The sequence below is a fragment of the Phaethon aethereus genome (genome assembly GCF_964289735.1).
Source record: "Phaethon aethereus genome assembly, chromosome: 3".
Classification (NCBI taxonomy): Eukaryota; Metazoa; Chordata; class Aves; order Phaethontiformes; family Phaethontidae; genus Phaethon; species Phaethon aethereus.
Window position 1 is genome coordinate 7,001,983 of NC_138576.1, and position 144,179 is coordinate 7,146,161.

Sequence of the window (144,179 nt, forward strand, 5' to 3'; positions counted from 1 at the left end):
CTCTGTTCTGAACATGAGAGAGCTGAGGAACATGTAAGCTGGACAAGGTAGATTATTTCCAGGTTCTTCCAGAATGCAGATTTTTTTTTTTCCCTTTCCTGGCAGAAAACATGGTGTCAAATTCCTTCTCTAGCAATTACGAAATGTAGGCAGTGTGTCACCCACCTTGTGTTCATGGCTATCTCTACAAGAAGTAATACCACGCCTTTGAGAAGCGGCAGGATGCTGCCTTACATCCACAACGGGTGATACCGTTTGAATTTTGTGAAGTGATATCTCCTTCCTCCTCAAAAATATTGTGCTATCACCGTAGGCTGTGACACTGTTAAACCTGTGCATTGGTCTGACCTGGGCCTGTGTGGGGTTTCTCTCTCTCTTTCATTAACCCTCTGCAGATGACCTGGTCTCCTGAAGGGGATACAGACAGAGGAGGCTGCAGGCTAGCAGCGTGTGTTAGAGCCACCTCCTCTCTCCCAACACCCTTATACATCCCAGGTCAGGTTGGACTAGATCAACCTGATCTAGTTGCAGATGTCCCAGCTCACTGCAGGGGGGTTGGACTAGATGACCTTTAAAAGTCCCTTCCAACCCAAACCATTCTATGATTCTCTATCAACCCAGTACAGCCCTCTCCCTCCACCCTTTCTTTGCTCCTTCCCCTGCTTGGACCCCCCCGATCCCTTTTTACACCATTGCTCTTGTCTGTTTTGGCATTTTGGTGAAGAGAGGGAAAAGGAGAGCAGATGGAAAATGGGAGTGCAGCCTCCCTCCTGCCCCTGGGCCTGCCTGGAGCAGAAAGGCAGCGCAAGTCACACAGCCCTGCGTCTGTTTTCTTCTCATGCCACTCTTGGGATCCTACCACACAGCAAAAGTATAGAACTTCTTCGTTGCTCCAAAAAGCCATGTAGGAACGTAAAGCCATTTTTTGGCACAACGGAAGTCAAAGAGAGGTCTTCCCGCTAAATTCAAAGGCAGCAGGATCAAGTCTGTACAAATAAAATGGGAGCTCCAACATCAAAGGCGGGCAAAGAAAGGGCACAGCATGAGCTCATGGGACTGTTTACTACGTAACACGCTCTCCACATTTTTTATACCTTTTGCTTGGATCTCATTTTCCTTTGAACTCCAGACAACATGCACAGTTAGGCTCAAAACCATTCCTTACTAAAATGAGTGGATGTTTTCTTATTAACTACAATGCAGATTAGATCAATTCTTTAATCTCATGTTTTCTTCTTGAACACTGTAATCAACCATTTTATGCTTGGTTGGATATAAAATTAACCCAGGCAAATTAGCTTTATTTCAGAATGTTGTGTATTCTAAACTATCTAATTTTTCTGGGAGTACGCCAGGGTCTTCTCATCCATAAAGGTGAAATTAGCCCAGATGTACATGGGAAAAATGCACAGCTGCTTTACTATGAAAATACTGGCTGAGGTGGGAACATATACTGTTTTGACAGATACTGAAGAGAGGCTACAGTCACAGGTGCTCCTGCCTTGGGACAAATCAACAGCACAACATGGGCTATGCTGGTGAATCTGATTAAGCATCTTCAGAAGAAAAATTTGCTCAAGAAAACATTTTAAAGACCTGAAAAAAACCAACAACAAAAGCACCTTTGACAACATGAACCTCTCAGTCACTATTCCAGTTACTCTCTGCCTGTCACTGTCTGCCTCAGTCCTCTCCTATGGGCAGTGCTTTCTCTGAGCACATGTATAATGTATGGTAACAGTCAGAGCTCTTCTATCTTGTAAAATAAAGGTCTCAAAAGTAATGGGAAGCTTGTGCCTACGTCCTCGTGACACTGGAAGGGAGACAGACGCATTATGTAATTTACAGGAAGTGCTTTTGGCAGCTTTGCAACTACAATTTCTATAAATATCTGTTGTAGAAAAAATACAGGGACATAAAAGAAGCACTGTCAGAAAAAACGAGACACTCTGTCGCAGGGCAATACTGCTACTAGACTTTGCAAGAAAAACCACACTCTGAGGTTGTTGGTTCATACTTTGAAGGAAGAACCTACAGCCTCCCGATCCTACTGGGCTAAACTCCTCTGCTTTTCGAAAATCCGCCTGTGGCTGGATCTGTCTTGTTTCATTAGGTCCTTTTGGCTCTCTACCTGGACTGAATTAGCACTGTTTTCTTGTACTTCTTGGAATAAAGTTTGGTCCTGGGCAGAACTGTGGCCCCATGTTGTTTCCCACAATTTGGACTCAAAATTTTTTGGGGACAGGTTGCTTTCACAGCACTTAGCAGAGCTGCAGCTTTTTGCCAACAGACAAGTAAATCATAAAAGTATTATCGGCTTTTCTGCAATACTTCTGGGAGGCCCTGCTTAGCAGCCATAAGGGCTGGCTTTGATTATCTCTGAAGGTCCGTTGTGAAGATCAGTTTCAGCCCGAGCCCAGACACCTGGGAAAATTTCCTTTCCCATCACAATAATGAATCACAGTGTTTAAAATTATAGTAGCTTATTAAAGGTGGAGAAGAAAAGATAAACAGAATAGCGCATAACGACCAGGTACACTTTGCCCAAAGTCAAACAATAAAGTAAAACAATCTGAAGTCTTTCTCTATAATTTCATGGCAAGCAAACTGCAGGCTGGTTTGTGTCTCCGGTACTAACACCTCACTGGCAGTCTGTGAGCTCCCTCGCTCCTCCCAGGATAAAAAAGCTGATGCCTGAAGTCTGAACTTCCCTCTAGCAAACCCGAACTGCTTCTCACTTCTGGCTCCTCTAGCACGTTGTCCTTTTTTTGACCATCATTCCTCTTCTTCAGTGATTTCTACCCAAAGACTCAATTTCCCCATCCTCTTAACTATGTTTCCTTCTCTGTCTTTTTTTATTTAGCTACTTTCATGCCCTAAAGCTACAAGCTATGTGAAAGATCAGACAGACCAGTCACTCCAGGCCTGTTTTGGCTTGGTTGATTGGCTCAGGTTTCTCTCATGTTATAGTAACTGTGTAATTTCGTCCACTTTCATATTCTTGTTTGCTTTTTAACAGAAATGCTCTAAATATGAAAAACTTAAATTAAAATCCAACATATTTCAGATGCCTGCCTCAAACATGCCCATTAATCCATTTCCCTAGGTCCCTTCCCTGCTACCAGACTCCAACTGTTTGCTTCCTCCTTCTGGGCTGCCGTCCTTTCAGAGCCTTCTGGATGGGGTTCCCCTTCTCCTTTAGACCTCAACCATCAGGCTTATGGCTCAGAGGCTTAGGTCAGATCTATCTGATACAAAGACTATGTATGAGCTAAGTTTCCTCTTGAACACTTGTGCTCCTTTCCTGGAAAAGGCATTTGTTTGCCTGGCCTGTGTTTGCTGTATTGGCTACAGCTTCTTATCGGCCTTCTCCTCCCTCTGACCTCAGGCTTCTGTTTTTTCATCTTCTCTCAGGATTAACTCTGTGCCTGGAGCTCCTTTCCCTTCCCACGCCATGGACTTTATATTCTTCTATTTTGGTATTGCTCCTCTGCTGCTTCCATCAGGCTGAGCTCGGATGTCCGGACTATCTGAAATCAGCAATGGAAGTTATTATATGAAAACCAGGTGATTTATAAAATAACCAGTTAGGCAGTCAAAACCAGAGGCAACTAAAATATATTTGCGACAGTTATAACCTCCTTGGGGAAATGACTTGAGCAGATTTTTAAGGCAACAGGTGTATAGCTAGTGCTCCAAAAACAAGCACCATCTAAAGCCTAACACAAAGAAGGTTATCAGCATCCCCTACAAATAGGCAAGATACACAGAACAAACCTGTGGATTAAATACTGTCTCTTTTGCAAGGGTTTTACAGAATTAAATAAAACGGATAGATAATTTAAATAAAAATAGTGCATGTGGAGGTGAGGAGGAGGAGAAAAAGTCTTATGGGCCAAGGGAGAATAAGCTCCATCTTCAAAAAACAACCAAATACACATGGAAGGAGACAAAGCAGAGGAGCAGGAGATGGAGGACTGCATAGGGCAGTGCTGTTGTACTTACTGAAATAAGTAAATGGAAGGAGCAAGGATCTTCTGTTCTAAGACAAGAAATCACCATATAGAAAATTACACCATGGCTCTTGTTTTTTTTCTGTCTCCCTCCCTGCAAACACAGCCTGGGAGCACAGAAGAATGGGATTACATCTCATGCATCATCATTTCTAACAGAAGTTACAATGCTGTTATCAAATACAACCATGACACTTACCCTACTACAGCTTTTTTCATGGACCTTGTAGAGCAAAACTCCTTAGCTTCCTTCAATTAGACAGATTCGGTGTCTGTTTGTTGTCTTTGGTAGAGGTGAAATTCAACCCTGTGCACATTTTATGTGCCTTGTAATAATACCCACTCCTTCACTGCAGAAGAGGCTTTCTATTCCCTCTTGTGACACTTCTTTGGGATTGCAGCTGGAAGATGTGCCCCTAGGACTTCCCTTTGTTTCCTCATGATGAACTAGATGCTAGTGACAGATGCCGGATTGGCGGCCCCACAGAAACAGGTACTCCAGGCCATCAGCTTGCACAAGTGGTGATAGTTCAAGCGTCTGGCTTCTGTACGGCACCTATCACTTTGCTGCTAGACCACACGGGTTAATCAGCAGCTGTCAAACAGCACTGTTCAAGCACTTCTCCCGGGCCGGGGTGGTAACTCACTTGCTTAATGTCACGGGGGCACAGCCAAAGCTGATACAAGATTTCAGTTCTTTATTTCAGCCTTTTGGGTTTGTTTTTTTGTTTTTCCTTTAGGGAATGAGAGATAGTTGCACTCCTACTGCAGGTCTGCACCTCTACCTGCCCCTCTAGGGATGCCCTTCTGACAGTCTGAAGACGGTCCTTCCTGAAAAGGAGAAACGGTGAAAGTGGGACCATGATAACCCATTGGAGACTGCAGAGCTACTCAGGTCCTTGTGATCTTTATACTGACTGTTGTCACGAATACTCAGATTTGGTAATGCTAAGCTTGCTCTGGCATCTGTGTGCTGTATTGCAATCACGCCTGAATATTTGGATGTCAAAGGCAAAACAGTAATAGTGAAGTCCATGCCATACAAAGTATTGTATCAGCCTAGAAATGTACATAGGTGCCTGTGCCCTCTGCTTCTCATGGAATGGTAAGAACATGACCCTCGTGCATACAACTTCTAAAAAATAAACATGTATGTATATACATACAGCACACACATGCATACGCACAAACTTCCATTATCTATATGTGTGTATATGCATGAACTTAGGAAATAATGTAATCAAGTCCTTTTTACTTCTAGTAAAGCAAATCACATAATAATAATCCATTACATAAAATGAGCAAGCTGAAGACTGTTACGTCGCTTCTCTCCAACCTCCTGTGTGACTGTTGTTCCAGAATATCACTACGGCTGTGCTCTGCAGTAATATTTCCGTTCTGATTTCCAGTCTAAGCACATCCACCACCATATTGTGTCCACTGGTTCTGAGCAGTGCTGCTTGTAAGCTTTAGTCATTTCCTCTCCCTCACATCTGCCCACGGATGTATTTACAGAGAGAGAATCCCTCCCATCTCAGCCTTTGTTTTGTGAGACTAAACAACCTCTTTTAGACTGCTCACACTCCAATATGGTTCAAATGGCCTTTTTCTGTGCCTATTACAAGCTGAATTTACTCTTCTTGAATGTGGTCTTTGCATTCATTTTTCATAAGTAGGTCTTACTAGTTAAATGATGGCAACAGCATTTCCCTATATAATGGAAACACCTCTTCTGATAAATGGAGAACCGTATTTGTAATTTTTGTGGCTGCATCATGTTAATGGGTACAGCAAATACTACTCTGTTTTTTCTTCTCAACTTCTATCCTTTCCAACAAGTAACTTCTCACCATTAGCTTAAACGCAAGGCTGGTGCAGGACCTTGCATTTTGAACTACTGTCTTTCACTCCAAGAGGCTTAAAAATAGAGGGAGTCTAGTTGGATCAGGCCAGTATTTTAAGACTTCCTCTTTGAGCAGCTGTGTCTAGGTCTATGAAGCAATCTCCAGAAGCATGAACTAAATCTAACACTAGATTGTCCAAAATGCACTGTTGATTTTCTTTGCAAGGAAAACATTTTAATAGCAGAACATAAAGGCAAAAATAACACAGAGGTGCTGCAAGAGGAATATGTATCTGTCTAAGGATGGCATCCAGATTATCAAACTTTAGTCATCAAAGTCTAAGCTAGTTGTGTGGTTTCCCTCTACAACCACCAGAAAGTTGCTGGCACCTCTCCATGATTTTTATCACTCATATCTTAGGCACTTATTTTAGCATCTGATGAACTGTTTCCTATGAGTGCCTGATTTTTCCTTTCCACAGACTGTCAAATGAATCCGCATCAACAGAGTAGCTGAAGCATGCAGTAAAATCAGGTGAAATGAGTCTCCCTTCACTGTGTATCTTAAAAATCAAAATAATATTCCAGTCAGTGACTGAAATAGCTGGATACATGAGGTACACCATGCTGCACTTTTCTAAAAATTACAGGTGGACATCAGCAAGTTTCTGAACTTTACAACAAGAGTGGATTTCATGCATGGGTGTTCCTGTGTCCCTTTTGGCCACTAGCTCTAGAATAACTAAATGTTCCAGTATTACACAGGAGTAGGGCTAGTCAGCAAGCATGGAAGATGCTGAGGCTTTGCTGCTTGGATTTTTCACATAGTGAAAAGAAAACAGATGACAGAACAGTCACTTGGGATGTCAGAGAACAGTTTAAAAGAACTGCACTCCCTAAATCAAGCCATTACTGACATGTCATGAGACAAATATAAAACAAAAATATAGAATGTTTGAAACATTTTTTTTCCCAGAAACTAGTGTTTTCCAGAATGTTTCTTGCAAGAATTGCTTTAATTTTAAATTGGAACAAGAATAAGTTTTGGAATTCTGATTTCTCATGAGAGAGCTCTGATTAATTGGTCTAGAAAATGGCTGAGACAGGAAATTGCTTCTGACCAATCCTAAGTTACCATCTGTCCTTCTATCAGACCAATCCTGTTTTCTAAGAGCTCACTGAAAAAAATACAGTCTTTTAGCAGACCAGTGGGTCTAAACAAAACTATTGTTTTTGCTCTTGTTTGTGACAAAAGGTCGTGAAGAGAGATTGGGAGTTCCTGAGTGCAGCAGGAGCTCTGGAACAATTATAAACTGGAATTTCTGAAAAGGAAGGAATTTGATAGGAAGGGCCAAGTCATAAGGATTAATTAGATTCAAGAAGGGATGCTGACTTTCAAGTAGTCTGGGCTGGAAATAACACAGATGGAGAAGTGAAAAAGAATAGAACACATCGTGTCTGCAAACTCTTCTCTGAGTGGGTGTTTTTGAGAGGGTGCCAGCTAAAGGATTCAACTTTTGGTAGGAAAAGTATGAATTATCCACACCCATATCTATGGTTAATCAACTCACAAATGAGCTGATTAGTTAGTTAAACACTTGGAAAAAAGTATAGAAACACTTAGAAAAACACTCAGGTTTGTGAGTATATATGCTCTTGGCAACTGATACTGTTGCTGGAGCACATTCCCCTGTTCTGTCACACATGCCCCTCTGCACTTTCCAGTGGGCAAATGCAAGTCCAAACAATGCGATGTATAATTAATTTCTTTGTGGTGTTTTCCTCTAACCGCACACAAAAAGCCTACTACTCTTTGCACCTTAATTGGGGAAAAGTAGAAATAATCTCAGTTCACTGTTCCACCTAAAATGAGAACTGAAAGACATTTTACTTGTCAAGACATAAATCTAACCTTCTGGTTGTCTCTCTAACTTCATTGCCTCTGGAGCTGCTTTTCCTCCTTCAGGTTGAAATGTTGATAACTGTTAAAGTGGAAATAGAGAGTCACAATTTCTACTTGTAGCCAGTGACTGAAACAGAAAACTCATCTTCTGCCGTTTTTGTGGGAATATGGTCTGGTAAAATGAATAATGCCCAATACTTTATCATCTTAGGAGGGAAAATATAAAGCAATCAGATGCTTCTGAAGTGCCCAGTCTGCTGTTAGGCTGAGCTTGCTGTCTCTCTAGAAAACCTGATGTGCATTGCTGGCAGCAGGCTTCAATGCCCCGAGGGAGAGGATATACAAGCCTGCAGGAATGTAGATAAATGTCTAAGTTCTTACTCTGCATGACAACAACAAAAAAATCCAGTGAAAGCCTCCAAAGCTCTGCCAAGGGGCCCTTCTTCACAGTCACAAGTACCTTTCTAAGAGGAGAGCTGACCCTTCTAATTGAAAATACTTCATATTTATTACACCCAACCACAGTTCTGACATTTTTAACAAACAAAATTGATAGGGTTTTGTTTGTCTGGGGATGGGGAGGGAGAAATGTGTGTCCTTTCTTGACCTGGGCAATGTTTTCTCTGCCGTAATGCCTAATCGTTTTGTCAGCTGTAATTTACTTGATACTTTTCAGAACCAAAAATGTAGGAAACCAACTTTTCTGTAAAATTTAGCAGCTTGCTGGAAATAGTTATACACCTTACAGAAGCATCTACCGATTATAGCAACACATCCTAGAGTTCAGTTAGTATAGCTGAAGGTGAGGATGGGTAATTGTCAGGGGAAGTAATATTTTATTATAGAATTTTCTAAACGGTGGGTATTTGGTCAACTCTGGCGACTCCACAGATGTACAGACTGCCCCTTGGGAATGCTATTTCTAAACTCAGAAGCGGCTGAACGGCACTCACAGAAAGGCTGCCACTTTCAGGAAAATGAATGAAAGCCTTACATTGCTTGAGAATGCAGAGGGAAGCAGCACTGTGTTAAGCTTAAAGTGTGAAACGATAGACAAGTATGTTTGCGCTCCTTTGTCTTGACCTCTCTGTGATATTGATGAAAATGCACTACTCATTGCATTGTCAGTCTAGAAAAATCAATACAGGAAAATGTAAACAAACAGGTAACTCCATGTCCCTTTCTCCAAAAGGTTCCCCAGAGTCCCCTATAGCAGATCATTGTAGAGAATATTGTGTCTTCATGTCCTGGAGCTTGCAGGGTGTGGCTTTGCTGTACTTCCATTAAAAAAAAAAAAACAAACCACACAACAAAACCACAAATAAACCCAAGGCAATCATACCCAAAATAGTTCCTTGAGTGCAAGTAATATGCGCAGAGCTTCTGCATCTTATCAGTCTTTTTGGTAGCAGATTGGTTTTATTTGGAATTTTTAAAATCACAGTTGAACATAGCTTAAATGCAAGTCCAAACTGGTCTGAAGACTTAACAATTCCCTGCTTTAAAAGTTTCCTGCTGGATTTAGAAGCTAAACTGACTGAGCAAAACCATCAGATGAGCAAGAGAGACAGAAACAGAAGTTCAGTGTCAAAGAGTGACACTTGCCGACTGCAGTGGCAGTGACTCAGCTGCCTTGGCACCTCACTTAGAGCACAAAAGGGCTGTACAGGTATCAGTGACCGTCATTTGAGTATGAGAACACTTTCAGCAAACGCCATCGTCTTACTTGTGGCACAGAAATGCACCCTGATATACAACGCACGTGCATTACAGTGGTGCAAGTAGTCGTTATGATGTAACAAATGCTTTAATAAAACTTACTACCTTTTGAGCAAACTTTCTGTCTTTAAGTCACTGCAGTTAGGGCTACATTGCTGTTGCTGATGGAGCGAGGGAAAAATCACATTGCTAACACTGTATGTTTTGTGTGAAGTTGTCTCTACAGAGAAACGGCTTCTTATCCTCCTCTCGGAGCACGTGTGAGAACTGTTACAACAACAAGTAGTTTTTCTGCTACTTTTATTTTGGGCAGACAAAATGGCTGAAGGCCACAGCTGTTGATTTATTCAGATGCCGAAGGAAACCATTAGCCCACTGGACCCTGAAGATGAGATTTCTTTGTGCTAGATGTTAATATGAGGAAATCCCAAACAGTGGCTGCCAAAAGGTCTTAATACAAATGCAAAAGGCCAAACGGACCTAAATGGGAAGGAGGAAGGTGGCTACTTATTAAAGGAAAATATATATATGCCAGTGAAAAGCACAGTTTACTTTTTTCCTACCACTTCTTGTTTTAAGTAGTGTGATGTACTGCAACCAAACTCATGGAGATGAAAACTCTCCTGTATTTAAAGCTACACGTATGGTTAGACATATGGTTACACTGTTAATGACTACATGTCCACGTGAAATGGTTTTTATCAGCATGACAAGAATGGAGCTTCTCCATAAACTCCCTGCTGTTTGCAGCTTTGTATTAATTAGTTACGATAGCCCGGTATAAATGAACTGAATCCTCAGAAGAGATGTCAAAGTAAAAATGTAATAGCTGCCATCAGGGTAGGTAACTACTCTTTCAGATTACTGTTATAATGGCCTCATGGCAGAAACATGATTAATTGTTGCCTATACTTAGCCTGAATTTCAGATATATCTCCCTCTCCCCCAATTCTTTTCTTTCAGGATTCAACAGTTACAAGTACTTTATTTCATACCCGTGCAACATAAGTGACATTTCTAATAATTCATTCGGAACTTTAAAAGCACTTAGTACTCGACAAACTGTCACCTATAAGAACATTTTAATCAACATGGGGTCCTATGTGAAGGACATATCTTTATACAACAAAATGAGGCCACAGAACTGGCCACAGGACAAGGAAACTTGTCCTGGCTTCCTATCTTGTGCTCAGCCCAGCAAAATGGAGTGAGGCATAAGAATTTTTGTCATGAGGCAAAGGAATAAGACAAGGGAAAACCCAGTACTTGTTAGTCAAGGCTAGAACCGATTATGGAGACGAGAATGGGATTGACTGAAGAGGTTGATAATAATGGATGAAATAGATCAAGAGTAGTTAAACTTGAAACAAAGGACAGAGGAATTTGGTTCCGCTGGCTGATTTTCCTCAATCTTTTCAACCAAGAACTTAACCAATAAACAGCAAATGTTTTTGTGGTGTTGCCACAACAATTTTCAGTTAAAGACAAATAAAATGAGGATAAACTTCCAGTGTCCATATTATTTCCCTCATTCTAGTTGTTTGCTTGGTCGATGTGTGAAAATGCAAGTGCAGTTCATTTACAAAGCCATTTTTAATTATTTTGCAGACCAGCTCCTGAGCTCTCATAGATCATCATTGATACACACTCCGTGGTTTGAAAGATATGGCACTAGAGCATGATTCTTTTGATAGCCTGAAAACTGGCACTCTAAATTCCTTAGTATCACCAGCTGTCTCTAGTGACACTGTATTTCATCCTCCTTTAGCAATAATCCACAAGACTACGACTACGACTAGTTGCTCTTCACCTGGATGGAGGAAGCTGTGCTGTAGTTGCAAAGGGTCCAGCCTTTCTAAAAGCCCTGAGTAGCTGTTAAGGTGCCACATAATGGAGTGTCTATAGGGGGGCAGGAAGAAAAGAAGGACAAAGTTGATTTTGCTTCTTAAAATAATGCACCCCCCCAACAGTTAAATAATAGGATTAGTTAGTGTGCAAGATTAAGTCGCCCCTGTCCTGGTTTCAGCTGGGACAGAGTTAATTTTCTTCCTAGTAGCTGCTACAGTGCTGTGGTTTGGCTTTTGTAGGAGAATAATGCTGATGCCACACTGATGGTTTTGGTTGTGGCTCAGTAGCTCCGGTGCTTATACTCAGCCAAGGACTGTTCAGCTCCCCACACTCTGCAGCGGGGAGGTGCGCGGGAAGCTGGGGGGGGCTGACCCAAACTGGCGAAAGGGATGTTCCTTACCAGATAACGTCATGCCCAGTACATAAACTGGAGTTGGCCGGGGGGCAGGAATGGCTGCTCGGGGACGGGCTATTGGTCACCGGGCGGTGAGCACGTGTTGCATTGTGCATCACTTGTTTCTGTATATTCCTTTATCATCATTATCATTATTATTATTATTATTTTCTCTTTCTTTGCTGTCCTATTAAACTGTTTCAATCTCAGCCCATGAGTATTTTTCCCGATTCTCTCCACCATCCCACCTGGTGGGGAGGAGGCGTGCAAGCGGCTGTGTGGTGCTTAGTTGCCAGCTGGGGCTAAACCACAACAGTCCCCTCCTTGAAAATCTACATTTTGATAACAGTTTTTATTTACAAAACAACTGCTCTGTGTTTTTATATGTGTTCTCTCTTTTTTTTAACTCTATGGAATTCTGTAGAATAAGCAGATTCACTGAGTATGCAGGGAAGGGAAAAAATACCGTGTGTACTGAATGAATATTTTCCCACGGTTTGTATTTCTTTTAATTAAACATATCTGCTGCTCCTTCAAACCAGCAGAGGGGGTTTTCTCATCCAAATATTTTTTTTAACTTCTGAAACACAAACCTGTCTTTTTTTTAGTAATGTTATGTTACCTAGTAGGAACTGCTACTGGAAGCAAAAGGTGAAATTTTACAATCATCAAGACTGTTTAACTCCTTAGTGCTAGAGGCTGCATGCTTCCAGTAAATTCTTACTGTGCACGAAGTTGCTGTCATACTTGTCAAAATACAATAGAGTATTAAAAGCATGAAAAATTGACTTGGCTGGAATGTTTGGGAGCAAACGTCTTGGTTAAAGGGGAATGTACAATTATTGCAGTACATATGCCACCCAAATGTGCATGAAACCATAACTTGGTAACAGCCGACACGATTTTGGCTTGAAAAAAAAGTCAGTTCGTTTATTTTTTTTCACTCTAGGGAGAAGTTTTGAAACTTCTGGGTTTTGGTTTCTTTATTTGGAAGTAATGGAGTAATTTTAAGATTACCACAGTGGGGAAAAAGTTCAAGTGAAATGTTCACTGTAGCACTACTAGGAAAAGAGTCTATCAGTATTCCGAGGTTTTTTGGTGAGAGAAAAAAAAAGTATCTCCAGTGGCGTCAAACTGTATCATTCTGATTTTATGTTATAAACCTACATACCAGGCTTTATACAACGATCTCTCTTGTAAATAAAATGATAGCAGTTACTGATATTAACAGTCAATATTTTCTTGATCTGTGAACATCACAACACTTCCTCTCTCAAAAGCAAGCAATAAATTCAGATACTCCATTAAGCTCAATCATAAAGCATTTAAAATTATAACCTTTAATTTTTAAAAGTTTTGGTGAACAAATTCTACCTCAGGAGAAAATATTGACAGTTATTTCGGGGAACATAATTGCATTTGAAAATACTCTGAAAAAAATATACACTTTTATAGTTCCATCAAGTCAGAATATCGATGCTCTATATTATGCTTAAACTGAAAGAAATGATTGAATAAAAAGCAAGATCCAGTGTTCTCTGTGTATCTATCAGTATATCAGCAACACTGTATTTTCAAAGGACTGCATAAATACGAAGCACTGCATAATATCCAAGTGAAAATGGCTAATTATATGTTTTCAGCTTTTATTGAAGTCGAAAGTGAGGAAGGAACTCATTGTAGGTGATTTAGAAGGTAATTATTGGTAAACAAGCATTTAGCACATAACATCAGACATAGAGCATATAGAAAAGAAACGAAGTAGTCACATGGTTTAATGGTTGACCCATAATACTAAATAGTTAATAGCCTATCACAGCTGTATCTTCCTTGTATGTATTATAATTGCCAACTCATACAAGAATGCTAAATACGGGTCTCTACACTGCTTTGAGTTACACGAGTGGACTCTTGCCCTTTTTTGCAAAACTCACTGCAGCAAAGTCTTGTCAAGCTCAATGAAGCATGAAGCAGACGCAACTGTTCAGCGCCACATAACTCACAGACCAAAGCCCTAAAGAAGGACCAGCTTCAGACATGTACAAAACAGAAAATTGTACAGGGCTGCAGATGACGGATTCAGCAGCATCACAGCCAGTCGTCCAGAGAGAAAAAGACTTCTGGGCTCAGCAGCCACAGGGGCTCCCTCAGGAACCATCCCATCCCATCTCATTTCTGCCTCACTGGTACTGAAAAGGAGATGGAGGCTAAAGCACAGGACTGGCTGGATTCTGGTGCACTATCGTCAGAGCAGATGGGCTCTGAATAAAATTCGGTTTTTGTACACAGGCTGTGAAGAAGCTTTGAGCCAGCCCTGGCCACAGTTATCAAGGACATGTAGAAATAAAACAGAGAGAATTTCAGAAAGCCAGAGTCTTCCTAGTCCACAGCATAAGAACCGAGAACCAGTGCTTTGCTCTCCAGCACGTTGCAGACTGAAGAGGAGGGCAAAGGTAGCTTTATGTCAGCATGAGTATTCATTCAGGGCTGATCCAAAGGTAGTAATAACACTTAAATAAACTGGAATGAGCTTTTGTCCCAGTTCAGACCTGCTTCCTGAAAGGCAGCTACATGGAGTTCCTTCAACAATCTATAAAGGTGTACACTATGAATATTTTATTCCCCACCTCTTGTTCATGCATACTTAGGCTTGTGGCAGGGTTTAAAAAGGCAAAAATTGTTACATCAGATCAAGTTTATAATTCCTCTCATCCTTTATCCTTCTTTTAGCATGTAACTTCAGAGGAAGTGGAAAAAAACTATAGAGAATACAGATGAGGATAATTCATCCTCATAGAAGTTATTTTCTGAATTTTTGTTGGGAGTGATTTCCAACTAGAGTTTGATGTTGACCCAACTAGAGGCTGATGTGTCTTTTCTGTCCCAAATCTCTTCTTGCTATTAACTATTATAAATCTGGGGGTGCGGGGAGGTTGTATTTTTATAAAAAATAGATTCCCTTTTTAAGAGGAGTATCACAGGGCCATTTACCATCATTAAGTGTTATACCTGCTTCAAGGAAATTCTGACTATCACTTGTACGTTTCCAGTTGTGCTGTTGGAAAATATGGAAGCACCGTCTGCCTCAAAGTACAGTGAAAGAGATAAAGTATCATAGAACCATTAAGGTTGGAAAGGACCTCTAAGATCCTCAAGTCCAACCATCAACCCAACACCACCAAGCCCACTAAACCATGTCCTGAAGTGCCATATCCACAAGTTTTTTGAACACTTCCAGAGATGGTGACTCCAGCACCTTCCTGGGCAGCCTGTTCCAATGTTTGACCACTCTTTCAGTGAAGAAATTTTTCCTAATATCCAACCTAAACCTCCCTTGGGGCAATTTGAGGCCATTTCCTCTTGTCCTATCACTAGTTACTTGGGAGAAGAGACCGACACCCACCTCGCCACAACCCCCTTTCAGGTAGTTGTTTCATACTACAATTATGGTATATGCTTGTTTACACCCTCGGAGTTCACATTTTGTCTTCAGTACTCATTATCTGACTCATTTTCTGTTTATATGCCATGAGAAAGATGCTAAGCAAAAGCTGACTCCTGGAAATACTTGACATTCTTTTTAGGCTAATTTTGTCCTGAGCTTGGCTAAAAAGGCTCATTTTGAACCACTCATAAAAGGATGTCTGCAGCAGGGAAGACAGAATATTTTCATTTCAGAGAGCCCTGCTGCGTTATATTCCCTGATTTTCATCAAAACCAGACCGTGTTTACTTGTCCTTTTGGCCTCAGGGTCACTGTTTTTTCTTTAAATCGGTTTAGTTCTAAGTAGTCGTTTTCACTCATTGCCGAGTTTCCCACAAAAACCCAAGCAGTGGCAGCCTGATGCAGCTTTGAACACTTTCCTCCTTTCTCGAGTCCATCTTAGGCAAAAAAACCACCCAAAATCAAAACCCAAAAAGCCAAAAAATACCCTCCAGCTCTCCAAGAGCAATGCACGAGCCCACAAACACGTGCGCGAGGTTAGCAGCCCCGAAGGCCAAGGGGACCCGCTTTCCCGCCCAGGCCCCACTGCACGCACCCACGCCATCTTCCGTGAGCCAGCAGGGATGGCCTGGCCCCCGCCGCCACAACCCACCCCAAGCCCCGAGGCCGCTCTGCCCGGAAGGGGCTTCCCCAGCCGATGCCAGGGTGGGTTTTTTGGGTAAGAGCTGGAGCCAGGGGGCTGCTGGGGGGAGGAGGTGGGGCAGCCCCTGGGTGCACGGGGCAGCCCGAGGGCCGCGGCTTTGCCGAGGGGCTGCAGAGCCGCGAGGCAGCTCCTTCCCGCGGGGGAGCTGTGCGCGCGCGTGGGCTGAGGGCTGGGCCCCACGCCGTGTGGGGAGGGGACGGGGTGTCTCCTCAGCAGGAGACAGGAGGAGGGGGCCCCACAAGGCAGTGACACCTTCACGCGTGGGGCGGGGAAGCGGCGGTGACGTCATCCCGCCTGGCAACGGCGTGGGGGCGGTGGCGCCCCGCTCTCGCGGGATTTGGCGGCGGCCGCCGCGGGCGGGGCGGGGGCGGTGCCGCCGGTGCCGGAGCTCGCCTGAGGCGAGGCGCGGCGGTGGCAGGGAGCGACGGGACGGGTCTGTGGCCGCCTCTGCCCCGGGCCCCCGGCGGCTCGGAGCAGCTCCTTTGGCGTCCGTAGCGGCACGGATGGAGCCGCCGTGCCCGGCTTGAGCGCGTCGGCGGGACCCGGAGCTGTTCCGCCGAGCCCGGGAAGGCGGGCGGGCGCAGCATGGGTGAGCGCGGCGGGGAAGGGCTGCCGCGGCGGGAGGCGGCGGGTCTGGCCCCCTCTTCCCGCTCACCCGGGGCCACCTCCGCCGCCCTTTGTCTGACCTGGGGTGCCCGGGAAGCGCCGCCGCTTGAGGGCAGCCCCCGAGGTCCCCCCGGGAAGCAGCGCTGCTGGCTGCTGGTGCCTCCGCAGCAGGTGGGGGGGTTGCTCCGGGTGCCCGCGTCGGCGGGCGGGGGCTGGCGGCGGCAGGTGCCCGCAGGTGCTTGGGTAAGCGCTGCTTCCTCGGCGGGACGGGGCGTGGCGGCGGGGCTGGGGAAGGCCTGTGCCGGGGGGCGGTGGCGGGGGCCCGGGGCGGGAGAGGGCCGGTGGCAGCGCCGGGGGTTACGTGGTTTTCGGTGGGGAGAGCGAGGTTTACAGCGCTATAGCCAGCACTGATCCAGTAGTGGTTGGCGTGGCTTGGTGAAGAGTAAAAGTTTTTCTGGTTAAATCCAGCCCCTTTGGCTTTTTTAAATCCAGCTTCAGTTTGAGCTGCGCCTTCACCCACTTCTCCACAAGGTGTTGGCTTAAAGGAAAGCAAGCGTGCGGCAGCTCAAAGCGCTGCGGCGGTTCTCTAGCGTGCCGGTTCAGGTTTACGCTTGAAACAATCAGTTGTACTGGGTCTGATTTTTGACGTAAGAGCGTCTGCATAGGGAAGTGTGAGTGTGACTTAAACACCCCGCTCTTCAGAGCCCGCTTTCCTTGTACAGAGTTCCCCCCACTAGGGTCCAAAAAAGTCCATTGGCCATTTTGTCTGTGTCTGCTGTCTCCACTCGTGGGAGTGCTTCCCTACCTCTGCCGTCCTGCGTTAACATATTAATTATATTGATGTATAATATCAGCTGCTTCATGTGCTTCTGGAGGGGTGTGCGCAAGAGCATGTTGTGTGAAGAGGCGTGTGTGTGCTTACGCTGCTGTGGGCAAACGGGCCACGTTTGATGAGCCTGCTGGAAGCTTTTTAAGTGGAAGCATACCTGGGTTTTGTGTAGCTTTGCTTCCTCCCCCTCGTGCGGAAAAAAGCAGGGAAGAAGTGCATGGTGTGCAGATCAAACGTGCGGTTAGTGAAGCAATATGCGCTCCTCCCGACTTGTGATCCTCCCAACTATAAAGATGTGATTTTGATGTTTTCATCCCAAGGAAAGTTGTCTTACGTGGTCAAAGCACACTTAAAATGACGTCTGAAAATACAAAGTGAAATTGGTGGTTTATGTTCTGATACAAACCAAACTTTAAAGAACTTTTTGATGTTTGTTCTGATTGTTCAGAATAGGTAAGAATTACTGTGGTGGTGTTTTTTTTTTTTTTTTTTGAGCTGCTTTGCCTTATTTGCAAGTGAGATGTCTCTACCCAGGACATTGTGGTGGCCTGTGGTAGTAGTTCCTAAAGCATAAAGGTTTAGTATGCTAATTAAACAATTTGAACTCAGACTGTGTAATCCTGAAATGTGAAATAACACAGACCTACCGTATGTAAGTTCTCAGGTATTAGAATTATCAGTATGCAGTTAGAAATACTGTGTGAGGCTGTTAATAAAGGACTGAGTCGGGTTTATGACTAATGATTACTATATGGCACTGGTTTATTGGTTTTCCTTACCTTTCCTTTTCCTGAGTGTGGCTTCTTTCTCTGCCTCTTCTGATTACAAGGGCGAGCATGTTGTTATTGCTCCAGAGGTGACTGAATTGAGTGGGTGCATGCACTCCATATCACATTTTGTTTTTTCATGGGTTGTTACAACCATAACAATTTGTGTGCATGGGCAATTATAGAGCTGTTTCTGCCAGAATGCTGGCAAACCTCTATAAATGACTGCAGAATGATCTCGGAGCCTTTTAAATAGATTTTCTATGAAGGTGTTGTCCTTTATTCACCTTTTCAAGTGTTACTCTCTCGTGACTGAAAGTGGGGAGGAATGTATAGTAAAACATCTCTAAAAATAAGAGTGGAAAAATAACTAACTGTAGTTCGCGCTGCACTTGCTGTATTTAGTGATGGCCTCACGTTTACCTTGAAGTCATTATTTGATTATTTTGTTAATGATGTCATGGTAGAGCTGGCTTTTGATAAGAGATTGTTTGTGTTTTATGTCAGCTTATGAAAGAGATTTTACCTGTAGAAGGTTGCTTGGAGGGGAGCGTTCAGGTAATCTGTTTAGCAAACTCAAGCATTTCCGAGATTTATGGAGAAGAAGAGGGTTGTGTGACTCTGGAGGAACCAAATGGAGAAAGGCAGAAATTCAAAAAGCCTAGAAACAGGTTCTTGTGTGGTTTGGTAGTAGATGGAAATAAATGTTTCAAGAGCACGTGTCACTCAGGCGCTTGAAAGATGGGGAGGAGGATGTCACCATTATTACATGGTGACAAACACTAGACCATATAAAGTCCTAGAGCTGCACGCTTAAGCTCTGTCTTTATAATTCTTCGCCTTCTGTACTCATTAATCATGGGGATTTAGTATACGGTTCTACAAAGAGACGGAGAAATAGATTAATTAAAGGAAAAAAAGTATTCAGATGTTCTGGGGAAAAAAACACCACAACTTTTTATTTGATTCAGTTATCTTTTTGCCACTTTGGGTTGATGCCCACTTAGAGGGAGGTAGAGTTCCATGTAGTGATGTATTGTAACATCTGTCCTATTTACTTCTATGGCTCAGTAACGGATAATTTTCCTAATTATAGTTGAGAAATGGTTTGATTGTACAACTTGCATATTGACAGGAAGGTTGAGCTAAATTTGCAGTGTCCAATTAATTTTTGTATGGCTTCACAACTAAGAATGAAATATTCCAACAACAGTTGATAAATTGCCACAGTGGTACACTGAAATCTACTGGACTTCTGCCAGTATTTTCTTAGCTGTCTGGGTTTTTCCGTTCTTTTTTCTCCTTAATTTAAAAAAAACTTTGCAAGCTTTGATTTGTGGTTCCCATGAGTTAGTGCATTTGAATTTCCTGCATTTAAAATTTTTTATAATTGTGGAATACCCTAAGAAGCTGCACATGCATCTTCATCGCTAACAAAATGAGTACAAATATACATAAATATATTTGATCTACAGAAGCTATTTAGTTAATTCATCAAATGTTAAACTTGTGTGAAGCCTTTTGCTTTCTTCACGTTCATAGTTACAACAGAAAAAAATCTAGAAGGTTTTTGTAAGCAGACTGGAAGCTTTCAACATAATGTCACAGGGACAGTGACAGATTGTTGCAGTATTCGCTAGAAGTATTAGAAGAACCAATTGAAACATTACTTCAGTGTTTGTTCTCTAACTAACTTTAGAAACAAACAACTCAAAACCAGATCAAGAGTCCTTCAGCTAGTATTTTTACCAAGAAATATGTGAGATGCAATGTACAGTTGAACTTTATTCACAGTAAACTACTGAAGAATAAGATGACTTAATCAGAAGTACAAGTTACTGCAACCCTTCTGAAGTCGGGTACTCAACGAGCCTAATGTTGACCAGACTGACTGCCAATATTGGGCGAAGTGCTTTCTTATTATCATTTTCTTTTCGAGACAAAACTGTAAGGGAAGATGATGGAAAGTTGACCTCTGGAAGAGAGGTGCCTAAGCTACTGGGAAACCAAATTACAGTAACTGGGAAGTGTTGATGGATACTAGGTTTGGGTTAAGGTAGAGGAGAAGTCCCATCAAAAGATGCTAGAGATTCTGTCAGCTCAGCTCTTGCCTTTTTGTTTTTTCTGAGAATGTAAGAGCTGCTGTGCTGAGAGTCCAGTCTGTGGGGCAGGTAGGGAGGAAAAGGATATGGAAAGCAAGTCCGTCATGGAAACTTCTTTTTTTTTTTTATAGTAACTCATGGTCTGGCAATTAGTAATTTATCGACTTGCTCAAAGATGTTTGCAGTTTCACTGGACCTTTTTTATAGATAGTGATGGACCATCAGGGACCTGTACAAAGGGGGACAAAGAGGAACATGGTTCTTGCCCTCCACAATTACCTGTGGCAGTGAGAGTCCCTGTTTAGCACGAACAGGGGTGTGTGTGTGTGGGAAATACGTCCTTTCAGCGTGAGGTTTTTTCCCTAAAGCTGCTGCTTGCTCCGCCTGACTCCTTTGTATTTTTGAGAAATGGTGGATGATTGTTTGGTGGCTTCACAGTGAGAAGTCTCCGTACATCTACTTCCTCATGTGCCAGCCCTTCCAGACGCTGGTCGTCTTTACTGGCTAGTTATTTTGATACCGCTTTCATCTTGTTGGGGAGACTTCTTCAGGACTGTGTATGTGTTATTCAAGACTTAACTCCATGCAGGGGTGGAATTATATTTGCTGTCTTGGTTTCTTTTGTTTTCCTAACAGTTCTTAGAGTTTTGTTTCAGGTAGGTAGGATCTTCCCTTTGAAGTCTCTTCACCTTCACTGGCCTTCTTCACTCTGTTGTCTGCCTGTGTTAGGTTTTTTTGTCCCTTTAGTGGGTTTTTGTTGCATAAACACAGGAGATGTGTGGTCAGGAATGCTGTACTATCTGGGGCTAAGCAAGGTGGCTGCCCTGTCTGTCCTGCTCTGGCTGTTGTAGCTCTGCTCTTCCCATCCATTTTGCTTCCTTGGAGATGCTGTCATGGATGACTGCTGGTCCAGTATTTCCCTAACCCGGTTTCATAGAAATGGTTTGTTAGGAAAGAGCAGCAGTGAAACTGCTTGAAGTTAGGCCATCTTGACAGAAGTGGTAAGTCGATTAGGTGAAACTCATTGCTAGTGGGTCTGGGGGTGTACTAATTTCTAGCAGCTAGTCCAACCTGTCATTACAACCTGGGAACTTAAAACGTGTCTCTGGTCCACTACAGGGGTTTAACACTTTTCTTCCATTCCTTTTAATTTTTTTTTTTTTTTAACTGGCTTCCTGTATTTTGTAATGTAGTTAAATTATGTTCAACTTTTTTTTTTCAGTGACACTGTTCTGTTCCATGAATGTTGCTTTTCACTTCACCTCTGAATTGTGAATTTGCTAACAATCTAAAATGTGCTCTGCTCTTTGTGAAGGTGATGCCTGTGCCTCTGCTGTCCCTTATCTTCTTGGTTGTGCAGTGGTGAGAAATAGTTTTACTGTGACAGTGCAAGCATAACCCTGCTTGTGTATCGCCCTCGGCTGTCCTGTCATGTTGGTGGTTAGCAGGGCTGAAGTACTAAAACTGCCTGTTCATTCGCCTCTTTTCCAGAGTGATCCCTTGCTATGTTAAGTAAAAGCATACTAAAGATGTAAGTTTGATGCTAGCCTTGCTTTGAGCAGGACGTTTGCCTAGATGGTCTCTGTAGGTTCTTCTCCCCCTAGATTACTCTGTGTTTCTTAGCATGAACTTCAATTCATTTGAATAATGTTGTGACGCCAGCACAGGTATTTACTTTCTCTGACTAATGCGAACAAGTATTTTTGGGTGGGGTTATGTTTTATTGCTCTAGCCATATGCAGTATTTACTTTCTTTATATAAAATCAGTATGAAATGTTGCTTTTTTCAGAAATACCGAATGAAGAAAATGAGGCATCGAAGATATTTTTGAACAGCATATCTGCATTTCCTTAAAGACTTAAGACCTGCCAGTGCCAGAGTCCTAAATCAGACTGAAAGAAAGAAGTCACAGCATGTGTCTGTCTGCCAAATGAGTTAAATCTTTCCACTTTTGGGGTGATGTACACTGGAGAGAATATAATATGAGGTCATTTAGCATATTAAGTTAACTTTCCTTAAATTAATATATATTGCCTCTAACATGCTCAAGGTATTAGGCAGGATTGCTTTTGGTGGAATAAATTAGAATCTAATATTTTGAATTATTAAAAAATGAACCATTTTCCTTCAATTTCATCAATTTGGACAGTGCTGATTTGTAGCGGTACAGGAGGGGGTTGCAGTTGGAGCTCTCTGAACTCTGGAGAAGGAAGCGGAGGTCTGTCTGCTTATGTGCCTTACTGCTGAAGAGCTTTGCCACTGTAAATTTTGAGTTTTTAAATTTGACGTTATTGTTAAAGAAACTCAAAATGAATTTTATCACCTTTATTGCTTCAACCAGATAAAATATTATTCTAAATTATTTAAATGGATTAAGTTCATGCTGTTTTCTTAACAGTACCTAAATTGCCATGAACAGGATACTTTTTGACACTAGAGGAGTACGTAAATGGTTTTGGAATTGAGCAGTATTAGGTAATATTTTTTTTTCTTCCACAGCAGCTGCTTGAATAGATTTTTGTGGATTGTAGTTATTAGTGATTTTTATTTTAGTTTTAAAGAAGGCAGTTTTACCCAAGTTCCTGGAAACTTGCCTGACTTACCATTTAATGAAGACTCTTAAGTCATCAGTTTCTACCTCTTGGATAAAATTACTAAGTGGTCAGTCTCAGTCAAATGTTTTTTACTCTATATGTGGCTTAATCTTTTTAAATGGGTGCTAAAATAAAGTCTTACCCTTCACTTACCTCTGGCTAGTGAGTATTGTCCTTTTCCCTTGCTTGTATGAGCTGAATCTTCTGAAAATTCCCTGTCTTCCTGGATTAGCTTTCAGCCAGGCTGGCTCTCCAGATACTGAGACTAAGCTCATAGTTGCAAGAGTGAGTGGAAGCAGGAGGAGGATGAGGATGCTACTTAACAGCGGTGTCAGCTGCAGCACATTTACAGCAGTTGTCACCTGGTAGAAATTATTGTCTCCCAATTTTAGGTCTTTAGTTCAATTGTGGATCTACTGGAAACTACCACTAATTCCACTTATTTATCTTTTTTCCGAGCTGCATTGTTTCTTCATTTTTCAGGAAAAATACAGAAGCAGAACAATAAGCAAACTTCTCAGAATGGTTCAAGTCATTTCCACTCAATGCATCTTTGGGACTGGGGTGAGAAAAGTCGCTGTCTTTGCTGCTTGAAGAAATGCAACCGCTAGTCTCATGAAGTTTTCACTCTAGTAAAGGAGAATCACATCACTAAACTCTGAACTTCTGTCTTTAGTTATGAAAGGATTTGTTTTAAGGCTGCTTTGCATGTAATCTCTCCTCTGAAGTCATCCTGTGGGTGCAGTTTCCCACTGTGCTTCAGCAGAGATAACTTTAGGCTGCTGCCAAAAAGGGGCAGAGGTTTGCGATGCCTCTCCCTGGCTTGCCATAGCTCTAGTGGCTGGGAGTCCGCAGTGTGAGCTGGAGAGTTGGCTGGTGTGGAAGAAACTCTTGTGCCAGGTTTGCCATCGTATCAGCAAGCTGAATGGCCATACTCTAGCTGCAGTGCAAGAGAGTGGATGGAAGTGTATTTCATAAGCCAGGGAATGGAGAGTGTTTCTCCTTTTCCATTTTAGCCTGGAGTTACTTTGCACTAGATCCAAACTGAAATTTCATAAGCTTCTTCTGAGTGTCTATACTAATTGCTCTCCCTAAGTGTTCATGATCCAGCTGTCATGATTATTTCACAGCTTTCTTGTTCCTGATCTTTGAAATGCTTTTTTAAACTCCTTGTCATCCTCCGTCTGTTTTAAGCCAGGCAAGTGTCCTTTTTAAACTGTGTCTTGAACTTGCTTTTTTTTTTTTTTTAATTGGTTTAATAATGCCTTTAAAGAGAAAATAGTTCCTAACAGCTAGAATTTGTTCTTGAGGTGCTTTTTGTATTTCTGTGGATTTTGGTTTTGGTTGTCCTCAGTAATGTGTATGTTTTGAGAAGACGACCAAGCACTATGTAAAAAGATACGCCTCTGTCCCTCTATATCTTGATTTTCTGCAGTTGAGCTGGACTTTAATGTTCTCATCACCTAAATGCTTTTATGGAGTTTGGCTTATTTAGTACTGTCATAAGTCAATAAATGCAAGATTAACTAGAAAAAGCCTGCCTAAAACTTAAGGTAGATTATACTGCTGTTTGCACTCATTTTAACATCTGGATGTTTCTGTCAGGGAAGATATTAACTACAAATTGCCAAGGGAAGTGCTAGATCCATGACTTCTTGATACGGTCAATCCCCTGGATGATGCCGGTATCGGTGCGTTCTTTAATCTTCCCTTTTGGCAGATGTAGTGATCATGTGTCCATGGGATGATCTAGTTCAAGACACAGTCCAGGGTTGAATCCTGCTGGAAGAGAACCAGCTGGCTTATTTGGCAGCAAACTAAGCCGGCACACCCTGGAGCAGCGCAACTGAGACCAGCACAAGGGAAGAGGCGGCGGTGTGGGAATGAGTAGGGAAAGAGCAGGCAGGGTCATTCCTTCGTCATCAGATTGTTTGTTTAGGTGTAAGAAACTGTATTCTCCGTAAATGACTAGAGCAACTGTTCCTGAAAAGCAGAACCCATCTGTTTGGTTTCCTAAGTGGTTAAGAATATTCTTTTGTGCAGAGTTTTTAGTACAAAATTTTACAAATCTAGCTAGATTTGCAAGTTTTCTGGGAGTGACAGCAGTTTTGTATGACTACCTGAAGAGTGGGCCATGGGCTGTTTGTTTGAAACCTTACTGTCCCAAACAGTGCTGCTTTTTGTGTTCATCTGAGTTAGTGCTGTTCTGAAGCCAGGTAAAATGAGATGCCGTTCTGAAATGGGGGCAGTGGAAGCACTGAGGGGAGTAAGTCTTTTGTAGACATAAGGACAAAAGCAAATATGTTAATCCCTTACTATCATGGGTATGGTAGATAAGGAGACATCAGATTTTTCAAATTGCAAACAGCAGAATATAGTCCTTTTCTGAAGCATAAACTATATGCTTATGTTTATGCATAAACATAAATAAGGTCTCTGGGGAGACCTTATTGCAGCATCTTAGTGCTTTAAGGGGGCTTAGAAGAAAGATGGGGACAGACTTTTTAGCAGGGCCTCTTGTGATAGGACAAGGGGTAATGGTTTTAAACTAAAAGAAGGCAGATTTAGACTAGCTCTAAGGCAGAAATTTTTTACAGTGAGGATGGTGAAACCCTGGCCCAGGTTGCCCAGAGAGGTGGTAGATGCCCCATCCCTGGCAACATTCCAGGTCAGGTTGGACCGGCTTCTGAGCAACCTGATGTAGTTGAAGACGTCCCTGCTCGTTGCAGGGGGGTTGGACTAGATGACCTTTGGAGGTCCCTTCCAACCCAAAATATTCGATGATTATAAACTGCTCTTTTGCTCTTGAAAATCAAATACAGTGCTTCGTTTGCCTGATTCAAACTATGTGTGGTACTGAAAATATATGTTGTTCTTCAGCACAGGGAAGGAGTTTGTCTGTGAAGTTAAGACCATAGTTAAAAACATTGCTTTACGTTTTCACATTACGAGAAGCCTAAGTGTAACAGGATTTGCTTTTACTGCATACCAATATCTGTGTAAGGATGTGATGCAGGGAAGCAGGGAAATGAAAGCTGTCTAAGATAAAACCCTTTGCAGCTTGAGGAGACCTTGAAGGCATGTCTGGTAGCTCTATGTGCTGTAGGGCAGTATGTGCATTAACAGTGTGGTTGTTCTCAAGTAAAAGCACAACTGAGAGTGCATAAAATTGCTTTCTCTAATTTTCATGTGTTCATCTTCTTACTAGATGCTTATTTTGTGGGAAGACTGTTCTTTCAATCCTAATGCTGCATCCTTACTGAGAGAGAATCATAAAATATATAGATGGATTGTAATGTAAATGACTTCTAACATGTAGGTAGTAGAAGAAAACCTGCCCTGGTAGATAACTAGTAACAGGAAGCCTCAGGCTTGATGAATAGCAGATGAAATAAAGCTGTTTATGAAACATGAGATCTGCTGTCAGTAGAATAAGACACAGCCTGCCACCTCCATGCAGCAAGAAGAGCACGCCGATTCCCTATCAAGACGGAGTTGCTGGATCTTGCCGTGCGCTGCTGTATCATGCTTTTGCAGTTCTGAGCAACGATTGAAGTAGTAAAACCTGACCTATGTTTTTTAAAAAGCTGGGGTTGCTGCTGATTTTTCTCTCCCCTTGATTTTACTTTATTTTGTGTGTAGTTGGGTCACCAAGGTTGTGCCTGGTAGTTGTGAAATATGTGCGGACAGTCAAAAGGATTTCCTTTTGTGTTTCTGAAATCCAAACTACTACTTCAAGCATATGTGTTGAGAACGGTGGAGGTGAGGGTTAGCTTTCCGTGAATTTGTGTTTGGGTGTGCTGTCTTCTGACCATAGCGACTGGTATCCCGTGCCCCAGACAGCTTTTCATAACAGAATCATTAAAGTTGGAAAAGACCTTTAAGATCATAACCTCCCGTAATGCCTCTGCTCCCTCCCCAGATTCCTCAAATACCAATCATTCTGCGTTACTATCAATTAGCTGTGCAAGACACTGCATATGCTGTAGCTGCTTCCAAGCTGCATATTTGGTGATTAGCCGACCATCAGGTTAAAAGAGGAGTGTTGCTGCAGTCCTGAAGTCTTTTCTTCAGGGAGGACTGTGATTTGGGTGCTTCAGTGCTGACTCGAGGGGGGGAAGCTTTTATTTTTAAGATACTACTCTTCTGGCATGTTTCAACCAAATGGGTGTACAAGGGAAGAATTATCAAGAGTAAAGTGGGAGGATAGGCTGATAGGGATGCTCATGTGAGCCTGGTTTCTTTAAAGTGCTCAAGATTATGTTCAGGTACCAAAAAAAACCCCAACAAACCCCATGGTGAATGAGACAGGAATGGTTGATGTGCTGCAGTACTGGGGGAATGGGCCAGCAGGAGCCTCCTGCGGTTCCAGAAAGACAAATGCATAATGCAGTACCTAGCAGGGAACAGCCTTGCTGTCTACTGGGTAGCACGAGCAGGATAGTAGCTAGCAGGTCATGGGGAGTGGTTGTTCCCCATTACCTGGTACTCGTGAGGCTGTCTCTAAAATATTGTGTCCAGTTTTGCTCCTCTTTCCCCTCAAATGCAAGGGAGATGCCAACAAACAGGAGAGTTGAGTGTGGCTAGGAGGCTAGTGCATATAGTGTGCAAGAAGCTGGTCTAGCCTGGAGAAGAGAAAGCTATACTTGTCTCGGAGGCACAGTGAAAAAACAAAAATCAAGGGCTGCAAGTTAGGACAACTAAGTTATATATTCAATCATTTCTATCAAATATAATGGAGAAAAGTTACTATGAGAATTGAGCACCAGAAAAGGCATCTGGGGTGGCAGTTTTATCTCCGTTCTTTGAAGGATTTCAAAATTTAGCTGGACAATGCCGTGAGTGACCTGATTTGACTTTGAGGTTAGCCTTGCTCTGACCATTTGGAGTTAGTGACCTCCAAAGGTCCTTTCAGACCTTGTTTTTCTGTGATTGGAAGTATGGCGAGCCATGCAGGTTTAAGTCATAGTCTTAATAAGATATGCATAAATCCTTCTAAATTCAAGTTACAAATGGATATTTAAAGGACTTGATCTCCTAACTTTTAGAACATAATTGAGCTAGTAAAGCAATTTTATCTCCTTTAAAACTATCTGATTGAGACTGTAGGGTGCCCTTGAGCGTTTGCGGTTTTGACTGGCTTTTGTAAAAACCCATTGCATAAGGATTTTTCTCTGTGCTTTTCAATCAACGGTTCAATTTTAGTATTGACTAAAATGTCCACACTAAAAAATAAATTAACTTTATTAATGACATAATTAGTAGGGACTGTCCTGACAGCATGAAGTCAGATAGGAACATATGTCCCTGTTTTAATGCTGAGCATATTTTGTGGTTTTGCAAGATCCCAATCTGGGACCATTCAGACTGTTGCATCATGCCTGTTTTTAAAGATGAAGGGAACACTCTGTACAGGCTCCGAATGATGCTTTTAAGTTTCCATAAATTTATTTCAAAGCCAGACTCTTGCCATGTTTGCAGATATACAAATTGTCATTCTGAAGGAGATATGTACCAAACTGTAGGCCATCTATCAAAGCATTTTTGCATTTTTTTTAGAGCGTGAAAGGAGTTTTCTTTTGGCTTAAATCCAAAAGGCTTTCAGAGACTTTCTTGTTTTTGTAACTCATGAATTCATAACCTGGAGTTATGATCATGCTGTCCTTTTGGGCTAGAAGAATTCTAAAAAAAAATCTGCAGGAGGAGCTGAAGCTTTTGTAGTAACATGCAGTCCTGATATTGAAGGAAGGAAACTTTTATAAAATTCAAATACAGATTTTTTTTTTTTTTTTTTTGGGGGAAGGGGAGAGGGATGACTTTTTACAAAGAATTCTAACTAAGATAAGCAACAGAGTCTTCAGCTTCAAATGTGTTTTTGTGAGCTAATTATCTAGTGGAGGTTTTAAGGGAAGAATCTGTAATTATGGTGTCGATCCTGTGGTGCTTTTACTGCTTATTTGGTGCTTTGGATTTGAACTAAATCTAGATGAGGTATGATCTTTTGTTCTTCAGAGCTTTTTGGCATGGCTTTGTTATAGCAGCTTTTGTAATTTGGTATTTTGCAACTCACCTTAAATGTTTTGCCAAATAGATGCTATAAAATTAACTTAAGGGAAGGAACAGAGGAAGAGGCGTAAATCTATATAAGGAACAGTGTCTGAATCATGACTTATGAAAATGTGGTGTGCTTTTTAAAAGTACATTACCCTGTGCCCTCTAAGATCCCTTGTTTTCTCTGCATATTAAATTAATAGCACTTTTTCACCTTTGCTTGTGAAGACATTTGCTACCTTTCCTGCAGGTGTCACCTCTCATTTCCAGTCTGGTTTCTTGCAGTGAGCTCTACTCAAACTGAAGAAAATGGCAAGTAGCACAAAACATCACTCTCTGCTTCATATAACTTCCCAGGTGAAACATTTTGACCTCTTCTGTCCTCACACGGTAGTATTAAATACCTGTAGGTGACAGAGATTTTACTCTAATACTTCCTATTTCATGTCTTCTCTTGCTATGAAGGGAGGAATCTGTCAGTTCCTGCTCACAGAAGCAAGGGAGTAAAAACAAATCTAGAATTTTAGCATTTAGTAAGTTTGTGACTGAGTTTAGGACAAGCATTTCTGATAATATTGGAGAAGACATGATTGGATGCTTCTTCTAGAGTTGGTTTAATGTACTGGCAGTGAGGAATGTATAATTAAAATGCTTTTTTTTTTTTGCAGCTGGCTGGTAATGATGACTTATCTACAGGATACAGTTGTACAATTAGGAGGGTATGTGTGGGAATGATTTGCTTCAGGAAAGTGGAAATTGGCAAACTTTTATTTTTTTTTAAGTGTGTTCTATCATACACAGTGGTAAGCACTAGAATGCACTCCAGAAAATTATGGGAGCCTTGAGTAGGAAAATGAGGCATATGTGGTTTGCATGTTTAATGCTTTAGGGCAGGCTGCTGGGCAGGATTTCTGCTATACTGTTTAATTTTCTTCACAAAGTATCTTGCTAATTGTACTGGAGCCAGCTCAAGAAGCTGGTGTTTGAGATGGTTGCTGTTAGGATGCAATGAGTTTCTCATTACTTGAAATAGTTTGAGAGGAAAAGAGTACATTTTTTACAATTTTCAATTGTTCATTTTCCCAGTTACTTCAGCCATTCTTACTGGGCTGTAAAATTAGACATAATCTTTTATTAAAAATGTCTGGTGAGTCATTTCTTGCAGAATGCACCACTGACTTGCCCGATCTAAAAATGCCAGGCGGATTCAAGGCAGCTTCCAGATGGACCAGTTCTGTGCTGACAGAACCAAGGCTCCTGGCTTTTGACTGTCTCATGGGTAGACTGCTATTTTTTTTTTTTTTCCTTTTTTTAGGAAAGCCATTGCTGTAGAAGGATTATTTCTCTAGGCAGAAAATGGTTGTGCTAGAATGGGATCATGCAGCATAGGGCAAAGTATAAATGGAGTAAGGAAAAATAGCAGACACTGCAGAATGGAAGGTAAAAAGAAGAAAAAAGCAAAAATTTACTCAAATAACCTTATTGATGGCTTTGGCAGCGACAGCGGCTGGTTGGGCATCTTGCTGTCTGAGAGTTCATGATTGGGATGTCAGTGGAATAGCAGAAGGAAAGTATTTTTTGGGAGAAGTGTTCAGTGGCTGAAATTAATTTCAGTTTGGCCAACTTGTGCAAGGTTACCTGTCAGCTGTAGGTGTAAAATCAGAAGTGTGAGAAACTTTAATGAGGGATCTGACAGATCTTGTGGATCATAAGTTTGTGAAAGCCACAGGATGCCTCTGGAAGTACATGCTAAAGTCAGTTACTGGTGTGTTCTTTGATTTGTATGGTTTATTTAACACCTAAGTAAAATCTCATTAAAGGTCCCTTCCAACCCAAACCATTCTATTATTCAGACATAAAAATCTTTTAAAGATCATGCAGCCCAACCCTCCTGCCGTGAGCTGGGGCATCTTTCACTAGATCAGGTTACTCAGAGCCCTGTGCAGCCTGACCTGGAATGTTTCCAGGGATGGTGCATCCACCACTTCTCTGGGCAACCTGTGCCAGTGTCTCAGCACCCTCATGGTAAAGAATTACTTTCTTATATCTAGTCTAAATCTACCCTTTTTCAGTTTAAAACCTTTGCCCCTTGTCCTGCCACTACAGACTTTGGTAAAAAGTCTCTCTCCATCTTTCTTATAAGCCCCCTTTATACACTGAAAGGCTGCAATAAGGTCCCCATTATCATTAGAAAGTGTAAAATGCAGTTGAACATGATACTTCATGAAAATAACAGAACTACCTTTTATTCCAGTTTATTCCTTCCCTTCTTCCAATGATGATTTTTTTCCCCTTAAAGCTCATAATATTTAATCAAAATGGGAAGCTGGCAGTAGCTGGGCTGCTGATGCTAAAGTTTGTGCAAGCAAAGGCCCAAATGTGATATTGGATATTGAGAGACTTAAACAATATGTTTGACAGTTGTTTTGTTGCTGTGTGTGGGGTTTTTTTGTGTGTTGGGTTTTTCCCCCCGCCCCGATGTGTGTTTATTCTGGCTTTTTTTTTCTAAAAGCTGTCTTCATAACAGTATAAAATACCCTTACTGTAAGCACTCTAGAGGACTCATTAAGTTTCTAACTGATCTTGTAAACCATGACGTATATCCAGCACCTTTTTGGTGGTGACTTGTGGTAGAAAAGATACACTGTATTCCAGAAGCATGATATATTTTCTTGATAACCAGTGCTATGGTCTTTGATTAGAAAGACTTTGATTTTTAAACTCCCTTCTAAAAAGAATTTTTTTTTTAATGTGATAGAGGAAGAGGACCTGGGACTGGAAGACTGAGCTGCCCCGGCACAGTGCTGCGTGAATGGCAGCTCAGGCAGGGATGGTGCTCTGTCTGATCAGCTCTGATGCTGGGGAAGTGGAAAGAGGGCTTGTTGGGAATTTGGCCTGACTCTGCAGCGTGGTGGCCACTTGCCATAGGTCATGCAATGCTGCATTGAACCTAATGAGCCTTCTGAGACGTGGGATGTGTTGGAGTGAGTGTGAAGGCTGTTGCTTCAAATGGGGCAAATCCTGGATCCAAACTGAGTCACTGCTGGGTGGCAGCAGAGTGTTCGTCGTGCTCTCAGATTTTGGGTGGACACAGCTGAGCTGGTTTTATATAGAATCAGCTTGAGTCCACCAGTGCATATTTGTATTTAAGGTGTCTTTATTGCTTGAAAGCAATCTTTGCCCAGTACCTGAACTAATAAATTCTACAGATTTAGGTTCTCTGTCTTTGAAATGATCCACTACTGGAATAATCAGCTTGCAGCAAATTGGGGGTTAATTGTATATGCTTAAAAGAAAATGTAGATAGAATGGCATGAAAATCTTTCCGTTCCACTGGCATTATGTTGTTTTATTATAAACTAATGAAAGAATCCTGATGGCTCAGGGTACTTTGCTTAAACTAAGACCTTAAGTCAATATTTGAATATATGAGATTGGCATTAATTTAAACTGCAGAGTGCCTCCTCTGCCCCATCCCTTCCTTGTGGAAGCAGAAGTTTGCTTGGCTGGCATGTGGGGGATCAAAGCTTTAGGAGCAGGAAGCAACAGGACTGCTTCAATAGAGAACTGTTTATCAGGACTGGAGCTGGCACGACTGGTATGGCTCACTTGGGAGTAGGCACAGGTAGAAATGTCTCTGGGATCCGTCATTGCTATTTCTGAGGCCATACAGGAGGTGCCCGACCTCCTTTTGAGCTGTTACGAAGGTAGAACATCTTACTAGTGACGCTTTAACGCTTTCGGTCATCCTCATGATGCAACTGTTCTCCATGTGGACCATGAATGTGATGGCTCCGCATGGCGCAGCTCAGTTAAGTTTCTGCTCTTCTGTATAGCTTCACTTAAACCTATTGATTTATTGAAGGCTGTGGTGAGCTATACTGTAAAATATGTGAAGACTGCATGGTTTCCGTTAGTTAAATATACTATTTCTGTGTTCAACTTCTTAATAGCTTGGAACTACATCCCTACCATCAGAGTTGACTGGAAGCCAGTGGTCTCATATTGTTTAGGCATTACGTTAGGATATGGCTTCAATGCAGATTTCAGCTATGTGCAAAGCAGCAAGTGGTGAGGGGTGGCAAGACGAGTGGATCTATAGGGGGGAAGCTGCTGGTGTTAGGGACCTGACATTCATATTGCATGTTTTGGACACTTTCATATCATTCTAGTTCTAGTCTCATCCCATGGACTTAATGCTTATTGAAGATTAGCATGCATTTATAGTGTTCCTGGGCTGCATATTTGTTGATTTAGTTTCAGTGAAACTGCTCCACATGGCGAACTGAAGCATGATAAATGAGGATGGTGTGGAGCTTCACTGAGAAGCAGTACTCCTGATCTGGACAGTAACAAAGATGTAGATATTGATCTGAGTTGGTTTTGGTGCAGTCCTGCACCTCTGACCCTGCAGTGAGCCATCTCAGGGAGATTAACTTGCAGAAAGTTGGCACTAAATAGTTTTCTCTCAGGCTGTTTTCTCTTTATCTGATTCAGCAATAGTATAAATAAGAACCAATTTACATGCAGAGCAGGGGGAAGGGACCGTGTGAACGCATGGAGAAGAGAGGATGGGATCACAGCATCCCTGGGTTAAGATGTCTTGGAAGTACATCTTTGCAGGTTTCCTACTTTCCATTAGTGGCGTAGCTGTCTTGGGCACTGTGAGAAGAAAAGAAGGAAACACAGTGGTTCCGTCTGTTCAAAGCTCCGTCCATAGGCTGCTTCTCATGCTGATGGCTACTGGGGTGTGAAAGCAAAGGAGGTACCTTTTGGCACAAGACCAGTGGTCAGAGTGGTTTCCCCAGCAGTGGGAAATGTGAGGCACTTCCCTACTTAGTGTGAGGAAGACCAAATCCACATCTATACCCCAAAAGACTCCTTTGATCTTCGAGGAACTTGTTATTATTGTCATTGTGGGTCATTGTGTAAACAGGAGAGTGAATCACTGGAGCAGATGCAGAGTGCAGAAGGAGGAGCCTGGCTGAGAGCAGCGGAGGCTCTTGGCCAGGAGGGATTTGTCTTTGGTTGCCAAACCCTGGTGCTCACCTTGTGTGTGTGTCTTACCATCCTGGTAAGACAGGATTTGAGCTTTGTAGGACAAAACTCATGCAGTTTTGGAAGTAGGGGCTAGAAATGGGGAGTCCACCAGGTCTCTTTATTTGAGCATATGGTTGTTATCAGTGACTCGGGTCAGTCAGGGTAACAGGGAATTATGTGGTGTTGAAGTGGAAAAAAAATCCCCATTCTTATAACTACTACTTATGTTTAACACTTATGGAGGTGTTTTCATTGTCCAGTATTTAAACATCTCAACTATATTTTCTGTGTTAAGAGCTGTCTTCAGTGGCCAAATGTATACTATGGTATTACTGTTAAAACAGCTGGAACTCTTGTATCTCTCAAACTGTAGGAAAGTTTCTCGGGAAAGCGATTGGAAGGAGCTTTCTCCTTCAGTCCAACACCTGATTTAGAGATAAATGTGAGGAAAATTATGACAGTTAAAAGGATAAGAGTGTTTCTTCTGTCCTTTCTACCTTTTCTTCTACCTTTGTAGTTCTGTTTATGTATTCATACATAATAACAAAAATGTTATCTTAGTTTTATAGGAGACTAAACTTTGTTTTTTTGTGATAGATGAAGAAGTGGAAATAACAATACTAATGAAGTTTGCTTTGGGCATCTAGCAACTATCTGTTATGATAAATTGGAAAAGCAAAATCTGTTTCTAGCGTAACTGCAGTCCTGCTGGCAAGATACTTCTGGAGGCCACACAACTTTCCAGGGTTCATGTTCCAATAAATGACTTTTAATCTGAACTGACCTAAAACCTGCCTAAGGAGACCTTTATGAAGCATGGCACACAACTCAAGCTCCTCTTGCTGCTTGATGTTGGACTCTGCCCCTCCAGGTCTGCTGCAAGTTTCAGCAAGGCTTCCTGAATAGCTTGAGAGTTATATGCAAGGATATCAGTTATCCCATGAAGAATTTTTTTTTTAATTTTGTAAGCTATTAAGTGTGTTTTTAATGGGATTTATTTTATATCTGGTTTGTATCTTTTTCTGGCTACTACAGAAAGGTCAATGGATTCTGACAGTATTGTAATATCCTAAACAAAGTACCAAGAATGTGAAATTGTACTCTTTGCTGAATGAGGTCTGACACTTGGTTATTTCTGCTGAAGACACAGGCATGCTAGAATTTCAGTATATTTTCCACTCTTTTCCTTGATTTACTTATGTTTGGTTTTTTTTGTAGGGCTCCCTGATGGCCTTAGTTACCCATAATAGGCAACTTCAGAAAGACTGTGTAGCTGAAGACTTCCTTTGTCTAAAATCAGTGAAGATGGGTGTCATGCTTATCAGGAGGATTGCCTTCTGCTTTGACACTGGGATGTGATTGGCAGAAGAGCCAGTTGTATAAGTTTTGGAGAAGTGCAGAACCTACCTGTGCCAGCAGCGACTGAATGCCTCGCGCAGGCAGCGTTGCTATGTTGGCTGACAGCGGGAGCTGTTTTGTCAAAGAGGCAGTGTTGTTAAGACATTTTTCTTCTGTGCCGGGGGGAATAACGTAGTCTGTAGCTGTTGATGGGGCTGACTGGCTTTCACAGGTTTGGTCTGTTTTATTGTTTCTGTAGTAAAATTTTCATCTTGCTCAAAAGCCAAAGACCACTCCCATAAAGCCTGCTACAACCACCTTTTCCCCAAACATGTCCAGTCAATATTTTTTTACTTAGCACTGTTGATTTAATCAATCCCCTGCCCCTGAAAATGTGTCAAAACTTTCAAAAAGCATCATCTGGGAAGTTCTCTAATTAGAATCAAAGACTCATTAAGGTTGGAAAAGACCTTCAAGATCATCAAGTCCAACTGTCAACCCAACACTGCCATGCCCACTAAACCATGTCCCGAAGTGCCGCGTCTGCACTTCCAGTGGTGACTCTGCCATTTCCCTGAGCACCCTGTTCCACTGTTTGACCACTCTCTCAGTAAAGAAATTTTTCCTAATATCCATTCTAAACCTCCCCTGACGCAACCTGAGGTCGTTTCCTCTCATTCTATTGCTAGTTACTTGGGAGAAGAGACCAATACCCACTTCACCACAACCCCCTTTCAGGTAGTTGTAGAGCGCGATGAGGTCTCCCCTCAGCCTCCTCTTCTCCAGACTGAACAACCCCAGTTCCCTTAGCCGTTCCTCACAAGACTTGTTCTCCAGCCCCCTCACCAGCTTCTTTGCCCTTCTCTGGACACAATCAAGCACCTCAACATCCTTCTTGTAGTGAGGGGTCCAACACTGAACACAGGATCCAAGGTGCAGCTTCACTAGTGCCGAGTCCAGGGGCACAGTCACTTCCCTAGACCTGCTGGCCATGCTGTTTCTGATACAGGCCAGGATGCTGTTTGCCTTCTTGGCCACCTGGGCACACTGCTGGCTCATGTTCAGCCGGCTGTCAACCAGCACCCCCAGGTCCTTTTCAGCTGGGCTGCTCTCCAGCCACTCCTCCCCAAGCCTGTAGTATTGCATGGGGTTGTTGTGACCCAAGTGCAGCACCCAGCACTTGGCCTTGTTAATTATGTTGGAAGGCTGTCATGTCTGGGTGAAAGCAAGCTGCCACCTAAGGTGTTTCTTTGGCTCGAATCAGTCACAGAATTGCTGAGGCTGGAAGGCACCGTTGGAGGCCATCTAGTCCAACTCTTCTGCTTGGAGCAGGGGTCAGCTGCAGCAGGTTGCTCAGGACCATGTCCAGTTGAGCATCTCCAAGGACAAATAGTTCCAGTGTTTGATCACCCTCACCTCAGTGGTTGTGTGTGTGTGTGTGTGTATGGCACCTGTGTGTGTATATGTGTATATATATGTTTAAGTGGAATTTTTTCTGTTTCTGTTTCTGCCTGTTGCATCTCCTTCTTTTGCTGGACACCGCTTAGTCTTCTCCACACCCTCATCAGTAAGATCTCCCTGAGCCTTCCTTTCTCCTGGCTGAACAGTCCCAGCTCTCTCAGCCTTTCCCTGTGTGAAGATACTCTAGTCCCTTAGTCATCTTCATGGCCCTTTCTTGGGCTCACTCCAGTATGTCCATGTCTGTCTTGTGTTGGGGACCCAGAATGGGACCTGGCATTCCAGAGGAGTCTCACTAGTGCTGAAGAGAGAGGGAGGATCACCAGCCTTGACCTGCTGGTATTATTTCTCCTAATGCAGCTCAGAATGCTGTTGGCCTTATTTGCTGCCAGGGTGTGTTACTGGCTCATGTCAACTTGGTGCCTAAGCTGCCTCCTAGCCAAGCAGTCCGCAGACTGTACTGGTGCATGGAGTTGTACCTCCCCAGGGGCACAACTTGGCATTTCCTTTTGAACTTCATGAGGTTCCTGTTGGCCCATTTCCTCAGCCTGTTGAGGTCCTTCTGAACAGCAGCATGCCTGTCTGGTCTGTCAGCCACTCCTCACATTTTGTATCGTCGGGAGACGTGCTGAGGGTGAGTTCAGTCCCCTCATCCAGATCATTAATGAAGATATTGAACAACTTGGCATTGACTCCTGGAGCACACCAGTGGTGACTCTCCTGCAGCTGGACTTTGTGTCATTGATCACAACCCTTTGAGCCTGGCATTTTTGACAGTTTTCTGTCCATTTCACTTTACACGTATGTGGCCTGTACTCCATCCATTTGTGTATGAGGATGTTATGGGAGACAGTGTCCACTGCTTTCCTATCATCCACTGAACTAGTAATTTCATTGTAGAAGGCTGTCCAGTTGGTCAGGCATGATTTCCTCTTCCTACATCTTTGCTAATTCCCATGATCACCACCTTGGTGTTCCTCAATGGCACAGGCTCAGCTACCTCTGTTTCACTGAACAGAGCTTCCAGCCCCTTGACTGCTACCAGGGCTCTGAACCTAGTCCCGTATTTCTAAATCTGTTCTGTCACTTCTTATAGTCTATGTTATGCCTTATTTTCTATAATACCCTAATCAACCTGACTCTGTTTTGGCCTGTCATTTTTTGTTTCCTTCGCTCTTTCCTTGGTTGAGAGCATGTGCCAGGTGACATCTTATGGGTTTTTTTTGAATTCTTAACAAAATAAGTTTGCCACTTACTTGTTAGAGATCTGGGATAAAGATGACATCTTCTTTGCACCCAGTGTAGGAGGTGGTTTGTGATGGCCCATGCTGCCTGTGAAAACTCAGGAAAATGTTGTCTCCCTCTCAGGTGAGCTTTGGTCCTGCTGGAAGTGCCAGAAAAGCACGGTTAACCTCACGTTGTTCATGCTCAAGCATGAGAAGACTATTTTTCATCCAAGACTTGGTCATTATGGACTTTTAAGCTACAGATAATTGGTTTGAGTTGGGTTTGAAATTGAGGCAGCTGTTTAAAAAGCAGAGGGGAGGTAAGACAGGTATTTTTGGTAGTTTGTATGGCTGAGGTGTTTTGCCAAACCTTCTACCAGTTGAGACTTTCTGGCTTTGAAAGTTTTGACGAGCTTATATTATTTCAGTCCAACTTACTGCTGAGTGATTTTAGTAACACATCTGTTCTTGAGTGAAGTTTTTAAGTGAGAACTTGAAGCATTCAGAAGTATAATCCATGGACTGACATGATTCCTGATTATTGTTATTATAAGGAGTTGTGATTCCTTAAAAACACTTTCTGTCACTGCTGGACACTGCTTTTGCTTGGGTAAATACTATGTTTGAAGGCCTTTCAGAGGCATATTTAATCGGGACTGTTTTGGCAATAGAATGGCTCTTGCCCATCACTGCAGTCCGAATTACCTGGAGGGTAATTCGTTTAGTGCTACTTGCTAATACTGAAATGTAAAACTGGTAAGTGTTCCTCTGGAGGATGACATAATAGTGAGATGTGTAGCTTCTTGCTGTTTCCGTGTCGTCATGTGATAAAAACATACAGGATGAAACTATCTCGACATTCCCCATGACCTCTCCCTCTTTACAGGTGAGACAACAGAGTTTAGATCTGTTTTGTATGCATATCCATGAGAGTGAGGGTGGTATTGAGTATCACTGACAAATACAAGAGGAAATTAAGAACCTAAATTTCACACATAAAAAGCTGATGTTCGTTTGCTGCTATCTGTCTTTGGAACACACAGACATGTGGATGGTGACTGGGAGGTTCCTGAGACCTTCCTTTGGTTGTTGGCATGACCAAGTCCATATTTTACAGTCTGGAAAGGTGACCAAAATGAATGTGTTTGTGCATTTCAAGCACAAATATAGAAATATTCCCCCAAGGAAATAAAGAAGCTTTCAAAAATAATTAGTTCATGTTGACATAGTGTGGTTATGATTACCTACTGTTTCTGAGGAAAAAGGACCAGGTGTTTGGCAGTTCAAGTTGTAGTTTGCAATGCTGTAAGTGTTTACCATGACTGACATTGTTCTGATCCATTTTCCATGTTTGACTTCATAAAACTGTCCTGTAGTGTGTATATTGAAATAGAATACTTGCTAATGTGCTTAAAACCAGAGTTTATTATGACAGAAACATGTTACATGGATATTTCTTATATTTTTATGCATTTATGGGTTTCCAAAATGGTTGGATCGAGTTTGTTGGAAGATGACATTTTTATTTCCAGACTGTAGGTGATGAATGGCAGTTGTCTTTATGATCTGTGGCTGCCAGAATTTCCTATCTGTTGGGCAATATTTCATGTCAGCCACTCAAAAAACAATTCAGTGCAGAAACAAGACAAAACTACTATGCTTGCTGCAGGCAGTAATGGGGAAATATGATGCTTTGAAGCAAGCTTAGAGAATACGTTTGGCAAAAACAGTATACAGTACAAAAAGAATATGTTAGGAGTTGCAGAGTGTGTATATGATGAGCAGATAACTCTGGTGATGGCTTCGGTTCATAATGGAGAAAAATTTTCTTTCGTACAGAAAAAAAAGCAAAAGTAAGTCTTCATGTTTATATTTGACTGGCTCCTTTGTTAATGGGTGTATTCAGACAATAGTTTGCCAGACAGATCATTCTGGTTTCTCTTATATTCGTGGCACCATCATGTAATTCTGTGTTTTACTAAGGGTTTTCTGACTTCATCTATAGGCAGCAGAGGGATAAAGGCTATGTCACAACATGCGTGCAGCAGCACTTTTGATCAACGCTGTCCACAAATCAGAATTATACATTGATTTAATGGAGCTGTAAGTTCAATATCAGTAAAAAATAGTTTCTCCCATTTGTTTCCTTAATTTGTAAATTAGCTCCTGGATATTGTCATGCACTGATAAAATGAGGAGTAACCTGGGAAAAAACTTTTACAGCCGTCTAGGATTTCTGTCTTTTAACGCTGTTGTGCTCTTGTCTTTGTGTGTGTTTGTTGTGATCTGCAGAGGGGGTTTTCAGTGAGAAAAGTGTTGCGTTTGGTAGTGCCTGGGTATCTGGACTGGATTTGAGTGAGAGGGAAAATTATTTGATTGCTGCAGGTTTGTGGAAATTTCTGGCTTAAACAGAATTTCGTGATGAACAAATGAACCTTTATTACCAAACAAGCCTTAAGCTGTCAGGAAGCAGCTCTCATGAATCTTGTGCAACAGATGGGCAAGTATGTAAATACGTTGCTATGCTCTTCTGAGTAAATGTAATTGTATCAAAATTAAAGCTCTGCTCACTTACTCTTCTTCATACAAAACCAGATGAATCTGAAGGAGGGTGCCTTTCACATGTCTGTGCAATTTATGTTGTATTATATTGTCAAGCGTACACCTTCTGGCTGTATTACATTTCTTGGATCAAACCTGCAAAAACATTGTGTTCAGCAGTCAGTTTTTTGCAGATACAATAGCAGATGCAAGTACGAGAACTAACAAAGCATTGTATGTATGTCCCATACATGCACAATTTGAACCTTTCTCTCTCCTTGTCCCCAAATATGCACCGAGTAACAAATGCTTGCCCTGTGGCAGTGATTCATAACTGGTAAATCTTGGGCTGGACTGTGGAGGAGTGGGTGGAAAAAACCCCCGCTGTCAGCAATCCCTTCCACCACATGTACACAAAAACCTACCTGCCACCAAGAAAATATGATCCGGTATTATATTCCTAAATTTTCTTTATTCTAATAGATGACTGCCCATTTTTTTCTCCTCTCCAAAATGGTTGGGAACACTACAATTCACAAATAAATGTTGCTGCAAGGGAAATGTTTGTTCTTAGCATTTGTCATTAGATTCTGCATTTTTGTACATCATGGCTTTCAAGTTGCATTTCCATGTCTGAGTTGTATTCACTGCGGTGTGGGTTTTTTTTTTCTTTTTAGTGGACTATATCGTGGAATATGACTATGATGCAGTGCATGATGATGAGTTAACGATCCGAGTTGGGGAAATCATCAGGAATGTGAAAAAACTGGAAGAAGAAGGATGGTTAGAAGGGGAGCTAAATGGCAAAAGGGGCATGTTCCCTGACAATTTTGTGAAGGTGAGTTTTCTGTATTGACTTGGTTTTACTGTGATCGTACAGCAGGCTAGTTATTGAGATCGTTAGAATACAGATTGGTTGTATTTGTAACAAGATGATTTTTTTTTAACTGGAATCTTAAATGATTACTTTCTTGGTATGCTTTTGAAGGCCTTTTTTGAGTAAGTTCTGCTGTCTCTTCTTACTGACTTTAGCATTTCTTTTGGTCTGTACCCTTGCACTATATGTTCTCTCCTCCCTACTGCTGCAGTGCTCTAACAGCTGTTTGTAGCCATGGTTATCTTCATTAGTGAGATGAACTGATTGAAAAAACAAAGCCACAAAAAACCCCCAAACCTACGCCTACAGAAGACACCAAGGCATGAGAAAGTTGGGAAGCTCAGTCAGCCCATCTATAATGAAAAACTAATGTCCTCAGGCTGTATTTGTGTGGGTGCTTCAGCCTGGAGTAAGCTGCTTTGTTCGAAGGAGCAATTCTGCCCTACCCCAGACTCCCCGTTTCTGGCACTGCTGCTTTTTTTGATAGTGCACAGGGAGAGGACAGGGAACACGTCCGGCTAAAAGGTAACTATGAAATTGGGTTGTGCTTTTGGACTGTTTGGTTTCCTGACTGGGCTCCCCATTTGTCAGCAGCAAGTATCTGAAATTGGAAGGGTGTGAGATAAGTGCTCCACTGGGCTACAGCACTGTCGTGTCTTTGGATTAGTCATCATCTTTCTAAATACGATTCTCTTCTCTGAGATACCTGTCTCACTCAGTGCTGTGTGACTGACTTGTGGTAGTTGTCTTATGTTGTGAGATATTTCTTCTCAAACCTTTTGTTTAACCTTTTATATTTATTCTGTGTTTGTGTCCTAATTTTAATCTTAGCTTTTCTTTGCATCTTCCATGTTTTCCCATTTTCTCTGCTAATTTTCTACATGTAATATTGAGTATGCACCTATTTATTAGTTACTCACAATGAAGAAGTCTGCAAAGCAGCTAGGTATGCTATTCTACATGTAACTTCTGAAATTCAGAGTCTGCTGAGCTGCAGGTATTTTGTCATCTAAATTATGCAGATGTTAGGAGGTGTTATGCTTTGCTTCTTTCTGCTTTCTAACCTTTTTAGTAACTTCCAAGGATTCCTTAGTGTAACTTCCGTATAGTCAAACAGAATTTAGATATTCCTGTTTCTTTTGAAGTGAAATTAATACTTTGCGAAACAGAATTATCTAACGTATCTTACTGTGTGATATTTTCAACAACGTAAAGGGAAGGGTTAAACATAAGGAGAAGTTTGTTCAGTGCTAGAAACACTTCTTTACACTTGCCTACATTACATATGCCTTGATGAGCATGACTGGCAGACTGGTAACAACAGATAAGGAGAAGGCTGAGGTACTTAACGAATTCTTTCACAGAATCACTAAGGTTGGAAAGGACCTTCAAGATCATCAAGTCCAACCATTAACCCAACACAACCATGTCCCCTAAACCATGTCCTGAAGTGCCACATCCACACATTTTTGAATACTTCCAGAGATGGTGACTCTACCACCTCCCTGGGCAGCCTGTTCCAGTGCTTGACCACTCTCTCAGTAAAGAAATTTTTCCTAATATCCAGTCTAAACCTCCCCTGGCGCAACTCAAGGCCACCTCCTCTCGTTCTATCGCTAGTTAGTTGGGAGGAGAGACCAACACCCACCTCACCACAACCCCCTTTCAGATAGTTGTAGGGAGCGACAAGGTCTCCCCTCAGCCTCCTCCAGACTGAACAAGCCCAGTTCCCTCAGCCGCTCCTCATCAGACTTGTGCTCCAGACCCCTCACCAGCTTCGTTGCCCTTCTCTGGACACAATCAAGCACCTCAGCATCCTTCTTGTAGTGAGGGGCCCAAAACTGAACACAGTATTCAAGGTGCAGACTCACTAGTGCCGAGTACAGGGGCACGATCACTTCCCTACTCCTGCTGGCCACACTGTTTCTGATACAGGCCAAGGACGCTGTTAGCCTTCTTGGCCACCTGGGCACACTGCTGGCTCATGTTCAGCTGCCTGCCAACCAGCACCCCCAGGTCCCTTTCCGCCGGGCAGCTCTCCAGCCACTCCTCCCCAAGCCTGTAGCGTTGCAGGGGGTTGTTGTGACCCAAGTGCAGGACCCTGCACTTGGCCTTATTAAACTTCATACAGTTGACCTCTGCCCATCGAGCCCTCCTACCCTCCAGCAGATCAACACTCCCACCCAACTTGGTGTCATCTGCAAACTTACTGAGGGAGCATTCGATCCCCCCTCTCATCCAGATCATCAATAAAGATATTGAACAAGACCAGCCGCAGAACCGAGCCCTGGGGGACACCGCTTGTGACTGGCTGCCAGCTGGATTTAACGCCATTCACCACAACTCTCTGGGCTTGGCCATCCAGCCAGTTCTTTACCCAGCGAAGAGTACACCTGTCTAAGCCACAAGCCGCCAGTTTCTCCAGGAGACTGCTGTGGGAGATGCTGTCAAAGACTTTACTAAAGTCCAGGTAGACAACATCCACATCCTTTCCCTCATCCACTAGGTGAGTCACCTACTTTGCCTCAGTCTTCACTGGCAATCTCTTTTCTTACACCTCTTGAGGTGGTGGACTGCAAGATAGGGACTGGAGGAGCAAAGACCCTCTCACTGTAAGAGAAGGTCAGGTTCGTGACCACCTGAGGAACCTGAAAATACAGAAGTCTATGGGACCTGATGAGATGCATCCCAGAGTCTTGAGGGAACTGGCTGATGCAGCTGCCAAGACACTCTCCAGGATATTTGAAAAGAGCTGGCAGTCAGGTGAAGTCCCTGGAGACTAGAAAAAGGGAAACATTGCACCCATTTTTAAAAAGGGTAGAAGGGAGGCCCCTGGGACCTACCAGCCCATCAGCTTCACCGTGATGCTTGGGAAGATCATGGAGCAGATCCTCCTAGAAGCTATGCTAAGGCACATGGAGGACAAGGAGGTGATTTGAGACAGCTAGTATGGCTTCACCAAGGGCAAGTCCTGCCTGACCACCTTAGTGGCCTTCTATGATGGAGTGACCACATCAGTGGACAAGGGAAGAGGTCCAGCTGTTGTCTACCTGGACTTCTCGTAAGGCCTCTGACACGGTCCCCCACAACATTCTTCTCTCTCAGTTGGAGAGATATGGATTTGATGGCTGGACTGTTGGGTGGATGAGGAATTGGTTGGATGATTGCATCCAGAGGGTAGTGGTCAATGAATGGCTCAGTGTCGAGATGGTGATCGGTGACAAGTGGCGTCCCTCAGGGGTCCATATTGGGACCAGGACTCTTTAATATCTTCATCAGTGACATGGACAGTGGGATTGAGTGCACCCTCAGGAATTTTGCAGGTGAGTGGTGCAGTGGTGAGTGGTGCAGTTGACATTCCTGAGGGACGGGATGCTATCCAGAGGGAGCTGGACAAGCTCGAGGAGTGGGCCTGTGTGAACCTCATGAGGTTCAACAAGGCCAAGTGCAGGGTCCTGCACATGGGTTGGGGCAACCCCTGCTATCAGTACAGGCTGGAGGATGAAGGGATGGAGAGCAGCCCTGCTGGGAAAGACTTGGGGGTACTGGTGATTGAAAAGCTGGACATGAGCCAGCAGTGTGTGCTCACAGCCCAGAAGCCAACCATGTCCTGGGCTGCCCCCAAAGCCGCGCGACCAGCAGGTTGAGGGAGGGGATTCTGCCCTTCTGCTCCGCTCTGGTGAGACCGCCCTGCAGTGCTGCGTCCAGCTCTGGAGCCGTCAGCACAGGAAAGACATGGAGCTGTTGGAGGGGGTCCAGGAGAGGCCACAAAAACAATCCAAGGGGTGGAACACCTCTCCTATGAGGACAGGCTGAGAGAGTTGGGGTTTTTCATCGTGGAGAAGAAAAGGCTTTGGGGAGACCTTATTGCAGCCTTTCAGTACTTCAAGGGGGCTTCTAAGATGGGGACAGACTTTTTATTGGTGCCTGTAGCGACAGGACAAGGGATAATGGTTTTAAACAAAAAGAGGGGAGATCTAGACTAGATACAAGGTAGAATTTTTCACCATGAGCGTTGTGAAACCCTGGCCCAGGTTGCCCAGGGAGGTGGTAGATGCCCCATCCCTGGAACCATTCCAGGTCAGGTTGGACAGGGCTCTGAGCAACCTGGTCCAGTTGACAACGTTAGGTGGGTTAGACTAGGTGACCTTTAAAGGTCCCTTCCATCCAAACTCTTCTATGATTAAATTTGACAATTTTTCTGTTCTGTTTCTTTTTTACTGAAAAAGGGAAATTACTCATTTTTGATTTACTCTGGAGGGATTTAATTACCTACCTTTTAAAACTGATGTGAATAATCCAGTTTTTCTCAGAGAGGGTTGTTTACTAAGGGAAAGATTGTACGAATGTCTTTCACTTGTCTGGTGTTTTAAGTGGTTTGTAGTTTAGTTTAAAATCCATTTTGGGGTTTGAGTCCTGTATAAATAGTAATTTTACTTTAAGCGATGTTTTGATGACTGCTGTGTTGATGGTGTACTTAATTAGCACTCAAGTGCCATACAGGAACAAAGCATCAGACACTCTTCTCTGGTGCTTGTGCCATCAAGACAGTCTTTCTACTGAACAGTAAAGAGGGGTCAGATGTGCCTTGTTTCTGTGTGAAATACTGAACTTGTTGGGTGTTTTCTTGCCCTTCTGCAGGTATGGTTTTTATAAACTTCATTTGAAATTATTTCCATCCTGAAAAATCTTCATGCCTCTCAGTTCCAGGTATTTTTAACTATACAGCTGTTCAGTATGTGCATGGTTCGGACAGATGCCCTGAATTACAGGGAGCAGTCAGTTTTCTAGAAGGTGTAGGTATTTGGAGAGGTATAAAAGAAGCTGTGTAGAAGAAAATTACCTCTTTGGTTTCATGATGACATGGGATAACTTGCCTTCATGGTGCTGGAGTTGAGTGCAGTTATGAGGTTGATCTTGGGAACTTTTTCTGTTAAGGTGGTATGTATCGGCTGGAAGGTTGTTGTGCAGTGATGAGATGATGGGAAAACATTAATTGTTAGGGGAGTGAAAGTCATGGTTTTCTTCATGGCCAATTTGATTATAGTTTCTTAAAAGTTAATTTACAGGTAGTGATAGTTTGAGAGATTATTTCTGGGGAAAGCTGTTGCAAAGTGGGTTTTTTCTGTTCCCACCCCCCAACTGTTCTCATTAGCTGCTGCAGTAGGCTGTTGATAGTGCAGGACCTGTGAACTGCTACTATGATGAGGCCGCTGCAAATACCAAGCGTCAACAGCTAAGCTCAAATGCTCCAGCGGTAATGCCTGTGAGGTGTGGGTGAACTGCAGGAGGGAGGTGGAAGCAAGCTGAAGCAGGGTTGTACTTTGGTCTTGAGAAGAAGGAAGGTCTCTTGAGAAATGTTCTGACTCACCAAGTAGCTTGCCACCACCAGGTGGTGGTGGCCTCTGCGTCCTCTGAGCTTTCTGTGGGAAGGGGTGTCCTTACGGCTCTAAGCAGGAGCCTCCCTACAGCTCCTGCAAGGGAGTGTAGGGTTGAGAGTAGAGAAGTGTAGCAAGTTGATTGGCAGGTGTAATGACAAGAAGGGTGCTGAAGAGGGACAAATATTGCTAACTTCTCACCACCAGCATGAAAGGGAAATGGGGCTGAAGGTCTGAACAATGCAGTGAGGAGGAAACAGCTGGAAGGACACGAGGCTGGGAGAACTGGGGCAACCTCAGGTGCAAGGGCTGGATTTCCCAGGTACGGTCAGAAGAAATATGACCAGAGGGAGCAAATAATTCTGGACAGGACCAAGGGTTACACCAAGTTTTACACGTTTGGATGCGACATTCTGGGTCTGTACTTGAATATTTCTTCCTTCCTGAAGAAGAAGAAAAGAAAACCTTCTTATTTTACTGTTACAATTATAGTTTCATGCATTAGATGGATATCTGGCCTGAACTCTTTATATGAATAAGTTGGGTGTTTGTGATATATATGCTAGTTTAAGAATTGAACTGAGGCCAGGGTATAACCTCTTCATGCAGAATTTGCATGTTAAATTATAATCTGTGCTGATCTGCAAAGGATTAGCATTTGAAGCTCAAAGTGCAAGTGTTTATCCACTAGAGTTGCCTAGCCTCTTCATGTATAAAATATTTAAAAACATAATAAATATATGATAGATTAAACTGGTGAAGATGGACTTTTTTTTTCCAATGTCTTCTCTAAAAACATCTAACAAGTTCTTTAAAAGTAGCCCTTGATTTTCACCACACAACTGCAGGAGAATTGGAGGGAGGTGCTAATTCCAGCTAGTTTGGGTTTTGCTCCTTTTATTAGTCTGCTGCCTCTTCATCCTGTCTGAGGGCAGGAAAAGAGCTTGTTGCCTTGGCGCCAGCTGCAAACTGTCCTTGGCTGCCAGGCAGTGTGCGGCTGCTTCTTACAGAATCATAGAATGGTTTGAGTTGGAATGGACCTTTAAAGGTCACCTAATCCAACCCTCCTGCAATGAGCAGGGACATCTTCAACTAGATCTTGCCTGTTTGAAGGACAACCAAAATGCTGACAGGAGGATTATGGCTGCCATCTGGATGTGTTGGATGCCCCAGATTCGGACAGCATCATCACCACTAAAGCAGATCAGTCCCTTCTGTTTCCTCCATTTGGGGTCTGCTAGTACATAGGATTTACTGACATTTTACACCACCTCTCATTCTTTGACTTTTGCATGCATTGACAAATGCATCTTTCCTGTTTGAAATATGACCAAGTATTATCAACTTCATTTTGAGCTGTTAAAGTCATGCAGGAAATACCTTTTGATTATGTCTTCCTTTTTTTTTTTTTTTCCCCTCAAGTCTTCTAAATATTGCAAAATAGTTTTATGTAGTGGGTTTATGTTTCATGTAGTAGTAGCTATTGGTTCTTTGCTGTCAGAAGTGCAGCAAAGGATGACATAGTGTTTTCAAATGGGTTCATTTGTTGTACAGGCAAGTAGATGAGTTAAGCACTATATGACTTTGAAATACTCATATGTAGAAGGGGATGTATGGAAGCTTCCTGTGGATGCTGATGTCATGCTGGTGCTTGGTACCTTATAACATCTGCTGGTAACATTTTGGTTGGGTTTTTTTGGCTTCTATCTAAACTTTTTGCCCACTGATGGTGAGATCCTGAAAGAAGAATCGGAGCTGGGTGATGCCTGGTTCCTAGTGCCAGCTGGGACTGGCTATTTTCTGCGAGTTCATCACTTGATGGGTTAACCAGCAGTCTGAGATGATCTGTCCCAAAAGGTGTAGTTCTTGGCGCTGACTTCCACCTGTGTTTTGCATTAAAAGAAAGAGAACAGGTAGACTCAGTTAAGGGGAACCCCATAAAGCCTACAAAACATCCTCAGATGCTAGTGTGACAGTGTGTTGCGTTGGATGGAGAGTGAGAGGTATTGTAAAGGTTGGGAGGGAAGTCAGGGGTGGGATGTCCAAAGCAGTCGTGAAACCAGAGCTCAGGAGTGGTGCAAAAGCTTGTGGTGACTGCATAGTTGAAAACAAGTAGGTTAAAAAAAAAAAAAAAAGTACAAGCAATTACACTGCCAACTTGTGAAGCTACTTTCTTTGAATTCACTTTTCTGTACTAGGCATTTAAAAGAATTTCTGCCTGTATGGCAGTACTTGATTTTGGAGTGTATAAATTTCCAATTTTGTTAGTAGAACCTGATTTGAAAGTCTCATTTGAACTGTGTGCGCATACGCTTTAGCGTTCTTGTTCCTGACATTGTTATTGCCAGTTTTCTCCCTCTTCCTGTATAAGCAATGTAAAATAAACAACTTCATAAATTCCTGAAAGGAATTAACAGTGAAAGCCTAGCAGACTTATTGTTTTCTTTGAGAGTGGCCTTTTCTTTCTAAAATTCATCAGAGTGCGAAATGTGCACACAGACATTCATCTCCAGTCTGGGTTAGAGCAGCGCAGTAACGCTGTTAGATTGAATGTGTGAGGTTTTTGGGGATGTTACGGTGTGTGGGATGTGGAAGGCTTTTTGGTTTGGGTTTGTTTGTTTGTTTGTATTTTGTTTGTTTATTTATTTTGACTAGCTCTATTCACTCTCTAGCTAACTATTGTGTTGATCAGCTGGAAGGGATGATTTGTTGTTCAACCTTCTGCTCATTTTTGCAGGTTTTTGTCTGTACATAGCTGAGAAGGTTTTTAAGAACTTGAAGTTCCTTGTTTTATTTTATTTATCTTAGTTTTGCAACCTGCTATATTGTGAGCAACATGGCTTTTCATGGTAGTAAAACCAGTTTGATTGTAAGCTCAAGGCAGTAACTCGAATGAGGGAGGAGCAGCCGATAGATTAATTAGTAGCTTTCATCAGTTAAGGTAGAAAAATTTGCCAGCAGGCTTCGGGGGCATTCTGGTGAGCAAGGTGGGCACTTCCATGAGCATATTTGGGATATGCGACACTTCAGCCACCCGCCCAGCAGCGGATGCATCTGCAATAAAGCTGGTTTGGAAAAAACTTTTTGCCTGCGCAGGTGTGTGCAGCTGTTCCCGCTTAGCTTAGTGCTGAGCCTGGGTCCTTTTCAAGTTAACGCGTGAACTTTGCTCGCTGTGACATTTTTCTTCCTCCCCCTAAATAAAAAAAAAACCAGAACGCAACACTGGGTGTGTTCAAGCAAATATGTCCTTGGAAGCGGTAAGCTTGCTTTATTTTCCGTATGTTCTTAACATCAAGTCCTGTAAACAGACTTTGCTTTTTGGGGTAATGAGCGTGAACAGCAGCACAAATTTAAAAGTTGTGATTGCAATATAATTGTTAGATTTTATTTACTATATAGTGTAAATTCTTGGCCTTAGAGTTGTTTGTGTAATAAGATTACTTGGTTTTGGTTTACCTTGTATACCCTTATGTGGTGTATAGAGACGCTTAGAAACTGCAGATAACTGTGGTGCTTGCATGAAGAATTTCTTTTAAAAAGGGTGATTTTGGTTTCAGGGATTACTTTCTCGTTCAGCTTCCTGGTCTGTGTGTTTGTCTGTGTAATCAAAGCAAAACCCAAGCCCCTTTCCTTCCTTTAAAACCCTCCTCAGACCAAAACTTTAGAGTATTAGCACAGCTGACCTACCTTCTTAAGTCTGTGTCTTTGCTGCCTCCTTCCTGTGTTCTTGCTGGTGAGATGCTGTCAAGCAGCGAGCGTTCTGTGAACTGGTGAGAGAAGTTTTGGCTGAAAACTCCTTCAAGCATAATGTCTTCTGTTAGTCCTTTTCAAAGATAGAAGATTGACCTCACCCAGAACTTTAAGCAGGAATCATGGAGCTAGGAGGAATCACGGCCACGGTAGTGTCACTCTCTTCTGCGTTGTTCTTAATTCTAACCTGGGAACAATTAAATAGGGTAGTAATATTAATTAAAAAACAGATTAGTAACTGTAAGCTTTTAAACAATGTGTATAAGATAAGCCATGTGCATCTAGTTTGAAGTAATTAGATTGTTTTTATAGAATGGAGTAAAACACATACCTGTTTCCAGAATTTTGGGATTTGCTCCTTTGCTAGGTGTTACACCAGCTATCTATCTGTTCTCTCCAAGTTTTCTGCATCCAAGTAAGGCTCAGAGAAAATTAGACACACAGGAATTTATCAATCCTATCGGTCAAATGGTATTTTGGTTTATACAGCTTTTTCCTTTGCTTTACTGTTGCTTTGAGGAAACTGTCATTGCAGTGGGTCACGTAGGGAAGCAAGACTGAGGAGCTCGGCGGTGTCGCTAACTTCCTGGGGAGCGGTAGGCGGCCCTGCCGGTAAGAAGGCGACGCTTGCTTCAAAGCTGGCAGTTCTCGTTTTTCAGAAACAAAGATAACATGCAAGATTGAAAGCCATATTAAGTAATTCTGGTTTCAGTGCTGAGTATATGAGAGAAACGAGGGGTGCAAGCTGGCTCTTCTGACTCCTGCCAAGGAGTGGAGCTGAGAGTTCAGGCTGGTGCTTTAAGACCTGTTGCCAGTACGATGGTGCCATCCATGGTTCCTGTTGATTTTTCTTGGGGCTTTTTGAGGAAATAGTGCCACTGGAGAGTGTGTTATCGGGGGTGCCATGTGGGTTTGCCTGAGGTGCTCCTGCTAATCTCGTCCATCGGCATGTGTCTGGGAATTGCGAGAAAGATGATAATGGTTCCTGTGCTTGTGGGGTGAGAGATGGATCTCTGCTAGCCAGCTATTTTGGCCTGAATAAACAAGGAAATAGGTTTCCTCCAACCCCAATGTCAGGATAAATAGCTTGGGTGAGCCTTGCTTATAATGGGGAAACCATTGTTTCTAAAAATAAAGATTATAAAAGATACCCAAAAAACCAACCAACCAGCTGAAAACATTGGCAGATATAGCCAATAGCGCTGATGTATAGGCATGTAATCATATATAAGAGTGTTTGGCAGGGTTCAGAGCTCATTATGGATTATTCTTCCTGGTGTGGTGGGTCGTTCTTGGTTTGCTTTTCGGTGTTCTTGGTGTTGTTCTTTTGTTTTGCTTTTTTGTGTGGTGTGGGTTTTGGTTTTTTTGGTTTTGTTTTTTCTTCAGTCGAATCACTAAATTCGCTGCTTGGGTTTATGCCAGTCAGGTCCTAACCCTATGAGTTCCCTCTGTAAACTGACTATCTGGTATGAAGAGGGGAAAAAGCAAAGTCTTGAGGTTGGTTTGAGTTTGCAGATGGTCTGAGACTTTGCACCATAGAGCTGCTGTTGCTGACACAGCTATGCCAGCACTGCCGCTTGTGGGCACCTGCGTGCCAGCTTGTCTTTATGTATCATCACTACGTCCACTGGGATTTTATTGCCTTATCAGTGTTGGTTGGGGAAATTACTTTGTATTCCAAGGCAGTATAGGTATGTCGATTAGAAAGATATGTCATGAGAAAGTTATGTGGCTATATGAATTATTTATCCTGATGGACTATTAAATCTGAAATGTCACAGATGCTTTCGTCAGATAACTTCTATTTAAGTGCAGAAAATTTGGTGAAATGGAGCCCTTTTCCTGTTCTAGATGAGCACCTGGTGCTTTAAAATGTTAAAAAAAAAAAAAAAAAAATCACCTGTCAAGAAGGTTTCAGTTTGCATTTGAAAAATATTGTTTCACTGTAAGAGTAAAAATCTGCAGTATCGTCAAGTCTTCCATGGCTGACTGTGAGCACAGAATGAAGAAAGCACTGGTGCTTTTTCTAATATTTAGAATTTTAAAATATATTTATGTATTCTGTATTTTAAAATACTGTGTTGCCAAGAGCATGGGAGAAATGGAAGGAGCTCCTAAATTTTGCCTTGGTGGCAGTACTGCTAAGGAAGGGAACTTGAGGTGCTGTTCCAAAGGACAGCAGAATAAAACGTGGTTAATGACTTGTGTGAATCCCACTTAATATGCTAATTATTCTCTCTGATTTGAGTTATCCAAATTTCTTGATTGCACACGTGCCTCTTGCTTTTCTAAATGACTTGCTGGTTTGTGATGTTACTTTGCTGTACCTGCACGCTCCTGGGGACTAGCAGTGCTGCTCAGTTTGGGTGTGACGGCTTGTTGCACAAGCTGGTCTGGAAGGGCCAACAGGGATATACAAGTAGTTATTCCTTTAACCACATGAAACAGTCTGCTCTTTTGCCCTTCCTTATTTATTTTTTTTTACACTTGATTTGTGCGTGATTTTACAACTTCCCCTCCGAGCACCGGAGAAAGGTAACCATTCTCTGGCTGGAAGCTCGCAAACAGGGTGTGTTCCATCAGATGGCTTTCGCAACCGTCGTTGAATAAACTCCACAAAGCATTGCCAGCGTCTTGGTCAGCAATGATGGACTGGACGTGGGCAGGAAACTTACTTTTAAATTTAGACCTTCATTCTGTACAGAAGTCTAAAATACAGCCATAAATATGTACTGTGGAACTAGCATATGTAATAATAATACCAAAAAGGTCAGTTATCAGGTACTGTGATATGTAAAGTTTGTTACATCCTGGGAAGCTCTGGGTGTCCATTCCAGTGCTGCATTTTTAGTACTTTGCCATATGTCTAATAAATCAACATGTGTATACACCCAACACAGTTAATGTTAAATCTTTTGCTTATTTTTATGAGGTTGAATGAAGTAATTTACTTGTGTACTTGAAACTTAAACTTGCATGAGGCTAGCTCGTCTGGCCTGTCACCTTGTAATATTTGCACCACTTGTGAATTTTTTTTTTTGTCATTGTTTTGGAGGGAGGGAGTTAGCTGTCCTCTACTGTAGTGTTTTTAGTATTAAATTTATTTTTGAATGTATATTTTCCTTCCTTGAACACTGGGTTCTATTTAATATTATGAGCCGATCTCAAAGTTATATGTGGTAAATGTTTTCTAGGCTTAACAAGCTTTTTGGATACCTTTCTTCACTTCCTAAAAATATTATTTTGGTGTATGTTTATGAGTTCATTAGCTTTGGACTTGGTGTAATAAACTTTCAAAGCGTTAACAACTGACGATGACAGGCAGTTGCCCTGTCACCTAGCTGCTTACAAAACAGGAGCAGAAAGCAAGATGCATTTTCAGTTAAAAATGTTAGTTACTGTGTGACACTGATAAAACTTAATCTTCAAATGTCTTTTAATCTCCAGTGAGATTTTAAGATTCATATTTTTAGCCCTTATTTGGCAAATTTCACAAGCATTTAATTTTGTGTCTTGGGCAAGAGTTGCGATGGGGCGTAGATGTGGCAGTGTTTTCACTTGCTTTAACCTTTGTGCAGAGGTGGCCACGAGTGAAGTGCTGGAGGTTTTACAGGGGATGGAAAGAGATGGGTGCCCTGGAAAAGGGGTGCAGGGAAGAAGAAAGCTGAGTATGACAGCGGGTGCAGGAACCCAGGATGATGGCAAGAAGGAACGTGGGTTGTTCAGAGTTAAACATCAAAGTGGACCTGTAGTGGTTAATGGATCACACATTTCTCTGGACCAGCAATAAAGGCACTTAACTGGGAGAAGGGAAAGAAATGTGTCTTCCTGCCTTCCCTTGCATGGGAAGCTTGATAACACACCGTGTGCCGTGGGAGCTGGATCTGCGGTCATGCCCTCTGCCATGAGTGATTCTTGGTTTCGTTGATCTAAAGCACTATTTTGTGGCTGGTGGTTGACAGGACGTTAACCGTTAGTCTATAAAACAATTACAAGAAATGTAATTAATTTTTCATGTGCATAAGCAAGTAGACTAGAAATGTAGTTAACATTTTAAGATGTTTTTATCTGGCTGTGTATGTGGCCGCACCATGAAATATTATTTAGGTATTTTTTTTAGAAGTATGTTAAAGCTAACTTTTTTTCGTAACTAAATGGCTGGGAAACATTGATGTAAACTTCTGTGCTTCCTTCAGTTACTCCTGTTAATATAGGATTCTTTGCTCCACTGTTGGTAGGCCTGGTGATCTGACTGCTGTGCTTTTCTGCATCTGGGTTTTGGTCCTTGTTGAAAGCAGGTGGAAAGAGTCTTTTTACATCCACAAAAGCTTCTTAGGGTGCTATGATATTACATGTTTTTAGGTCTCTTGTATTTTACAAATACTAACAAGACCTCAGATCAGAATCTGTTTTGACACTTGTTTGGCACAAGCTTTACAGGTATCTAGTTCTCCACAATAAAAATAAATTATTTTTTTATATATATATATATATATATAAAAGTTTAAAATATAGGCATGTATACAGAGTTTATATATATAAAATTAATATGAAGATCTGAAATTCCAAACCTGCTTCTACATTCCCTCTGTAGAGATGAGTTTTCCTTTTTTAGGAGAGTCCAGTTGTTTGCCTGTTCTTAACCTTCAAATGTTACATTCATTCAATGGCTCAAGTTTTAGTCTGTAAGTCTGAAGTGACTCAGTATATTTTTTTTAAGCTTCCCAGAGATCCTGCCTATTCCATTTGTCAGGTATTGTGAGAAAGATGGGATACCTTGCCTGATTGGTGATGCCTTTCTTCCTAACAGGAAGGCAGTGTGATTATATGATCTATATTTAGCATAGATTATAACAGATATAAAAATATTGGTAACTTCTTGCACATCACGTCACTCAGCATGAAGTTTGTGTGGCTTAACAGAAGGAAACGCTGAGGTTCTGTCTGCAAACTGGAGAAGTGTGAGCCTGGCTTGAGTCACTTCTTCTGTAGCTAATTATATTTTATTCTTGGGGGGAAAAAGTTAGAAACTGTGATTTGAATCTGCAGCAGGCACAAATATTATTAATTCAACTTACTGAAAATATTTCTCCAACCATATAGGAAACTCTGCTATTCACAGAGAGTCGACAGATGTCTTTGGGCATCGCTTGGTCATGGATGAGCCTATCTACCAGGACTTTGCATCCTTGCTTTCTGTACTCTCATGTTTGAAGCATGCTAAAACTTTAGATGTAGCTGGATAGCTCTGTGTAAAACTCTCTTATAAGAAACATTTAGGGGAATTTCCAAAGCTCTGTTCAGCTGGTAGTGGCCTTCGAGCGAGCGGTGTGCTGTGTTGAGGAACTACAGCAGCAGTCACTCCCATAGCAGCATGTGTCAGTCGCTCTTGTGAAAACTCTGGGGATTCATGTCAGCTGGAAACCTTTTTCTAGCCTTAGTCTTGAACGGAAATGTCTTTGCAGTGTACAAAAGTCAGAATATGAAGCAATTTCAGTTTTAGAAGCGGTAAAGACGAGGAGTGATGCTGACTTACTGTTGGTTCAGCCTGACTGTGGGCCAGCGCTTGAAAAATAAACCCAGTGATTTACTGTTAAACAGTCCCTACTTTGGTCATAAATTAGGCCAAAAAAAAATCAACCTGTGACACATGTTAAACTGCCCAGGAGGTAATTTGTCTTGCAAAACAAAGGTTATCAAGTTTGTCCATTCTTCAGATGGTAACTACTTTCATCTTTAAAGTGATTTGTTTCTATTTTCAAGAATAATGTTTAATCCTCTGGGGAGTCAGGGGCAGCTTGTGACCACTCCCAGCTGAGCTCTTCAGAGAGGTGGAACCTACGCTGACCTCTGAATGCTCTGGGGAGAGAGGTCAGGAGCTTCTCAGCTATTTTTGTTCATAAATTGTCTTGATCTCTCCCTTTAGTTCATGGGAAGTGTGGCAAAGGAATGGGGCAGATAGAAAGGTGACTAATTTGCATCTATTCCTTTCTTTGCCTTTATTAAATATTTTGCCTCTGTGGGCGCCTGCATTGAAGGTGAGAAAACGTGTTTTCTATTTGAGAAGGAGACACTGGCAAAATGAAAGGATGTGGGATATCTTAGATTTAAGAGACTGGAGCTGTTAAAGCTGCCCTGTGCTTACCTGTCTGCTGCTGTAACTAGGACTGTAAATGCAAGAGGCAGTGGGTGCTTAAATAATTAGCTGTGTGAAGATTTATTTTTGTGTTTCAGGAACCACGGTGTTTCATTGTACTTGAACAGATTATGCTTGACTCTCTCATCTGTATGCAGCTGTACAGATTTTCATATGTATTTATACAGTCACACAGATACATATGTGTTATTTTTCAGTGACAGGGTTTTGCAGGCTGTGAGGTGAAGAGATAAACTTCTATAAACAAAACTACGGCCTGTAGATTTACCACAAGCTTCCAATTCCTCGTTTTCCCCTAAAATAAATGACAGGTTCAATTCTGACTTCCTTATTTTCTGTCTAGTAAAACATGAATCATAAACTTAATTTGCCAGTCCATAGGTTCTTTATTGCTCTTCTGTTGGGGAAGAAGAGGGATGAGAAAAGGGGAAGAAAAGAGATGAGAGAATTGTATGTGGAGGCTTATAGACATTTACTTTTGTGTATTTTTCATCTCGGCCTCTTCAGATACTGAGACCATTTTCTGCTGCTTGAGATCTTGCTTTAAAACATACTAATCCAGTAACAGAAATGCACATTGCTTTTGTACAAGCTGATGTTTCGTAGTTCACAGTGTAAATAATGTAAAAAGTCTAAAGATTATTTTCTTGGTATAATGACCTATATAAAAGGAGATGGGCAGCTAAAGTCTTACTATTTATGCTTGAAGAATCTAGCTAAGGATTTAGGTTTGCTGGATAATGAACTTCTCTGTGCCCCGCAATTCAGGAACAGACTTCATATTTGTAACTATCCATTCCTCATGTCCTTTCAGACGGTCTGACCTGCTTTCTCCATCTCCAGTGCTCTTTGCTTCTGGCGAGGGAAGCGGGGAGGGTCCTGATGTCCCCGCTGGAGCAAGGCGAGGGCGAGTGGCTGATGGTGGGAAGGCTGCTTGCTTGCTGGCTTAAAAAGTAGGTCAGGACTGCCTGCTTGTTTGTTTATTTTAATGAGCATCATGAGGCTATAGGTGAATTTAGACATGTTAGATTTTTGTCTGTGTGCAAAGAAGAATAGTTCTTGTTTCACATGTTGCTGTGATTTTTTTGCTAAATGATTTTGAGATTTTTATATATAAATTTCCCTGAGGAATTGTTACACTGTGACAGATGCAATTAAAACAAAAGCCTCTTAATATCGCTCCAATCTTTTTTCACTACTGAGTTAGATTTATACACATTTTTGCATGTCAGCCTGTAGTGATTTCAGCAAGTTTTGTAAGCGTTGTGAAGGACGTGCTTAGTGGAGATTATAAAACCTTAAAACCTTTATGACTAGTGCTGCAGTTTGCAACAGAACGAGTGGGTGGTTACTTCCCAGTTGAGTGGTTTTTTTATGCCAAGAGACAGTCTGTATTGACCTTCTACTGCCAAGTCATAAATGCATAAAATCTGTGTTGCTAATGGAAACACTGACAAGCCTTGAACTGCAGCGGACTGGCATAATAAAAATATTAAAATTTCCAGCTGCAGTTAATGTCAGATTTTCATTTCATTTTTGCTGGCTGGCAGCTGGTGGTGGCCTCATCTCAAAACAAGCTGAAGTGTCCTGAAGGTTTTTTGTTGATATTGTCACAGCAGAGACTCTGTTAGTTTGGATATAGGAGGCTGACTTAAAAAACAAAAACAAAGTGTGGGGGGGGAAGCTTTACTTGTTCTGAAACCAACAAATAGGAGCCTTGGGCACGTTCAGGTTGGATGTCGTGGTACCTGTGTCATTTTATCCTTGGTTTGGATACAGAGATGAGACCGGTGGGCAGTTTTGTTTTCCAGCCACTGAAAGTCAGCCCAGCTGTTCAGACAGGGTTGTATTAATGGGGCATTTATTAACACATGAATCGATGAGTGTCAGTTTTCAGAGATCCCAACAGATACGTATCTTGTTCAGAAGGACTGCCTTTGTAAAACCTTAGTATGTCCAAAAGGTCAGAGAATCATAGCGGTGATGCTCAGGATGAAATTGCTGGCAGTGGTGATGAGTATGAATGTCAGAGGATCCTGACGTGTGCTTTTGAAAATTAATCTTAGAGCAGTCTCCTGCTGTTAGGACGGATGTGAAATACAGGTGTTTGGTGTAGCCGACCGCAAACCTGGAGAAGGACCCTGGAACTGACTCCTCACTGGAGAATATTACGATTGAGAAACTGGTTAACTGGGGAAGCATTACTTTCTGGAGCAGCTGGAAGCTTTTGGAGGCTATATAAATTGCATAGCAAAAGATTATAATTTTAAAAATACAGGGACAGATCCACTCTAGGCAAGTTTTCAAGTGCCAATATGTTTTTCAGTGGAGCAGAATGGCCTTGTCAGTAAGGTAGCTAGAAGGGTGTTTTGCAGGTGGCAAACTTTTCAGCTGTAGCCAAATTTAATTCCTCATGGTTTATCAGACTTGTAAGTAACTGGCCAAAAAACAACTATAAGACTGAAAATGAAAAGGCCTTTGAAATGTGAAATGTCTACTCAAATGGGATGCAGGCAGAATGCTGTGGTATTCCAGAGCTTGCTTTTTTGTTTGTTTGGTTTTGTTTTGGGTTTTTCTGTGACTTGGGAGGTGGGATCTCAGCAGAGTTAAGATCTCCAGTGCAGAAATCCCAGCAGATGAAGGAGAGTAACAGCAGGAACTACAACAGGAAGGTAGATGAGTGGGAGGAAAAATTGTGCTGTCTGTATAGTCTTGCTTATTTGACTTGCTCTGCTGTTTTGGGAAATAGGAAGGTGCTTTGCATGGTCTGACTTGAGGTTTGTAGATCGTTTGAAAGCATCAGTAGCTTTCCAGACCTGCTGAGTTTTCCAGCTGAACAGCTGCACAACTGCAGTAAATAGCCTGGGTTTTAATGTTCCAGAAAGCACCAGAGGGGTCCTGTTGAATATGCTTCCCATTTTTTGGCATTTCATCAGTGCATGGGTTTTGTTGTCTTAAAGCTAATGTTTAAGAGTTCACAAGACACTAATAACAGAGAGATATATGTTGTTTTCAAATATTTTATTGCAGCTGTAGCTGAAATAACTAGTGAGTTGTTGAACAGTGGCAGCTGGTGATGGATGCAAGAATTGTTCTGAAGTAGATCATGAAAAGCTGCAAAGTACTTACCGGTGTTTGCTTTTCTCAAGACATTGTAATGCTGCGGTGAGAAAGCTGACAGGCTTTGAGGGTCTTGCTAATCAGTGAGATTCAACAGATGTAACACACTTGGATTTTCAGAAAGTCTTTGATAAATTTTTCCATCAAATTATTGAAGGAATGACATTGCTCTGAGACTGCAGGAAAAATTCTTTTATGTATTGGAAGTTGCTTAATAAGAAGCAAAGGGCTTGTCAGTGATGGGATCCCCAGGAGCTGGTTGTGGTACTGGCTTTGTTCGGCATCTCTGTTCCTCTGGAAAGGGGATTTAACAGCGGACACTCCTGTTTTGTGGGTGCTATTAAACTCTCATGTAGTTCAGTGCCATGCTGATAGCAAGGAGCTGAGCAGGCAAAAAGAGTGGCAGATGACCTTGCAGTTAAATGCCAAGTAATGTGTATAAAAATAGGTAATCCATACCATGCCTACATGGAACTGCCAGTTGAGAGCTGAGCATGAATATCTGATAGTGATGCTGCTTTCAGTTCTCCGAAATCCTCAGCTCTGGGTGCAGTGGCAGCCCAGAACACCGTCAGGATGCCAGGTGTCATCAGATCTATTGGGACCAGGATGGGGACAGGTGGCTAGATGGTTAAGGGGATGGAGCCGCTGCCTGGTGAGATGGGGGCTGACAAGGCTGGGACTCTTCAGTTGAGAGGATAAAGTCAAGGAGGGAGATGATCAAGGTTTACACAGCCATGGAGGTGATAAACTAAATGCAGTAATGGAGAGAACACACTGGGACTGGTAAAGTGTCAGTTTAAATCAGAGGAGAGAGAGAAAGGAGCTTCTTTATGTAGGAGAGCGAATATCTGGTGTCTGTCCCCAAGGAAGCTGTGGAGGCAGACAGGGCCATGGGTGCAGAAGGGAATTAGACAGCTTCATCGAAGTCAGGAAAGGGAGAGAGGAGGGGATGTATCTCCCTAATGAAACCCGTATGGGTGCTCTGGGAATGTGGGAGGGTCTGCATTGCAGGCTAGCTCTCTAAAGAGCGTCTGGGATTACGGCTGCTGGGAGCTGTGTTCTGCACTAGATGGGCCATTCATCTGACTTAATGGGTTTCTTCTTGTGCAAAGCGATGATTTCCTTCTTTCAGAGTGTCTGTTCTCCGGTGGAATCTTATTTAATGGGCTGATGCAGTAGAGTAACTGCTGTGTAGGTGGCCTTTTCTGTCAAGAACTGATGCTTTCTTGTTTATAGGCTTCTTAGTCTTTATTGGCACATTCAATTCCAATGCTAACACCTTAATTCAGAAAGATAGAAAGGTGGGAGACAATTATCAGAAAAATGATGTCTCTGTTACTTTGCCTCTACACTTTTCCCCTCACTTCCTCCCACTCTATTTCTTGTATCTCTCTTTTCCACTTGTGTCTTTCAGCATTATGATTGCATCTTGTCTGTAAACAACCTCTGAGCTTTCTGAGGCCTTTTCTGATCACCTAATACAGTCTTACATACTAAAGTATTTCTAGTGCTCTACCCTATGGGTCTGTCATTGAAGTGCTATCTGTATTTTTAAAAATGTTTTCAAATATGAGCTGTGACTTAAGAGTTGTCATATGGGACTTATGGGCTCAAAGCTACTTTTCTTAGGTTTGGAGTAAATGGCTAAAATACGGCCGGTTTCTGAATTTTCTCAGCACATCAGCTTACCTGTTTACTAAGATGATTGTATGGAAGGGTCAAGTCTGTTAAGGCCTTTAATATGTTTAGGTGCAGGTTGCCATGATTTTTTGAGTATAATATGTCATTACACACCAAATGGTAAGTAGTTGAAATCTGTTAGTCTGTGGGGTGCCTGTCTAAAAACACTGACCTCTTGGGTAATTTAAATGGCCTTTCAGTCTTCTAAATGTCTTGTTTCAGGAAGTTAAGAAGGATGTAGAGCCCAAGGATGATGCCGTACCAGTAAGGAGGGAGAAATCTGGCAATGTAGCCAGTCTTGTGCAGCGTATGAGCAGCTATGGGCTTCCAGCAGGAGGATTTCAGCCTCATCCCCCATCCAAAAGCTTCAAGAAGAGTATGTAGTCTTTCCAATTCCTTCAATTGCATAAGCTGCTGATGTGCATTTTTTTTTTAATAAACATGAATTATTGAATGTCTGACTTTAGTTTTCCGTACACCCTTACAACTGAGACATGGGAGCAAAAACTTGGTTTCTAAGCCAAATTCTGCTCCTGGGAAGATTCTGCATGGGCAGAAAGCTTATTTGTAGTTCTTAACAGCAGCAATAGGGATGAATTTTCCAGGGAACAGGATTTAGACTCTTTCCAGATGCCAGAAAGTTGCTCTGTAACTTCACGTGAGTTGTGCTTGTATTGTCAGGTACCTGAATGTGAACTGCAGTCCTGTTCATGATAGTCAAAAATCTTCCTGTGGTCATTTCTTTTAAACGTTAAAGTTTTGCTACAAATTCAGGGCTTTGTGACAAGGAAATGCTCTGTAGTTCAGGTTCGTCTTGTTTGTTAGGCTTGCTTCTAGTGTGAAATAAGGTGGGATTGGTGGTGTCTAAGAAAAAGTAGTGGTCTGTCTTTGTAGCTGCAGCCCCCAGGATGGTCAGGAGTGTAGATGTGGTGCCTCTATATCTGTGGTTTCTATGTTTTAATGTCAGTATTTAGATCAAAGTGACTAAAACCTAGAGGTGACTAAAACTTAGCATTCCCTGCATCCAGGAAATTGACTTGTGATTTGTATTGGGACACCTCAGTCTTATAAGAGACATTGCTCTAAATTACTCTGGCTTCCTCTCTCTTGTAAGGGGCTGCAGGTATTTATGATTTAAGCTTGCTTTTTTAGAAAGAATTTAGAACTTACTGTTTCTGGTATGTTTATGCTTTGAGTTTTTGCCCACAAAGGAGAAGAGCCACTAGTTGTCTTTTAAAGCCCTGAAATGGGACCATAAGATTCACCAATGTGTTGAAACCTTCTTCTAGGCAACTAAGGATGTCACCAAAATCACTTTTTGGTGAATCTGATCTGTATATGCATATTAGCAACAGCACATACGTGCCTGTTAGATGTTTGCATCAGCAGGTTTTTGAAAATTTAGCCTGAAGGATTAATGCTCTTCCTAGATTAATGCAACCAGGCTCTGAAAGAGAATCAACATGATCCTTATGGGTCCTTCCAACTTGATATTCTAGGATTCTGTGAACTTGATCTGAGACCAGTTCAAGTGTTGGCTACTCATTCTGGTCTCCCCAGCCCTGGAACGATCCCGTATTCAGCGTGTCTCATCCTCATGTTGGTGGCTGTGGCCAGAGTAGTACGTACAGCTTGGTCTCCCAACTCTGCCAGTGCTCTGGCTAGTCTTAGCCTCCTGGAAAAAAATGCTTTAACAAAGCACCTTGCTTTAAGCACACAGCTGTTTAATTGGTGTAATGACAGTCTCGGTGTTTCCATTTTACTTGCTGTTCCCTCTTTCCTGGAAGACTGTTTAAACAGCTCCTGCAGATCCTGTTTGCTCGGTGCCTGGGTAATTGCTCACTCCCTTCAAAAGGTGCTTAGTGCAGTGCCTAGTCTTTCCGTTTCTGGTTCCTAACTTTGCAAAATGAAGTTTACAATGTTAAAAGCAACGTAAAGTTTCTTTGACAGCGGGTTTCCAGTGTGTCATGAGGTAGGTTGTCTCTGCCTGGGAAGTCTCTTGCGGTGTTCTCATGTGCAGCTCTTGCTGAATTCAGGTATTCTGTATCAGGTGGGTAGTAAGCTGCAGGCAGTATTCCTATCAGTTAGATGGCTGCTTTTATTCAGGAAAAGGAAAATACAGAAGGTGTGCTAAATTATGGCAACAAAGGGCTAAATTTGGTTTACCCTATACAAAACAAATAAAACCTGAAGCCAGACAAGTTATTTTGGAAGTGGACAGAATTGCCTGGGGGCTGCCAGCCCAGTCCTGCTGCACCACGTGAAGCTGGAATGTTGTTTTCTGAGTGGATAGGTTAGCTTCCTAGGTTAATCTAGGGATTTTCAAAACTGAAAGGCAGTACTTCCTAAACTGGCTATCACTGAACTGACTGCAGGTGAGAGTGAGTTCTGGATGTGAAATGCATCCGTAGGTTTGTTCCCTCCCCCATTTAGATAGAATTACAGTATGAAAAGGAATGTTGAGATCAGATTTATCGAAATGACCGTGACTTTTTATTTTGCCTTTCTTTGGTATCAGTTAATCTCGTATAAAGGAGGAGCCCTGAAAGTGCTGTAGGCGGTAGTAAAGGCCAGTGAACTGTTTCTTGCAATTACTGTTAACCTAACAGTCCCTCTTGACTGATGTATGAGTTTCAGTGGAGTTAAAAGAAGAATATATTATGTGGGCAATTATGTGTTATTAGAAATAACCCACGGAGCTTCATACTTTTGGCTTATTTGTTTCCTGTCCCTTTTAAGCTCTTTAGAGCACAGACCATATACCAGCATGTAGAAAAATTTTTGATTTGGTGAGCTCTCAGAAATTTTAGATGCTGAATATTACTTGGCTGCCTGGCGTGTTTTGTACTGAGGATGCTGGGTGTGGTGGTCTTCTGAACGTCTGACTTTGGACTTTCAACGCTCCTATAATAAGACAAGGATCAGTCTTGGAGGCAGTATCTGTGTTTTGCAATGTTTTTAACAAGCTAATCTTAATTGCTGAAGTGTATGTTCCATTTGAGTATGGAAGGAGTGCAAAGTGTAAGAGGGAGTATTGGAAATTATACAGCTCCTATAAGCTTTAAGCTTTACTACTTCAAGCTTTTGGTTAATATTTTCACTTAAACTGCAGCAGATTGTTTTGGGGCGGATAGGGAGTGTGTGTGGATCATAGCTCAGGATGGCAATTGCCTTCAAAAGCATGCTGGCTGCTCGTTGTGGAAAAGGTCTGAAGGCATGGCCTCTTGTTTGAAGGAGAAATGCCTAAACTGTCCGGGTTCAGCAGTAGCATCACTCCAGGATACATGCCGTGTAACTGAGTGATAGTAGGTTCACATCGCTCTGGCTGGAAGGGTTGTTGGAACTTCAATTCTTTCCCCGCTCAGGATCTCATTTTGTCTTTTTAATGCCTGCAGAGCTTTACTGATATGTAGCAAACATCTGAAGACTTCACTTTATTTTAACTTTGCCTTTGTCAAACACTGCTAATTGAAGCTTAGGCTTAATTTCTCGACTCCATACTGAGAAAAGGGAGGTTTTTTGCATTTGCAGATAAAAATGAGTCGGATTTTGAAATATGAGCCGAGCAAATATTAGCATTACGTCAGACCTTTAGTTAGCAGGGTTTTGTTAGAGGGCATAAAGGCTACCTGCACTTCAGTGTTGTGCAGAACAAAACTTTTTTTTTCTTTCAAGATTACTTAAAGATTGGAGGCTCAAACTTGCACATGTTCTTCCAAGCAAGTACTAACACTGCAGCTGGCAGCAGTTGTCATTCTTGCAGATTTTGATCAGGAAACAGCTTGAAAATCTTTGTACTGGGGATTTACTTGACTGGCTTGTGTCAACGTGTTTTTTTTTATAGCATGTTGGTAATTTGCAGTGTAGTGTGTGTTTGTAACCAGCAGTCTGTGAAGCTCAGTGGTTTTCAAACTTAGCGAGCTGTATCTTAGAGCTAGGCTAAAGTGACACAAGCAAACTAGAAAACCAGCGGCAAAAGTTACGTAGCTTTTTGGGATTGTTTATGGGTCTTCATGTCAGATTTGATCCTCAGGAGCTGAGTGTAGGGAAAAACTAGTTTTCCTTTGCAAACGTTCTTACTTTTGCCATTTCCCTTGAATCAGGGTCCAAGAAGCGGCAGTGCAAAGTACTCTTCGAATACATCCCACAGAACGAGGATGAGCTTGAACTCAAGTTGGGGGATGTGATCGACATCAATGAAGAGGTAGGCTGTTTAACAGAGCTAATTGTCTCTTTATGTGTCCAAAAGACAAATTGTTTTTTTGTTTGATTACTTGAATTGCAAGGATGTTGGAAAAATAGCACGGGAAGTAGTGTTTTTGAAGATAAAGCTAACAGGAGTTCTTTTTCTCGGGATCTAATGCTAAATCAATGAAATACTAGATGTTTAGCTAGCCCAGCCGAAACCAGGGCATAGGGGAAGTATTTGATCATCACAGCAATAAATTATGATCTGTTACACGGATTCCTTTTCTGAAAGACTTTTCTAGTTCTTTGGCCCTGTCGATGTGATACTCACTTTTAGGATGTTTATACTAAAACTGTTTGACCAGTTGCCTTTAAGTTGACATACCCTAACTTGGTTTAAGTGAAAAATGTTATTTGACCTGATTTTCTAGTTTTGTGCTTTCTTGTGAAGTCATTAAAACTTTGAACTATAGTAACAGTATTCAGTAATAAACCTGTACATGGAGTATATAGTTCGACCCACTTGCACAAAAATACAAAATGTTCAAATGCACTCAGCAACATGTTACTTCTCTTGCCTTCATTTTCCACTGGATGAAAAATATAAAAATCTGTCTTGATGTTCAGAACTTGATGGCAATGGCCCCATATATCTGAGAGGGGGATTAGATGTAGGGATTTCCTTTCTTTTCCTACTTAAGTCCGTCCCTGATATCTGTTCTATTAAATAGCAGCTTGTGTTGTGGGAGGCTTGAATATGTGGGAGGAGTGTCTCTTACAAGAGCTGAATCTGTCAGGGAACCCGTGGAAAAGACCAGAGCAATCATGGAAGGAACCTTTTCAGAACTAGGTGGAAAAGTTCTGCACGGCATGCTCTGACCTTCACTGGTGCCATCGCTTCTTACCACCTCCCTGAGAGTTGGAGGAAGGAGAAGATCGAACCTTTCTTTCTAGCCATGTGTTTGGTGGTGCTTTTTAAGTAGCTTTGAGACTGTTTTTTCACATGCATGACCTCTTTTGAAGAGAGTGCTAACTCTCCAGGATCCTGACAGTTGCCAGGAAGGACTTTCCCATTCTCTTAGCAAGGAAAAAGTTATGCTTGTAGATGTGTTTGCACTACTGACTTCCGGAATTTGTTCTCTTTGAATAAACAGAGCAAAACCTGCTCACTAAAATCACAGTTTCAAAATTACCGTTGTGTGTGGATGTTTTGTAAAGGAGTACTCCTGCATAACCGTACCAGTTTCATCTGTGGATAGTGCCTGTACACAACAGTCATGACTTTGGTCCAATATAAGCATCTACAAAAGATAACATGTGCAGTAAACTGTTATGGAAGTTTCTGGTTTGGGTCACACATGTCAACATCTGGAATTATTTTGAGAGGGGTGTTCAGTGTGATGTATCAGAGATGACCAAGTAACCAAACAGAATAAAAAGATCAAAGCATTTCCTCATCTGGTTTCGTAAGGAAACATGGGTTTTATTCTTCTAACTTTTTTTTTGGTCAGTCTCCATGCTTCTTCCTTTCCTAATGATCTGAAAATACATATTTGTAGTACCCAGCCTTTGCTACTTCTGAGGAGAAAACTATTAATGAAATTTTTAGATAAATGCTACAAGGTAGAAAAATACTGCAGATTACTACTAGAATAGAGTTGTTTACGCACTGTTTTTAAGAGGGTCTAGAATACACCTGACAGGTATAGGCAAGGTCTGCTTCACAAAACTGTACTGGTGGACCAGAAATGTGAAGAACAGTAGAAAACACCATCCATTGGGTGTGCAATGTGCTGGGATAACTTGTCTTCACTATTGTGAGATGATCTTAGCTTCCATTTATATATCAAAGGTGCTGTTTATATATATATGCAGATAACTCATAACTGTTACTTCAATGAAAGATCATTTGGTCCCTTTTTTATGGGGAAAATAAGGTAAAATCAACTCCAGAAGGGGATCAGTTCTGCCAGTTACCTGAGAATAATTTAGTATTTATCCCTTGCAATTGTTTTCATAAATTGAGTAGTTACAACTGACATTACTGATTGTGAAGGTGGAGGCAGATGGGTTTGGAAATTAAATGGGTAACACTGAAGAGAGCAGGCTACAAGGATCACAAGTACCTTTAGGGAAGAAGGCCCTTGTGCTGTGTGCTGGCTGAATCCACAGGGCTTTTTCTTTGTAGAACATGTGGTTTTGCATGCAAAATAAACACACAAAGTGTATGTGATAAGTGTATCATTGCTGTAAAATTTTTATTTCTCCTTTGTATCTCCCCCACTCCTGTCAGATGCAGTACTAAATAGCAGATTTATTTTTGTAGTTTTATATTTGTAGTATTTGCATGGTGTGTTATCAAGCATAATCTAAATTCATGTTGTTGAGTTTTTATTTAAAAAATTAAAATATCATATTGGCAAAACTGCTTGTTTCAGCCTTTCTCCCTGTCTCCCGGACTTTGTTTAGAAGTCTGGGTTTTCATCAGCTTACAGAAATAAGTTGATGGAATTCACACTCCAAAAAAAAAAAAGTACTGATGTGTGTGCCAGAGCTCTAACTCCCTCTTGTGGAAATTGTATCATGTGGTAAGATTTTTGAAATGGAAGATCAGAGTTGTGAAATAGTCATCTGTGGTGCTGGCGTCCAGAGATGCGCAGATTGCTCTCCACCAAAGTGTGTAGAACTTTCTTATCTGTTTTTTTTTTATGTCGATTAAAGATATCTTTTCTGGTAATATAGTTTGCATATAGTCAGGTTTTTTAAAGACAGTGTGGTAAGGAGGCTGAAGAATGCTCAAGAAGTATGCTCAAGAAATTTTTGTTTTATTCCTGACTGTCTCTGAACTGGCATCACTTTGCCTTCCCAGTCTGTAAAGTGCTTTGCTGACCTTATTTTTGGCAGAGAGTACATGGATCCTCGAGGTGTTTTCTGTATCGTAAGCATTAAAAGTCCCTTTCTCACGGCTCTTGGGTGTAGTATGGGTGAGACAAGGCATTCCAATTTTCGTTTTCTGTAATGTATTCTGTAAAGCACAAGGTGCCAGAGCCTGGTCAGCACTTGTCAGTAATCTACCCTTAAAATTCGTTTCAGAGAACCAGACTCTGAAGTTGAACAATCCACAGCAAAGCTATATTTGAGCACCAGGATGTCTTTGAAAATAACAGTGCTCTTTTCAATGCTTGTCTGTGTCTGTAGCTGCCAGGTTTTGCATGCATTTTGCTTGCCTGGAGGTAGACTAGCGTTTAAAAACTATGTCTGTGTGTCATGCGTAGTGACCTACAAAACAAGGCTAAAAAAAGATAATGTAAACAACTGCTGTCCCCCGTCCCCCCCCTTGCTTTTCTTTCTTTTCTAAAAACAGCTTTCCATCCCTAAAACAGAGCAATTGAAATGAAATATTGTGAAAAATTATCTTAGCTACGGTTTTGAAGTAGTGCTCATTAGGCAAATAAATTTGATTTATTTAAGACATTTTGAAAATTCTTCATAAATTTGAAAAGCACAATTCTTACTCAATCTTCTGGGATTGTTTTATACCATCACCTATGCATGCCCAGCTTTTGCTTGTTCTGCTTTGGGCCATAGGATATTCCTGATAAACATTCCATTAAATTTGAAGTATTGCAGTGTAAATGACACACTGGGAATCCAAGCATGTAACTGAGCATTAGAGTCGTCATGTTCCCAAATTCTTGAACAGGTTTATTTCCAGTGCAAAAAATGAGTTATTTTGTGAATAACAAAGCCAGCAGAATTTGGCATCCGACAGACTTCCATTCTTAGAACTGCTCTATGCCACCACAAAATCCTCGTGCGTCTCAACTACCTTCATTGGCTGGCCAGCTCTGTTGGGAAAGCATCCGTATCCTCTGACACATCTAGAGCTAGGCGTATGCTGTTCAGCCAGTTGCGTCCTGCTAAAAGGAGTTGACAGCTTAGGTTTCCATTACTCTGTGACGTCCTTAAGGCCTTTTTTCTGTTCTACCCTGAAACTTGTGTCTTTTGTTCAAAATTGTTTGAAGCTGTTAAATGGATAAGAGGCCAGTGGGAATAAGACTGGTGGAGACTGGACAAGACAGAGGAAAAGACAGATGGACAGCAAGAATACATAAAAATTTCCTTGGGAAGCCAGACTAAAAGTTGCATTTTTATTTCATAAACAGTTTTAATATTTTCTTCTTCCGTTAGATGTGTAATGCCTGTTACTCTGTCTTACCTTGAGAAAGTTGGTGAACATTTTGCTTCTCTTCTGGATTAATTGGCATGGGACTAGTCTTATGTTTCAGGATCATTGCTGTAGTGATGGAAGTGACAGTAAATTATTTTCTTGCTCTTCTTACTGCCTGCTGTTTCTACATCTCTGGTGGGTTTCTTTAAAGAGAAATCGTGGTCGTTTGAACTTCCCCAAAGTTGTTTCTAGAGTTTTGTAAGTGAAGTATGGATGGAAATGATAGGAATTTCCTTTTGCTTTATTGGTAATGTGCAAAATATTTCTATACAGGTAGAAGAAGGCTGGTGGAGTGGAACACTAAATGGCAAGGCAGGGTTGTTTCCTTCAAACTTTGTGAAAGAATTGGAATTGATGGATGATGGAGAAACACAGGACACTCTGGATGATGCAGGTGGTATTCTGTTTGTTGTAAACCCTTAGTAAAGTCATTTTAGATCTCAGGTGTAATTTGGAGTAATATTGTTGTAGTACAACAAAACTTGTAAAGAATTCAAGCTTCTTAATGAACGGTAAGTAATTTAATTCTAGGAAATACTGATGCTAAGTATGAAGATACCTGTCTTGCTCCCACTGCATGTCTAATAAAATTGCAGTCAAGATCCTGACCTTGCAAATGTATATTATGCATTTTATCACTATAAATTTAATCATATTCAGAGTTGAGCTTTTTTAGTATTGGATATAGAATTATTTTTCCAGTTAGTAGCTTTTTTTAGTCTTATTCTCACAGACATGAGTTCTCTAACATGAAAAACTTAAGCATTTAACCAAGTCAGCTGAGAATTAAAACTTGAATTTAGTTAGGACAGTGTAGGGGCCCTCAACTTAAGAACCAGGGCCCCCTTCCCAGGATTCATTTTTATTATGTTTTACTCTAACAAGGAAATGTTTTTAAGGTAGTATTTATATTTAGCCATTCCTTTGTGACTATGACTGTGTAGCTTGGGCAGAAGCAGACGGTCTGTTGGCTGAGCAATAGTTGAGCGGGGCCAGGCAGGTACATGCTTTACAGGCAAATACTTTGCTCCCTTGAAACGGTACTTTAGAGGCATTCTGTCTATGAATACCTGTTTGAAGGTTGGGGACTTGTGATGTGATACTGCTGAAATGGGAGTGTTCTTTGGGAACAACATCTTAATGCGAGTTAATTGATGCTGCAAGACAGCTGTGTAAAGTTCAAGGGGAAGAAGTGATTTTTTTTTTTTTTTTTCTTGTAGTAATGTGCACCCTCATTTACACCATGTTCAGCATTGTTTGTTTCTAACAAGGGTTTGCTCAGAGGCAGGAAAGAAAGGTCTGGCTTGGATTTTTTTTTTTTTTTGTGTGAATTGTGGAAGTAATTACAGTAGCGTAAAACAAGAGTTGTTTGACTTGAGCAGTCCCAAATAGCTCAGTGGCTGTCTCCTTGGAGGTCAAGTTCCCTGAATTTAATGGGGTCTGGTGAGATGAATTTACAAATGGATATGTGCTGGTCTTAATTCCTGAATGCTGAGATCAGTGGGACTGAACAGTAATTTGAAGTATTTTGTATTTTCTGTTAGTAACTAACAAGTAATGATTTTCAGCCCCTCACACCCCCAGAGGTTATATTTAATTCTCAGTGATTTCACAGTCAGGATCTCAAGTATCTGCTAGTTCTTTCGTCACTCCCAGGAAACAGTAAATGCCCCATTCGCTGAGCTATGGTATTTCAAACATGCAACCTGGACTTTTCTCATCAGTGGAATTTCTTAGCTATCCTTTTAGATATCTAAGAGGGATATAACTAAGTGAGGAGTAACTCAATTAAGGAAAGGAGAGAAACTGAAATCAAGAGGTTATGTATTCATGGTATTATCAAAACCCCTTAAATTACGGTTCAGGGAAGAGGCTTTAATCTTTATTGGAATTCCTAGACCTACATATGCTGGGAAGAACTTAACTGAAAAGCTAAAAGATGTGGAGGCTATTTTGAATTTGGTTTAAGCAAGCTGTCTATTTTCACATGACTATCTCCTGGAAATCTGCACATGGAAATAGTTTGCCCATGACTATTAGTTTGTAGGTTTTAACAGATTTGGCTGTAACTTAAAAGTTAAAAAACAGTCTTAAAAGCTCCCAACACCTAAATTAAGTTCTTCTCTGAACTACATTTTTGGGGGTGGGTAAATGTTGTCTCTTAAAACTGAAAGATTAAAAGAATTTTAAATACTTGTTATCTACCAGTGATTAATCGCAAACAACTATATCTGATTTGAATGTTTACGTAACTTAAAATAGGTTTTAAGTGTTATCAGGTTAAAAAACTATTTAAATAAATTTGCAAGAAACTCTTTTTAGGTATTTTTGATAGTGCATTTTGAGCAATAGGGATATGTCACTTTAGCGCCTTGAGAGGCATCATTCTACTACTGAAACACACTGTTTTTTCCTGTGGCTGTTGAAACATGGTAGGACTCATTATCAACCTTTATCGATTATGGCTTTCAGCAGCTATATCTGTGCAAACGACAAGCTTTTAGATGTTGCACTAAAAACATGTCTTCAGAGAATGCATAAGCAATGTTTCATAAAACTAATGGAAAACATAAAGTTGATGTTAACAGACTGTAGAGCCTGAGTGGTAATTGAAATAGCAAGAAGTATTAGTGATCTAATGACTTAGTTGACACCAGTATTCAATGCAATACTAGTGTTATTTCAAATGGCCTTATGTTAAATATACAACTAGAACAAATGTGAGGTATTACAGCTAAAATAATCTTCCTAGAACAGCTGTTTAGGAAGAGCAGTGTACACAGCTGTGCTATTCCCATGTTTTTTCCCAGAAGAGCAAATAAATAATTTCAGATATTAAAACAACTTTTTCTTCCTGTTTTTACTTTCAGAGTCTGTTTTCAGTGGTCCTACCTCACCTGTGGTCTCTCCAGGAAATGGGAGTGAACCTGGATCTGGACCAGCACAGCCAAAGAAAATCCGAGGTATTGGGTTTGGAGACATCTTTAAAGAAGGCTCAGTGAAACTTAAGACAAGATTGTCAAGTAATGAATCAGAAGATAAAAAGCAAGATAAGGTTTGTAGCAGTTCATATGGTTATTTTGGGGTTTCCTGTAAAAATAATTTAAAAGACGTGGTATCTGAAGACATAATATCTTACAGATGCTGAATACACTGGCTGTTTTAAAATTCGTCAATATTGTTCCATAATCAGACCATAGTCATTTCATAAGGCTCTTGCCTAGAAAACAAAACAAACCCCCTCAAACTTCTTTCATAGTAAGTTATATTTAACGTTGATTCCAAGAGTTCTACTCAAATGTCTTAGTGTTTAAAACATTAGAGAGGGAAAACCAAGCTGGTACAAAAATTGTTGTTTCAAAGCCATGTGGCGTAAGACGTCATTTCTCAAACGCATCTACAGTACAAGATCTCTCCTAGTTCTCTTTGTAACAGAGTTTGTATACAATCTGGGACAAGAGTATTAAGTCTTTCCATACAAGTTAAACTTGTCCTTTAAAACAAGGAATATTTTGGGGTTTCTTTAGCTTTTGGTTTGGGATTTTTTTGCATGTTTTGGTGGATCTTGAGATTACTGTTATAGGTGTCAGCTGTCATTACCAATGTAAATGTCCTTCAGTGAATGCTGCCAAGCTTTTTGGCTTTGGTAATGTCTTAGGTTAATGAGCTACATAAACTGCTGATTGTGTAAGCCTCAGAAATACTGTTCTACAACTTTGCATCCTGTTTCATTTTCCCCCTTTTTTATGCGTGAGTGGGAAAAGGAGCACTTTTACTCTCTCTATTGAACTTAAAGCTTAGGAGAGAGCAGATAATATGATGATAACGAAATTGCTTTAGTTTGACTTTTATTTTGATTTGAACCTGAGAGTGCTCTTATCCCTTGGAAGCACAACAGCAACGCTCAGTCCTTTATCTTGAACTTATGCATTGTTTATACCAAGAGCCTGAGTATGGATTTTCAGCTTTTGATAATTTAAAGGCAGCTGAGGTAACCCAGTGTTTCAGTTTCTACTCAGGTGATCAATTCAAGAAAGCTTTTAAAACCTTGGTCCACTATCAGTTTTTTGTTTGTGGGTTATGGCTGTTAATGCTGTTTTGTTGACTGATTTGCTGCTACGGAAATAAGTGTAGTAGTGTAGGGCAAAAGATGGGGTGAATTCCTGGGAAGAGAAATAGGGTCAGAGGCTTCCTTGAATGTGTTTGCTCTCTGTAGCAGTGCTAAGAGCAGAGCTCATCCACCTATAGACATGGTGTGTGTCCTTTTTGTTTCTGATCCAGTCAAAACATCAGATGATTCAGAAAATGAAAGTTAACAAGAGTGTTGCCTTCTGTTTAAGGCTCAGGGAATATCCTCTCCTGTGGAGGAGGATGTTCAGCTTGGAGAATAGAAGGCTCCGGGGAGATGTTATTGCATCCTTTCAGTATATTAAGGGAGCTTATAAGAAACATGGAGAGACTTTTTACCAAGGTCTGTAGTGGCAGGACAAAGGGCAATGGTTTTAAACTAAAAGAGGGTAAATTTAGATTGGACATAAGGAAGAAATTCTCTGTGATGAGGGTGGTGAGACACTGGACGAGGTTGCCTGGAGAAGTTGTGGATGCCCCATTGTTGGAATTGTTCAAGGCCGGGTTGGATGGGGCTTTGAGCAACCTGATCTCAGTGAAAGATGTCCCTGCCCATGGCAGGGGGCTTGGACTAGATGATTAGTGAAAGTCCTTTCTAACCCAGACCCTTCTATGATTCTGTGAAGGCACATTGATTTTCCTTGGTTCTCTCCAGGCTTTTGTCTCTTGAAGTAGGAGTCTGTGGGATCACTGCATCGTGTGAATGCTGTTACACGAGGGTTTCAGGACCTAGCTTTCAATTTGCTTTTTTGTCATGAGATCGATTGTTCAGAAGTGCATTTCCCTACTTTCTGCCTTGTAGTTTGGAAGTAAAAAGAGCCTATCTAAAGTATGGTCAATTAATGTGAAGTCTTTGCAGACACTTTGAATGGTGCTATTTGATTATGTATAAACACTAAAATAGCTTGGCGCTCTGTTTTGTTGGTTGGCTTGTCTGGAAAGCTGTTGTAGGCTGTTTCTCAGCAAGAGCAGAAAAGAAGTGAGGAAGGAGTTTCACATAGCTTAAAGACAATGAAATAAACAGTTGAGTTTAGCACTTAATATTCCACTTACGCTTGTTGCCAAAGTTTGCCCAAAGGCAAACAAACTTACAGAGCAACCTGGAGAGCCCTAGGAAGATAAGTCTCGTGAAGGTCTTGTGAAAATGGATGGCGGCTTTGGATTTGTGCTCAACTCACTTTTTAGTCAGATGGAGGGATGGTGAGGAGGCATTCTCAGTCTTTAGGCCAGTAGAAAAAAAGGGTGTCATCAGGAAATTCTAGAGCAGAGAGGGCTTTTTTGCCTTGGGGGATTTGGAGACTGTTCAGCACAGGAAGGCTGAGCACTGATGTACCTGAAGTGCTCAAGAGTATATATGCTCCTGCAGGAGATAAATAGGTTTCAGCTGGTCCCAGCATCCTGCCTGGGCTCAGGCTATTTATACCCCGTCTGCCTAAACTTCCTCTCTCACTTCTAATTGCATCTTGTTTTGGAAGGGGGAAATATAGAGAACTATTTCCATGATGGACTTGTTTAGTCTCATAGGTGGGATATTTTAGTGCTTCCTTCATATAGCATTCTGGAGTGAGTGAGATTGCATATGTACTCCAAGAACATCCCAAGTGACCGTGGCTTCCTCTATGGTATGTCAGAGGTACTGAGCACCAGTCCACAGGCATCATCTGAGTTTAAGGAGAGTAAATCTAGTTTCCCTGTCAGAAGGAGGTCTGTGAAGCTTAACTGTAAATGAAAATGAACAGAGTAACGAAAGGCAACGGGTTTTTTCACGTCAGTAACACTGTTAGGGCTGCTCAGGTAAGTACTGACTGTAAGATCATATTCTATGTTTGTAGCTCATAGGGCTGCGAAGAAGTGGCTGCTGAATCTTCCTGGCAGCTCACTAAGTCTCCTGGGGGGCAAAAAAAAAAAAAATTGGAACAATTACTTTGGTTAGATGTTAACTCTGAAACTTGTTACTAGTTGCAATGCCTCTGGGTTTTTTTTGTTCAGTAGAGATGTGTAGTTCTGGTTCTGTTCTGTACAAATCTCTTAAGGGTGAAGAGGAGCTGGGACAGCTTTCATTTGCTCTTACATTTGTCTGAGTAGTTAAAAACTGATTGCCCCTTCTGCTGAGGTGGTGTATGCTGCTTTACTCCAGTGCAAAGTAAGCATGGTCAGTGAGTTACTTCCAGCAGAGCTGTTAAATAACCGCTTCTGTTCTGTGCTGGAGGAAGCAATTTTCAGGATAATGGCACAGTAACACTTGGAACTGCTGAAATACGATTGCAAAAGTATATCTGGCAATGTCCTGAGATTGGTTTCCTGTGTGAAAGCTGTTCTGTGTCTTTAATTGGTAGACAAAATTCTAATTGCGGTAATGAAGTAAATACAGTAAGTTAAGTACTTAATGGGAAAGCTCACTGAATCTCTTGGAGCTGGTAATTCGCATCATCTCACCTAATGAAAACCTGAGTATGTCCTGTAGCTTAATGAAAAGTAAAACTCAATGAATTTTTGTTAACAGAGTTCTCCTTTGTTCATATAGCCATCACCTAACCACCCCCCTGGAACAAAGCTAATTCATTTTCCCAGTACAACAAAAATTGAAAACTCATCAGAAGTAGTAAAATCAGAAGCTGAAAGTAAACCAAAAGGTAAGGCTGATGGAACTTTACATCTATTGTTTGGTAGTCCTCTCTAGAGAAGTATTTGGTTGTCACATTTTTTGTGTTAGAAGTTTAAAATTCTGTGTATACTGGGGTTTTGTGTAATGTTCTGTAGTTTTGAGGAATTGGGCAAATGCAAGAGTCTGAAGGAGGTTTTGCTTGCATTTCTGTGGAAAATGAATCAAAAAAACATTTGTAGGGTTGTCTCCCAGAACAAAATAAGGCTAGCGCATAGTTTTATTGTAGCAGCCCCTTTGCATTAATTTGCTACGTTGATGTGCTCAAACTGAATTATTTTCTGCCTAGCTTTTAGTGTTCAGCTGGGATGCTGGAAATCCTGTTGTTATGGAGCAGTCCCCTGGCTCCGTTTCTGTCCCGAGACTATAGAAGTGACTCTCTAGGCTCAGGATTTACTGTGGAGTTGCTAGTGTGTTGTCGTAGCTGTATGCGAAGTTTCATGTATCAGAAAGCTGGTGCTTATGCTTTCTTGAAGTGTGTTCCCCAGATAATCCGGTTCCATTGTGGTTCTGCTTATAACAACTTTGTTTTTATTTTCTCTAAGAATTTATGACTTTATTTAACTACCAAATTGCATAGTTTTATCTAGAGGTATATTTTTAAGTCAACCCAAAACATCTTGTGGGAGTACCAACCCCATATAAAAAATTAACTTCAGTTACGTGATGTGTAGACAGCACATTTCGCCCGATTCCGGAGCAGACCTTTTTTTGACTTCTGTATTGCAATTTCAAGTATATTTTTGTTTTATGCGGAAATACCTTATTTTGGTGTAAGTGGGTTGTTTTACGTGGAATGTATAATTTGCAGAAGTAAGAAAACTGCAACAAACAATAGACTTTTTTTGCCTGTGCTGGGGAGTTGTGTAATCTAGCAGAACAGAGCACTTGAAATGGCAGGCTTGTTAGTCAGAGCCTTAGCTTATCTGTAGCTATGGCAGTATATAGGGCATCCGTGCCATTTTAGCCACATTTTGGCTTTGTTGAATTGGTTGGCTATAAACAGCAGGACAGTGTTTACAACCAGCTGATAACTGTCAAGTAGTGTTGGATGTAATGGCTTGAAAAGTAGCTAAAACTTAAGTTTTTCCATTGCAGAGCATATATCAAAAGTTTGTCTACGATGCATTCGAGAGAAGTTGATGCTTGCTTGCAACTTTGAAATCTTTACTAAACGTCGAAATTGGGATAGTCTTGGGATTGTGCTTTTAAAGCATTCCAGTGCCATTGCTGTAGGAGTCAGCAAGACATTTTGCAGCCCTGAGCACTGTGAAATTTGACTTGTCTAAAACTTTTCACAAAAATTAATCCAAGTCTTGACTCAAAAATCTGAATATTCAGTACTGAACACTCAGAATGTTCAGTATTTAGCTCTTTTCATAATTTTGGGTGCATCTCATGCTAAAAACATAGAAAGGAGACTTACGCAGTAGCTATACTGAGTCTCTGCTCCCCAGAGAAATAAACACATCATAGAGGAACTTAAATATAATAGTAATGCTGTAGGAGAACATCAATAGATAATACCTATAGACACCATTTAAGAACATCTTCCAGTCTTTGGAAGAAAGCTTGATTTTCTTCCTTAGTGTTTTTATTTTAATATAGACCATGTTGTAGTTTATGTATAGCATTCTCAGTTTTGAGAGAGCAAGTTTTAAATAAATTGTGTTCAATAAGTTATCAGAGAATCTCTAAAATGTTTAGACTAGTGTGGCTTATTTTGTGGTGTGACTCTGCTGTTTCTGGGAAGCTTGTTTTGGCCTCTGATGCAAGTATGTAAAAATATTTTGTTTAAAAAAAAATAATCACACTTTGACCCCTTTTTCTCCCCTTTATGTTAGAGCACAACATCTGTGATATCTGCTACTATATTGTTAGTCCCAAGTCTTTGGAGAAGATTCAATTTTAAACTACCTTTTATTAAAAATATTTACTGAAGGTCAAGTTTACTGTTTTGTAAATACCATCTTAGATTGAAGTGCTGGAAAGTTAAACAGGACTCTTTCTTCATCTTAACTACTGGTGGAATATCAGGCTTATAAAATGTGTAATTTTACAGAATTGGGGCGTATAGAAATATATTACACTTGTGTTACACTTACTCGTTACTAATTAATAAATTCCCTGAATTTGATAGATATTAGTGTACCTGTTGAATTTTTTTAGTCGGTGTGAATTTTTTTTTTTACCTCAATTTAAACGTTCATGTCTGATGCTTTTCTGCTTATGTTTTCTGTAACTCTTCACAAACCACAATATAGTCGATCCGTAGTTGAGCATTTTTGATAACTAGATAAGGCAGTAAAATAATGCAACTTCTTGTACCTAGGACTACTCATGTTGTTACATATGTATGTGTATCTATATAAATCTCTTGAGTTTGGCGTACTTCTGCGTTTTAACAGTGGTTGGCACTGACCAAGGTGGACTAATTTAAGGATACAGTTTGTGCGTTCTTTTAAATACAGATTTATATCTTGATTAAACAATATACAACAACAGCAAAAATATTCAACTGCAACTGATTTATTTTCTTACCATCCAGCAAAAGACAGTCACTAACAAGTTGACTTACAGATGATTCTAATGATGACTTGATGTGCTGTTATCTAACTGAAGGTCGATACGGCTGCTCACTTGTGTGTTGTGTCAGTGCCAAATACCTGATAGGTTGTGGCAGCGCATTAGAGTCCATTTTGATTGCTTCCTCTTCCTTAATCTGTCAGATACAGAAATCCAGGCTTTTTATCTGCTAAATAATTTTAAATGTGTTGGGGTTAAAAAAGGTGCAAAAAATGCTTTGCAATTAGGACTTCTGTATTAATGTATTTTGCCTTTCTCATGGTGTTTTTGTTCTAGCGTGGGAAAGGAAAACAAATCCTCCTGCTTTTTTACCTGAAGTCGTTATCACAATTTTAAATAGATTAGTTATTGAACTCTACCAAATGGAAAGAAAGGAATTATTCTTTCCACTTTTTGCAGAAGAGGCTATGACTGTCTGAGTTGATCGCTCCGTTGAGCTCTGGTTTCAGGTGCTTGTCCAAGGAATTCCTTTGCTTCAGTTACTTGATTTCACTGCATGTTTTCAGCAAATGTGCTGCCTGGGTATCTGAAGTTTCTGTAATTGTACATTGTTAATGTACATTGTAATTATACAAAGGATGTCACCCTAAAACAATTGCATGTATTTAATTAGGATTTCAAATTTGAGATTAGATCGATTTTTGAGAAAATATCAAATAAACTCTCAATAAAAAGCTTGAAACCATTTTTGTCTGAAGCAGCTCAAAATTGAATATACAGTGCTATAGGGAGGGTTAGATAGGCTGTTAGAATTTTGAGTAGGCTCTTCTCTTCTTCCTCCCAAGTCAGAGTACTTGAATTAAGTTGCTGTTGTGGAAAAATATTTCAGAGCTTAAATCTTTGTGAAGTTAGTAGTTTATCTCCATTACTCTGTAAATATATAATCTTATTTTTCTTGTGATATGAATGACATAGTGAACATTTCCGAAACAGTCCTAGATGGCTGGTGTAGAAGGGAAATATGATTATAGTGATAATCTCTGAGTTCTCCTTGCAGACAGCACAAGTGAGCTGATATTATGTATCATATTATTATATTATCATATTATATACCATGGGTAGTAACATACTATGCAAGTGTAGTAATTGTGCTGCTTTATTTCAGCCAAGGAATATTGCAGGACAATATTCTCATACGAAGGCTCAAATGATGAGCTCAGCTTTAAAGAAGGCGAGATCATTCAAATAATCAGTAAGGTAAGACGTTCTGTCTGCTTTAACCATTTATATAGCTTTTGTGGGTTTTCTACAGGTAGGTAACATGTAAAATGTGAAAGCAGAAGAGTGTGTTGGAGTGGATCTTCCCGTAGACTGATTTGTCTCATGTGAGTGTCAGCTCTTTGCTTCTGCACTCAGTGAAGATACAGTTATCCTTAAAGATTGTTCTAGAGTGGGAAGTTATCTTAGATTCCTCAAAGGCCAGTCGGACCAAATACACACCCAGTACCAAATGCCTTTTCAGTGAGGAAATTGGAAAAGCTTTGCAAATAGCCATTTTACCTTCATAACTTGTACTTTTGCTCTGCTGATATATCGGGCTGACCTAGAGGTGGTGGTTGTTTTTCCCCTTCTCCTTTATCTGTTCAATATCTTAGCTGAACGGAGTGCTGAATTGTCCTTGTTGTGTACTGAACTTTGGGTTGAACTACTTGGTGCTGGTAACAGTGGCACATATCGGCATTAATCCAATTGGATTTTATGGATGAGTGACATCTGCGGTATTTTGGAACTGAGGCAAAGAGGAAAGCTTTTACTTATGCTGCTAAAATATTCAAATAACGTCATTTTCTGTTATGGACAAACTAAGGCCTTAATCCAGTAAGATCATGTAATGGATTTCTGTGCCACTGAATTAATTTGCCCTTTTTTTTTTTTTCCCCTTATGTCTTAATGTGGTTATTTTTTCCCCTCAGTAGGGTGTATCTTCTTGCTTCTTCACCCTTTTCAGACCAGTGGACTTGATCAGTCACATCAGAATCACTTTTATTTAGTAGAATTGTGTGATACTCCAGTGACACTTGAAATATTTGCTGAATAAATTGCAGTCAAGGAAGTTGAGAATATTGTGTTGTGCATTGACTCGTAACTAGTTTTATGTGCTTTCCTTTGCAGGTCCTACCCTTATACCCTTATCTTATATATGGTGTCATATAATTTCATCCTGCTTTTTAGACAACAAAAAAAGTGACCAAACCTGATCTGATCTGTAGCTGTTTCACCTTGCTAAGGTGGATAAAGTATTCCTCTTATAAATGTGATATATCAGACAAACAATTACTTTTATATTGTGAGTAAAAGCAAAAATATTTTTCCTGTAGCTGTATCTGTTCTGGGGAAGAAGTAAATATTGATTGAAATGTTCTGTTGCTTGTTTTAGGACACTGGAGAGCCAGGCTGGTGGAAAGGAGAACTCAATGGTAAAGAAGGAGTCTTCCCAGACAATTTTGCTGTTCAAATACAAGAGTCTGATAAAGACTTCCCTGTAAGTTCTTATGCATGTCATTTAGTACCACAAAAAAGTATCGATGGAAATGCAAGGAATAAAAGACTTCGCAGCACATCATGCTGCTTAAAATATTAATGCAATTGCAACAGTTTCTAACTTAACTTGTACTAGCTATATCAAAGAAGAAAGATTTAAACATTAGTTTAATATTTAAGAAGTTTAACACAAACATTGAGACTTGCTTTTCGAGGTGAACTGTAATGAATGAGGATATTATGTCATATAGAAAGGATATAGTTCTGATAACATGGTGTTACGTGTAACTGATTACCGAATTAAATGCTTACTGCTTTGAAAGGAGATAAGCAGTCAGTGTCTTCCATCTATAGTCCTATAAGTAACGTAACTGCAAAATGCTGAATGACCCCTGTGAGACCGACGGGGATTTTTCCATGTTAAGACTTGCCAGTAGGTTGCAGTGCCTGAAAGATAATCTTTGGGTGGGATCTAGAAATGCTTTTTTCACCATCTCATGTGCTAACTTACAGAAATCCATGTTTTCATGTGTTACTCCTTTGTCTATTAATTTTGGTTCTTATTTTATAATTTTTTTTTCTGGGATTAGGATGATGATTTGGTTCTGACAAGTTTGTGTAGCAAAGATGACTGTGTTAATTCACAAACGTACATCATCCCCAGATGGGATGGATTCAGCTCCAGATCAGGACATCTAAATGTTGAAGCCTGTATCTCGGCAGAACAGAGTTTTGGAGTTTCATGGTAATTTAGTGCCATTTGGTCTGGAACTGGAGACCTTCACAGAGGATTGCTAGATACAACCTGACAGATAGTTATTAACTTGGCATTCAACCTTGGTTACCCAACATACACAGAAAGTCTAGTTACTCCAAGTCAGCGTTTTCTTTTCAAATTGATTCTTAGCTTTGCAAGGATGGTGTAAATGCCGTAACATACGGCTGACTTGATTTGAGGGGTGGATGGGTAGTATCAGTCTTTTGCAGTAAAGAATTGCTCCCTGGAGAAAGAGAAAAAAAATGTTCTTTTACCATAAACAATGTTTCCTGCAGAAAGACCTTGCTTTGATCCTTTATTCTGTAGTGTGTCTCAGTGCAGGGATTCACCTTGCATTGAGCAGCTTTGAAGTTCAAGGCACTGGTTGGCTGATAATTGTAAACAGCGATTTGATATCGACTTAATAAAAACACAGATCAGAGTGCTATAATTGTAAGCTGATGCTGAACTTGGTGTTACTGTTTCTGATAAAGGCAGCAGTGCTGCACAGCTGGATAATGTATTTGCTTTTTTCGGAAAGAAAGAAAATAGGGTCTTGTTCTTAAGTTCACTAGCTTTTGTGTTCTCTGGAACTAGAGAAAGAAATTTAATACGGGTTTTCATGCTTGCTTAACTACATTTCACTTGTCAGAATAAAATCTTTCTGCATTAATAAGAGCTTATTTAATAGAGGTAGGGGCACAGAAGTTAAATCCATGCATAGCAACTGTTTTGAAAATACCCGCTACAAGGCATTTTCTGGGGAGCTGTGTTAGACTGAGCCCATATGGTTTCAGCAGTGTTTGTATAAAGTGAACAAGTGCTTTTGTAGGCTTTTGTGATTATTTTATCAGTGAGTCTTGTCCTTAGTACAACCACAAAGACACCTTTTTTAGAGCATTTTCATGAATCAAATTCTGAGGATGAAGTGGCTTGAGATGCTGGTCCTGAGAAAGAGGTGCCAGGACTCCGTCAACAGGAGAGAGATTCAAATTCAGTTTTACCAGTTTAAGGAAAGTGATGAATGGCTGTGTTGTAAAATACAATTATTTTCAATGTACAAACTGTGACACTGTAATACTCTGTAAATTTTTAATGGCTAGAATAGTTTGTCCATCTTTCCCACTTAAATGTACAGTGATAAGGAAGCTCACAACAATTTTGTCATGTAACTGCATTGTTTATGTTGCAAATGCTGCTAACTATATTTTTTTTTTCTTACACTATGGTAATTTAGAAGTCAATTAATTAAAATAACTGTTCTGATACTTAATATAGAACCTGTTTTTTCGCAGTGAAAGTGATCGTTTTTTGTTCAAAAATTTACCTGATTACTCTTTTAAACTTGTGTTGTACTAAGACTAAGGTTTACATATCAAAATTAAAATGGGTGCAATCAGAGCAATTCTTTGGACTAGAAAAAATGTAACTTTTAGTTTTTAGTTCTTTGTACCTCTGCTGCTTATGCATATTGCTGAAGTACTGATCTGATTTGAAGAAAGCTGCATTTTGTTCCTGGTTTTGCAAGTGATTGTCTGGGAGATACCAGAGGAATTATTCTGTGTTTCCTGTCTGTGAATTGTTTGCCTCCTTTGAAATACTTTGAAAGCAGCTAGTAAACAAGCTAGACATTACAGTATGCAAAAAAAAATCCACAAATAAGTCTGTTTTTGCTAGAGAATATCTATTTGTTTATTTACTTGAGTTTTTTGCATTTTGTAGAAGCCAAAGAAACCTCCTCCTCCAGTTAAAAGTCCAGGTATGTTGTATATGTATGGTGGTATGTGTCTGAGGAAATATTAAATTTCAGAAGCAGTGCATGACTTCAAAAGAAAATTCAGAAGTAGCTTTGTATTTCCTTGTAGTGCAGCCACCCATAGTAACAGTTTGAGGTTACTTTTTATGCTTTATGTATTTTGCTGATGCTATGTATTTTTCAAAATTATGATGAAGTCTACTTTGGAAACATTTTAATACAGGCCTACTGTTTTCTGGGCTCAAATGAGCATTTATAAATGGTATTACACTCCTTGCAAAGGAGAAAATATGAACACAAGTCAGTGTATGTCATATTTTTAGTTATTGACAGATAATTAAAGCTCTTTGAGAAATGTCAATGGTTTGTTTGTGTTTTTGTTTTTTTGGTGGTTTTTTTTTTCTTTTTTGCATTCAGCTCCAAAGCCTGAATTAGCAGCTGGAGAGAAGAAATTCCCTTCTTTGAGGCCTGAAGAAAAAGGTGAGATGAGTTTTCTTCATAGTGAATTTCAGACTATGATCTTGCAAACAAGTCACACTTCTTCTTAGCTTCGGTGCTCTGTGCAATAGGTGCCTGTTAAGAAGATTCTCTTGAAGCCATCTGCTGAAGTTCCTATGCCTGTGATGTTATGGACATGTGTTCAGAGTGATTAGAACAATAACTACACTTTCATGAAATGTGTATTTCTTGTAATTGCATTGCATTCTGAAAAATGTTTATTGCACTGCATAATAACAGTTACTATTCAATTCTTTTAAGTATAGTTCTGTGATAGTAACTGCAGTTTTGAATAGTAAGTTATTCAAAATGAAAATGTTTGCTGCTGCTTCTAAATGTTTTGGCCAAAATCAGTGATGGAAAAAGTAAAGAAGTATACGGAACAGTTACAGCACTCTGTAGACAGGTTTTACAGTCACAATGCTCAGAAATCGAGATTCCTTGTCCTATTAATTCTTGCTGTATTCCATGTTTTCCAGTTCCACAGAATTGGAGAAGTTTACCACTTTATTCTTAAAATTTAAAGGATGCCTTTTTTCAGAAGATAAGCTGTTATTAGCATCCAAACACACTTCTAAAATGCTTCTTTTCAGATTTGAAAAACTTGGCAAGGGAAACTGTTAAACTGTTTTGATTGTGTTAAAAGTCAGAAGCTTAAACAAGCATGCTGACTGCATCTTAAAGAAGAGTTAGAAGACTACTACAGCTTAACCATATTACAAAAACATACTCTGTTCTGTGAACTGTGGCTGACCATGGCTAAACAGCATTTTGACAAGTAAGCCTGCTCAACAGGTTTCTTGGCTTCCTTGGGCAGTTTTTTCCTTGGGCAGTTTTTATAACCCACATTTTAAATCAAGCGTGTTCTCAGGTGTTTCGTATGAAGAATATTTGTTAAAATCAGCTATATTTCCTCTGCATGTGAGCAAACAAATTATTTTTATCTGTTGGAACAGTATCTGCAGGTGTGACTTGAAATCAACTGCATGATTCTAGAAATTTTGCTTGGCTCTTTATAAGTTTAAATGTATTTAAACTGAAGTAAGTTTCATTTTAGACTGGTTCTGTTTGTACTAATGGTGTGAACCTTTGCGTAGTTGAGTTCAACTGTTTGTGGACTAGTATAGAAAAAAAATGTTGAGTGACACCATCCAAAATGCTTAGGAACATGAAAGCTTCTGAAAAGTTAAGTAAGGTAGAGAACCGTCTTTACAGCAGTACAGGAAATGATGGAGGAAAATTTTGTCGTGTATTCAGTTGAAGGTCAGGTCTTAAAAGTTACTTATTTAGATATTGCAGTAGTGTTTTACTAGAAGAAATGCTCATATATCAGTGCAGTTTTACTTGTGGAAAAATAACCATGTTAATACTAGGTATTAAATTCATTAAATATGAAATTGTACTGTAATTAGTTTAAAAAAAAAATTGAACAGCTCTAATCACAAGCTATGAAACCATGTAATTTTTTGTGCCTATTGGGAGACTTAGCAAATCTGCCTTTAATTCCCATCAAAAATGAAAAGCAATACTCCTAAAAGTATTTCTGTATTTATAATGAAGGATGCTTGCTGGTATCACGTAGAAATTTTTGTCTATTGTAAATGTCTTCAGATCAATATTTCCATTATTAAACTGCTCATTTTTAGCCAACCCTTATCTTTTTCATTGCAGAGCAAAATGCAAAAAAGAGGCATGCCATTTTATCCAGCAGAATTGTCCAATTTCTGTGTTCATGGTGAATCTTGACCTTTGGCATTAACTTTTTCCACTTAGCTATGGATAGTGTTTATATTCAGATTTTGAGTGGGAATAATTAAAGGGAAAACTGACAGATGATAATTCAGGAAGAGGATTTGTTTCTGCCCTGTTTACAAACTCACTTATTCTTAAAAATAAAAGGCATAATTCTCAACTTGTGTTCAGCATACCTAAATTAAAGCTAATTGCTCTTCACTGATACTAACGGCTATTGGGCATTTAAAAATTAAATTTTGCCTAGAGGATCAGTACGCAGAAGCGGCTAGCCCCATTAACAGGCTGTTTTACACGGGACAGTCAGCACCACCATGTGGCAAAATCCTTCCACTACTTCAGTATTTTATTTTTTTTTTAACTCAGTACTAAGAGAGACTGGAAGGTGATGCCAGCCAGTTTAGTTTTTAGTTTATATCTCCTGATGTTCAAATGTCCAAAAGCAGGAAGATGATTCTGCCCTGGATAATTCTTTTTTTGCTGAACTATTTCTGTGATTTGTTTACTTCGAAGTATTCCTGTGGAAGAAAAACTGTGTTTTCCCATTTTACAGTTGGAGGGCTGACACTTAACGGCTGCAGGGCTTGTCCAAAGGAAGTCAGTCATAGACCTGGCAGTTAAGGCACTTAGCTGGGATGGAGCTGAACCAAATTTCCAACCCTAGCCCCAAATCCTTACCGTATGTAAACATTTTACATTAGACTAATACTCGGTTAAAAGCAAAGTCATAGGAGGGGAAGTTGAGGAGAATCAGAGCTGAAGGTCAGTCACTCCACCCAATTTACTGATTTATTGCCTTGTAAGGGCAGTAACTGTAAAGGATTGTAACTCCTTACTCTAACCTAACAATGATCTTTTAAGTCTTCAGTACTTTATGCATGCCTGACTGAGCTGTAGCATAGTTTTACAAGGAAAAGTAGAAGGTATGCTCTGGATATCCCACAGGGTGTGATTCGGAAACATGGGTTGAAGGCTATTCAACTAAGATTTGTGAAGCAGCTTGAATTTTTGAGAGTCCCGTGTTTATGTGTCAACTCCACAGTGTTCAGTTAGGTCATATGCAGTCATTGAACAACAAATTTAACTAACTTTCTTTGGTTATCAATACTTATTTTTTTCTTGAATTTGTAGTAAGGTAGACTTTTTCTGAATAACCGAATTCATTTTAGATAAATAACCATTTTTTTCCCCTTTTTTTCCATAGATAAGTTATGCTGCTTTTGTGTATGGAAGAAGTCTAGTTACAACAAAATTAAAAAAACAAACCTTGCCTTTTTAAGAGGAGATAAGGTGAATTTATAGAAAAGAGAAAGCAGTAGCAGTACAGAGAGATTCTTGGTTCTTAGCTGTCATTTGCAGTGCAATAATGTGAATACATAATTTTTTACTGACATCAAACAGTAGTAAGAAGACATTTTGCTTACTTTAACATAATATTTTTCAAGTTCAGGTAAGTAGTTTGTGTGTTTTGATAAGGTATCACTTCAGACACTTGCATATCTTTTTTTCACTTTTATCAGATCTTCAAAGAAAGTATTTCTGACAGCAGTTGCTTTCTAATTCGTTATCATTGTAAGAATTCTAGACAACATGAGTTTTTAAAATGTTATGGTGACTTTTTTGTCAGATGAAAAAGGAACTTTGGATCAGAAGCCTTTGAAGCCACAAGCTCCTCAAGTACCACCCAAGAAGCCTATTCCTCCAAGCAAGACTAACAGCTTATTGAGAGCAGGGCTCCTGCACCCAAAGCGTCCAGATAAACCTGTTTTGCCTTCATCTGTATCCAAGTCAGTATAACTTAAATTGTATACATCAAGTATATTTCATTTGGCTTGTTGCTCCATCTTCCTTTGTGGATGAGGTGGGAAGAAACCTATATTTTAAGGGTGAAAAGGATGCAAGGATAGGTTTTGCCCTGCACCCACCGGTGTCTTGGTTCTCCAAGTCTTTATCAGTGTGCACTTAAAACTTTCAAATTCTTTGAGACACTGAATCCATCTCTGAGTAAGTCCTACAGCATAACTAACCATGGGGCAGATGAAGTTACTAATCTGTGGGCTGCTCTGCTTTAAGCCTGCCCCATAATGAAGAAGTTGTAGATACAGTAGCAGTATGGTGTAAAATAATCAGTGGTCATGGCACTTGAGTGTTATTATTCTGTTGGAAAAAACCTCAAGATTTGAGCTGCATCAACATTCAAAATTTCGGCACTTTATATAGAATTAGATGGGAAGGAAGAGTTGAGCACAGTTAGTACCTGTGCTAAAGGTACTTGGTATTGTTTACGTGCTCTTCTGGGGAAGAAAGCACTTGTTACAGAACCACATCTAGTATCTATACTGCCCTTAGTATTCTCAGTTGAGTTACTGGACCAATAAGGAGGGTAATAGCAAATAATCACTTACGATTCCTTTCAGATCCACTTAAATTGTTTTTTTCTTATGAGTTTGAAACAATTATTTTTGGTGTTTCACTAAGACTAATTTTGCATCAATATAGTCACCTGTACACAGCTTCCCTTTCTGTCTCCATCAAAGTATTTGCTAGATCCTTACCCAAAACTGTAAAAAAAACTGCTGATGGGTAACTGTCCCTTTGGGATGTTTAGTTGACTTGAAAGAACCACAAGAAAGTAAGGTTGTGATGCACTTGGCCTTGTACAAATAAAGGAGCAGTCAAGCTGCTCCATCAAAGAGCTTGCACCTTAAATACCTCCAAAGATAGAAGGTGGCAGCAGGCATTTGTCAAGGTTTATCTGTTTCTGCAGCAGGTCCTGATAGCTGAACCAAAAGGAAGAATATCTAAAGGGAGAAATCAGTGAGGAGGGAGGGCAGTAGAGAAAGGGAGTGTGGGTAAGTCACAAACTTTGGAGGGCTGACTACAACAGAAGACAATCTAGGCAGAGCTGCCTCTGATCCCACCCTGCACAGCCCTGGCGTCATGGTTTAACCCCAGCCGGCAACTCAGCACCACGCAGCTGCTCGCTCGCTCACCCCCAGTGGGACGGGGGAGAGAATCGGAAGAGTAAAAGTTGAGGAAATCCATGGTTTGAGATAAAGACAGTTCAACAGGTAAAGCAAAAGCCGCGCGCACAAGCAGAGCAAAACAGGGAATTCATTCCCCGCTCCCCATGAGCAGGCAGGGGTTCAGCCATCTCTAGGGAAGCAGGGCTGCATCATGTGTGACGGTTCTTTGGGAAGAAAAACACCATGACTCCAAATGTGCCCCCCTTCGTCCTTCCCTCAGCTTTACATGCTGAGCATGACACCATATGGTATGGATTATCCCTTTGGGCAGCTGGGCTCAGCTGTCCCAGCTGTGTCCCCTCCGAACTTCTTGGGCACCCCCAGCCTCGTCGCTGGTGGGGTGGGGTGAGAAGCAGAAAAGGCCTTGACTCCATGTAAGCCCTGCTCAGCAGTAACAAAAACATCCCTGTATCATCGACGCTGTTTTTGACACAAATCCAAAACACAGCCCCATACCAGCTACTGTGAAGGAAAGTAACTCTATGCCAGCTGAAATTCATCACACCTGGGAACACTGGATGCCTGACTGAAGAGTTAGACCATTGCTGCTTCTAGTGTTATATCACTTGGTATTTTGGAGAGTTTCCCAACTAAGGTTTTTTCCCTTTTTTTTTTTTTTTTTTAAACCACAAGTTGTGTTCCCCTCCCCCATGTTAGAAAATAATTAGGTGTATAAAGGGATACACGTGCAGGTCTGTAGTAAACTGTGGTCCTTTAATAATTGAAAACTTTAAATCTTTGGAGTATTTAAATATTTTTAAATGTCTGAAAGTTTAATACTGCTCTAGGAAGATAAGGCTGCTATCTCTTTTTTTCTACTGCAATAAAACTTCTAATCTAATAAAGGATTTGGGAGATGAGTTAAGGACAGGGGCACATTGAAGCTGACGACTGGTACATTTATATACCCTATTGTTATGCTGTGGCATAAATGATGAAAAGAATTGTAAAGGAAAATGTCATCTTTTTTTTTTTTTGGGGGGGTGTCTTATTTTTTCCCTGGGTGATGTGACCAGACATGCAAGGAATACATGTTAGAATAAAAGCCACATACACAAGGTACTTGTCCTATACCCAGAAAGTAATAACTTGTTCTTGGCAGCTTTTTTCTTTACAGGAAGATTTTGATATTAAGGAGTCTGAGTATATTTCTGAATATTTCAAGAGATATTACTGAGGATGCTATTCAGCTCTCTTGTCTTCTGTTGCACTGAAGTGTAATATTTTAGATTTAAGTGCCAAAAATGTGCCCTGTAGTAAAAGTTTTGGATTATTTTTTACAAGAGGATTATACAAGTTTGACAACTCTGCAAGAGTTGGAACAGAAGAATTGGCTTTTATAGGACTAGAATTGCTCTCTGAAAGACTTGATTTTAAGCAAGGCTTTAGAAAATGAGAGAATCTACTGGTGATTTTTTTGGCTTTTTCCTGTTTACTTCTAATTCTTGGTATGTTTCAGTGGTAAACTGAATCTCTTGACTAGGCATATTGTGTTGTTTTTTCTTACTACAGATCTAACGGAGAAGTTGTTTCTCTTCGACCGAAATCTGAAGTTGAGCCAGTAGCAAAACCAAAGTTAGACTCTGAACAGTTACCACTTAGACCAAAATCAGTAGAGGTAGATTCACTTGTGGTGAAGAGCTCTAAAGAATTGGGTAAGAAAAAACTAAAATGTTCTTTTGGGTCTTTCTGTTTGGATTGCAGTATTTTACAATGTTAGAATAAACTTTAAGTAATTTACTCAAAATGCCACAGAGTGCAATTATGCCTGTTCAGTAGAAAGTATATTTTTTTAGAGCTGCTGTAGGTACTGAAGGTAAGAGTCAGCAAGCACTGAACAGATGTCAGGTGGTTGATGAGCTCTGTGTTGTAATAGATGATAAGAAAGGAGGAACATGGGTAGTGGTTTGTTCTTCTAATTCTGGTTCTGTTTGTTCTGCTCTTGCGTTTCAGAGGACTTTTGCTTTTCTAGTTAACTTGCGTATTTTTAGTAATGCCATTACCTTAAATTTGGCCAAAATGGTATATTGTACATTTTAATTTCATGCTTATGGCTTTGCTTAATGCACATTGAGCCAAACCTGGTATCTCTTTAAATCTAAATTTGTCCAGTAAAAACCTTGATGGTTGTTAAAGCAACTACATTGATGATCAGGCTCTCTGAGCTATTATATAGTTACCTTTTGTCCTTTGCTGACAGCGCAACTCATTTCAGTCCTCTGTTGTGCCTCTTAAGCAGAAATCATCTCAGAAAAGGTTTTAGTAATAATACATTTCAAAATAGTATGATTTTGATTCAATTTTTTTAGGCCAATTGTGATATTCAGGTTGTAGAACAGTTGGTCCTAAAGTGTAAGAAATTCATTTGGGAGATAAAAATAATGCATTAAAAAACTGAAGCAGTTTATGGATAGAAAAAAGTACTGATTTTTCCATTAAGCATTTAAAATGTGCTTCTAAGCTTAAATGCTCTGTATGAGGAAAGGTTAGTTCATGTATGTGTTTTGTCAGAAGTTATATTTTTCTGAGCCACAAAAAGCTGGACTTCGTCAGGTATTAAAACATCCTGGAAATATTACAAATATTATCAGTGTTACCCTATTTATAGTTTCTTTTTTATTCCCCAGTAAAGTCTATGCATATGCTGTGATACACCTTATTTTAAAGGTTTTGAACTGGCAGTTTAACTGTTGCCTCTATTTAAAGATGAGTTTGAGTGAGGGTACAGAAGAAACACTTTCAGGCCAAAGCAAGCTGAGAGATAAGCGAGCGATGCACAATCTAGCCTTAAAAATGTAAGCCTTGTCCTACTACATAGATATTTATCTCTAGGATTGTGCTAGATGTGTTACTGTATAGCATAGTTTCATTATGCCCAGGAAAAAACTCCCCATGAAAACAGGTAGAATGTCATTTTTTTAATTTAGTTGCAATTATCTTAACATCTTTAATTACCAGAGTGGCAACATAGTAGCTGTGATATTAAGTATTCATATATATAAAACCCCTGATTTTATACAGATTTAGAAGAAAAATAAAAATCTATGAATTCTGATTTGCTACCGTAAGATTTTACAGGTTTATGGAGAAATTGAAGATTCTAGCACCTAAATGGGGCAGGGGACAGAGGTGCATAACAAACAAGTGGGTGAGGTCTGTTCAGTGGTCCTTGTTCGGTGCAGAGCAAGTGAAAGAGGCTCAGGCAATCCATGTGGGGATGCAGCACTGGCAGTGTCAAGGAGCTGCTATTTAAGGGAAGTTTCAAAAATCCTCTGTTACGTGAAACTGCCCTTGTTTAAAATAAACTGCATAAGTCACTTGTAGTTTTACTACTCTTGTGCAAAGAGACTAGTCCAAACTTCGGCCAGTAAAATGTAATGAATCTCACGCTTTGTGTCTCTAGGCATTCTGCTGCTAAAGACCTAATATGCCGTGCAGCAGCTAAGGCTATATAAAGCTCCAAAGGTGTTGGGTGCTTATATAAAGTCTAAGATTGTTTAATCTTACTAAAACATGGGGGAAAATGAATGGCTGGGGATGGCAACTGCATTATCAGTGTCTCATGGTTTTTTTCCCTTTAGATTGAGATCCTGAAGTGTATGAAGTTTTCTAAAACAGATTTCTCTAAGTATGGGTCTTATTTTTTTGCAGCTTAGATTGACCGTGAAGTGTGGTGTAGGTTGAGCCACACTCAATTTAGACGAAGGAGAAGCTGTAAATACTGTGTATCTATAGGAAAAGACTTACCCTATACAAGAACTAGGCCCCCAGCCATCAGATAATGACAAATACTCAGAAAGGTTCAGAAACATTGTTCATGTTGAAATACCTCCTCTTGAAGCTTTATTTTTAAAAATGCATAAATGTTTCTCTGTTTGATTGAAGTACTGTAAAAGACTAAAGCTGTGATATTAGTATGCTGAACATGTAAAGCGATTCTGTTTCTTCTACAAATGTTTCTTTTTCCTGCTTTGTAAAAGAATTTTTTTGTTCAGAATCTTTTTCTAGACATTCCTCTCCTTGACTTTTCTTTCCAGATTTTGTTTCCTATCCTGTTTGCCATGTTTCCCTTCTTACGTGTCAGGAAATTACCCTACCCTTCTCCATTTTGGTAAGATAACAATCTATAAGGAAATCCAAATGCTTTATGCCATATGCATAGCCTCTTCTTAACATCATAAGCATAATTTTCAGTTGCAGTTATTAATACTAAAATTTTGGGGTTTCAATTCAAAGTGCTTTTTTGTTTCTTTGAATGCCTGTTTTCCTTAGCTGTTAAACAAGAAGTTATTTAAGTATACTCTTCAGTTAGGAACTTGTAGAGGTAAAAACAAAACAAAACAAACCCCAGAAAACCTTGACAGTCCAGCTACTGATAAGCCAAACGTGGTGTTTCTTGTGAAATGTGTTCAATTCTTACAGCCCTTCTGGTGTATTGTTGGCTGAATGGCTTTACCTTCCCGTACACGCGACACAGTTACGAAGCCTTTGGGCACTGCATCCTCCAGTGTCGGCTGTTCAGTATCACAAGTCTTGTAAAATAGTATTGTTGGAAGTTATGTGTTAGGCATGAGCTTAATTGTGGCAAATATCTTATTATTGCTTGACTGCAAATTTAAATGTTCTAAATCCTATATCTCTCCCCTAAATTTTTGGGGTGCAGCCTCAGCCAGTTGAGGCCTGCCATCTCTTCTTACTTTGCAGATTAATGTGAGGTCTTGTCTTTTCTGAAATATTGGTTGTGTTTCACTTCTGTCATGGGTTTTTAAACCCCCCAGCCACATGAGATGTTGGAAGTGTAATTTCTTTAGACACCCCTTCAGCTTTGCTTGTTTTTGTGAAGACTTTTTAAGACAAACTGGTATGAATACACTGAAGCATTTACAGATGTGAACAAAATCACTCGGCTAACCGTATTTCTTAAAGCTCCTCACAGTTCCATAATGTACAGATCTAGCTTAAGCTTGCAAAAGAGATAGTTCTAATAGTCTGTCCTAAGTAACTGTTTAAACTTAGCTCATCTTTCCAGAACTAAAGGTGATTTTGCTCAGCCTTAAAATAATGTTTTGACACAGATTATCCCGAGACGTTTGGTATTGCTCTTTTGGCACTACGATGGGATTTCCTTTAACAATTACTTGCAGGCTGTCTGTAAGAAAGTTAATTGATAAATCACTTGATTGATTGAAATAGGTATAAACTGTGAACTTTCAATGGGTTTCATCAGTATTTCTATTGGCTTCAGTGGAGGCAAGCTTTCTCCTAAAATAAAGAATGCTGTTTAAGAATAAAAACAAACAAAACCCTCAGACCCACAATAAACAAACAAAACCACCACCACCAATAGCACAAACCCTAATCCCTACCGGCTGGTGTTTTAATTTCCTCTCTATACCAGAGCAACAAAATGGAAAGGTAAGAAGGAAAATCCAAGTACAATCAGAATTTCCTCTGACTGTAATGTGCTGGTAATACTTGAAGGCTGAGCAATTGTCTCAGGTATAGCAGTCTCCTTTAGAAGACCTTAGAAATGGGAAAAAAATCCCTGGCTTCAGTGTCATCCCACCATCTATATTCAAGACTGTAGCAGTCTTCATGTTCAAGCCTTGTCAAATATTGTGTTGTGGTTTGTTTGTTTTTTTTTTTTACCCTGGAAGTACACATTATTCTTAATATGCTTTTAAAACTCTTAATATGTCTCATGTTTACTTTGTTCGTGGAGACAGGGCTGACATTACAATCATAATAGCAACTCAATTTACAATTCTTATTTACTGCCAAATGATTTGCCACTTCTGCTGAATGACAAAAGGAAGGTTATCTAAAGGCAAAAATTACTGAGATGAGGGAAAAGGGTTATATGTTTTTTCCTGCCTTCTTGTTACCTTTTTAATAATACCTAACTAACGTAAATCCTGATTTACATTTTGGTGTGGGCTAGTGCTCTGGGATTACTGACAACTGAGTAAAGAACATAAAGATACACCCCTGGGTCACTGTTGCTTGACTTATTAGAAGTTAAATATTTTATCAGCACAGACTACAACAGAAATACCTTCATAATTATTTATTTCTCCCTCATCCTCTTTTCCATCAGCCGCTTGCCATTCATCATTCTTCTGTTTCTTCCTACTTTGTTTTTCTTCACGGCTTTTTTAAATTGCAAATATGATTACATGTTTATAAAACGCTGTCCGTACATTCTCTTTAATAACATTAAAAAGCAGCAAAACTGATTTGTAACAGATAGCGTTATAAAAGCTTGTATTTCAACAGGAAAACAGGTCATGAAATAAATAGGTAAGTTCAGGGATATCCAAAATATGTGAATATTTTAAGGACTTAGAGTAATGCAGAGTAGAAGACATTAAAATCTGTTAAAACATTCAGTGGAAAACTTATTTGCTAGGTATGGAATAGTTTTGACAAAGCATGAGTAAAACTTTGAGTAATCGGATGACTTCAAGTCATCCAAACACTGAAGTAGCGTGAATGGTCTGGCTCAGTGTTCTTAGGGCTTTTTTTCTTAGCTGGCCCCTTGCTGTAGCTTCAAAATGTGAAAACCGGGATAGTGTTATAGCTTCTGTTTGATAAACAGTAATGTCAGTAAAAATTGGAGGTTGCAAAAAAAAACCCACCAACAAACCAAAAAAAACCCTCCAAACCCCAACACTGCCCCACCCCCACGCCCACCCCCCCAAAAAAAAGAAACCCCAAACAATCATAAACCTTGAATATTACTTTTGATGCCTGTAGTAAATGCGGTGTGGCATTTTAGTTAAATATTTAGAGTCTCTAGAATAAGTCTAATGAATTTGTGTTGTAAATGAATATATAATATCCGTATCTTACGTTGATGCTTATATTAAAAAACCTATCTTATTGCATATCTGTTGACAGGTGAGTATTATTTTTGTGGAGTAACAGTCAAGAAGTAGAGTTGTTAACTATGTGACTACTTATGTTATTAGATTATATATATGTTCTGTTCTTCCTATTAATGTTTTTTTTTTTTCTAAGGTTGTCTTTTCCCATAAGATATAAAGAATTTCTACTGATCTAAGAGTTTACCTAGAACTATGAGCATAAAGAGACTAATTAGCAAGGAGATCTGTATGATTTAGTAAAGTATGAGAATGTTGTTTTGAAATGTTTTATTACAGACTTCATGAAGTGGTGTATTTTATTTAGACAAAGTACTGCATAGGAAAAAACTACCCTGCACAGAAATATTTGCAGTTAATGTCTTGTCAACTTACTTTCACCAACCTGTGGTTATGTACTTTACCATGTTGCTTTCATTTTTGTCTGAGTCACTCAACTTGGATTTTCATGCTTTTCATGCAAGTTTAGCAACAAGAAAATATGTTCTCTTGAATAGGTGAATATGGCACCTCTCAAAAAAACAGTCATAAATATATTTTTCTCCAGACACTTGTTAGGTCTGTGTTATGCTGCTGTGTTACTACAGCACTTCTTCTGTTGAGAACTTGAATTTAAACACTAGTTGAATTAACTCTTCATTTTTTTCGAGGGGGAAAATGTGGTTTCCCAGATGTGTCAAATTCATGTAGTCATTTCATATGGTTCATGTTGTATATGCTGAAAGTCTTTGAAACAATAAAAATTCTGATAAATTCTTTTTTTTTTTCTTTTGGTCTTAAGGAAAAAAGTGATAAAAAAAGAATGCAGCAAACCTTCTGGTCTTGATGCTGGTCTGTGTTTTCTTCTTTTTCTAGATCTGTTAAGCTTTGATGATGTAATAGCTACCTCAGATAACCTGTCACACCCTACTGCAAACCGACCCAAGATGCCTGGTAGGAGGCTGCCTTCACGTTTCAATAGCAGTAGTCCTGTGAGTATATTGGGTGTGTCTTCCTAGTAGTGAACTAAGTACTAACTTCCCAGGAAACAGTCTTATGAACCATTTACCTGAGACCAAAATGCAAAATGCCACAGTGGTTCAGTTCCTATAGACTTTGTCTACAGGAATATCCATTCCCAGGAGGGAAGCGTACGTAAGAGAAAGAACGTGACTGCATTGCAGCTGAAGGAGTTTTTCTGTTCTGTGGGGTATTACTGCAGTAAGTACTAAGCTCTTCCAGCATTGCTGATGATGAAATAGGTGGTGTACATACATGCAACTCTGAAATTGTGTTTAGTGCCTCACAAGCCTAACAGTGTATAGTTTTTGGCCACAACAAATTTATAGTGTAATGTTGCTGTAATGCAGGAGTTTTGATCTCATGTGCTAAGACGTGGGATTGTCAGGCCATCAGAACCAGGTGGTGCAGAGTCCTTGAAAAATCAGTTTATATCATCGTATAGTTCAGTCATGCCGATTACCATCTACAGTTACTGCCTGTTAATGTTGGTGTTTTACAGAAGCACCTACAGGATCACAAAAGCATCAAGGACTCGTTAAGTTCTGCAGAGATGCTTGAAAATCCTGCCCAAGATATGTTTGATTTAAATTCAGATGAATTAGTATTGCAGGGGAAGGAAAGCTCTTACTGGCAGGGAAAGAAAATCATGGTAGTCTAACAATTTAAGTTTGGGGGCTTGGGGTTTTTTTTTCTATTGCATCTTTAGAAAGATGTGACAGGTTTTTTTATTTACTTTTTAATTATTTTTTTTTAAATTCTCGAAACCTTTTTTTTTATGAATGACTTACCAGGCAAGTCAAAATGTGAGTCCAGAAAAAAATTTGAAGATGCAGAAGGAAGAAGAAAGTGCCAAACCAAAGCCAGTTGAAACAAAAAAGGTATGATACCAAGGAGCTAGTGAAGTACCAGGCAGCTAGGTGTTCTGTTCATCTTGCTCCTATGTCCAGTTTAGATTGATTCAACCACCTAAATGCAAATGATTGTATTTAAATGCATGTGACCACATCATTTAGTATAAAGTTCATATTAGAAATTTTAGTATGAAGTTCATCAGTTCTGATGAGAACTATTGTATTGGGTAGCATGAAACTATGGTATCATTTCCTAAATAAGCTTCGTGTCCGCTCAGCCTTTAGTGTCCTGACAGACAGAACACTAAGCAGATCAGAAAGTTGCACAAAAGATTCTTTATAATGAACCAATGGGCTCCATTAAATAACTTCTTTCTTTTTTCTTTAAGTGTAGAGGACTGCAGTGTGGGTGCTTTTTTAGTGACTACAGGAAGCTCAGGGAAATGCCTAATAAGGAGCTGTATGAAATAACTATCTCATATACTATGGTGGTCTGTTTGAACTGGACTTTTTTTTTACCTTTTGGGTAGAAAATTAAGGAAATTTGTGCACATATAGCTCCCATAACAGTACAACCTGTATGCTGTAAGTTGTCAGTATGATTTAATTCCTAAGCTTTCTACTGATGTATTTTTTTCAGCCATCTGCATTCAGTCCACCAATTCCGTCTTCATCTCAGAGACCAAGTTCTGTTATACTCAACTTTTTTCCTGGAGACATCCAACTTAAAGGAGAAACAGATGATGAAAAAATTTCTGTGGAAGAACTCAGGACTCAGATTAATGATTTGATGGGCTTAGTAGATGCACTGAAGAAAGAACATGGGTAAATATTTTTCTTCTCAATCTTCAAAGGGGTTTATAGACATCTTCCAAATCTTTAATGCCAAACTTCATTTTTTTTAAAAAAAAGCTATTTTATATTAACACTAATTCAGAATTTTGTTCTTTAGAAGTTGATCTAAGTAGATGTTCTAAATATGTACAAATTTCATGTCGGTATTTTTTGAATTTGTACACATTTGTCCCTCCTACTTTGCAATCCTGCATTCATTACAGCTTTTTGAACATACTTGTTAAACATTATTTTCACTGTAAGGAAAAATAGCTAATTTTTGTGATATTTAACATAGGTGCATGTACTGGCCTTGTGTAACACTGAGCACGAGTAGTTGCAGTATTGACATGACTGGTAGTAGGGAAAGATATTACTGAGCTTTTCAAACTGGTGATTATGGTGGCCTCATCTGTGTGCGTGTGGGTAGAGTTGTTGTCATGGTTTAACTGCAGCCAGCAACCAAGAACCACGCAGCCACCTGCTCACTCCCCCGCAGTGGGATGGGAAGAGAATCAGATGAGTGAAAGGGAGAAAACTCGCAGCTTAAGATAAAGACAGTTTAACAGTTAAAGCAAAAGCCGTGCCCACAAGCAAAGCAAAACAAGGAATTCATTCCCCATTCCCCCGGGCAGGCAGGGGTTCAGCCATCTCCAGGGAAGCAGGGCTGCATCACGTGTAACGGTTACTTGGCAAGACAAACACCATGACTCCAAATGTCCCCCCCTTCCTCCTTCCCTCAGCTTTACATGCTGAGCATGACATCACATGGTATGGAATATCCCTTTGGGCAGCTGGGCTCAGCTGTCCCAGCTGTGCCCCTCTGAACTTCTTGGGCACCCCCAGCCTCGTCGCTGGTGGGGTGGGGTGAGAAGCAGAAAAGACCTTGACTCCATGTAAGCCCTGCTCAGCAGTAACAAAAACATCCCTGTATCATCGACGCTGTTTTTGACACAAATCCAAAACATAGCCCCATACCAGCTACTGTGAAGGAAAATAACTCTATCCCAGCCTTAACCAGCAGTTGTGTTTGGAGGATTATGTAGAAGTAAAATGTAACTGCTGTTTGAGTAAGCATAGTGAAGACCGACTGTGGGAAGACTGTGGGAAATGTACCTTCTCTGATTTTAGTTTTACAGCATAGACATTCATTGTGGTACTATTTAAATGATTACTAGTGCTAACCAAACCAGCTTTTAGAATGACCTCTTGAGAAGTTATAAAGTATCAGGATCAGTTCTTCTCCAAAGCAAACTAGTAAATTATGAGTTCTGGAAATTAATGAGCTAGCTCTTCAGGGACTTGATGATAATTCTTAGCGCTTTGTTGCCTGGACATAGTTAGGAAGTAAAACATGTTTTAGGAACTTTGTATACTAAAGAGTTTCTGTTCTCTAGCTAGAAGTTGCCAGGTTATTTTGGTTTAAATTCAACTCTCCAAGTAAAATAACAGTACAAATTTTTAAGTAGCCTACTTGAAATTGTGATTATAAGTTAGGGATAGGTGCATAGTGATAGGTAAGAAATGTTGAGAGTTGTCGGAAGTTTGTGGTCTAACAGATTCGAGTACAAGTTCATTAGTGGACACATACAAGTTTTAGTTATAAGATGCAGCATCAGTCAGTTGTTATGTGAATTCCTCTTGTAAAATTTAAACAAGGACTGTGCTTCCTCTTCTCAGTAATGTGAATTCTGCTCGACTGCCATGTCCCTGCTCCCCCCACCCTCCGCCTTTAAGTTAATTTCTGATATTTTAACTACTATTAGGAGAGAACTGGAAAAACTGAAGAAGGATTTGGAAGAAGAGAAGCTGTTGCGAAGCAATCTGGAGGTAATATTAGCACCTGGGGATGCAGGGGCAGAGTTTAGAAATAGGTAGTCGGTGTTCTAGAATTTGATGCCACAGGAAAGTCTTAATAAACCTGCTCAACTTTATTTATTGCTGTGTTACTGTTTGGTTAAATGAGCGTCTCACAAGGCAGTTGGAGATTCACAGTTATAGAAGATTCACAATTAGTGTAAAAGTTCACATCTTAGTTCAGCTTTCTTTATCTAGAAAATTATTATTAAAAATATGTATGAGTATTGGGATGGGAGTTCCGTTTAGCCTTGCTAGATGTTGTTCTTTGCTAGAAATATGTCCAACTGGACGTGTTCCAAAAGGGAAGATTAATACTTTGCTTTTGGAAGATTGAAGGACAAATTTACTTTATGTAATCAAATGAAAAACAGGGCAAAAGGAAACTTTCCTAAATTTTTGATGAACTGTTTAAATATTAAGTGGATAATTTGCCAAAAGAACAGAATGCATCTGAAAAATTTCCTTATGAATGAATGCCACGCCTCTCCATTTATTGATGAAGGCAGCTACCTGCATTACAATATGATGCCATTAAGTCCTTAATAGGATGAGCTCATTGTAGAATACTATTCAGTCTGGTACAAAAGGGCATTTTATTTATGAAATAGTACTTCTTATTGACTACAAAACTACTTTCAAAACTTCAGAAGAACTTCTGGTGCGTCCTCTTTTTAATTCGTCTCCAGAGCAATCAATGAAGTTGCCTTAGGTATGCACTGGGGATGAAGAGGAGGTAGTTTCTGTCCTCTAAATCCATTTGAAGAAAGACAAATTAGTCATCGCACGATATTTTGCATGAAGACTGCTTTAGGAAGTTAGTCTGGGGTGATGGTGCAGCATTACGTGGGGACATGTCAAGTGATTCCACAACCCAGCTTTGACTGCTTTATTCAGAGTGAGTTTATCCAGTAAGAGGTACCAGCAAATTTTTAATGATTTTAAGTTCTTGTTTGTTTAGCAATATAGTAGTATAAAATCAGCTATAAATATTGACCTGTCAAATGCTTCTGTGTTAGGATTTTATTTACTTAAGTGTCTTTGAAATATAAAGGTTATAATTTTGGTGAAAGCTCTGAAGACTTTATAGATTATTGCTACTTTAATACTGACTCTCTCTCTTTTCAAAATCTCCATTTTCCAGCTTGAAATAGAAAAATTGAAGAAAGCAGTGATGTCTACATGAGACAGCTATGGACTCAATGTTTTTAACTCACCAGGAATTCAAAGCTGAACAGAAGGAGAACTGACTCTTATTACATAATAATGGATGCTGGTGTTCTACAGTCTTAAAGAAAAAATATAGTTTAAAAAAAAAAAAAGAGTATAGTCTTTTATTCAGAGAGATAAGAAAACAAAAAAGAATAATGGTGTAATTTTTTTGCCAATATAAAAGAGGCCTTATTTCCTACTGTGCTGGAATTGCAGACCTTATTTTTTGGTTTGCTTGAAAATACTACTGAATCTGTATAGAATGGAGAGGGAATTCTTAATAATTTTTATTGAATACCTGTAGCTTAATTTTTAAAGAGATCTATACTATAAATAGGGTGATCTGTCTTTACAACTAATCTGTAAAATAGTCTATTTGGAGGGATGGAATAACTGTATCATACATGTAGTTACTACTTTTCCCCTACAAGCAAAAGGGAATATATGATATTTGTATAATTTTGGCAGTCTTACCCAGGGTTATGCTGTTGTGCCTGTCTGCAGTGAGAATATTAATAATATGCTGTTTATAAGTTGAGTAATGAGATAGGAATTTGTTAATGCAATGAAGCAGGTGAAACTCCTATGCATTGTAGTAAGAACGAATGATGTACTCTGAGTAGTTCAGCAGAACATATTGTCACTTGCACTATTGGATTAAAAAGGGATTTAGGACTGAATCAAGAAGTTACAACAAATTTAACTTTTAAAACCACAAAATGCAAGAAGTACAGAAACAAGACTAGAATCCAGTCTTAACTCAACCTGTTGTGCCTAAAATATTACAGCATGAAAAAGTAAACCTGAAGTCGCAACGCTTGTGTTTCTGTGTACCTGAAGTCATCGGTCTTTCTAGTGGTGAAATACGCATCTTGATCTGTTTTTTAAAGTAGTCAGGTTTTGTTTATAATATGTCTCCAAATAAATCCCTTTGGAACTTTAATACTCTCAAAAGGTTTCGATATTTATATATTTATGCCGTAAACTTTCTCAATGCATTGTGTACCTCTAAATTTAATAACATCTTTGTATTTTAATGATTGATTGGAACGGTTGCTTTGACAGCATTGTGCTGGTGTCCAGGACGGCGTCTTTCACATTTTATGGAAAACGGTTGAAATCTTGTGGATTGCCATTATCTTTAACCCCTGAGCTCAACACAGTGCACCAGAATAATATACAAATAATATGCAAAGTGATGGGAGACAATGATAATTATTGCTGTGATCATTTGATTAAAGAATTAAAAACCCTACAGCTTTAGAAAGCCAGTCAAATGCATTACTTCTGTTAGTAATCACCTTACCTCCTCTTGGTCTTCGAGAATTTAAATGACAAAAACATGCTCCGCAGTTTGGCAATTTCACAGTTAAGAGAAGTAATTAAGTTTCTATTCATGGGAATAGTTATAAATTTAGTAATTATTTAGTATGTCACTTGAGCAAGTGACATGGAAGTGTTACTTCTTGAGAGTATACTTTTCCACAGTTGATGCATCATAAAATACAAACATCAAAAAGTCAATTGGAGAATGTTTGCTAGTTGCTGATTTAAATTGCTCATAAAAATTGATTAATATATTATGCAGGTATTGGGTAATATTTGCTAGTTACATTGCTAATGAGCTGATTCAATATTAATGCTTTTAATTGCCTAGATGCATTGCAAGTGAAGACTTGAGCCAGATACTTATATTGAGGAATAATGTGCGGCAGTAATGCTTCTCGTCAGACACTAAACTCTTACTTAGAATACATACCTCTAAGTCAGGTGATGAAAAGCAAGAATTGAGGCTAATGGAATAGCCAGTTTTGTTATACAAGCTCTTCTCTGTGATTAGAGCATAAAACAAATATTGGAACAGATTGCTCTATGGAAATTGCGTCTGCATGTAAGCTTGTAGCAGACAAACAGAACAAGACAATCAGTTAAAACCACAAATGAAAGATGTTCATTATTTAATGGCCTTTGTTCGCTATAGCAATAAATGACCCAAGTGCAATGACTTGATTTAATAAAACCCTCCTTTAAAAGTCGCTGCTATGAGTATTTTTAGCCATAAGGAAGTTGCCCCGATATGTGTCTCTCTTGTCTTCAGCAGTGTTATGTACTAGAGCGGAGGGGGAGAGAGTAATGGTTTTGAAGACATTCCACAGTACAAGTTCCTAAAAGCAGTATGCTTCACTGACTTGTTTACCGGTGCTGTAAAATGATGCATGCTATCCAAACTCAGCAAATAAAAGAAGTTTAAAAACCTGTTGAAATGTCTGCTCAGTTCTGTCCAGGAATGTTTCGTATGCCATTAAATTCTTTGCAGGAGGAGTTTGGGGGGTGGGGGGGTGGGAGCAAAGTGTATTATTATTTATATAGTCCCCCTTTCAGGCTTTCAGATTTTAATTTGCTCGCTGGGATGCTCTGGTTCCTGACTGTCAGGACGGCTGAGGTTCCAAACACTTGGAAACCTCACTGCTTTTCTTTGCGAGTGTAACTGGGAATCTTAACTTCTCAGTATCTCTTTATTCCCTTTTTTTCCCTGTTGGTCCATACCGAACTGACCTTACTGTGCATCTTCAGAGCCTTTTTAAAAAAACCCTGTTGCCACTCAGTAACATGGATAAACACATGTTTGAATCGCATCTTAAATATATAGTGAAGAACTGAAGACCGAGAGTATTGGCATGTTTAAAAGGGGTATGGATGAGGGAAAAGGCAAATGAAGAACAGAACAACAGAAAGGCATTTTTAAACTGTAAGTTTTTTTATTCAACCTTAATAACATTCTCTAAAAAGCTTTTGTTTGCATACAAGGTACAATTAAAAAAAATACAAGTTCTACTTTGGTTTTAATTTATTTAAACAATCACCACAAAGATAACATTTTTCATTAATGTTGCTTCAGCAGAATGAAGTTTCTGATAAAAATCTGTAATGTATTGCAAGTTTTGACTTTGAGTTGTGTAGCAAAGCATTTGTTGACCTGTTAAATAAATGCATTGTATTCATTAAAGTCATAAATTAGCAGAAGTCTGTTAACTTTTTCCAGAGGAAATGGTAGAAACAGATTTTCACAGCTGCCTATCTTTGGCTTCTATTGAAGTTCTCTCAGAGGTTCCTGACTGCTGGCTGTTCGCTTTCTCAGAGCAGTGTCAAAGCAGCTGCTCATCTGTCTTGGGTAACTGGATTTTGCAAGAGCTGAAAAGACAAACCACTCCCTTTTGGGTGCCTGGGCACATACCTCCCAGCCTGAAGAATGCAGATAGCCTCCACCAGCCTGTAAAGCATGAGCCTGGTGCTGCTGGGTTCAGGGTTTGGAGTACTCTCCTTTCTTGTTGGAATTTGGTTTGAATATCTTTCTAAACCCCTGGGAGCACAGATTCACACCTCTTCTTTCTGGCAGAAGCATGTGTGTGTGTCGGAGTGAAGTATGCCGGCCTTTGTGTCGTTCGGAGGACTTCTGCTTAGGCTGAGGCGGTGTTTGAGAATCGAGAGGTACTCAGTCTTGCCCTTGTAGCAAAGGTTCAGGGAGTGTGTAGAAGCACCACTCCTGCTGACTAGGGGAAGAAGCCTTTTAAAACAGGTGTCCATACCTTGACATGATCTGGTCTTTGGCCCTTCTGACTCAAAAGCGTGCTGGGGTGCCACTGTTTAATTCATCTCTACCCAGCACTGGATCAAGTGCAAGCCATTTAACCTTTCCAGGTGGGTGGCGTTGCCTGTGTCTAATTGTGCTTGGCTTAATTCCTACTTGATACCAATGTGAGATGGACGGCTGGCTATATCAAAACAGAACAGTAAATAACACCTACCTTTAGGCTAAAACTGGAGACCTACCTCGTGGCCAAGGACTAACTGAAGTTGTGGTAGCAGACAAAATGACATTATCTAAGGAAAGCCTATGAGCTCATGCCAAACACATTGCAGGACTGTGGGGAAAAAAAATTAGTGGCCAACACTCTTCCAAAGCGGTGAGTAGAAAGAGTGTTAGGAATTGCTGTTCTGTTATGATAAACTGCTTGCTGTAAATTACTGGCTGTTGGAAATCTGGCTATTAGAGGTGAGCCAACACTGAGAGAGCCAACAGTGAACATGGCATAAGGCTCAGCAGGCAACTCTCACCCCTTACAATGGGTGCAGCCTGTAAAGAAAAGATTATTTCTTGCTCATTGAGCTTTTTAGCTGTGCAGGATACTGTCAGTAGTGTCATCTTTGATTTATGAAGGGTAATGAATTAATAACTTGACCAGGTTTTGATCATTAATATTTTTTTGGTCTTTAAAGTCTAGAAGATCAGTTAAACACAAGAGCAGAAGATGCCTCCACCACCAGGAGGAAGGGTACAAACCACGCAGGCGTGATTCATCGGTCTGGACTCCTGGCAAAGGTGGCAATCTGGCAGTTTTGTGGGTGTGTTTGTAACTTGTTTTGTCATTTTGCAGTGCAATACCTTTGTCGTCATCTGCAGGTTCCTCAACGTTAATCCAGTCGGACAAGAAGCGAAGCAGCCTGATGCCCAAGGTTATTTCTTCATGGGGAAATGCTAAATGAATCAGAGCACCCAAGCAACGCTGGGTAAGACCGTAAGAGTGAGACTGGGGCACGATGGCAGCAGATGAATGGTTAGACGCTCGCCTGTGATATCTTGAGGAAATCTGCCTGCGTTATTTTGCTTACAGCAGAACCCAGATTTCTGAAAACAGTAAGTACTATCATAACATTTTTCCAGAACTGCTTAAAAATTACCAGTGGTCTGTGAAATTGGTTCATTCATAATCTAAAATTCACTGCTTGGGCTGTACTTACTTTGCACTTATTCCTCAGTTTTATATTCTCCTTACATCTATGGAAATAATTAGACATCTTAATTATCCTCTGATTCTTTTGCTCTTAGTTTTTTAATTGGTCTATAATCACAGTGTTATCACTCTTAAGAAAATCTGAAATTTTCCTATAGCTAAAGTTACTGTAAAGATCACTTTCCTCTTAGAACTTGCTTTACTTAAATTCACATTTTCCAAGTGTCATCCCTTTAAAAATATAATTAATACCATTCTGTGTAATTAAGAGCTTTAATTTTTATCGTCAGATGACCACGTTGAAGACTAAAGTCTCCTGCTGCAGCCTTTTTAACTTGCTAAGTAGCAATGGCAAGTGATCACATTATGGTAGTTCATTGAGTTTTAGGCTAGCCATGTAGTCATCCAAGCCCTAAAAATAATAGATTAGGTTCTGTAACAATGGATTTACTATTTTTAAATATTTTCTAATTAAAAACAAAAAAGTTAAATACACACAGTATGAGACTGCAGTGTTTGGGAAAATATATTTGTCTAGCTAATTATGGCAAGCCCAGTGTAAATTTTTATTTTGTGCAATATGTGCTTGTAATTTTTGTGCAGGATACCTTTCCCCACAAACTTAACTACAGTTTGTCTTCTGAAGTAGTGAAGAGGGGAAAGCTGTAACCCCAGGTGGAGAACCCTTTGGCCAGAGACCATGGGTCCCCCAGCCTGGGGCTGTAGGTCCCACAGTTGTGGCTGCTTGGGCTGAGCCTCCGGTAGCTGTGACCACGCGGGGCCAGGCTGCCTTGTGATGCATCCTGCCTGAAATTAAAAGCAGGGAAATGCTTGGGGTAGAGGAAGGGAGGGACTGTTTTGCAGGGTTTTACAAAACACTCTGATTTTTAAACTAACTGAAGTCGCAGAGTAAGGGCTTTGAATTTAAGGGTGTGATACATTAACCAACATATGGATTGCTTTTTAAATACGCGATCAGTTTACCTTTTTTTACTCTTTCAAGAAGTTCTTTCCTCTCTCGTAACCACCATCTAACCACTCACTCCTCACTCTTTCCCTCCTGTTGAGGGCTTTTCCCTCCTTGGGGTGCTGTGACCAAATGAAATGAGCTGGAGAAGGAGGATCAGCAGCTAGTGACAATCTCCTGAGTTGAGTGGGAGATAGCTGAGGGTATGGAAGTATCGTCTTACTAGGAAGTCCCTTCCACATAAGAGGGTTCTGACAACTGGGCTGCTTGTGTGCCTGTGTTCCTCAGCACAGGAAAGACAGGAGCAGGGCCAGAGGAGGCCCCAGCAATGCTCCGAGGGCTGGAACAGCTCTGCTGGGAGGACAGGCTGGGAGAGCTGGGGGGGCTCAGCCTGGACCAGAGAAGCACCGGGGAGACATTAGTGCAGCTGCAAGGGCTTGAAGGGGCTTCTAAGAAAGGTGGGGACAGACTTTTTAGCAGGGCCTGTAGCGATAGGACAAGGGGTAATGGTTTTAAACTAAAAGAGGGCAGATTTAGACTAGATAGAAGGAAGAAATTTTTCACCATGAGGGTGGTGAAACCCTGGCCCAGGTTGCCCAGAGAGGTGGTAGATGCCCCATCCCTGGAAACATTCCAGGTCAGGCTGGACGGGGCTCTGAGCAACCTGCTCTAGTTGAAGATGTCCCTGCTCACTGGAAGGGGGTTGGACTAGATGACCTTGAAAGGTCCCTTCCAACCCAAACTATTCTATGATTCTACAGAGGGACAAAGGTGTTCTTCATCCAGGGGATGACTTTCAAAAAGTGTTAAGTTTGTAATTGTGGTGTCTAGGATTAACAGCTCGGTTGCTTTTTATGGACTTTTCTCCAAAAAAAGTGTATTGCCTGAGTTTGGACCAGGAGATCACTGTCTGATACCCTGCATTCACACTGGGTGTTCCTATTAATGGCAGTAGACTATGATTAGGTATATATCATTCTCTATCTGAAGGATAGATGAAGGATATCTGAAGTGCTGTAATTTGATGCTTTGGAGTAAGAGGAATAGCTGCATATGCTTTCACATGGCCTTATGTCAATATATCCATGTTTTTTCCCTAAAGTGACAGTGACTTGCTGCTGTATTACTTGTTTTTCTCTAAGTTTCTATTGCTGCATAGTAGTTACCTTGGCATGTTCTTGTAGTGGTGAGACTGGGTGGTTTCCATGATGAGTCAAGCAATGCAACTGAACGAGATCAGTGTTTCACTGGTAACACGCGCTGGTATCTCGATGAGCCTTAGATACCTGGACCTGTCCCAGATTTCTACCTCACTTAAAGGTAACAGCCCTAGGTGGAGTTACATCAGTGATTAAATACAAAATGAATATGAATTAATTAATGATGAAACGATGAGCTCAAGGATTCCCAGTTGTGAAATAGAATTAGGGCTATGAGCATACAACAAACATTTAATGACTGCAGAAATCGGAAAAGAATTCATTACAGTCCTTTGACTCAGACCTGTAGGTGTTTCCCAGCTACCTCCTGTTCTTCAGCGATATTGATCTGAGTCCTTTGGTTCATTTCTTCTCATGCATTTTATTTCCTTAGAAGAGCTAATGGTCACTAGCTTTAAACCCGGAAAATGCTTTTGCTAATATCAGTTGATCAAGAGGCTGGCACGACATTCTCCATTAGAGCTAACTCAGAAATTCAGTGCATAAATTTAGCTCTTCCTTTCATATCTTCTCATAATTAAGTAATAAACCTACAGATCTAAAAATACAGTAAGGTGAACAAATGTCACAGATGAAGGGGGCAGCCAGCTGTGAGCCTGGCCCTTTGATGCCATCAGATGGTGGTAGCCTGGAGTTTCTTGGATAGAAAAACACATCTTTGCTCCATGAGGGTAGGACCCCTTCTGTTCCAGCATCCTCTGTCCTGATCAGTACGTATTGGGGGAAGGTTGAGTGTCTTCCATCAAAGCATGGTGACTTGACGAGCCTTCTCCTGTGTGCATCTTCTGAAAAGCAGCCATCATCCTGCTTTCTCACCTTGCACCCATTTAATGGACTTTTTTTTTTTTTTTAGTACATGGCTTAATCTACTCGTACATCCAGTAATGGAAGTCACTGTGTCTCAGTTCTGTTGAATCCACAGCAGCTGCTGCTTTTGCCTTGGACACGTATGGCATCTCATAATCAGATCTGATGTAATGCATTATTTTTTCTTCATTCCCTTTACTGGATTATTTTTCTCCAGCAAATATGCCCATAACAAGTTGCATCCCAGGATATTAAGCTTTTACCAAAGACCATTGGGAAACGTCATGGAGGGAGCAGATGCCTGAATCCTTCTGCAAAGCAAGTAACACTTTAGCTCAGTCTGGTCCCTGTTTCTGAGATTCTTATATCCGAGCCCCAAGGGCCCGAGTTTCCTGCCTCACACGGCAGGTCTCATCACGAACTGCCCGAGGAGAGGGAGAGTAGCAATGTTGAACCCAGTGGAGGCGAGGCTGTCTTAAATCACTTCAAAAGGGAACCACAGGCTGAACTGCTTTAATAAGCTCTCTACCTTGCAGTTTACAGTAAATTATTAATGCAGTAACTTCCAGCATTGGACAGATTTTTTTTTAATTTTTTTTTAAATTTTTAAGTAAAAGCTCATAAGTAATTCTCATTTAAAAAGTTAATAAATGATAAATGTCTGGAAATTACCTTGCAAGCTAGTAAGGACAGTCTTTGGGATGTTCAGAACACTTTAGCTGCTCTCTTATTAGGAACTGGACTATCGTCACAGGTGAAAACAGGTATGTCTAAACTTCTTTAACATCTCTCTCTTCCAGGAGGAAAGCAGTAAATGCAAGGCAATGGATGTGAGGGTAGCCCACTGCCTCCTCCTTTGGGCTATGCACTTCTTCGTGGGGGCACCGTGCACTGCTGTCAGGGTAAGTTTCAGTAAATCAGGTTACTCAAAGTCCCATCCCACCTGACCTTGACCACTTGCAGGGATGGTGTATCCACAACCTCCCTGGGCAACCTGTGCCAGTGTCTCACCACCCTCATTGTAAAAAATTTCTTCCTCATCTAAGTCTACCCTCTTTCAGTTTAAAACCATTGGCCCTTGTCCTGTCACTACAGGATAAAGTACTCTGAAGTATTTAATACGTTCAATATGCCAAGCAACCTCCAGCACAACTCTTGGAGTGTTAGAAATCTGCTGTTCAGCCTGCTCTACCCAGCAATAACAGTGCAATTTCCAGGGCATCACGTAGCCCAGCTTTGCTTCCAGACTTGGCAGGGCTTGGCTGGTTGTCCGTGTTAGACCATTTGACCAAGCAGTGCTGGAAGCTGTTCTGGATTGTGCCTGGCTGTGTGACATTCAGTCCCAGCAAGCGGTCCTGCCCGCAGGAGCCCAGTATGCCTGCCTTGGGGTTCCTTCCCAGTCAGGAGAAGAACAAAGCAGCTATTGGTATTTGTACAACTGTAGCTTTATCTTATAGCAAAAGTCATATGGATTACATATGCTCGTCAACAAGTCACATATTCCCATCAACAGAAAAATACTGGAGAGCTTAAGTCTAATACAGGCTTTTTGACTGAGTATTAACTGCTGGAGGCATGTGCGATCCTGCCCACTAGCTCAGTATGTCACTTCAGCAAAAGGGTGCAACTGAAACCTTAATATATAGAGGCAAACTGTTAGTAGAGAGTTGTCAATTGCTCTGTATGAGCAAGGGGGCATGAGCTCTGCGTTCTGGACCTCGAAAAGACTTCTGGACCTCAAAAGGACTATTTTGGCCTTGAAATCACCTTTGCAGTTTGTGCCAAGAAGTCATCTTGTTTATTTTAATGTTCAATCTACATTCTACTCTTCTGTATTTTTCAGGTTCTCAGTAAGGAATCAAAGACTGGTAATCAGCAAGGTACAGTGAATACTTTGTCTTTTTAATTTTTTGTGAGACGTTATCAGCGATCAATACTTTACCCCTGATACTCATCTTATAGACCATGGTCTGCCATCTTACACCTTCTAACAATATCTGCTTGACTTATTTTGCAGATGGGTGTGTAAATCTTATTCCATGCAAAGATAATGGAGCTACTTGCATTCAGCCTTGTTCTCCCCCCTTCCATGGGGAGACAAGGTTTGTCTGCAATGACAGAGAGTGGCAAATGTTCACAGACACCTGTGCAAGCCTGGATGTTCAGTCCCTTTTTCAGGTGAGGTAACTGTTACACATCAACTTTGGCATCATAATTTCTTGCAAAGACACCCCCTTCCTCCATGCCTTTTACATCTTGAGCAAAGGGAAGAAAATGTGATCCTAAAATACAGCTTGCTTTGGTAACAGGCTTTGACTTCATCTTAAATCAAGTGAATTTGTGAAATTCCTGTGTGGAAACATAATTCAGAAATGAAATTGCCTTGTTGACTTGGCCTATGTGTTTTACATGGATCTAAACCAAGACAATGAACCTGAGAAAAGTGCAACACAATTATCTGTAATAAACAGATGATTCATGGTAAATTCTCCCCAACTACAAAATAAAGAACATTTTTTCAAGTCACTTCAAGAATAAGGCACTGAATTTAGTTCTTGCCCCTTCCTTCATGTGTGTTGTACAAGCAAGACATTCTTCTCAGGTGACCTTTGGTCCCTGGTTTTAGGCCATCTGGCACATTCATTGCACACCCCAGCACTGTACCTCTTGCTTTGTTGTAGCCGTAGCTTCATTTTCACTGTTTATTAATTTTCTCAAATTTGTTTTCCTCCCTCCAGAGGATTTCTGAATGTGAACTCATTCCAAGCTCTGGAGGACATGTTAGTGTTGCTGGAGGACACCTTCCTATTGTAGGGGAAGGAAAGCCAGTGCATGGGAAGCCTGGAGATGGAGCAAAATATTTTGGTGCTGATGACCATGGGAATAGTAACTGCCAAGCTGACTTTTCATGCATCATCCCAGATATCCTGTCTTCACCAGCCATTCCAGGAAACATTGCTGATATAGTGGAATTGCTAAAGAATATTTCCATGCTGTTATCAGAGAACGTCAATAGAGGAAAAATGCAGGTATTTCCTTTTATGGGCTTCAAGACTTGTTTCTGAGCTTGCCAGAGCATCCATACAATGTTTTGTCCTTATAGCCACTACCGATGAAGCGGTGGCTGCAAGTCACATGGAGATCACCTGGAAAGTTTCCAGAGAGGGCCATGTTTTGTTATCAGAGAAACTGTTTGACCTATTCATGTATGGTAATAATATTTTCTGGAATTTACTTTCTTTAAGAGCAAAAGTTTGCAGAAACTGCTGTTACAGACATGGGAGAGCAGTACGAGGGAGAAATCATTTTTAAAGTATGACACTGTAGGGAAGGCAGCCTTAGAGATGCTGACCTGCAGCTGTATTGTCGTGTGTTGCACAACGGAAACTGAAACCTTTCCCTGATAAAGTCAGGAATCAGAGATGTGGGGAAAGAAGTGTAGGGAGGGTGATGTAAGCAGACCTGCATAGTGGGTCAGCGTCTGGAATAGAACTTAGGTGTCTTGATTTTTGCTTTCTATTTGCTTCTCCAAGCACCTTTTGAACAATGATATGAAGAGGATAGGACAATTCTGGTAGTGACCATGCCAACAAGATGTTTGGGTTTGACTAGGATGGATCATGGGAACCTGCATTGTCAAAGAAGAGTATTCCCTTCACAGAAATCACTCTTGAATTAAATGAGCCTTTCTGGAGGCTCTGCCAGTGTGCCAGTGGAATAACAGTTGGTTTCTTTTAACACTAAAAAAACCTTTTTTTTTTTTTCTTGTTTGTTTCAGAGTTACAGCAGGATAGCAAACCATATTCTGAACAGCTCTATCATTTCCAACTGGGCTTTTGTAAGGGACAGAAATGCTGGTTCGATATTACTGGACTCAGTAAATTTATTTGCTGGGAAACTTCTTCTAATGAATGGGTCGGAAAGTATACAGGAACACTTCATCTCTACAAAAGGCTACAGCATACATAAAAATACCTCGGTGAAGAGCTTTGATTTTTCCTTGGAGTTCAATAACACAGGCAATATCGCTGGGCATGTGGTCATTCCGGAAGAAGAGCTTTTGAAGTTACCCAAGACTTCCAAAGCTGTCAGCATTGCATTTCCAACGCTTGGTGCCATTATAGAAACCAGCCGGTTGGACCCTGGTTTTGTGAATGGAATGGTGTTATCGGTGTCTCTGCCAGAAGAGCTCCGGCATGTTTTGCTCACCTTCGAAAAGGTGAATAAACTGGAGAATGTCAAGGCTCAATGTGTTGGGTGGCACTCCACTGAAAGGAGATGGGATAACAGGGTATGCACAATGAAGTCGGACAACATCAGCAATGTTGTTTGCATCTGCAAGCATCACCATCGGACATTCAAATCCTTCTCCATTTTGATGTCCCCCACCATGCTGCGAAATGCAGTGCTGGATTACATTACACGTGTAGGGTTAGGTTTTTCCATTTTCAGCTTGGTTCTCTGCCTTACCATCGAGGCTGTTGTCTGGCATCATGTTACAAAAACTGAAATAACCTACATGCGCCATTTTTGTTTGGTCAACATTGCTACATCGCTTCTCATTGCTGACGTTTTGTTCATCTTGGCGGCTATTGTGCACAATACAGCTCTAAACTACCAGTTGTGTGTAGCAGCCACTTTTTTCCTTCACTTTTTCTATCTTGCCTTGTTTTTTTGGATGTTTACTTTGGGCCTCTTGATTCTCTATGGATTATTATTAGTTTTTTTTAAGATAACAAGGTCTGTATTCATAGCTACTGCATTCTCTATTGGATATGGATGTCCCTTGGTCATATCTATCCTCACTGTTGCTATTACTGAACCAAAAAACGGGTATTTAAGGAGCGGAGCCTGCTGGCTCAATTGGTATGAGACAAAAGCCCTTTTGGCCTTTGTTGTACCCGCTCTGAGCATCATTGTTGTGAATGTGGTCGTGGTGGTGGTGGTTGTGGTGAAGACTGGGAGATCCTCTGCTGGAGAAGGCTGCAAGGTACAAGATTTGAACAACGTGATCCGAATTAGCAAAAATATTGCCCTTCTGACACCTCTTCTGGGTCTCACCTGGGGGTTTGGACTAGCAACGATCGTCGACAGTCACTCTCTGGCATTCCATGTTACATTTGCCCTACTGAATGCCTTCCAGGTAAATTCAGCGAGACTGGGAATACATGTGCTTAGATTTTGCTGAACTTGGGAAAAGGTAGCAGACCTAAGGGGAGGCTGGCAGCTTGAGCTGTGCATGAAAAACACGATCTAATCTTTCCTTTCAGCTTAACTATTTTGCACAGTGCATGCACTAGGTACCCTGCGTTGATGTAGTAGCTGCAGATGGGTAATGGAACAAACTAGTTGGCGTAAAGCGTGATGTAAAGAATTAAGATGGTGAATTTATGTTAAACATAAAATACACTGGTTCATGTCCAGTAATTGCAAAGGTGTCTCATCATTTAACAAATACATGGAGAATTCTCACTTGCCGTTGAAAATGGTTTTGTTTAACTCATCAGTATAAACATCCGATGTTACCTGACGTACCGTTGTATAGCCAGTCTGCCTTAGCTGCTCTTGGCTAATACTACTACTAAGTGGGTTGGGAAAGTCCTGGTATGTAACCCATCAGTCCAGTTTGTAATGAGAATTAGCATGGGTTATATACCCATTCTTGACATTCCTGGAGAGCCCATGGGACCTGGGTGGATAAACTCATTTGCACATTGCTGTTATCTGAGTCATAGGTGATGAGATCTATTACACTGATAAAAATATTTTAATCTATCCTTAAGTAAATGACATGCAGAAGCATTTAAGAAACTTCACGTGGTTTTGCTGGTTTTGTTAACTTTTTTCAATTTTTTAGGGCTTCTTCATCCTGTTGTTTGGGACACTTCTGGACAGAAAGGTACCTGGGTCATTTCAGCACTTACTCTGGATTACATGAACATTTTCTACACTGTGAGAAACTGTTCCCTTTAATTTTTTTTTTTTTAAATCCACAGACGAGAGAAGCCTTAAAGATGAACTGCTTTTCATCAAAGCGGACGTGTAGTCTAGCAAAGGTAAAGTTTTTTGTTCCCCCCCACCAGTGACTCAATTTAAAATTTAAACCAACTTACATGCCTTCTTATTTGTACATGGAGAGAATGGAACTATGTGCTAAGTCTTACGTTGTTTAACATTTTTCTAAAGCAAGGGCTTGCTGAAGAGAATACAGGTATCTCAAAAGTATGTTAAGGTTATTAAGGTTCTAAATATTAGAAGTGGCAATCCGTAGATTTTTATGAACTTTATATAACCTACTGCTGCTTTTAAAAAATTAAAAATGGTATTTTAATCTAATCTCTTCAGCTGTAGATATCAAAGCCCTTTAGATGAGAATTACAGATGGGAAAAAAAGTCATAGGCAAATAGATCTACTTTAAGGTTACTGACTAAGTAGGGAACAGAATTAAGAGTCCAAAATCCCAATGTAGGGACCTGTTTGCTGTCTTCACAAAAATGTGGATCTGTATGACGGCAGGGCTGCGCTAGGATGCCAGAGGCTTGTCCTGAGTCCAGCTCAGGATGGAAACAACCTGGCGCCCAGCCAGTATGTTTGGTGCTAACCAGTGCTGTGTACTTGTAAGAGCCTGAGTTTTTTTAAATACCAGGGCAAATTCATTAAAAGGAAATGCTTAAACCTCCTTAAGGAAACAACTGTGTTTCAGCACCTTCCTAGGAAAACGTTGGCAGAATTGATGTGTTGACATCATTGAGTTAGTTATTTCCTACCTCTGCTGGAAAAATTTTATCTGCTGTTTGTTAGATTTCCTTTGGTACCAAAGCCTTCATGGTTTCGTGCTGTATTTATAAAAGGGAATCCCGTTTAGGTGTCTCAGAAGAATCATCTGCAGTGCTCCTGCTATCCGCCAAAAAAACCTGTGTCGGTTCAGTTCGAACTTGGGAAAAATAAAGTTGTTTCCTTGCTTTTCTCCAAGCTATTTATTAATCAGTCCTGATTCTAGTATTGAAAGCTGCAGAGTGTCTTTTAGCGACAATGTGTCCAAACGTACTTGGTTTATGAGGAAAAAAAATAGAGGGCTTAAGGAAACTATACCTCCTTTCCGCTATTAGCATTGCCTGGTGTGCTTTGGGTCATTTGGTGCAAGAAGGGCTGCATGTTTATGCTACTTCTGATTCCTTTGCATCCTTCCTCTCCGATTCAGTCTTCAGTTGCATCCAGCGCTACTGTTATTTGCTAAGTTTAAAAGCAGGACAGAAGGTCCTCTCTTAAAACAACAAAAAGCATCCACAAAAACCCCCCACCAACAATCCCCCTCCCACAATAAAACATAACCCAAAACAAAACCCCAAAATCAAAATCCCCCGTGCTAACATTAACTATTTCCTACCTAACAGAGGAAAAAGAGAAGGGAAGCGTTTGAGACTGCTCCGTATTTAATAAACTGAGATTACAATTCCTGCTTTTACAGATCCAGGACGCAAATAACAGTGAAGATGTGAAGCATCTTATCAGGCTATAGGTCAGGATTGAAAGTTTGAAAGTTAAAATTCTCTCAGGTCACAACTAATATAATATTCTGGAAACAACAAGTGGAAATGTCACTGATCCCATGACTCAGCAATGTTTACTGAAAGTATTAAGTGATCTCACTGGGCAAAACCTGATGTGGAAACTATGGCTACAGGTGCCTAAGAACTTGGGTCAATGTTGTCACTCACATGGGTGGAAGAGACCACATGTAGGTGTTTACCATTGCATAACAGAGAGGGGGAAAATGTTAGTCATCCACTTCTGGAAGTGTGGGTGTAAATATGGAACTCAACTCCTGAGGGCTGGAAAGGTTTGTCACACCTGAAGTGATTGTTAAAATAATTAAAAATCTTCTTTGAGAGCTTCAGAATGGGACTGTGTATCTGGGGTTTTAATGGTGAGTACATAAAACATCTAGAAGGGTTATACAGACTCTTGTTTCAGGTCGTCTAGTTTTTCCAGACTCAGAAGAGCCTTTCTTCTCGGTCAGATTTTAAGATGACCATCTTGTGGCGTTTCTCACAGGACTCTGAGGCACCTCCTGTTTGAAATTCAACCTCCATCTACATGGATGATGTATCTAATCTGACCGGCTGATTTATTTTCTCCTAGTCCTAGCAGTGGACAATTGTCTTCAGTGGATCTGACCAGTGAGAGGAAAAGGAGCACTTACACAGAAATCCTGGTTTGAGATGAGCTGAAGTGGCTGAGCAGCTCGGAGCATGGACAGCACTGTCTTGGAGCACAACCACAGGAAGCATCGCGAAAACCAGAAGAGAAAAGGCCCTGAATCTGCTGTCAGGAGCAGGAAACCATCAGTGTTGCTGCAACCCTTGGAGAAAACACACAGATACATGAAGGTTGTTTCTTGCCTTTGTGAAAACTGCTGTAAGGACAGTTTGTTCTCATTTGCCATTTCAGTGCTGAAATTTCTTTTTTTTTTTTTTTTTTTTGTCAGTGCAATAAGGAACTGTACAGCATGTAGGGCGGTTCTAAAATTATTTAATATTTAATGTGATTTACAAATGTTGAGTGTAGTTGGTTTAAGCTGTCTTTGATCAGAAGTGATTCTATTAGGTGGCGTTGTATTCGTCATTTCCATCTGTCCTCCTAGACCGATAGACAACATAACTCTGTTTCTACATTACAGCTGTCCTCTTCATCTCAGTCCTTGCGTGTCAGATGAATTGTACATAGCCCTTTTTTGGTCTGTCAGGACAGAGTTTTCATTCTTTTTCCAGTCCTGCAAGACGATGACAGAGATAAATAAGAAAGAGCACTCTGCAAATAATTAGTGTCCCTCTTTAGAAAGCAAGCTTTGAATGCGCTTCAGAGTTGAATCAAGTGGATGGAGATCTCCTGTGTCCCGTGAAATGTGCTACCCAAGGAAACGGCTTGTCCGTGTGAGATGATGTATCTGGTTTCATTAGGAAATCAGTCCTTGGTCTGAGAAACCCTTTCTAATGAAAGGTTTGATAAAAATGTTATTGTCTCTCGTCAGGACAATTGATGCTTTCAAATGGAAATAAAGTTGAAATTTTGTCAACGTTTCTAATAAGTGGTCCTTCTCCTCCTCTACTAAAAGGAGTAGATGAATGTCCTTTAAAATTAGCTGGTATTACTCAAGTCAGAAATCACTCATCCCCCTGTGGCTTCACATACATTTGAAATACAGAAGATTTAATAAAAATACTGTTGTTTTATGTCACCAGCACCCCTTTACTAAAGAAGGAGAAAAATACCCTGGCAGATGAATTGGGGGATGTGGGACGTGTGATATGTACTACGGAAAAACCCACAGCCAGATGTCTTGGGGGAGAAGTTGGTGGTCTGGAGGGCAGAGCTCAGAGTTCTGGCCTGGGCCACGACACAGTTCTTGTCCTCCGGACTCTGTTGCTTCCTCGTATTTTCCTGTCTTCTCTGCTTTCCTCATAGTCTGTAGTCTTGTTAGAAAAGAATATTCCTGCTCTTTTCATACAGCACATTTGCACGTTGGAGAGCTTTCAACAAATAGAGATAAAATTGGGCTTATATGCAGTAGTAACATAAATTTAAAAAGACCATTACCCCAAAGCATGCTGCTTAGTGTCAAGAAGCATCTTCTGTGCTTGACCTTCTTCCTTTCCTTGAAGCAACCGGAGGGCTTTTTCTTTCCTTCCCTTCCCCCCTGCCCTTAAGTTACCTGTATCTCTGAGTTGTCTCTTGTTACTCATTCTGAAAAAGTTTTATCTCCTCCAATTCCCTGCATGGCATTTTTCAATGGATTATCAGAACTACATGCCTCTCATGCTGGAGGGATTTATTCCGTTGTGGTAGTATTGTACACCTGGTTTGTGAATCCGTATCTGTATTTTAAAGAATAGTTCAAAGACAGATACACTGTGGTGGGTTGACCTTGGCTATATGCTGGGCACCCACCAAAGCCGGTCTGTCACTGCCTTGCTCAGCTGGGCAGGGGAGAGAAAATACGATGAAAGGCTCGTGGGTCGAGATAAGGGCAGGGAGAGATCACTCAGCAATTGTCGTCATGGGCAAAACAGACTCAACCAGGGGAAATCAGTTTAATTACCAGTCAAATCAGAGTAGTGTAAAGAGAACTAAAACCAAATCTTAAAACACCCTCCAAACCCCCCTTCCCTCTTCCCGGGCTCAGCTTCACTCCTGATTTCTCTCCCTGCTCGGCCCGAGCGGTGCAGGGGGACGGGGAATGGGGGTTGTGGTCAGTTCATCACACGCTGTCTCTGCTGCTCCTTCCTCCTCAGGGGGAGGACTCCTCACCCTCTGCCCTGCTCCAGCCTGGGGTCCCTCCCACAGGAGACAGTCCTCCACAGACTTCTCCAACATGAGTCCTTCCCACAGGCTGCAGTTCTTCACGAGCTGCTCCAGCCTGGGCCCCCCACGGGTGCCGTCCTTCAGGAACAGGCTGCTCCAGCCTGGCCCCTGCGGGGTCCCAGGTCCTGCCAGCAAACCTGCTCCAGCCGGGACTCCTCTCTCTCCCCACGGGGCCACAGGCCCTGCCAGGAGCCGGCCCCAGCGCGGGCTGCCCACGGGGTCACGGCCTCCTTCGGGCATCCCCCTGCTCCGGCATGGGGCCCTCCCCGGGGGCGGGTGCAGATCTGCTCCCCCGTGGAGCTCCATGGCCGCAGGGGCACAGCCGACCTCCCCGTGGGCTTCCCCAGGGGCTGCCGGGGAACCTCTGCTCCGGCGCCCGGAGCCCCTCCTGCCCCTCCTGCTCTGGGCTGGGGCTGCAGGGCTGTTCTCCCCCATGTTCTCACTCCTCTCTCCGGCTGCAGTTGCTGTTGCGCAGGTTTTTCCCCTTCTCAGCTCTGCTCTCCCAGCGGCGCTGCCACCGTCGCCGATAGGCTCGGCCTTGGCCAGCGGCGGGTCCCTCTTGGAGCCGCTGGCACTGGCTCTGTGGGACACGGGGGAAGCTTCTGGCAGCTGCTCACAGAAGCCGCCCCTGCAGCCCCCGCTACCAAAACATGGCCGTGCAGACCCAATGCACACAGGACACATAGTGTCAGGTGAAGGTGTTGGTCAGTGTTCTGCATGTGTCCTTTGTGGCCATGAACCCTTGCACAGGTACCAATGTCGCCTCTGAAGGAAGGGGAGTGCATTGTGCAGTTCACAGCATGGCAAAAACAACCGCTTTGCACCTGAATTTTGCTTGACCAACCTGATCTCCTTCTATGACCAGGTGACCCGCCTACTGGATGAGGGAAAGGCTGTGGACGTTGTCTACCTGGACTTTAGTAAAGCCTTTGACAGCGTCTCCCACAGCATTCTCCTGGAGAAACTGGCGGCTCGAGGCTTAGACGGGTTTACTCTTCGCTGGGTGAGGAACTGGCTGGATGGCCGAGCCCAGAGAGTTGTGGTGAACGGCGTTAAATCCAGCTGGCGGCTGGTCACGAGTGGTGTTCCCCAGGGCTCGGTTCTGGGACCAGTCTTGTTCAATATCTTTATAGATGATTTGGATGAGGGAATTGAGTGCTCCCTCAGTAAGTTTGCAGATGACACCAAGCTGAGTGGGAGTGTTGATCTGCTGGAGGGTAGGAGGGCTCTGCAGAGGGATCTGGACAGGCTGGATCGATGGGCAGAGGCCAACTGTATGAGGTTTAATAAGGCCAAGTGCACTTGGCCACAACAACCCCATGCAACGCTACAGGCTTGGGGAGGAGTGGCTGGAGAGCAGCCCGGCGGAAAGGGACCTGGGGGTGCTGGTTGACAGCTGGCTGAACATGAGCCGGCAATGTGCCCAGGTGGCCAAGAAGGCCAACAGCGTCCTGGCCTGTATCAGGAATAGTGTGGCCAGCAGGAGTAGGGAAGTGATTGTGCCCCTGTACTCGGCACTGGTGAGGCCGCACCTTGAATCCTGTGTTCAGTGTTGGGCCCCTCGCTACAAGAAGGACGTTGAGGTGCTGGAGTGTGTCCAGAGAAGGGCAACAAAGCTGGTGAGGGGTCTGGAGCACAAGTCTTATGAGGAGTGGCTGAGGGAAGTGGGGTTGTTTAGTCTGGAGAAGAGGAGGCTGAGAGGAGACCTCATCGCTCTCTACAACTACCTGAAAGGGGGTTGTGGCGACGTGGGTGTTGGTCTCTTCTCCCAAGTAACTAGTGATAGGACGAGAGGAAATGGCCTCAAGTTGCGCCAGGGGAGGTTTAGGTTGGATATTAGGAAAAATTTCTGTACAGAGAGGGTGGTCAAGGCATTGGAACAGACTGCCCAGGGAGATGGTGGAGTCACCATCTCTGGTTTAAAAAACGTGTGGATGTGGCACTTCAGGCCATGGTTTAGTGGACATGGTGGCGCTGGATTAATGGTTGGACTTGATGATCTTGAAGGTCCTTTCCAATGCTTCCAGCCTCCTGCCCGTGGCTCCAAGAACCAGTGGGTGTGGTTCTTCACAAAGGCATTGTGTGGCTCTGGGTCTGGCTCACTGGTTTGCCTCACTGAGAAATGCCATGATGCCCTGTGTTCAGTCTGCTTGGCTTTTCGTGTTAGCGGTATGCGTTGCTAGACAGGCAGGGTTTGTAGGGTAACGTCCCTCCCAAAGTTAAATCTCATTTCAGGATATGGGGGGGAAAGCACAGTTTTGGCCATGCAGCACTTTCATCTCTGCCCCCACAGTGAACATACACCTAAAATTTCTGGTGGGTGTGCTCCCAGGAGAGAGCCCCTCGGGAGCACTGCCGCCTCCTCTGGCTCTTCAGTCTTCTTGTTTAGACTAACAGCACTATGTGAATGTACTCTCAGCATGTCTGTGAATGCAGTCAGGTCAAAATTATGAAACCAACAGTCTTCTCCCTCCCTGGCCCCCAGGTCAGATGTCCTATTTGTGTCTTGCAGGCAGAGTGATGCTGATGACTTAGTTTATGATTTCTAACGTATTCTGCACTGTAAACTAGATATTTTTGTTTTCATTCTCCCAACGGGGATCTAATCAATAGCAAATGCCATTAGAGTTGTCTATAATTCTAACTTCTCTATTATCTTTTGATATAATCAACCCTTTCAATGGTTTTGCTCTGAACACTGTAGTTGGAGATGTTTTTCTTGAGCACCTTCTATCTGGATGTAACTGAGAAACCTTTCTAGTGGTGTAAAGTTTGTAAGCTTGTTTATGTGCAATCTACATTTCAGGTCAAATTTGGCTGGACACCACGTACCTTCCAGCCCTCAGGTTCCCATTGTATCTGAAACCCAGCCCGACTTTGCTGACACCTTGAGGGTGGTTCACACTTTGGGAAAAGGTGCATGCCTCTTCTGATTTTACAAAAATAGTTCATCTGTCACTAATTACTGCAGCCACGTGCTAAGGTCATTCTTTTTCACAACTAGAAAAAGTAATCCTTGGTCAATTTATCTACTTAACTGCAGCCAGTAAATGGAATTACACTTTTGTTTGTTCAGTAGTGTTAAATTTGAAAAGCTCAGTGCTCTCCTGTTTGCTTTCAACATCGGTGTATACTTATAGCCCTTCCACCCACATGAAAGGTGTGCGCGTATCCTTTGGGTACTTTTGTTTCAGGTTGAGAGCAGTAATAAATCATCTGTTTGGCTTATTTGAAAATTAAGTGTTGAACAAGGGATTGATTAGAAAGACCATTCTGACCCTTGGGGAGTGCAAGTTGAGTTTTATAATTTACTTATTCATGCTACAGCATCTCTGGTCAGGGAACAGGCAGACTATTAAAATTACTGGGCTCTTGGAAGATCACGCTATATTTAGCTGGAATTTCTCCAGCTTCAAATACCCTTTCTTAAGAAGCGTAAATTAGTAGTGGAACACAGTATTCTGAGAAGCAGTGAGTTTTCCTTTTTCTGGTGTGAAAGCAGTTCTCCAGCCTGTGAACCAGTCCCTTCTGGCCTTAACACTCGATAACTATCCCAAGCCTTTCTTTCCATTGCAGCATTGTTATCAGTAGCCAAATATGATTTTATAGTATTGTCGGTGGCCATCCGCAGGCAGAGCTCTCTGCTTTCAATGGGTCTTTGATGACAATTGTGAGGATAAGGAAGGTAGGGTAATTGCATGAGTATAACTGCATCCGTGCCAACCTTTTTAATAAATCCCGCTATTCATTAGCGGTATCTTTGGCCCCCTTTGGAAGAGTGTTTTTCTTTCAGAAACACACTATTGACGTCAGTAGTTAATCCTGACTTCTCATGGTACAAGAGAGCAGAACTGAACCTGGGGTACCATTCGCCTATTTAAATGGCGTCAGATCTGTCACACTGCTGTGTGTGTCTCTGACCGATTGCTATTTCCACAGTAAAGGATTAATTTTTTCTGGGTAATGACAGTTACTCATGCAATCCTTGTTTCTGTTGAGATGTAGCTGAGTATCTCCCACATTGCTGGGATGGCTGGCTTGGGAGTCCTGGGGCAGCCTGGATTTCCTGCTTAGTTGCATTATTACAAAATATTATCTTAATCTCTGCTCACTGCAGAAGGCCCAAGGTATTCTTGTAGCCAGCTGGAGATGTACAGCAGAAATCCTCTCTTCATCTCCTGTACTGCAAGTATAGGCGCTGCTGGGTATAGCAGGAACAGGGCAGTAGAATAGAGGATTTTGACCTTTTTATCAATAAGCTGTAAAGCTACTAGAGTATAACGTGTGTCAGGATCTGCCAAAAGATCTATTGAAGACAAGACTTGAGGGCTGACTTTGAAGTATGCTGATTAGTAGTAAAATTCCAACAGACTTTAAAATGAACTGCAAAGCAATAAGTATCTTGAAAATGTCTGCTTTTGGGAAACGATTCTGATACTTTTTTTTAAGCTTTTATTTTTTAGGCCAGAAGAAACTGTTGAGATTAAACAGTCTTCTCAGACGTGATCAAACCAACTTTTGGGCTTCTTCTGCACAAGCTAGATAGATGGACCTGTTGTTTTCCTTTCAGAATAGGGGTTGTAGTATTGAATTAGTATTGATTGCCATATTTGCTAGCAGACAGAAGAATTAATTTACTACACAAATGCATCCTGGACAGGAGCCGGCAATGTGCGCTCATAGCCCAGGTGGCCAACCATATCCTGGGCTGCGCCCAAAGCCGCGTGGCCAGCAGGGCGAGGCAAGGGATTCTGCCCCTCTGCTCCGCTCCAGGCAGACCCCCCTGCAGTGCTGTGTCCAGCTTTGGAGCCCTCGGCACAGGAGAGGCATGGACCTGCTGGAGCAGGGCCAGAGGAGGCCCCAGCAACGCTCCGAGGGCTGGAACAGCTCTGCTGGGAGGACAGGCTGGGAGAGCTGGGGGGGGTTCAGCCTGGAGAAAAGAAGACCTTCGTACTTCAAGGGGGTCTATAAGGAAGATGGGGACAGACTTTTTAGCAGGGCCTGAGTGATAGGACAAGGGGTAATGGTTTTAAAGTAAAAGATTTAGACCAGATATGAGGAAGAAATTTTTCACCATGAGGGTGGTGAAACACTGGCCCAGGTTGCCCAGAGAGGTGGCAGGTGCCCCATCCCTGGAAACATTCCAGGTCAGGTTGGATGGGGCTCTGAGCAACCTGCTCTGGTTGAAGATGTCCCTGCTCACTGGAGGGGGGTTGAACTAGACGACCTTGAAAGGTCCCTTCCAACCCAAACTATTCTACGATTCTATGATCCTTCAGATTACAAGCTGTGTTAAACTAATAGGAATTTGAGTCGTCTTTAATGAATGTGTGTGAAAACCCACATGAAAAAAGGAGAGTCAAGATGAAAATTTTGCTTACCGAGACTTAAACTGCAAATACAGGAATGAAATTCATAAAAATTAGTGGTTGACATCTGAAACAGATACGAGACAACTCAATCACAATGTTGGCAAAGAAAAAAGCTACAAATATTTAGATTTTTTGACTCGCTCATGGGAGGATTTGTGCTTCAGCAACTAACCTTTGAAATCTCACCTGGGACCTGCTGTGATAGCCAGACTGTAGCTGGACACAGCATTTTGGCCATCAGGCTGCTTCAAAAGATCATGTGCTGTTGTGTGTCTTCCCGTTGGATTGTGCAGCCCCATGTTGTGTCATGTGGCTCCTCTTGGATTGGTCAGCTCTAATGTGCACAAGACCCATTTCACAGCGAGGCCCACATAGCTTGTGATGGTGCAAAGAAGTGGGAGCATGCTGTGGGGCAGAGGTGGGAAGACCATTAGCTGGTACTGACAATGGAGACCTTTGCATGGGGGAGCTTTGTCCCAAAGCATTTGGGACTTCGCAGGTTTGGTGTGTGGTGATGGGAGATAGCAAGTGCCTGAAACTGAAAGCAAAGGGTGATGCAGGAGGTGATGAGATGTCCAAAGGCTGCTGTCCCAGGTAATCTGGAACTCTGCAGTTGTTTAGCAGCAGCAGAAGAGAGTCTCTACGCAGGACGTTTTACTATGGAGGGTTTACAAGGAATAAACATGCAAAATATGTTCCTCCTGATGAATGCATGACTCCCTCCTTCTAAAGGAATGCTTCCCTTTTGCTGGTCACAATCCTAAATTACCTAAATCATAGAGCTGTATAAATATCTGGCATGTGTTCCTGATCACTTGAGCTACTACAAGGTTCTTAAAAATAAATGTCCTTTGTGGAAATGGAAGTTTAGAGCCAGAGGGGAGACAGGAGATTGGCTGAGTGAGAAACACTGTTGTTGCTTCTATGAATACTAATTTGCAGGGACGTGAGAAATGTAAAGGAAATTTTAGCTGAAATATGCCTAACATATAATTAATCTGATAACAGAATAGTCAACTCTCTGCAGAGGTTAGATTAACTGCTGTCAGTCAGTCTTGATTTCTTCCAGTGTGTAAATTCTCTTGGGGAAACTCAAGAACTGAGAGGCATGTAAGCCTGAATCCTGCTTTTCTAAAATCAGTATGGATGATTGTATCCACGAACAGCTCTAAGGCTGGCATCTTCTGTGGAGGAGGTGCGTGGGGAGTCCGAGTGCATAATTTGACACTGGAGGTATTGCACTATGGACACCAGCCCCGAAGCAGAACGGTGACAGGTAGAGCTGCTGAAAACTCAGTGTTCTCTCTCTGGAGAGAAAAAAAGTTTGCCATGGAGAAAGTCTGATGGTAGTGGTTTGCAACTTTGGTCCTGCTGTGTAGTTGCCTGGTCAGGATGCAGTCGTTCAGGAGGAAAGCAAAATGTTTTCCTGATCGTGTGGCCGGTCACATCAGGCTGAGCGTAATCAGGACTGGGACAATCCACAGGTCATACTAAACCCATTCAGAATCATTAATTAATTAACTAATTAATAATTAAAGCTTTAATTAATCTAATCGTTCCTGTAGCAAGGCATTAATACTTTTAAATATGGAACTACCTAATTTTTTTTTTTTACAGAGACTTATGTATGATTGTATTTTTTAACTCTCTTAAAAAAAACCTACGCATGCTATTTATATTAGTGAAAGTTGTTGATTAACTTGATTTTCATACAAGTTGACCAGTCCAATCATTTATGTGGATGATTACTTACGGCATTAGGACTATAACCTTGGATTTTATTTCTTGAAGGTCCTCGCACCGGTAGCTGTATTCTCTGACCTTGGTCAACTTCTCCCTTGGTAAAATGGGGTAACACAAACCTGACCCAAGTATCAAATATGAATACTGAGAATATGACCTATTCTTTTGTGCTATAGAACCATTTAGGTTGGAAAAGATCATTAAGTCCCAATGTGGTATGATTGCACAGAGCTCAGCATGCTGGAGTCCTGGACTGTGGCTCAAGACCCTACATGATGCCACAGCATAAGTGACAATGACTACTACTACTACTACTGCTACTACAACAACAACTACTACTACTACTACTAGTTATCCCGAAGGCTTCCTCTTGAATATTGTTTGTTATGCATGTGTTTATGAAATTAGACTCTGAAAGGTGTTGATGACAGGCAAGAGAAATATTTGTAAATTCGTACCTGCTAAACAAAAGTTGTTGCCCTGTGCAGTTCTAAGTAGAAGTGATATCACAGAATCACAGAATCACAGAATCACTAGGTTGGAAAGGACCTTTAAGATCATCAAGTCCAACCATTAATCCAGAACCACCATGTCCCCTAAACCATGTCCTGAAGTGCCACATCCACACGTTTTTTGAACACTTCCAGGGATGGCGACTCCACCACCTCCCTGGGCAGCCTGTTCCAATGCCTGACCACCCTCTCAGTGAAGAAATTTTTCCTAATATCCAATCTAAACCTCCCCTGGCGCAACTTGAGGCCATTTCCTCTTGTCCTATCACTAGTTACTTGGGAGAAGAGACCAACACCCTCATCGCCACAACCCCCTTTCAGGTAGTTGTAGAGAGCGATAAGGTCTCCTCTCAGCCTCCTCTTCTCCAGACTAAACAACCTCAGTTCCCTCAGCCGCTCCTCATAAGACATGTGCTCCAGACCCCTCACCAGCTTCGTTGCCCTTCTCTGGACACGCTCCAGCACCTCAACATCCTTCTTGTAGTGAGGGGCCCAAAACTGAACACAGTATTCAAGGTGCGGCCTCACCAGTGCCGAGTACAGGGGCACAATCACTTCCCTGCTCCTGCTGGCCACACTATTCCTGATACAGGCCAGGACGCTGTTGGCCTTCTTGGCCACCTGGGCACACTGCCGGCTCATATTCAGCCGGCTGTCAACCAGCACCCCCAGGTCCCTTTCCGCCAGGCTGCTCTCCAGCCACTCCTCCCCAAGCCTGTAGCATTGCATGGGGTTGTTGTGGCCAAAGTGCAGGACCCGGCACTTGGCCTTATTAAACCTCATACAGTTGGCCTCTGCCCATCGATCCAGCCTGTCCAGATCCCTCTGCAGAGCCCTCCTACCCTCCAGCAGATCAACACTCCCACTCAGCTTGGTGTCATCTGCAAACTTACTGAGGGAGCACTCAATTCCCTCATCCAAATCATCTATAAAGATATTGAACAAGACTGGTCCCAGAACCGAGCCCTGGGGAACACCACTCGTGACCGGCCGCCAGCCGGATTTAACGCCATTCACCACAACTCTCTGGGCTCGGCCATCCAGCCAGTTCCTCACCCAGCGAAGAGTAAACCCGTCTAAGCCTCGAGCCGCCAGTTTCTCCAGGAGAATGCTGTGGGAGACGCTGTCAAAGGCTTTACTGAAGTCCAGGTAGACAACGTCCACAGCCTTTCCCTCATCCAGTAGGCGGGTCACCTGGTCATAGAAGGAGATCAGGTTGGTCAAGCAGGACCTGCCTTTCATGAACCCATGCTGGCTGGGCCTGATCCTTTGGCTGTTCTGCAGATGCCCTGTGAGCACTCTCAAAACCAACCGCTCCATAATCTTCCCTGGAACAGAGGTCAGGCTGACAGGCCTGTAGTTCCCAGGATCCTCCTTCCGGCCTTTCTTGTAGACAGGCATCACATTGGCAAGCCTCCAGTCTTCTGGGACCTCCCCTGTTAACCAGGACTGCTGATAAACGATGGAGAGTGGCTTGGCAAGCTCCTCCGCCAGCTCTCTCAGTACTCTTGGGTGGATCCCATCAGGCCCCATAGACTTGTGGGTGTCCAGGTGGCTTAGCATGTCCTTGACTGCTTCCTCCTGGATTATGAGGAGTACATTGTGCTCTCCATCCCCGTCTTCCAGCTCAGGGGGCTGAATATCCTGTGGATACCTGGACTGGCTATTAAAGACTGAGGCGAAGAAGGCATTAAGTACCTCAGCCTTGTCCTCGTCCTTGGAGACAATGTTCCCCGCCATATCCAGTAGGGGATGGAGATTCTCCTTGCCTCTCTTTTTGTTGTTAATATATTTGTAAAAACATTTTTTATTATCCTTTACGACTGTGGCCAGACTGAGCTCTAGCTGGGCTTTTGCCTTTCTAATTTTGTCCCTGCTTGACCTAACGAGATCTTTGTACTCTTCATGAGTTGCCTTCCCCTTCTTCCAGAGGTGATAAACTCTCCTCTTTTCCCTGAGTCCCAGCAAAATCTCCCTGTTCAGCCAGGCCGGTCGCCTTCCCCGCCAGCTCTTCTTACAGCACATGGGGACCGCCTGCTCCTGCGCCTTTAAGATTTCCTTCTTGAAGACTGTCCAGCCTTCCTGGACCCCTTTGTCCTTCAGGACTGTCTCCCAAGGGACTCTCTCAACCAGTGACCTGAACAGGCCAAAGTCTGCCCTCCGGAAGTCCATGATAGCAGTTTTGCTGAGTCGTCTCCTTACTTCACTGAGAATTCTATCATGTCATGGTCGCTAAGCCCAAGACGGCCTCCGACCACCACATGTCTCACCAGTCCTTCTCTGTTTGTAAACAGCAGGTCCAGCAAGGCACCTCCCCTGGTGGGCTTACTCACCAGCTGCATCAGGAAGTTATCCTCCACACACTCCAGGAACCTCCTAGACTGTTTCCTCTCTGCCGTGTTATACTTCCAGCAGATGTCCGGTAGGTTGAAGTCCCCCACAAGAACAAGGGCCAGCGAATGTGAGACCTCCGCCAGTCGCTTATAGAATGTCTCATCCGTCTCTTCATCCTGGTTGGGTGGCCTGTAACAGACTCCCAGCAGGATGTCTGCCTCATTGGCCTTCCCCCTCATCCTTACCCACAAGCACTCTACTTGGTCTTCACAATCTTCGATTTCTATGCAATCAAAACACTCCCTAACATACAGAGCCACCCCACCGCCTCTCCTTCCCATTCTATCCCTTCGGAAGAGCTTATAGCCATCCATTGCAGCACTCCAGTCATGAGAAGCATCCCACCATGTTTCTGTGATGGCAACTACGTCATAGCTGTCCCGCTGCACAATGGCTAAAATATGATTTAGTAGCATGAAATAATCTTCCTCTGCAGGCAGAAAAGCAAGTGATTAAGAATCACTTACCAAAATTCTTAATTGTTAATGTTGCTGATACAAAGGGAAAAAAGGTATCCTACAGACATTATGTCTGGAGTCATGTGTTTTTATGAAAGAAACTCCTTAAAAAAAAAAACCCTGATGGCTCGACCTCTAGTTAGCTTGATATGATTTGACATAATTAAATCATTGTTTCCAGGAAATAAAAACAAGTCATGTGGCTCAGAGACAGATCTTATGACAACATAAATAAAAGCAAATAGTATAAAATAAATTATTGGATTATTTCTTCAGGGTAAACCCATGATTTCCACAGTGTTTTGTTACTGATTACAGAATGAAGTTATTTTATTGGTGCAGTAAAGATAAACCATGCAAACAACAAATAGAGAAAATAAATGTAATGAGCTTTGCTCGGTTCTCTAACTTGTATGATAGTGCAATTGTCATAATGAGAAAATTAAACCCAAAAGTTTGAAGGAGCAATGGGGGCACTTGTTGAAAATTTTCTTTGCCCTGGTGTAAAGAACTCTGAAACTTCAGTTGCCTTGCTCTTACATCGAGATCATCTTGGCATTCATTCAACCCAGTTTCTGTACAAGAATGAAGAAAGCTTCAGTGCAACAGGATATAGATTTGGAAAATAACATCTGAGACAAATTCTATCTGAATTTCAACTTTCTTCTGGTCTTTTCCTGGGCTATTCAGTGAACCTAAAACCTTTCTTGTGGAATTATTGTTAGTGTAATAATTTTGCATTGTTCTGGTTGTGTTGCTTCTCTGTTGAAAGGTAACTGACAGACACCAATTCTACCAGTTTTGAGGAAGCTTTTGCCCATGAAGTATCCTGGGCAGGGTCAGTCTGTCCGCACGATGGACGTTCACTTCTGAGCCGAGTGTTAGGGCTGCTTTTTGAGCTACTCGGAGATACTGCTGTCAACAGACTCACTGAGTGCTGCTTTAAGTTTTTTCCCCCAAAGAGTAACCATAAATATGAAGCTCTTAATGCCATCTCAGGTTACGTACCTCTGTAGCATCTTCCAGGTGAAATGTATGATTCTATTTTCTGAAGCAATACACTTCTCAGTGATTAACTTTAAATTTTTTGCTAAGATGCTATAAAGATAGGAGGAGGTAAATTTATTTGTGGATGAAAAATATTTCTTTGGCTTTATCACCAGACTTAAATGTGTGTGTATATATATGCATGTAGCACAATGCCTTATATAGCCTTTCTATGTGCAGGAAAAAATAAATCTCTCCATGCAATATCAATAGAGGCTGTGCATGCAATAAATTCTCTTGTTTGTTAACATTTTATAGGGTTTTGAGTATGTAGAACTATTAAAAATAAACCACCAAATCAATGAACTCAAATATCTCTGATGATAGGATTAAACTTTACCGATTTTTGGCCAGCAGTAAAGATGTGATATCTGTTAGAGTATGCATGGCTGGGGCTACAGAGTAATGCGATTGTTTGTTGCCTGCACTCATCTAAGAGAAAGATGAGGAAAACCATAAATTTATTTCCTTGTTCTAACTTTTTATCATCAAAAATACAGACATTAGCTTCTCAGAGAGGCTGAGGTGAAGACAAGAATTTTTCCCTAACGGTTGACTGAAGGATTTTAAAAATGGAAACCATGTGGAAGAATGAAAATAAAGAAACAGAAAAATCAAACATTTTGCCTACAAAATTCCTAAATTTTGGTTAACAAATTGAATGTTTTAGAGGTTTGTTGTTTTATTAACAACAAAAAAAAGCAATTTTCTGGCAGAACAGAAGGATCTTCCACCCCCTCTGAAATGGTTCAAGAACAGAATTGAAAGTAACTTCATTATGGGAAAAAGTTAGTGAAAACAATTCTTGCGTATCCTTTGACAGCATTGAATTTGAGATGAAAATCTGACTTAGAATCCTCATTCAATATTTTCTGTGTCTATGCTGTGAACCCAGTAATGGCTTTTCTTACCCTTTTGCTAGCTGCTTTTGCAACCATGGGAACTTTCTGATACACATTCAGATGGGCTGTGTTTTTAGTTTTTCTCATTTCTCAGTTTGCTTATGTATGTTTGCTCAATACAGCACTAAGAACCATCTCTGAAACATCTTTTCCTGCCGGGCTGTGAGCTGAGCACCTTTGGAAATGGCTGGTCTGACTCTCCATCGCACTGAGAGCACCTTGCTAACATCGTGTAAAGCCAGAGACGACCCAAGAGCAGGGCCAGCATCCCCATGGTAAGGGAACGGCGCCCAATTAAAAGTTTGGGCTGCTTGCGTGACCTTGATAAAATCAGTTTTTAAAAGTCAAAGTCATCTTGCTCAGCACATTCACACTTTCTTTTTCCTGACCAGACAGCCACTGAAGGTGCAAGTATAATGGAATCTGTCATTTTAATGTCATAGATTTTCCTCCTCTTTCATCGGTGTTAGCACAGACCCACAGGGAATTTGCAGTGTGAGCTCCGAGCTCTCCATCCTGTGAAGCACCTCATTTATCAACCGGAGTCATCTGCAAAAAGAAAATGCAAAAGATAATTTTTTAAACCACAAAAATACATATTTGAAGGATTAATACACAGAAACACCCAAACTTGCCCTCTTTATTGACCAGGTCCTAAACCATAATGACAGGTTTTTCATCCCTGGGACCATGGCATAATCTTAAATCTTCTCTCCAGATATTATCAGTTCTGGAGAGGTATTAGAGATCAACATAGTCTCAGATCTTATCCAGGTTATTCACATCAGTCATATATCTACAGAAGTCTGTAAGAAAAACACAGGGAATGCCTATTCTCCCCAGTAAAATAATTTTCCATCTTACCAAGCCCAACACTTCACAGGGATCTCACAGTGGAAAGCATCCATGAGATTATTAAATATAGCCCATTTTCAATAATTTAGTGTCAACTCCTTGTCTGTCTGCATGAAGGGTAATAATCCACGCTCACTGCTAAGCATTTCCTACACTACTTGATTATACCAGAAATAACACTAACAAGCACCATCGCCTTGCTCAGGATTTGTAGAGATGATTTAGTGGCATCTACAGCTCTTCTTACCTTTAGCGTTGGGCAGAAAAAACTTCCCTTGGTGAGCCAAAAGGTGCAACCTGTCAACATTAAGCCGCTTACTTACCTTAAAGCGGTGCATTTATTTAACATTTATCAATCGTACAAAAAGTCAACAAAGCCCAGCTGAGCTGGGGATCTTGCAGGGTTTACAGACTTGACATCTTAAAATTGAATTATGAACCTTACATAAATATCATTACAGATTACAATTTAAAATTTTATATATAGCGTGATACTGCTGGTATGAAATATGTTGTAAATTCAGACAAATTTTACTGGGAACTTTCCGAAACTTCTGATATCTGCAACTGGTTTTGTATTTTCTGTAAATACTGACCTAACCGTTTAAAGCGAGGGTGATGAGGTGAAGACCCCAAGCCACATCTAGCTCAGGAAAAAAATTCACCCAGCCTTCAGCCTGCACCTTGCCATCCTCTCCCTGGGACTCTCACATATAGGTTATTGCCTGTTCCCACAGGGAAATTTGGAGGAAATGGAGAAATTTGCAAATGGATGCATTTGCAGCTGAGTGCTTTCCTCTGCTTTTGGCAGTGGCCCTTCCGGCCCTTCCTCAGCTGTGACTGATTGTGCAGCATTACACGAGCAAAGTGCAATTGCCCTGGAAAAAATAAATGTCTATCTTGTCCTCCTGCAGGGATGAGCCTGGAACGCTCCAGGGCATAACTGCATTTTTCTCCCACGGGCTGTCGTGTGTCCTGTGTATATCTGCTGGTACCATGAGTATGGGCCAGATGGTGGACACGGAGAAGGAAGAGGAAGTCAGTCCTGGACCATCTGCACAAGAAGTTATATGGCCAGTACCTATGGATTTGTTAATTTTTGGTCTAGATGCTGTCCAGTATGAGTCATGAGTCTTCTTTCTGTATCCTGGCTGATGATTAAAATTTCAAAAAATGGCAGAACAGAGAGTTTGAATAAAACTGGTACTCTATTCTGAATTTCATGTCACCAATCTTTTGTGGAAAAAGTTGGGGTTCTTTTAAATTTGTGAACATTTTTATAAACACTTCATGAAAACTAAATCTGCAATCTTCCTATGAAAGCATTAATTTTCAGATATACTTGCTACCAGAACTTAACTTGCATACCTGCGTTCTGCTGAGCTACTCACTGATGTCACTTGGGCTGCTCTTGATAAGTGCCCAGAGAGAATACGGTGGATTTAGCAGTACAGTTTTACCACAGATTGGAGATGTAACACGAATAACAAATGTCATCTCCAGTTCTGCTTCCTGCGTTATGGGCAATTATGAGCAGATGTTTTAGAAGGCCGGTTACTCCTCTCTTGCTTCTTTTTTTTCCTTGACACCTGTATTTGTTCCAGGTCCCTCCCACATGGAGTAACTGATGCCAATTCGGTACCTGTCTGACTGAAGGTTTAACTCAACTTTTAGTCAAAGTTTAATTTACAAAAAATGCCCAACACACACTTTCTAATTAATCCACAACCTTCCTCCCTTCCACACTTGACACATTCTTCTCTTTTTCTTAGTATCAAGATATGATTTTGCTGACTTGCCTCTGGCACTAAATATACTCTGAGAAAATCACCTTGTCTTAATTATTTTCCTACATTTTCTGTGCTATTTGGGATTTTATGAAATCCTCTTTCAGTGGGGCTGCCCGTTATGGTATAAGATGTAATCATGTATTAGGGAAAAAAATGTTTAAAGAAATTCCTCAGGGAGAATAATGGAAACATCTTTTTGTCTTAGCAGGTTAATGCATGATTTCACTTTTGCCTGTGTAAAATGGCTGCATCAGTGAAACATTTTATGCTGTTGGTGTTGCACAGCCATGTCACTTGTACTAAGATATAATAGAAATGGTTTATTTGTTTTCACTAGAAATAGGAGGTGATGTGACTTTTTCCTATTATTATCTGATTTCTCTTCAGGGGAAAATGTCAGTGTGACTTGATTAAATTAACATTCTTGAGGCAACATTTCTGTCTGTGAACTTTTCTCAGAAAAATCACCCCTACGTACTGATCATCTTGAACTTCAGCATAACTTTGGCATGTACTAATTTTGCTGGCAAACTGTTAATTAAATAAACCTTTACTATGTTTAGCAAAACCATGAAAAGCCGATCACAAAAGTACAGACAAGTATCTCATTCTTTAGTATTCTCTGTGATGACTTGGGTACAGTAATCTTGGAAACTTAGAAGTATTATAGCTATATTTCAGTACTCCAAAATCTCAAGGATATTGAGTGGGAAGGAGGCACCCTGTAATTAAATGGATGGTATCATAGGTATAGAAAATTATTACTTGAATAATTTTAAAATTAATTTGGGATATAAGGAGAAAACATTCCTGGGCAATGTCTGTGAGCCTTTAATCAGAAAGCACAGTTGTGTGAGAACAAGAGAGAAACACTTTCCTACACCTTTCTGCTCCAGAGAGTTTAAGAGCAGTCTCTTTAGGTTTACAATCTGAAGTAAGAAACAAGTCGTATAGTGTCCTAATAAGTGATTCGGAAACAAATAATATTGCACACCTCAAGCACATGTATTTGGCATCCTGTAGTTTTTAGACAGAAGAGCTTTCCAAGCTTAAACAGATCCTTGTTTTACTGGTACTTTAGAGGACCGTAACATGGTAATGAATCAAAATAAAATTAGGTCCTTTGTGCATATGAAGGCGGATGGACATGTTTCCAGTGACGCATTAGAGGCTACGGCTTTCAGTGTTGGCATGTAACTGTCAGGCGGTGAGTAAAACAGTCTGCCCTGCTAGGAATGGTTTAACGGCTGAACTGTATTTGTGACTGTGCAAAAAGTAAATCCATTTTCTTTCCATGACGTGGAAGGACTAGGGACCTCATCAAGGCACAGATAAGGATAGTTCTGTGAAGTACCTATAAACATTCATTGTTGCATGAGTGCCTGCCTCCTAGATAATGGGTTTGTGAAGCAGGAATTGCATTTGTGTGACAAGAGCAATATATTCCCACATTTCGAATGGTTTGAATTCCTTGCAAGTTTGTCCAAAAGTCCCCTCATAATAGTATCTTGTTTATGAACTTTATTGTTCTTGGGAGAAGCCATCTCCATTGGATATCTCCACGTACTTCCATGCTGAGTTGGGCTTGAATGTTGGTCTGGAGGTATCCATGTCCTTGTCTATGGAGCTTACGGACTACCCTGGACTGGATGCCTTGCACTTACGGGAAATGAGTCCCACTTCCTTGCCCTTTTTGTGTACTATGGCACTGCTAGTACACAGAGGAGGTGCCAGACATCCCTCCCCATGAGTTGTGTTTTATCGATCTTGCACAAGGCTGGGCACCACAGTGCCCCAGGGTATTTTGTTGGCTACCCAAAGTTGGCAGCTCAGGCTGAGGACCGAAGGGACGTGCAGAGGAAATTGTAATTTTCTTTACAATGCAATGGCCATTTCTTCCGTTTTCCAAAGTACGGCAGCTAAGTTCCCCAAGAGCTAAAAAGCATTAATGCTCCTACTGAATTCAAGGTGTGTAAGACCCTGGGTCTCCCAGAGGACATCTGAAATCTCTTTCCCCTCCCTTGCAACAGTATGGCATGAACACATGATCCTCCTATTACGTGTTGCATGGGATGTGCGCACTGCTTAGCTTTCTCCTTGGCATTGCTGTGCATCGCTCCTCTGAACCACAAAGCCGAGTTCATATTCTCCATCTCTGCTTCTCAGGACTGAAGGAAAATACTCTGCCTCCTGAATGCTTCACTCACACCTGCATTTGTGCCTCTGTTTCCAGAGCTACTACTATACAGTAGCTCTATACTTCACTTTTGCTATAAGCACTCAGAAAAAAAGTCTTGCTGGATAGAAGTGGAAAACTTTTCTGTTCTTGTTGCTAAAGGAAATTGTCAACATGCCATTCCAGTCACTCTGACCTGCATTTCTTGTTTTTTGTGGGTTTGAAATAATGAGGGAATTTACACATGGTTTCTTTCTTTCTCACTCCAAACATGAATGGCAAAAAACTTTTTCCTAGAGGAGAGCTCAGTGGTCTTGGAAATATGATCTGCACCATCTCCTACCAGCATATTTGTGTGCAGATGTGCAGTGTATATATAATTTCTGTTGATGCCGTTGAAGTAATCTAAGCAAGTTCAGTAGTGGCTGGTTAGTGTGTGATTGCCTGTCACGATGCACCTCAGTCTTTTTTTATATTGCTACTTCAGTAGGAAGATGTTAACCACTTACTAGTCCTCTCAAAGTTGTGAAAATTCCAACTAGTATTCCAGTAATTACCTTTTTTCCCTTTGTGCCTTCCAGAGAACACTATGTTGAAATTATGTGTTTACAATTACAAAGAAGTTATTTGTTGAAGCATTTTCTGCTTCTTGCTTTATTTTCAAGTTCCAGTTCGTGTTACAAGGTCCAGCCCTCTGACTGGGAGCTCCCAGTACTCCAGCAGAGATTGTAACATTCATGTGTCACCGTTTAGAGAGGGACATTGTGAACAGCAAGGGATTTAAAATAAATAAATAGACTTTTTCTGAACACTTGGAACGGTTAAGGTGAAGGCTTATCCACCATCATGGGTTTCCATGTTTTCAAATCTTTTATTCCTTTAGGAAGAAAATATTTTTAGAGGATAACACTTCAGGTTACACATTTTTATTGGAAATTTACTCAGTTGCTATGTGGGACATTAAGCTTTCATAGTGTGAATACTGTAAAATTAATCCACTGAGCGTAGAGGGCTCTCTTATGCAGAAGTTTTCTCCATCCTTCTGGTAGTATGATTTATACTGCAGTGAGAACATCCTAAAAGAAGGGCTTAGAAAAAAGAAAATCGGGTCTGTTCTCATTGACTTTTGCAAGACTGAACCAGGCTTAGCTGGATACCATGGCCACGAGTTCTGGTTACATCTTCACCTCTCCATGCTGCAGTCACTCAGTGCTCTACCTCTTCGTTGGTCTATGTCTCTCAGTGAATATAACCTATTAACCTATTAACCTTAAATAGTTGCAGTGCCTCATCTGATTTTATTCACTTTGTAATTCTTGCTTTGTTCATTTTATCATCTCCCAATTAATCTACTTTGGAGTCAGAACTTCAATCATCTTGTTAAAAATGTATGTATTATAGTAAAATAATTTAAAAGCACGTTGGACTTTCTATGCTAAATATACGCTTAGTATCTTAAACATAATATAACATCAGAAAGTAGACTTTCTGCTTCTGTGCATGTTGAAGTAATTCAATCCCCACCATGAGCCATAGTTTGATTTATATGAAAGCTTTTTGGGTTTAATGATAGCTCACAGTTTGAGGGCAATAACAGCATTATCTTTGCGATACTTGGTATAGTATGAACAAGAATTAGTCATTAAAAGTTAATCTTTTTTTTTGTGAATAAAAGGTACAATTAATACAATGGGTGTTTCATGAATTAGGCAAGAATTTTTTGTTCTTGTTATCCAGACATATCATCTATAAGAGCAGGTGTACATTTGTTTCCTGTTAAGTTAATGATCAAAAAGTCCTTAAAATCCACTTTGTGCTCATTCAGAACACTTAGAATGCTTTTTTTTTTTAACTGCAAAAGTTCTTGGTACTGCTTCACTTAGTAAGAAGTGGAGGAGTAATTCTTATTAGAAATGTATCAATAGCATGGTGACTAGTCAGAAAATGAGACTTTATTTGTGGGAATTGATTCCTTTTACTACCTTTAGCATCTTGTGTAATATTGCTTTGGAGTGACACAAAAATGCCATTTGGGATTATTTAAGGACAATATTTTAATTGCTATCTTAAAAAAGAAAAAAATAATTAAAAAAAGGAGAAAAAGAAAAAAGTCAGATCCCTTATAGGTTTTAGTATTTAAAAGGAAAAAGTGCTCATTTTTACTAATGCTATATGGTCTCCATTCTGCAAGCTTTATTCTTTCAAAGATCATGTACATACTGTTTCTGGAATTCTGCGACAGTCTTACAATTCCTCTGGTGTAGTTATTTGTAGATAGATGTTATGTTATTGTTCTTTTCAGTAGATTCTCAATGTAAATAAAACTCACTACTTGGCTTCTACAGTGCCATGCTACAATAGTTTGTATTCAGTCATCTAGTATTAATTTGTATCTATCTCATAAATCGCATAGGCTGGGAAATGAAAATGTCATTATTTTCTCAGGAACTGACAGACTTTTATGATCATAGTTCTTTACACCCACACCTAACTGTTACAGAGGCAAAAGTCATTCTTAGTCCAGAAGTAAATGTACTGCTTTTGACTGACTTAAACCATCAGCTATAAGCCAGGTCTGCACCTACCTAAGTCAATGATCTTGCTTAATCAGGAGGAGATTAAAGCAGCACATGTTGGGTACATTGGCACTAGGAACTTTAGCAGGATCACAGCTGGCTCTTTGGCCTTGATGCCAGCCAGCATTTTAGTGTTATGAAGCTCCTTTGGCCTCCAAAACAGTGTGGCCACATCCAAGCTACCTTTTGGGAATGTTTCCTGGCCCGTGGTTGGGATATATTGGTAAAGTGCTGATTTGTCTCGGCCAAAATTGTGCCAGGGACTATACAATCAGCTTAATAAGTGTAGGTGACTGAGATTCAGTGACAGGGAATAATTTCCTAGTAGGAATGTGGCTGATGAAAACAGTCACCCTGAAGCCTGAAATAAGTGGAAATGGGGTGAGGTAGATAAATACCAAGTACAGGGTATGCCCTTAAGGAAGAATGGCAGGAACCGCTATTATGTTGTTCCCTGAGCTCAGCTTACCTTGATGTGAAGGACTGTCCTATCACGGGTTCAACACAGACACTCATTCCGCTGCTGTGAAAAAGCCAAATGGTCTCCTAAATTATATCAGAGAAGTCTTTCAAAAAATACAGGGAGAAAGAATCCCCCAGGTATGTGATACATGTAAAACTTCATATAGGGTGTATTGTCTTGCATTGAATAAAGATGTATAAACTAACGCAGATCCTGAGAATGACTAACTGTGATCTGAGAAATGAGGAATCTCTCTTCATGAAGAAACTGAAGGTACATTGTTTATTTGGGTGGCAAAATTAAGGTTGAATTGGTTACTCTAATACACTGGGGAAACAAATGCTGGAACAGGGAAAGAGTTATCAGAGCGGCAGGACAGTTTCAATGTAATAACAAATACGTGTACGTTCAGGCTGGACATTAGAGAAAAGTTTCTAATCATCACGGAATGAAAGTCAAGAATAGGTCTACGGTAAAACCCAAAGGAACAAATAGCCAATCTGTAAAAAAGGAAAGAAAAGGAAAGTAATATGATCAGCTTACACACGGATTGCCTGCAGTGCTGGGTGATGAGACTTCACAGCTCCAAATGTTCTTCCTAATGCTGTGTTCCCACTTTGTCTGGAAATTTCGATAGCTCTGTGAAGCATGTATTAACTGCATTGAAAATAGTCTCTGAATATGACCTCTGTCTCTATCTATATATAATATAAATATTTACATGTACATTATACATATATTTTTTATATATATATTTAGAAAGGAGATATATTGTTCCAGCTTGGACTGGCAAGCACACAATGGGGCAAATTACCTTTGGGAAGTGCCAGTGTGTTTGTAGACAGAGCTCGATGACCAGACACTTGAATTCTAGGTGAATAGGTGCAGGTCAGACAAACTCTTCCATGGAAAACTCGTTTATCTTTTTTTTCCCCTACCTTCTACCAGCCAGAAAGCAGTTTATCACAGACTGCTTTGTAGACAGTGATTATAGTTTATCCAATAGTAACTTTTTTAATACTTTTGATAATCCACTCACACAGTAGGAATCATAGAGTCATAGAACTTCCTAGGTTGGAAAAGATCTTTAAGATCACCAAGTCCAACCATAAACCTAACATTGCCAAGTCCACCACAAAGCCATGGCCCTAAGCACCACCTCGACACGTCCTGTAAAGACCTCCAGGGAAGGTGAATGAACCCCTGCCCATGGCAGCCTGCTCCAATGCTCGATAACCCTCTTGGTGAAGGAATTTTTCCTAATATCCAACCTAAACCTCCCCTGGTGCAACATGAGGCTGTTTCCTCTCGTCTTATCACTTGTTATTTGGGAGAAGAGACCAACACCCACCTCACCACAACCTCCTTTCAGGCAGTTGAAGAAAGCGACAAGGTCTCCCCTCAGCCTCCTCTTCTCCAGACTGAACAACCCCAGTTCCCTCAGCCGCTCCTCATCAGACTTGTGCTCCAGACCCCTCACCAGCTTCGTTGCCCTTCTCTGGACACGCTCCAGCACCTCAACGTCCTTCTTGTAGTGAGGGGCCCAACACTGAACACAGATTGCTGAGTACAGGGGCACGATCACTTCCCTACTCCTGCTGGCCACACTATTTCTGATACTGGCAGGACGCTGTTGAATGACTTAATGAAGGAACAAGCATTTAGGATTAAGGGAATTATAACCTTGCCTTAGCAGGGGAAAATGAATAATTTACGTTCTTGAGTTGATTTAGGACAGTAGCACTGTTTTTTGTGGTAAACAAAAATATAGATAGAAGAGCAGAAAAATGATCTGAAAAGTCTTTGCTGGTATTTTCTGCTAGGTGGTTTTGCAGTGGTTGACACAGGTGCAGAAATGTCATTGCCAGGATGGACCTCTTTTGTGCTTGTTGCTGGTGATGGCGTGTCTTGGATAGTCAGCTAGCAAAGATGACAATGATGTCTCCACCTTTTTCTCTCCTTCAGTGGCACGCCTACTGAACATGACAGATGCTCTCAGGAGTTCGGGACAATATGCTTGTCTATAGGGCAGACTCCCATTTTATACACATTTTGGCACCACTTTTGTAGCTGCAGAACCAGTCAGGAAGTCCTGGCACCCTGGAGACAGTCACCATGACAGAAATGTCATCGAAGTGGCCTCACCTCAGTGAGCCATTGCCATTTTTGCCATTGCATGTCACACATTTTGCAAAGGTGTAAAATGGTAAGAGAAAAAGTGGGTTTATTTTTGAGGTAGGTGTTTCCAGCCCGCTGTCTCTGCTGGACAACATGCATGGAGAGCCCTCTAACATCCACCCCTATGTGTAAATACACGGTGTTTTGGATTTACATTTAACCGCCCCCACAAAAGTAATAAAATTTTTCAGCATACAAGAAAACAGAAGTAGATACTGTAGCCCCATTAAATGAAGGTTTGTGCTCATCTTCCAAAAGTGTGTTATGTAGATGCAATGACAGCTGCCTTTAAGTCTCAGAAATTGAAGAGAGTGAAAAATTAGTTATGTCAAACTCAAATTTTGTTGCCTCTTGCACTCAACTGTTTGCAAGTGTTATTGGTTTGTCCTTTGCCCTTTTCTTTTCTCCTGTGGTTTCCACTTTAGTAATTGTTAAGTCCAATTTTCTGTATAAGTGCCTGATCCTCAAGGTGTTTCCTAGGTGTCTTCTCCCCACTGGGAAGGTTTTCTTGTTCTGTCTTTTTTTGTTTATATCTTTTCTCAAGTGATGCAAAATGGGTGAGTACTGAGGTATTGATACAAAAATAAAGAGACATTAAGGATTTGGATACTTGTTTAAAATATAAAGTGTGACTTGTCCATCTGTATTTGGAGTTTGTGAAAATGCCATGAAAGATTTGATGTTAAACCTGCATCTATCAAACATTCAAACGGACAAAATGGAACATTTCTTTTGCACTATTTTCCACACAAAATGAATTTGTTCAAACAACAGTAGACCTTTCATTTTTAATTAATGCACCAGAAATGAATCAATGATAAAAGTTCAACAAGCTAATATTTCACATCTCCAAGCACTAGTTATGTTGTTTTACCACCTTCAGAGTTAATTGAGAAACCTGTAATTTTTCTTTGCTGCCACCTCCTGTTGCACTGAAGGTAACACTGTTTAGGCATGTTTTTTTGGTAGTATAAAAGTGCTAATTTGATGGCAAAGGCTGCTTACCGCTCTGCTGCACGCAGAGACTTTCTGCTACTATGCTTGCTCTTAGACTGCTGGTACAATCCTTGTCGGCAGAGCTTGTGAGCGTAAGCCAGACCAGGAGCAACAGTCTCCAAAACACTTCATGGATACTTGTTTTTCTTCCTCTGGAAGTAAATAGAGCATAGTAAATAGACGTCAGCCTGACACTTGTGGAACTCGGGAGGTGAGGAGACTGTGGTCGAAGGACTAAAATGTGTGACATGCACAGGGAAGCAACAGTGCCTGGGAAGGGAGTGGGAAGAGAGGAAAAAAAGGCAAGTGATAAACAAGGCTGAGTGGGGAGCAGAGGCGGGGGGGGGATTGCACAGGGAGGTGAAAAGGGAGGATGTCCCTACCCTAAAACATTAAAAGGGATGCTGAAGATTGTTGAGCCATGGAAGATGCAGTTTAAATGAATGAAAATGTATTTTCAGAAACTCTTCCTCTTTC

General features: G+C 41.0%; 2 protein-coding genes across 2 annotated transcripts; both read left to right on the forward strand.

Moving 5' to 3' along the window:
* Positions 1–16,452: 16,452 nt before the first annotated feature.
* On the forward strand, positions 16,453–102,557 carry CD2AP (CD2 associated protein; the record flags this gene model as incomplete). The annotated part of the gene is made up of 18 exons (XM_081997998.1): positions 16,453–16,708; positions 41,059–41,258; positions 61,608–61,761; positions 65,489–65,589; positions 70,078–70,198; positions 72,675–72,859; positions 76,457–76,565; positions 80,286–80,377; positions 81,558–81,662; positions 84,141–84,177; positions 84,592–84,654; positions 88,052–88,211; positions 90,963–91,105; positions 97,190–97,305; positions 98,128–98,214; positions 98,828–99,012; positions 100,788–100,851; positions 102,023–102,557. 18 exons carry the CDS (start codon positions 16,453–16,455, stop codon positions 102,062–102,064), a joined length of 2,220 nt encoding a protein of 739 aa, XP_081854124.1. The 3' UTR covers positions 102,065–102,557.
* A 9,242-nt stretch (positions 102,558–111,799) lies between these two features.
* Positions 111,800–116,219, forward strand: ADGRF4 (adhesion G protein-coupled receptor F4). Its single transcript, XM_081997692.1, has 5 exons — positions 111,800–112,055; positions 112,616–112,906; positions 113,656–115,020; positions 115,735–115,776; positions 115,874–116,219. Exons 1-5 carry the CDS (start codon positions 111,843–111,845, stop codon positions 115,961–115,963), a joined length of 2,001 nt encoding a protein of 666 aa, XP_081853818.1. The 5' UTR covers positions 111,800–111,842; the 3' UTR covers positions 115,964–116,219.
* The last annotated feature ends 27,960 nt before the right edge of the window (positions 116,220–144,179 follow it).

Bases quoted from the DNA above. Each gene is read 5' to 3' on its own strand.
- ADGRF4 (XM_081997692.1), top strand. From the start codon at position 111,843: ATGGTCTGCCATCTTACACCTTCTAACAATATCTGCTTGACTTATTTT. The intron at 112,907-113,655 runs GTATTTCCTTTT...TGTTTGTTTCAG, and splicing joins TCAATAGAGGAAAAATGCAG to AGTTACAGCAGGATAGCAAA. The intron at 115,021-115,734 runs GTAAATTCAGCG...TCAATTTTTTAG, and splicing joins CCCTACTGAATGCCTTCCAG to GGCTTCTTCATCCTGTTGTT.